Source organism: Sinohyriopsis cumingii, chromosome 5 (genome assembly GCF_028554795.1).
Source record: "Sinohyriopsis cumingii isolate HCF-2022 chromosome 5, ASM2855479v2, whole genome shotgun sequence".
In the NCBI taxonomy this organism is placed as follows: domain Eukaryota; kingdom Metazoa; phylum Mollusca; class Bivalvia; order Unionida; family Unionidae; genus Sinohyriopsis; species Sinohyriopsis cumingii.
This window is the reverse complement of record NC_142965.1, coordinates 31,642,389-31,786,567: the sequence shown is the minus strand read 5'-3', so window position 1 is coordinate 31,786,567 and position 144,179 is coordinate 31,642,389. Positions and strand designations below refer to the sequence as shown.

Here is a 144,179-nt window from a genome sequence, read left to right as displayed (position 1 = left end):
TACAAAGAATTTATTTCATCAGTCAAACAACATTTACCTATATATTTCTCTCTCTCTCTCTCTCTCTCTCTCTCTCTCTCTCTCTCTCTCTCTCTAGATATATATATATATATATATATATATATATATATATATATATATATATATATATATATATATATATATATATATCTAGAGAGAGAGAGAGAGAGAGAGAATTATAAACATACATCAGACAGAACGGAAAGTGCTTTCCCTGGATTCTATAGAAGAATGCTTGAAAACAGTAGGCAGAATTAGTATTTAATACAAATAATACTATCATACAGGTTAGAGAATTTTTAATTCGTACTCTACGTAGATTCGAACCTAGGTCCGCGGGTAAACGGCACCCATCGCCTTGCCTGCATACACAAGCCCATATTCCCTCACGACTAAGCACACATCACCAAAACATGATGCCACTTAATCTGTGTTATATGCACTCGTATGTAGCAGACCTACTCGCATGACGATCCAGTAATTAATTCTCATCTATCTACACAGTCATTCCGTATTACTATGAAAGAAAACAAGGTATATAGAATTAATTATAGAGAATCGTAAATACACACCAGACAGAGCGGAAAGTGCTATCCCTGGATTATATATATACATTATAATATGTCGATAAATTTATTATATAATATTAAAGTAATAGTTATCATGTTTTTACACTGAGTGAGTTCTATATCGGAAATTTCGTATATTATTAGCTTCCAGCTAAAAATGAGGTAGTCTTCAAATCACGTATGGCTTGCATAGAATTCTGCATTAAAATCTAATATAGCCTTCAAAGATCTCAACTTTCACGTCAGGTATAACCTTTCAAGAACCCTGCCTTTACGTTAATTATGGCCAGCAAAGATCCCGACTTTCACGTTAAGTTAGGCCTCCAAGTAGGCCAACCTTCACTTCAGGTATACCCTCCAAAGAGCTTTACTTTCATGTCAAGCATAGCCTTCAAAGAACCATACATTGACGTTAAGTATGGCCTTCCAAAAGTCCTACAAAGAGGTCGACCTTCACTTTAAGTACGGCCTTCAAAAAGCCCTACAATGAGATCGACCTTCACTTTAAGTAGGGCCTTCAAACAGCCCTACAAAGCGATCGACCTTCACTTTAAGCATGGCCTTCAAAAAGCCCTACAAAGAGGTCGACCTTCAATTTAAATATGGCCTTCAAAGAGCCTTACCTTCTCGTTGATTGTGAATTCTAATGCCTACTACGTTTTACGTCAAGTATTGCCTTCAAGTGCTCTACCTTTTATGTCAATTATAGCATCAGAGAGAGTCCCACCTTCGCGTCATCGATAGCTTTGCAAAGAGCCATGCTTTCACGTCATGTAGTGGCCTCTAAAGAGTCCTACCATTTACGTCCTGCGTGGCCTTAAAAGAGTTATGCCTTCAGGTTAAGTCTGACCTCAAAAGCATTATGCATTTAGGACCAATATGACCTCTACGCAGCCCTGCCTGTACGTGAAGTATAGCCTCCAAAAATCCCAACCGTATCCAGTTCCCATCTTTTTAGTTCTATTTAATACTGTTGTTTCAAGGCTGTTTTCGACAAATTTACACCATATAATTGTATTCATCGTAAAATGCAATTAGAAACAACGACATCATTTCAAATGAGTTCATCATATTTGAGAATTCATAAGAGAAAAGTAAATATGAATATGGCATGCAACATGGGTTATTATCACGACGGGAGTTGGTATTTACATGGATTCATTTTTATCAGTCATGTATTTTATGTCAAGTATTTCTGTTTTATTTCAAAATCAAAATATTTTCATAATAATGATGTTCAATCTCAAATATCAAAATACTGAATACACCAATACAATTCAAAACAATCATAAGAAATATATGATAAATCTGTGATACTAACCCAATGATACAAATGACGAAATCAAAAGAAAAATTGTCTTGTCCATCTTGAAGTTCTAAAAGTCTGTTAAGTGTCCACTGTGGTTTCATCCGGCAAATTTTTGGCCATAAGAACCAATTCGTATGAGATAGCATAAAGACCGAAATTCGTCTAAGATTATTTATCTCTGAAGGAGTGTTGCATCTTAAGCGAATCTTTAACTCAACAGGTGGTAAACTCCCGCTTATCTTCGGACTGAATGAATGACAGTATGTCCATTGCTTCATTGTACATGCGTGACCACATTGTCTTTCCTTCTCTTCTGATTTTGGTAACGTTTATAAAGATTTGTTGCAAATGGTTCTGTGAGGTGTTATACTGACTAATCGCCAAAAACTGTCAACACGTCATCCAGTCTTTAACAAATAACAAAATTAAGTAAATCACTGATAAAAAAAATGTGGAAATTTCTTGAAATGTTCCAAATTTTGCACATGGGGGGAAATAGCCAAGGTCATATAAAACATCAACTTCAAACATAACACTATTTGATATGCGTGCAAAATACATACCCCAAAAATGTGAAAATGTTGTATGCAGATACATAGAATTACGACTCAATGGTCTTAAAAACAATTAATAGAAACGAGTGAGAAGCAACAAGCTTTGCAAAATTTAATAAATAATTGATTTCTCTATAATACATATTAAAAATGTGAAAAATGAACTAACGTTATTCCGAATTGAATCCCAAATAATCCTAGAATTAAAGACACAAGTCTTAATGATTAAAGCTCTGAATAAGCTTTAGTGGAAATCTAAATTAAATCCAACGCAGAAGTGTTTGATGTGCACCTGGTGGTGATGTGCCAGAAATCTTCATTTTTCGATCACAGTAATAAAATCCAAGAATATATCCGTATTTAAAATTTCAGCATAAATCCAAGTCTCTATTTCCTAGAATGTTAATTTTGAGCACTTTGTATTTCATTGAGAAGGCTCACTTGAATTAAATAATTTGAATTAATAAAATATTCTTCCCAAATGAATTATTGGACACAACAATAATACAACAGATTCTGCCTAGATCTTAAGGCACAAATAATTAATTTCTAGAAAACCAAGAGTATACAGTCCTCTACCTGACCTCAGGTCATGCGTTTCTAAAACGAAAACTATTACCTAAAGAGAGTTTCTTTCTGGAGGACTCCAAATGTTTACAAGATAAAATCTTAGTTATAGTTAGAAGTTTGTAAAAAAAAAAAAAAAAAAAAAAAAAAAAAACTCGCACGTAAGTACACTTGTTAAGAAACCGACATAAATCAGAATTAAGTAATTACGTTTCTAAGTCGTTTCGATGCCCAACCGAAATGAGCTCATAACCTGAGAAAAATATAGTTAGATATAAAGAGTTTATATATAAACATTTGTGATATTCCCTATTTAAGACATGAACAAGCAGATCTTATCATTCTCCTACAACTCAGTTTAGCACACAAGTTATGTGAGACATTGAACAACTATTTAAAATAACTAAGATACATTCCATTTGAGAAAGATTTTTTTCACATATAAACCATTAAACACTATTAGTAACTACGTTTTAATATTTAACAGTGATGCCTCTGTTAGCATATACAAAGCATAGTGTGGCGTGAGATTTGCGTATAATCAAATTAACTAGACAGTGTGCAGTTTGCTCTTGCCATTGTACATATCAAATTATACCAGAGTTAGTAAAATATTTTCTAACGTTCATGTTTACTATTAAATACTAATAATATTGTCTAATGCATACCACCTTTAACCGGTAATTGAGAATAATAAACCAAAGATATAAAAGAAATTATTTTTTAACAAAATTAACGTAGTTAACATTGAAGATACAGATTCTTAAAAATCATTTAACTACAGATATCATTTACATCAGTTGGTACTATATTCGTTTCAATAAAACCTTCTTCTATTATTGCGTATTTATTTCCTGGGGATTTTCTATCGTTTGTGATTATGTAAGAGTGTGTTCTAATGGATAGGTGGGTTATGATGTTTCTTCTGGATTGTTTAATTCCAACTTATTATTCATTGTTTGTATATCCGCAAATGTAGCTTTTATTGTACTTTGAGATAAATTATTTCTCTCTTTCTATATCCTATACCTAATGTGTTTCCATCAAAGTCATATGATTTCGGTTTAAAATAATTTCTTATCAAATGATTTTGCTCTTCATCTATTTTTAATTTGCTTTTAGTGATACTTTTAATTTATCTGCAAACGCTGTAGATACACATTTGTTCTAAATAATTTCAAATCCATCTCATTATAAATTAAAAATAAAATAATTATTCTGCACATATATTATATTTATTTTTAATAATTATCAAAATCTTCTCAAACACCTTCTGCCATTTTCACACTGTTCAGATGAAAGAATAAATTTAAAAAGATAAAAATAACAGTAGTCCAACATGCCCTGAAATTGAAAAACAAAAGCAAGAATTGAAATTATGATATCGTCCTGAATATGCAAAGCCATAATGAAAACGAGTTGGATAAATGCATAAAAATATAAACATATATAATTAGTCAATTTCTACTACATTTAAGCTTTGCTAAATCTCATATTTATTTTACCAACGACAAACCCTCTCTCTCTCTCTCTCTCTCTCTCTCTCTCTCAGATAAATCAAAAGAAGCAAAAGCAATAGAAAAGATCTTTCTCGAGATTAATATTAAGTATTCGTTTACCTACCTACATTGATGGTACACTTAACATTTACAACGTTGTGGTAGATTTCAAGTTGTCACCACTGCTTTTAAGATAAACGTTGCTATTGCCAAATTAGCTACCATTTTTTTCTCGTTCTGTTATATCTCTGTCTAAAGTACACATTATAATATTCTCCATTTATTTGTTCTCCACTTTCTATATTATTTAATGTCCTCTTACTATTCACCTTCTGCAGTGTTCCTTATTATTTCCTCAGTGTTCGTTGTTATCTCCTCAGTGGTTCTTGTCATCTCCTCAGTGGTCCTTGTTATTTCTTCAGTGGTCCTTGTTATCACCTGTCCGCTGTTTATGCTATTCAGTACTATTAGGTTTGCATGAAGAATTAGTTGACAAAACTCGAAAGTTCTTTTCCAAATTGGTATTTTAGGCGTCTTAATTTCCATTATGTATGTTTCACTATTTTGTTCTCAATCATTACTTAACTAATGTCATCTTACAACAATCTGCAAGACAATATGTTTTAAACTTATAGCGCAAAACAAAAAATCATGGGTAGGTACTAACCGAAAAAAAACGCTTTTTGAACAAAAAATCAAGAAAAAAATAATCTGTTATTGCAATTATAAATCATTTTTATCAAATTAATTTTATTATATTAATTCGTTTTTAGAAAAAAAAATGTATTATTTATCGAAGCTGTAGAGAATATAGTATTCTTATAAGTTTTAAATCCGTCTTTAAATAAATATTATAGAATAAATCATGATCGATTCATGAATAATAAATGATTTCCTCATAATCATCTTCACCTTTTCCGTTGTCATTTTCCTAAAACAATATTCATCTTCTGCCATCTTAACACTATGCAATCGACAGATAAACAACTTAAAAAGAATTGTCTTATTTTTAACAGGAGTGGAGCTGTCTTCAGCGGCACATCCCACCCTCGTCCCACCTGAACAAACCACAACAAACTGTTTGTTTGTTAAATGTACTATTGGTCATGAGATTATTAACCAAATAAAGATATTTTAATGAAAAATCTGCATGTGTATTCAAGTATAATACAGAATTTAAAAAATATGCAGCGAGAAATGACGCACCCCTTCCCCACCCCTCTTGCATACAAGTTGTTATTAGCAACCTTATTCGCATCACAGGATCTTCCGGCATTGCGATATTGATATCACCTGTAAACTAGCAACAACAACAACAACATTAATAATAATAATAATAATAATAATAATAATAATAATAATAAAAGAACAAGGAGAAGATTGTTATTGTTGTTGTTGTGAGTTTAATGTAATTTTTCAGCACAAGATAGGCAATACATGGGGGCTAGTATAAATGATGTATATCATTCCCGGTAAATTCCCAGTAACAATAACCGACCCAAGTGAAGCTACCGGCAAGATACCTCACATATCCACATTGGCTGAGCCGAGACTCGAACCCTTGCGGACAGAGGTGAGAGGGCCGTGATCGGTAAAGCGTTTTAGACCACTAGGCCACCCGGGGCCCAGAATATTTTTGTAACAAAGATAATAAACATGCTGTCACGATTTACACCAGACTATATTAAGCTTTTGGACGAGGAGCCAATTGACGAATCAACTACAGAATATGAATGGGGCCCCTAGTGGTCGAGTGGTTTAAAGCGCTCACCATTCCGGAGCACTGCTATCTCACTTCTGTCTGCGTCGGTTCGAGTCTCAGGATCGGCTAACATGGGTACGTGAGTAAGCTTGCCAGGAGCATCACTTGGGTCGATGGTTCTTCCCTGGGTTTTCTATGGTTCTTCCTCCACCAGTTATACTGGCCGACATGTATAGCCAATCTTGTGCTGAAAATGGCGTTAAACCCTACAACAACAACATAATAAAATTACGTTGAGAACTTGGACAAGGACTCACATCAAATGAACAAGCTGGGCACAATAATTATTGAAGCACATGATGAATAGTTTTACTTTCTGCTACACGCAGCGTTTCTTGAAGTTAGAGGATTTCTGCAAACCGATGCGCTAACAAATAATGGCTAGAGCCTGCTTAAGACGACGCTATATCTACTTAATAATCAGACAATTGAGGACATTATCAACTATCTGTCTGCTGCCAGCAACATCATAAATTTGATTTCGATAAGCGACCTTCACAGCAGAAGCTCGGCAACAAAGATATTTTTGTACAAGATTACGAGTAATCAATCGGTGAACAACAAATACAAACAAGGTGCTGACTTAATTATACATGGTGTTGCCATTGCTAATCCTGATAACATCAAAGCTGGTATTCGTGGTGGCTTTGTTGACCCTAAATGGAAATCTTAATCTCGGCTGTGCAATAAGGCGCAATCTCGCTGATGGTCAAAATGAAGTTTCCATGCTCTTGCCACTAAGCTCCATTTTTGGGCTATTGCCACGATATTGACACCGTTTTAGAAGGGTCAAGCACATTCTAATATAAAATGTTTCATGAGATCGTATACATATTGGTGGTTATCCTTTTATTCCTTCACGTTAAAGAGCTGACTAAAATTTGATATTTCCGTTAATTGTGTTCATTTGAAATGCATTAAAGTCACGAATATACTCATACGGCATATGTAGTTTATGATAAATTTGATTCCATTTTTTTCAAATGTTTTATAATATCAGAAGACTTGTCTTCTCACTTCGAATTGTTCTTCGGATATATCAGTGTCTGACACATGCATTTGTCAGACTGGTAGATTTATTTGTCCGAAAACTCTGGTATCTGAGAGGCAAAGTAAACTGCGAGGTTTTCTATGTAAACTGCGAGAATTGCTCTGTAAACTGAGAGACTTGCTATGTAAACTGTGAAACTTTTCCCGTAAACTGAGAGACTTTCTATGCAAACTGAGAGACTTTCTATCTAAACTGACAAACTTGCTACGTAAACTGACAAACTTGCTATGTAAACTGACAAACTTGCTATGTAAACTGAGAGATTTGCTATGTAAACTGAGAGACTTGCTATGTAAACTGTGAAACTTTTCCGTAAACTGAGAGACTTTCTATGTAAACTGAGAGACTTTCTATCTAAACTGACAAACTTGCTATGTAAACTGACAAACTTGCTATGTAAACTGAGAGATTTGCTATGTAAACTGAGAGATTTGCTATGTAAACTGACAAACTTGCTATGTAAACTGAGAGACTTGCTATGTAAACTGACAAACTTGCTATGTAAACTGAGAGACTATGTAAACGGACAAACTTGCAGACAAACTTGCTATGTAAACTAAGAGACTATGTAAACTGAGGGACTTGCTATGTAAACTGAGAGACTTGCTATGTAATCTGACAAACTTGCTATGTAAACTGAGAGACTTGCTATGTAAACTGACAAACTTGCTATGTAAACTGAGAGACTATGTAAACTGAGAGACTTGCTATGTAAACTGAGAGACTTGCTATGTAAACTGATAAACTTGCTATGTAAACTGAGAGACTATGTAAACTGAGAGACTTGCTATGTAAACTGATAAACTTGCTATGTAAACTGAGAGACTTGCTATGTAAACTGAGAGACTTGCTAACTTGCTATGTAAAATGAGAGACTTGCTATGTAAACTAACAAACTTGCTATGTAAACTGAGAGACTATCTAAACAGAGAGACTTGCTATGTAAACTGAGAGACTATGTAAACTGAGAAACTTGCTACGTAAACTGAGAGACTTGCTATGTAAACTGACAAACTTGCTATGTAGACTGAGAGACTATGTAAACTGAGAGACTTGCTATGTAAACTGAGATACTTGCTATGTAAACTGAGAGACTTTCTATGTAAACTGAGAGACTTTCTGTGTAAGCTGTGAGACTTACTATGTAAACTGACTATAAGTAAGCTGACGGGCTTACTATTCAGTTGTAAGTTATAAATAAGTAAACTGAGAGACTTGTTATGTAAACTGAGATACTTGCTATGTAAACTGAGAGACTTTCTATGTAAACTGAGAGACTTTCTGTGTAAGCTGTGAGACTTACTATGTAAACTGACTATAAGTAAGCTGACGGGCTTACTATTCAGTTGTAAGTTATAAATAAGTAAACTGAGAGACTTGTTATGTAAACTGAGAGACTTGTTATGCAAACTAAGTGTATTCTTACGACTCTTTGGTCTTAAACTAAGTAACAATAAAGAGCGAAAACCAACATGTTTAGTAAAAAAATTTAAAAAATCCGTAGAATACAAAGTAAATAATTTTTGTTTAAAACTTACAGTATTGTGATTTAAATCCCAAACAGTTCTAAGATTCTATCACAAGTCCAAAAGTATAGAGTATCCGAATGAATTCCAGTGATGTTCCGATTGAATTCTAATATTGAATGTGCTGATGTACCAAAAGCCTGAATGTTGATGTACGAACAATTTTGATGTGTCACAATGATATAAACTAAAATAAATCTAAATGAATTCACAATAATCTCAAAGATTTCACAAAGGAAGTGCTCCAATAGGCATGTCAATATTACGCTTTGCAAAAACACATATTAACATACTTGTTTGAAATAAATGTGGTTAGTTTAAAATTACTTCAAAGAGATGTATAGACTGACTTCAATAAGTCATGAAAATTAATGAAGTAATGGGGCCACGTGTTTGGAACTAATTTGTTCCTCTTATCATACAGACGTGACCACAGAGATAATGGGCGCAGGGATAATATCCAAAGTTGAATATTAAATCTCCAGAAAGCAGGTTCGCTTATTTAACGACTATGGCGATGAGCAGCTCCGTACATTTCATTTTGTATATTTCAACAAAATGTCATATTGCGTCACTATACCAGTTAGATGACCTTTCTGGCGCGAAATATGGGCTGCTCTGTCTCTGACACTTACTTGGTCCACTTACCGTGAAGAGAGAGAGAGAGAGAGAGAGAGAGAGAGAGAGAGAGATCTGAATTTTTAATGAAGCTTTAACAATTTTCAGTCATATCGCTACGATGTCTGTAGTGTGGCAGTTTATAGTAATGTCTAGCACTGGGAGATCGTTCCACAGACATGTATCATGATGTGCACCCAGTCACATTATCCTGACACCAGACCGATCAGTCCTAACACTAACCTCTTAATGCCGAGCGCCTAGCAAGGCAGCTGTTAGTACCAGTTGTATAGGTCTTTGGTATGACTCAGCCGGGGTTCGAACCCGCGACCTCATTCATCCGAGGCGGATGCTCTAACCACCCTTACTTATATTCCGCACATTTGGTGCATCAGAATATATCGAACACTGGATAGAATCTAATTCTGTGCTAAAGTATTGAACAGCGGCACATGGCGTCGTCATTGTAGAAGAAAGTGGAGGGAACAACGGAAAGACGAAATAAATACACAGAATAAATGACTGATGGAAGACATGCCTAAAAAAATCAGATCAACGACGGAAAATACACATGTACACTCTGTACTCACAAGGGAATGAAGGAACACGCAGGCGTTGGTTACTCTTTACTCTGTAGATTCGTTTATTTATTTTTTTTAATAATTTTTCTGCTGATGATAACTGCAAGCTAATGATGTGGGATATTATTTGCGTATAGATTTTTATTAATGTTTTTTTACTGGTGCACGTAAGTATAAAAAAGTGTCACGTATTCGTTTCATACGACTTGAATTCCTCATGCAGTTGTTTTTATTCACTCATGAAATTCGCTAGGTCGATAAATCAGCCCCTCGCCTTAATGATATTGATTGGCGTTTTAGGGGCTGATGTCGCCTATTATTCCAACCTGCAAAAGTCTATACAGCTAATTTTGGTTGCACACATCAGTGTACATTTTATACAATTGCCGATATTTCTTGCGGCTGTGGAGCTACCGTAGACTGGAGGGTTCATTTGGGGACATGTACGTTATATTTCTTCTTTTTTTTTGGGGGGGGGGGCCATTTCCAAAAAAAAAGTGAAAAGTGTTTTATGTTTAAGTATATCCCCCAGGTATGTTGCTTGTTTTATTTTTTTAAAAAGAATTTTCATTCAAAAATGTAATTATTTTAAATTTTTTATGGGGTATTTATATTTCCTAGTGTTATCTATAGGGGTGTTCATCCAAGCCAAGTTTTTTCAACTAGCTCGAATTCGCTCCCCTAGTTCGTGTTCGTGACCTTTGCTAAGGGTCTTCTTAGTCTCGTGTTTGCTATATGTGTATTGCTGTGTGTGTGAATGCTATAGTAGTTTCCGTGTTGAGAGAGTATATCAGTCAAATTTCCCCAGTTTGCCTTAGTACTAGTTTTTATTTTATTTTTTATTATACTTTTATAATCATTTTTGAAAGAGCAAACTGAGCGGTGTACTATTTTCGATAGAAAAAAAAAACCTAGTGTTTTATGTGCGTGCTTATATGTGTCGCTCATCGCATAATTTTGAAATCAGGCGGGCTGTGCTCGAGTGAGGGTCCATACTTTATTTATTTGTCGTATTTCACCCGATTCGAGTTTTGGCCTCCTCTGTTATTTTTTGTGGCCAAATTTCCAATTTATATTAGTCAACTATACAGTACGGGAGCTGTATAGTTAAGAGAGAGCGAGAGTTAGAAATAAGTAGAGGTGTTGTGTTTGTTTTTGTGTTTTGAATGTACTAGTGTTCTATATGGTACGTTATATTTCCAGCGAAAATTCTATTTTTAGTGACTTGTAAATCCACGTGCAATAGCAGATCCATCTGTTATGTGGCCATCTTGAATTTCGCGCCAGATATGGCTGTTACCATTTACATGTATGTGTCTAAAGTGTATGCAGGCTTGTTCCAGATAGATTTGCATGCAGCAAAATTGCACATTTTAATAAACTGCTGACTTCAGACTCACATATGGTTTATCACTAACAACGCAGACTGGGTGAGGAGGTTGATTTATTGGACTAGGAATTCACAGGTTATGATTATCAAATAATGTGATAGCCTTGAAGGTTTAAAATAAAAATACAGGGCCGGATTTACACATGGTGCGGCCATAAGCTAGGAGAAGCTGTAGAGGCCCTATTTGGTAATTGTCAACAGAGAAGGAGGCTGTGTAACAAGTGAAGTTGGCAATTGTTTGCTAATTATTACAATGTAAGTTATGTAATTTATATAAAATATTTTACATAGGTAATAATAGTGAACATATTATGCTAAAATCACGGGTCAAAATTATTACTTAAATATAAATTACAATAAAATTGTAACAATTCTTTTTAAAATAAAAAATTTTGAGAGACCCGTTCAAACTGTGAGGCCCTAAACTGTAGCTTTTTTAGCTTATGTTTAAATCCGACCCTGTAAATAAAGTTAATATTTTAAAAGATACAAAATTCATTGTATTGTTTATCATTGTTTTTAATTTCTGAACGCAGTTCTCTCTCTCTCTCTCTCTCTCATTAGTCGGTTGTTACAAGGTGATATTGTTACTGGTGTTGTTTGCGCTTCATTACTTAAGAGTATTTATGAAAGGGTGAATGACACGAACTACACCTTAAATGTGCATCTCGACTCTTTTATCTCTACCTTGTATAGTTAGTGTCGATAATCTTGCTAGGCAAAAGTAGATTTGGATAACTTGAAATGTGAGCGGAGTTTAGCTGTACTCCAAGTTCCAAAACCTGAAAATTAAAGCATGGTTGTTAGGCTCCACCTAAATAACGTTTGTGACGAGTGTTCTTTGTGACGTTTACATTAAATACATTAGATTTAGTCTCCTCTGTTTATAGATCTACGCAGTATATGTTATATCATTCTGAAGACCAAACATTACCGACCTCACATTGATTGTAATTGTACTCGAAGGGAAATAATTCTCTCGTACCGGATATACACAGTGAAAACTGAAGCTAGACCGGAAGTCTAGATCAAATGTAAACAACCCGATGAATAGGACGAATATTGTGATCTGTTGTTATGTATGATATATCTTTCAGTACGAAACGTTCTCCTTCTTCCCGGGTTTAAACTTGGGTCAACTTTTCAAGAGATGGCAACATCATCTAAGGCTAGAGTCAATGTTGATGTAGTTAGCGACGTTATCTGACCTTGGTGTTGGGTCGGGAAAAGGAAAATGGAACTCGCCATGGACTCACTCAAGGATAAATTTGAGTTTCGAGTCCGGTGGGAACCTTTTCTTTTACGACCTGACACCCCACCAGAAGGGTTGCCAAAACCAAAGGAGTACATGAATGTTAATAATCCTAGGTAAGGTATACGGGTATTTGGGCTCTTGTTTCGGGCCATTAACTTAAAAAGGGGTGCTGGTAGTCCTTCAATGCAAGGCATCGACCCATATATTTATTCGACCCCCCAAAAACATAAATATCAGGGTCGATGTCTTACAGTGCATGACTAGGATGTAGACATATTAATACCGTGGCTGATTAGGACCAGATTTATTCGGACCAAATTAAGGGCTGGTTCGGACCATGTGAAATATTAATAAGTTTCGTCTTACATTTGAATGTGACATTACAGTTGATTCAAATATGATATTTCTCATTATTCCTATGTACGTTATGCAGTCAAAACTGCATTTGAGTAAACAGAACTCCAATTTTCATCTAATATCATTAGTCAATATCATCTGTCCATAGTCTGCTAATCTTATAGACCGTATATTATAATAAAGAAAATGATTGCATAACAAAAACGTTTGTGCTAGTACTTTAGAAAGATGAAATATATTTTACCAATCTTAGTTTAAAGGAACATATGTTATTTTTTTCTCGGAATTCATAATGTATCGTTTAGTTTTATGCAAATTACTCACATTGGGGAAAAAAAAGAAAAACCCATGCATCCACAAAATGTGCATATATATACTGGTCTGAGTATGTTAAGGCTTTTGTTAGATTTATGCAGAATTTATCTTTATATTGAATACTGTACTATATAATACAGTACTACAAAATAAAACAATTATAATAAGGCCAACAAAAATATTTTTCCAGTTGGCTGACCATCCCAGTTTTTCATTGCCAACCCTAGCACATTTACCCTATTTAAAAGTTATTGAAACAATTTTTTTTAAATCCAGAAATTGATTTTTCCATCCACTTAAACTGTTTTAGTCCAGTACTTGACGTGCTTAGTACATATTATATATATCAGAAAAATATTCATGCTTTATTCCTTTGAGCAATTTTGCAATGCTGTTCAGGTGAATTTATATATATATATATATATAACGTTTTTATAAATGCTTACTTGCCTACCCTAATTTAAAAATATTGCAATGCTAAACAGGCATATTTTTTGGCCTAAAGAAAATGATAGCACAATGAAAATGGTGAAATGGTGATGGTATTTCTTCTGAATGATGACATATATTTTACTCATGTTTGTTTAATGGTCAGTATGTTATTTTTCCAGAATTCATGACATATCATTTAGTTCTATGCAAATTGCTAAGACCAAAATTGATTGATGCCACTATTATTAAATATAATATTACCATTTTATTTTGTTCAATCAGTTCATCCTACTTTATTTGCAAACAACAATAGTGAGAAGAACTGACCATCAGTTTGTAAAACCTGTTTGATATAGTTAAAGCATTTTTGTTGTCAATTTCCAAATTGATGAATTTATTACAATTTGGGAATACAAAATATAATTCTGAAATTAAATAACTTTGTGATCTTTTGTTACATGGAAGTGTTATTATATCCTATATTTAATATAATAAAATCTCTATTCAGAAATCAAGTTTTAAATTAAATATTGAAATTCATTTGTATTTGCAAAGTTGTTAAAAGTGAGAATGAAAATATAACAAGTTCGTTTAACTCACAGGATAAAATTTGAACAATAAAACTAAGGTACATTTTAATATTGTATCACGGATCAATAACTGATCCGTAACTCTCTATACCATTTTGAATGATTACTCTCCAACACAGAGAGTACATTGCTTATTCAAAATCGTATGTAATTGTGGACATATAGGTGCATTTATTCAAATAAACATTAATTGTTGTCCTAATATGTAGTACTAATGTATTTTAACCAAAAAGTCTATTAAATCCTGATTGTTGAATGCTCTACACCTTAAATGTCCATTTCCGGATGAAAATTATTGATTGCTATGGATATTCAGTATGGTGGTTAAGGACTAAACTGGGTCAAGACATGGGAGAGTCAGGTCTATCATATCAAATAATAGGGTAGAATGACCTTTTTCAGCATGAGTTGCTTTCATTGTGACATCACATGCTGTGACATTCAGCCTAGCTTGTACCAGATCACACCACTAGGTTGACATCCTCCAAAATATGTCCAAAAACTTTAACATTGATTTTTGCCATATGTGCTGCTCTGGGCATTTATACAATGATCTTAAAGGAATATATAGGTATGACACATATGTATGAGGATCGAAATACAGTGAGTAATCACCCTTTAAAAATATTTGGAGTCAGATTTTAAAAAATCACACCAGTATCTGAAATAGTCCTGAATACATGTTACTTTTATGACTTGTACTATAATAAGTTACTTAAAAATAAAGAGACCTGTAATTCCAAACAAGGACCAAACATGAACCTTTGTTGTTCGCTGACAGATCTACTTGTTGTAAATAGATCTCGATTTGAAATTTGTATATTGATTGGGGTCTGAAAATTTCCTCTTGTTTTTAATATAGGGCATAAATTTTGTAAGCTACGTTTACTGATATTAATCAAGGAAAGATTTGTGATGAGAAACTTTTGTTTTGTTTCAAGGTTATTTTAGTTTACTGATGACGTTTTGATTTTGATAGGTTTCATTGTTACAGTAGCTATTTTCATTGCCAGGTTCCAGTATCTAAGAGAAGCTGGGAAGGAGATAGGGTTGGATTTCTCCCGGACAAGCGAGCGCTTTCCAAGCACCATCAAAGCTCATGCGCTTCTGGAGTTGGCCAAAGAAAAAGATGATGGAGTAAAGCAAAATGATGTTGCCGAAGCACTTTTCAAAGTTAGTAACTACAAGAGCTATACTCTGGACCAATTCGGAATGAAAATATACAAGAATAACAGTCGAACATAAATAGTAGATGCCTACATCAGTTTGAGAGTGGTGTCTTCTGCCATCTTTTGTTTAAATACCAAAAGACTTACATTAAAGAATAAAAGACTGTTTATTTGTTTGATTCAGTTTTGACATAGAAAACTATAGATATTGACCTGTCCTTATTCCTTCTGTACATCTTATCAAGTTATGGGTGTTGTGCTGATTAGAGATGTGTTGAGAGCAATGTAGCAAAGGTATACAGTAAAATGTCAATTATCTGTATGGCAGTTAACCAGTATTTTCACTCATATGGACTAGTGACATGTTCCCTCAAATTGTTACTTACTATGATGTACATGTATTTGTATCTGTAGACATAACTAATATTTGAACAACAACTTCCACATAGAACTGAGTAACAGAAATCAATAACATAATCGGATAGTTATTGCCTTGATATTATAAGAACTGTATTATACTTTTAGAATGTAATTAAGAAAGAGGAAGACAGAGAGTGAGATACAAAGAAATTTGATTTTGTTTACCTGACTATCGCTGAATGCAGTAATGACAGTATGGAAACTGTGATACAGAGACCTAAAGTTAATCAAGCATGATTAATGACTTGTAACAATATGAACAAAGGCATTCTGTAGTCCAAGGATATGTAATTAACTCTTGATCAGCAATCAATCTTGCCTTAATTGATTGATAAAGGTTAATCACCTACCAGCACAGGTGTGAGTAGAATCCATATTGGCTGAGTTTATTTTAACAAAGCAATTTGATATCTGTGTTCACAAGACATAAAATGACTGTCCATCACACATGTTATCCTTCTATCGTTTACAGTTATCCTTCCTTCATTCATAGTTATCCTTCCATCATTCATAGTTATTCTTCCATCATACACAGTTCCACTTTCTAACCATCAAAATGCAACATTAGCATTTGATTGTAATGAAAAGCATATAAATGGATTTGATTGCTCTGTAGGAAAGAGTAATTTCAATAGATATTGAACCATGAGTGTACAAAACATAATTATTATGTACATTTCCCAGAATGGTTAACAAAGATAACATACATATATCATGCTCTGTACAGGTAAATTTGCTTAAGTCAGTTCTCAGCATACAAGTCCTGTTCATATCCTTCAAAGTGCCTCTGACCCTAATTGATATGCATTAATATTTATATTCACCATGGGAAATGTAGGTTACATTTTCGATCTGAACTAGTAGATTATTTTCATGTTCATGTTACTGAATCTTCACCATGATGCATTTTATATTTGTTCAAAATAACCAAAAACATCGTAACTTTATCAAAATTATTTAATGCTATATATTTAACATGTTTTCCATTACTTTATATGTCAGAATTGTTATAAAATATGAAAGCAGTCGCTTTAGAGGGGCCACTTTGGATCATGCCTAAAAGTTCCAGGAAGCTGAGGTTTTGTTTTATATAAAGGTAATCTCAGGATCAGGAAATCAACCAATTATTCACACAGCTGTACTCACCAAGAAATATTTTAAATAGGGAAAAAAGATCCCTGACCAGTGTTACACATTGAGCATGGGATTAAGGGTTTCCCACAATGTTTTGTCCTACATCACCAGATCTTGACTCCCATGCACCCACTGGATATACTTTTATGTCACTGGAGAAAAAATCCCTCTGCCATTTTTCTTGAGTGCACATCTTTCCATGTCAGTGGTGATCTTGGCAAAAAACAGCTCTAGAATGACAGTTAATTTTCGTTGCAAAACAAATGTGTTTGCAGGAAAAACATTAATAGTTTGTAGTAATCTGCCGAGGCGCAATGCATTTTCAGTTATGATCATTAGTGTAACATATTTTCAAGGTTGAATTAATAATAAAAAAGGACAGAATTTTCAGGGTAGGGTGAAAAACATGAGAGATATACACTTGGACCTTATTTATGTATTATTATTTTCTAATGAAAAATAGTAAGAAAACGAGAATTTTATTGCAATAAACAGTGGCAGATCATCCAGAGATAGTGTTTAGGAGGGCATAAATGAGTTTTCTATTGGTCTCTGCAATGGAACCCCAGTGGAGTTTGGGGGTGAGAGGTGAAGCCCTTGGAAACTCCTACATTTGAAGCATCATTGATTTTAACCATCTAACTAAAGAAAACTTGCTCTGTGGAACATTATAATTGCTTCATGCTCATGTTTTTGAAGGGGTTGCACTGTACTGCTCCCACAGACATACACAAGATCAACTGAAAATGAACACTGGTAGATGATGAGTGAACACATAAATGAGAGTGAGATTCATAGTGCATCTCTTTTTAGATGAATTAGATATTCAGATAGGTAAGTTTGTATGGGTCACATAAGCACTGATAAAACATTTATAACTGTACATTAGTAATCATTGATAGATGATACAGCCATGCAGACAACAAATATGTTGGTGGCTAAACAGAAGAACCATAAATGGACATAATATCCCTTGCCCTTAGGATCCTAGATGCAAGAATAATGGCAAATTAAATTGTATTTTATGCTGGCCAAATATGTATATGTGCTTATTCATATAAAGAACAGACACTATCAGAAATTTTTCCAAGGTCATTCAGGTTTGCTGACTAACAATGTACATGAATATACATGTACACACTTTTCTACAAAGACCATGATGCCACAAGCCCTTTAAAAGAATTTCAGTCTGCAGTCACAGAGATGAAACTCATATTTTTGTCACATGGGTCTCAATTGCATTCAGTCTGATACCTGTTATCGTAAACGTTATAGTCTGTGCATCCACACTGGATTGATGGTCATCCCCCACTTAAACCAATATTTTTCATTGTTGTTTTTCTTTTTTTTCAATTTTATGAGTTTTTTTACAATTATAAATCAATCCCTCAGTTTTCACAATTTTCAGACACTTCTCCTCTGCCCCATCCCACCCTTTGTCCAGTGTTCATTATTAGAGAAAAATGGCAACCAGAGGAGAAATCTGTGTATACCAACTTAACAACCTATGCTAGCACATTTAAGATGAATATTACATTGCAGTTGATATTACCACATTAAGACAAATAATACATTGCAGTAAGACCAATAATATGTAGTCTGTATTAGCACATCAAGACGATTCATTTTCAGTTGATATTATAACATTAAAACCAATAACACTTTGGAGCCTATTTTAGCATGTTGAAACCAAATAGCACTTTGTAGTCTATACATGTATTAGCACACTGAAACTAATAACACTTTACCGTCTATTATAGCACATTGAAATCAATTGAAACCAATAGCACTACCACACTGATGCAACTAAGACTTTGCAGACTATATTTTTCTTGGCATCTGTCCATCTACTAGAGACAATGGTGTAGCTCCAGAGTAAGTTCTTGTTTCTCCTTCATTCTAGCTCTCTTTTCAGCTTGCTTTATGTTCATCTCTTCCTTGGCTTTTTGAACGCCCTGTCTAACAGCTAGGCGCCAGGTGGAACAGTCGTTAGCACAGCACTCCCAGTCGTTGACATTGATGTTGGCCATCTTCATGTCCTTCTTGCAAACATCTTTGTAGCACAGACGTGGTTGTCCAGTTGTTCATGCGCCTTCTACTAACTCCCCATATAACAGGTCCTTGGGAATGCAGTCTGGGTCCAGTCTCTTGACAAGGGCGAGCCAGCAAAGCTACCTCTTGCTGAGAATGGAGAACATGCTGTTCATGTTGGCGTGTTCCAGAACCTCATTGTTGGGTACTTTGTCCTGCCACTGGATGTGCAGAATGCACCGCAGGCATCTCAGGTGGAAGCTGTTGAGTTCCCTCTCATGTCTCGCATAGGTGGTCCATGTTTCGCTGCTGTAGAGGAGTGAGCTGGGCATGAAGGCCTGGTAGACACACAGATTGGTCTTCTCACTGAGGTTGGAATTGTTTCAGACCCTCTGGTTCGGTCTGGCCATCACTGCTGATGCCTTGGCAATCCTGCCATTCACCTCAGAATCAACGAGAGTGAGCTGGAGATGGTGGACCCGAGGTATGTGAAGTTCTCAACAACTTCCAAGTTGTACCCATCAATGGTGATGGAGGGAGGGGAGTCTGTGTCCTGCGCCATGACATTCGTTTTCTTCAAAAAGATGGTAAGTCCAAACTCCTTACAGGCATGGGAGAGGCGGCATACCAGCTGCTGCAGTCCATCTAACGTGTGTGATGTCAAGGCTGCATCATCAGCGAAGAGCAGTTCATGGATGTGTACCTCTGTGACTTTAGTCTTAGCACGGACACGGGCAATGTTGAACAGCTTGCCATCAGCCCTGGTATGGATGTACACTCCCTCGCTGCAGCCCTTGAAGGCATACTGGAGAAGCATGGAGAAGAAGATGTCGAAGAGCATTAGTGCAAGGACACAGCTTTGTTTGACTTGTTGTGTCATTGAAGCAGACTGTGCTGTGCATGTTCACGTGGAACAACATGACAACAGCAAGCAGTCGTGGGGGGCAGCTGATCTTCTGTAGGAGTCTGAAGAGTCCACTCCAACTGACAAGGTCAAATGCCTTCGTCAGGTCTATGAAGGCATTGTAGAGGGGCATCTGCTGCTTGCGACACTTCTCCTGCAACTGGCATAGTGAGACGATCGTGTCTACAGTTGACCTGCCGGCTCGAAAGCCACACTTGGACTATATTAGCACACTGAAATCAATTGAGACCAATAGCACTAGCACATTGATACAAATAACACTTTGCAGACTATATTATCACAGTGAAATCAGTCGAGACCAATAGCACTAGCACATTGATACAAATAACACTTTGCAGACTATATTAACACACTGAAATAAATTGAGACCAATAGCACTAGCACATTGATACAAATAACACTTTGCAGACTATATTAGCACTTTGAAATCAACTGAGACCAATAGCACTAGCACATTGATACAAATAATAATTTGCAGACTATATGAGTACATTAAGACAAATAACACTTTGTGGTTTACAAGAGCAAATTAATACAAATAACATTTTGTACATTGTATGAGCACATTAAAACAAATAATATAAAAACTGAAACTTAGAAGCTATGTTTGCTCAAAAATCCAATGCTTTTTTTCAGAAATATTTTTTGGAAGGAGATATGCTTCAAGACAGCACTGTACTCCAAGTGGCAAAGGAAGTGGGTTTTGACGAGACCGAAGTGAAAAACTACATTGAAAATGCCAACAATCTGAAGACTGTGTTTAGCAAAGCTACCGCATGGTCTCAAAAAGGAATTTCAGGTAACATTTAATAATTATACTTCACTATTACTTTTCCATCTAAATGGACCTTTCATCCACCCCCCCAGTTTCTATTTCTCTATTTTCATTTTTCATGTTATTTTTTGTTTCTTAAAGTAATTTGGTAAAGAAGAATTTAGACATATTATACTACATGATCTTGTTTTTTTGAGTTTTTCTTGGAAGATAATTGCACTGTCAAGTGAAAAAGCCTTTGTTTTATGAGAAGTTCTGAGAATTTTCATATATATAGCCAGTTCATCCTCATCAGGTATTCTGACCAATAATGCCATTTTACAGTTTGTCAGAATACATCTATATTGTTTAATTGTATCACCGTTGGTACATGTAAGAAGTGATATTTTTACCCCCCAGTATGTCTCTTTTCAGTAATGTATTATATACAGTAAAAACTTGCCTTAAGACACATCCCCATCTAATGGACATTAGGCCATAATGAACAACACTAAAGGGTCCCTTTCCTTTTGTTCATTGCCATTTTTCCTGCTACATACAGTAGACCTGTCAATAAAATGACAAAATTTGATCTCATTTGTGTTCATTTTTGACTCCCCCCTCCAAGATTAGGGAAATTTCGCCACAATGATTTGTAAATTTTTAATGATTTGCCTTTTTCTTTGCCTTCACAGGAGTTCCAACATTCTACATGAATGGTCAGAAGATATTTTCCGGTGGTCAGGATGTCTCTGTATTCATCCGAATGTTTGAGATTGCTGCAGAAAAGTTCCCCTTAAAAAGTCCTGAGAGCAAAAATTAATTCCTAGAGTAAACAATAATTGTACAATTAGCAATTCAGTGATTGCTGCAGAAAAGTTGCCCAGGAAGAGTCTGGAGAGGAAAAATTAATTCCTATTTAAAACAATCATTTTGCCATTAGTGATTAAAAATAATCTTAACTTATACCATGTAGTGTCTTCAGTATGATGTAAACTAGACTGATGCTTGTATAACACATATGCCTCCATGGCAAAAACAAGTTCTGTTCGAAAAGTGGTACAAAATACAGGGTTCCCGTGCCACCAGGAAATCGGGAAAAATCCAGGAATTTTCTGCCACCACTTGATGCCCAAAACAGTCATGTAATTGAGTCATAACTAAACTGATTCTGAGTTAAATTTATCAAGTTCTAGCCAGAATATTTGGAGGGTGCAGTATGGATCATTTGGGTGCTTGCAGTAAACTTATACGCTGAGTCAATCCAAACACTCATTGGATTAGATTTGTCTAGTAGACTTTTATTTTCAAAGTCAGCTTACAATATTGTAGTGGCAAAGCATAACTGCTTACCGGATGGCCTAGCAAACTAAACATTGTTAGATCGAGTGATACATGTATGAAATTGATATGAAAATTACTTATTTTCTTATAAATTTTGAGTATTAGAATCGTTATGTCTTTAATCTGCTGGAAGACGAGATAACACTACGGCGTTGATGAAATGTGACCTGGTACTCACAAGTTGCTTTGCTAGTCGCATGAGTACACAACCCACTTTTTCAAATGTTGTAGAGAAAAAAATAAACAAAATTTTAAAATGAAAGTCGTATACTGGTTGTAATAAAAATACAAAAACGAAAGAACACAAAATTTTCCATATATATGTATTCCAGGAACAACTTCTGGAGTTTTGTTTTATCACATGACTGCCACGTTGACATGTGCTCCCTGCTTGATAAATCAGACTGGCATGATTGCTGGTATTTACAAAAAGTATCTGACTTAAAACTGAGTTTTTGTTGATATCACATGACCATTGGACTTCCAATAACATTGTTTGAGATTGGTGAAGTTATGTGACTACTAATGCAAATGGCAAGTACCAGGTGAGGTTTCATCTATGCCATAGTTTCGTCTAGTCTGTCATAAGATTAAAGACATAACGATTACAATACTTGCCGTTCCTGAGAAAATAAATAATTTTCCTATCGATTTCATGCAGGTATAAGTCAATATAACATAAGTTTAAAATTTCTAGACCTGCTGGTATGTGACTAACATGTCGCTGCCGCACAGAAGTGGCAAATTCCAAATTTTCGATATGCAATTGCAATGACCACACACCCCAACCTACATGTCAAAATGTGAAAAATGGGGTGGGAATATTCGGAGGAAACCAGGATTAGATAGCGGGCTGCTATTCATTTAAGCCAAAGTTGTAGTCCAAATTGTTGAATCTTAGAGCTGAAATGAGAAATTGTCATCCCTTATATTACATATTAAAAAGCGATATGAACCCCTGTATCAATACAGGTTTGTGGACTGGTTTAACATATTCCAAGAAGTCAAGTTGATTTTACAGAAAATTCGGTCCTTGTTTATACAACATTATATAATTTTGAAGATCTTTTGTCAAAATTTAAATCAGCCCTTTAGAAAATGTTTTTAAATGATGGATTTTTGACCAGATTGTCTTAAGGAGATTAAGTTGTTTGAAAAAATCTTGTTTGGGATTTTATTGGCACAGATAAATTCAGGGTTAAACTCCTTTTTGTTACAAGATTCTAATTATTTGCGTTTATTGTTTTTTTAAATACTGTAATGGGAAATGTTTACTTTTTATAAGTATATAATTATATATATTGCTATAGAATTCTTTAGGATTAAAAGTTTGAAAGGAAACAAAACTAATTTATGTTCATTATACTGTTCCCACTTAGAAACACAATGCACATCAGCAAAATAAAGTTAGAAATTGTATTCTATACACTGGAATGACTTTATATGCCAATTTATAGGAATACAATCAAATTTGTTTCATGTGATACATTTTGTGGTTTTGTATATGATCATCTTTTCTGACTTAGATGTTTTTTAGAGTCTTGAAAGAGAAAACATCTATACATTTAGAAAATGCATGTTTTGTTCTAAAATGTTCTTTAATTCCATTCAGTAATGGTTATATGTAAACCTTGAAAAAGTTAATTTCATCTTGGAAAAACCCTGGAAATGTGCTGGAAATTTGTCTTTAGAAAAGCATGGGAACATTGAAAATATATGGTGAATGCCAGAAATATCATTTGTGTGGCTTTAGTGCTTTCTAAATAAATCATGCCAATGTTTCATGAAAAAAGTCTGATTATAATAATTTAAATAACTATAAGAACTATACAAGTAATTCTTGAGAGTCTAACTAGGTCATATACTTACAACTAAAATTATGCCCAACAAATTTCAATTATCAGGTGCAGTGAGTTATCTTGTTTTAAAAAAGAATTGCAATCAACTCACAGTGATTTACAACAAGCCAAAAACTGCCTGACACAGTCATAATAGTCCAGTACTGGCAGGCAACAGACAGTTGCTCCCACAGCATTAGGCTGGCACCATGTTTGAACTGTACCATCAGAAACCTGGCAAATGGACATCAGTTGACAGGCTGTGCTCAGATATTACGATTTGATTCAGGCATCGATTGTTTTGGACGATTTGGACCTTGGCTGTAATTGTGCAGACAAGCATCCTGGGATGAATGACCCAACCTAAACAAATATACGAACCTTCCATACAAGCTCAGCAAAGACACTTCAGATTGCTACCCATACATATTTGTAATGCAGTTGTTATGACTAATGAAATTAAAAAAAATGTGGGCAGATAAAATTATTCAAAATTATTTGATAATATGGAACTGTCATTATTGAAATATCTGATTTTTTTTTAATTACATTTTACTGACATCTGCTATGTCTTGCCATTTAATGCAGCTTCTTTACTGTGTCACCATAGAATATATCACTCCCTGAATTTAAGGCAAGCCCCTGTTATAAGGCACTCTCACTACAAGTCCCTTTATTGTGATGCATTTTCTATTATAAGGCAGTCTTACTGTAAGCCCCTTATTGTAACACATTACCTATTGTAAGGCAGGTATGGGCCATGAATCCCATTTCATTATGTTGTCATAAAATTATATGTATCATATCATGTTGTTTTGGGGTTTTTTTTAATTATAAGGAAATGCACAGCAAAGCGGTATACTGTATGTCTGATTGACAACATTGTAATGAGTGGGTATTATCTATAAAAAATCTGATTTTGTTTAGAAACCTTTACAATTTATATCCAGTTACGGTATAAGTGCAAGAAAATATAGATGTGTTTAGCTTACCAGAGGACTGAGTCAAAACAAGAAAAACAAATTATATTTTTGTCTACTAAAAGATAATAGAATGGTATATTTAACAAGAATAGATAGAGAATTTATTTATAGATAATCATCAAAAACTTGTCTTGATTTTGAAGTTTAACTGGATATTAATCTTTTTGACAAATATGTTGATGAATGGAACCTGGCAATAAATAATATTCTTATCCACATTGTGTGCATAATCTGCCAATAAGTATGGATAAGTAATATCATTATCCACATTGTGTGCATATTCAGGCAATAAGTATATATAACTAATATTTTTATCCACACTGTGTGCAAGTTCAAGCAACAAGTTAAAAGTGTTTTCATTAAAAACACATTGTTTTTTTAAAACTATCAGTATTTTATATTAATGAACCTAATTTTTATATTTGCATCTTATATTTTCATGGTTAAAAAAAAATTGTGCAAATTGTCTATTTACAGATACATTTAAGTTTATTCATGTCATTTTTAAAAACATATCAATGCAGTATATGAACTATACAAGTAACAGAAATGTCTGAATGATAGTAACTAGGAAAACCTCGGCAATCTTAGTTATTTGATGATCCGATGACATTCCTTTCTTGAATAATTTATATCTGGCATTGTTATTTGATACTGTTATTTTTGAGCATACTAGCATGTTCTTGTTTTATTAAACGTCATATTCAAGATTTGGGATCCTTTTTGTCTTGCCAGCAATAGATGATGCAAATGGTGCGACATAGGTGTCACAGTATTTGTCTGTCCAGTTGTCAGGTGTCGTTTTCGGGGTGGGGGGTGGGGGTTGGGGCACTACCACCTGCGTTTATCAATGGATCATTTTCAGGTTATGCATCTAGGGTAACAGAGACCTTTTTCATCTCATATGATCCCAAATAAATTTTCTATCAGTCTGTAATGGGTTTTTTCCTGTTTTTTCAAAATCACACTTATTGTGCAACCATTTGAATCCAGCTTGTTGACTAGCAACATTCATAAAAATCTTGTGTAGTGCAGTATTTTTGCCCAGTTCATTATGATACATTTTCTAATAACAATACTCATCTGGGGATTAAGTACATGAATCTGCCTATCTCATGACAAGATCAGAAGAAAATCAAAACAATTTATTTCCTCTCAAACATTTGATACTATTTGACAGTTTTGCTTTACGATGCCAGGCATTCACTCTGGGTGAATAAGCCCAACAAGTATTCAATTTTCCAAAATGTAAATGTATTTAAATCAAATACAAAAAAACAATGTGAATGAATTAAAAATAACTTACACTGTATGAATTCCTAGAATATCATAAATGTACTATCAATTTCTCACTGATCGGGAAACTGTCCAAAGATTTTAAAAATGAAGGTCATAATATTTTTATGTGCTAACTTGCTAGCATCACTGAAGAATCATATTTCTAAATCCAAGATATTTTTACTTCAGGGTAATCATGCGAACTTAGAATATCATTAAAGTCCCTGTAAGTTTCACATAATCCAATACAATTTAAATATTCAAATCCTTGAACAAATACACATTATCTGATAAGTGTTGACTGTTTAATTTAAAGATTTTCAAATTAAACATTTTCCATTCTGCTTAAAGAAAGAACAAATATTATAAATAAATCACTATTTCTTCTCAACAACTCATACAGAACTGAGCTTAACTGAAGAATGAAATACGTGGTTCACGTATTTTCATTGTATAATCTCAGTATATGCATCAAATAAACATAATCTGATTCACTAAAAAGATTCTGAAACAATTAAATATTACTATTTTAAAATAAATCAAATAGTCATGTTATGACATTATCAACCTATTGAACCAATCAACAACTAGAAAGTGCATGGGCAAATGCACTCTTAGTGTCACGTGATGTTTCGTTTCTTAGATTTGAATTCGAATTTACCGACAAAGTTTTTTACTTAACCCAGCGATCGGCCTTGGCTTATGGATGTGATTCCTACAACGTAGTGTACATGTACTGTACTATAGTACTAGCCAGTCACTGAAATAAAAGAATTAAAATATGAACGTCATAAACTAAAATGACTTATAATAAAACTTACAATAAAACTATATTATGAATTAAAGAGATAATAAAGATATCCACAAGATTATTTACTTTCTTTCTCATATTGTTACTGACTTCCACTTTGAATAGAAGAGGGTATATTACATTTATAATTACAATGAAACCATATGAAAAATAATATGTAAACATGAATTTGACATGACAAAACCTCTTTTGTTGATATTTCTTGTTTTGTTTTGTTTTTTACAGGCAAATTTTTCCATCCATAAACTTTTATTTGTCTATCTTATATATTATCTATTATTCTTCTCTCTTTTTCCGGAGTTTCTCCCCACCATCTCTGGGGTTGGTACATTTGCTGTTTCTCTTTTCCTGATTTTCAATACTTTGTGTGTTTGTTTGTTTCTGGTTTTGTGTCTGTCCTGGTTGCTTGTATTTGACTTTAGATTTATGTTTCCATTTTACTTTTCTTGTTGTTTTCTTTCTTTCCTATACTTTGCTCTAGCTTTTTTTTGCTTTGTCTTGTTTTATTTTCAATGTCTCTGTTAACAGGATTTACTGTTTTAATATTGATAGAAAGGGGTACTTCTTTCTTTTGCTGGCTGGGATGTTGCGTTTGCTTTCTGCTACTTTTTGTTCTTCATTGCTGTTTTTAGCATTACTAGTTCTGGCGAGAAGAGCTTATCGGATGATATTTTTCCATCTGTTTGCATGAGTTTGTTCTCGTTATTTCTCTTAAACGAATTGCCACGAAACTTTACACATACATTCATCTCTTGGCCCATTTGGTCCTACATGAAGGTGCCTCCCAGACTTTGAATATGGCCCCAACAAAGACCATCTTGAAACTCTTCTTATCGCTACTCCTCATGAAAAGAAGGTCATCTTGACATGAAGTTCTCACCAGAATACTTCATAATTGTTTTGAGATAAAATGGTTCTGATCTCAATGTTCATTATGGACTCCACAGCAACTATCTTGAAAATCTAACCATTGCTACTTCTTCTGAATGAGTGGCCATATAAACATGCGGTTCTCACTGTGATGTTTCTTTGGTTTTAAAGACAACAGAGCAGAGATACAGTAAAATATGGCCATCATAAAGGCAATCTTGAAAATCGTGCTATCGCTACTCCCTCAGAATAGAAGGTCTTATTAAAATGGGCGTTTATTTTACCAAACAGTTTCTTATGATGTCTAGTTGGTTCCAAATGAACGCTGTTCCACCCAGAAATCCAATACACCTGCAAGAGTGGTCACCATGAAAATAATGTTATTAATATTTCTCCTGAAACAAAGGCCATATTAACACGAGGTTTTCACTGAATTACTCCCTGTGATGTTTAGATGGTCGTAAATGAAAAAGTTTTAGATCCGACTTCTAACAATGGCCATCTTAGGCGTCTTGTTATCACTGCTTCTCCTCAATGGTTGGTCATATCAACACTGTGTTTTCACCAAAAGTAGGCCTATACATACGATGTCTAGTTAATGCTGAATGGAAATGGTGCCAATGTGGCATCCAAAATGGCCACCATCCATCATGAAAATCTTGCAGTTATTATTCCTCCAAAACGGAATGTTATATCCACATAGGATTTCCACTAGAACACTTCTTATTGTGTCTTCCTGGTTCTAAATGAAGATGGTGTATGACATCCAATGTGTCTACCACACCAGCTAATTTAAAAATAGTGCTATCGATGTACAATAGCAGAAATTGTTTCAAAACTCTGCAGTTAAAAGGACAAAATGGACTTTTCTTGAATTTCTGGAAATTCTTGTCTAGAATGTCTGGAAATTCTTGTCCAGAGTGTCAAGCATTTATAGTCGCCGTGTTGACCTGACCAGGTGATGTTCAATGTGTACTGAAAAGAAATAAAAACAAAATAGGAACTGTGCAAACAAGAGGTTTATCAGTGAAATTAGCTATTCCAGTCAATAGTTAAATGATACGTTTTGGTATGATGAATGACACGTTTACATGTGATCACAGTCGCGTTTATGTATGATGAATGATACGTTTGTGTGTGATGAATGATACGTGTATGTATTATGAATTGTATGTTTATATGAAAATGATACATTTCTGTTCTATGGATGATACCTTTATATGTGATAAATGGTACGTTTATGTGTGGTCAATGATACGTTTGTTTATGATGAATGATACGTTTATGTAAGATAAGTGATACTTCAAATTAAAGAAATAAACCCTGATAACTCTTCTTCAAAGATATCTGAACCCCTTACGGTTATTATAAATTGCTTAGAGGTGCACGATATTAACAGTATACCGGTTTATCGTGGTACTTTGTTCGGGTGGTATGTACAACAGTACTTTTTCACAGTACCTATAGTTGGGTAATTTCCGTCAGTTATGAATATACGGAAATTCCCGAGTAAGCTTGTTATGAGTTTAACGATATTTTAAGCATCTGTTAATTTTTTCTGGAAAAAAATAATTCCACAAATTATTATTGTTTTCAAAACATATTTGTATTTCTCACAAATTAAGTTTGACTATCACAAATATAGTTATATTTATGAACATTAAATCACATGTATGACACATTTCTGTAAACATTGTATCACGTGCTATTTTGGGTCAAAAATCCATTTTGTATCCAGAAAGAACAATCGCACATTAATTAAAAAAAGTTATATTAATAAAGTGTACAAAAATGTCCCACATTTCGACTCTAAATGTATATGAAAATGTGATTGCTAAATGGCAACCTGAAGACCCACTCCATGACCTTCTTGAACCTGTAACCCAGAAAATTCGATTTACTATGCATCTTTTAGAATCATACAAATAAATACATTATATAAAAGATGGAAATGTGTACCTTAAAACAAAACTGTATTTTAATCCAAGTTTCCATTTTGCAAGAAGTTGTCCCACACGTACAAAATCGTCTGCTACCCAACGTCTCTACTTGCCGCTAGAACATAAATTACACTGGTCAACAGTGAAATCATTACTGACTTGAAAAGGCCCTAATCTGTAGTATTTTGGTGTGCCGAACACGAATATAACCGTGAAAAATTTGTATTGGCTCTCGTTTTGAAGATATTCATATACCTCATTTTCTATGTTTCACTGTGTAAATTTCTCCAGTAGGACTGCAGCAACATCCGGAATAATGATGTAACATTGCATAATACCATCATGCTCACATCATCCACAGTTGATTGCATCATTTTCTGATGCAATGCAATACTAATGCCATGCGGCTGCTGAAGTAAGTTGACGCCAGCAGTGTACTATACATGTGTAGGCCTATTATACTAATGCCAGGCGGCTGCTGAAGCTGACGTAAGCAGTGTACTATATAAAGCCCAATCAGATAGGTTAAGCATTTAAAATATTTTAGACGTTGTGCGAGACAGTTCAAGCTACTGTTACATAAAACTTATTATTTTATCCATTTACGTACAATAAAGAACAGTAATGCCTCGAAAGTGTGTTAATACCGCGGACAATTTTTGCTATATTTGTGGGGAAGTGACATTTGCCAACCAGAAGAAAAGTATCAATTCTCAAGTGAAGAAGGCATATCATCTTTACTTCGGATGCAAGGTTGGTGACCAAGACAAGCCTTGGGCTCCGCATATATGCTGTGCTACATGTACAACACAGCTTTCACAGTGGTTGAATTGCAAAAGGTCATCAATGCCGTTTGCAGTCCCAATGGTGTGGAGAGAGCCAAGCAACCACCTAAATGACTGTTACTTCTGCTTGGTTCCTCCTCTTTCCGGCGGAATAACGAAGCGAAAGAAGTCGAGAATAGTCTACCCAAACATTCCGTCTGCATTGAGACCAGTTCCACATGGTGAGGGACTTCCTATTCCAGAACCTCCAGCAGAATATTCTCTTGATTCATCTGACGAAGACAAAGGTGAGTCGACCTGTTCTTCTCCTGGTCCATCAGCATGCAGTGATCCAGATTTTCACTGTGGTGCATCATCAACCCCACACAGAATAACACAGGAAGAACTAAATGACCTGATTCGTGATTTGGACTTATCAAAGAACAAGGCAGAATTGCTAGGATCAAGACTCCAACAATGGAATCTTCTAGAAGAAGATGTCACAATTACTGCATATCGAAAGCGCCACCAGCAATTGGAGCCTTTCTTCAGAAAGGAAAGTAATCTGATATTCTGTTCCGATATTGAGGGCCTCATGAATGCTTTAAAAATCACTCATGACCCACAAGAATGGAGACTATTTGTGGACTCTTCGAAACTGAGTCTCAAGGCTGTGCTTTTGCACAATGGAAACATTCTTCCATCTATTCCAGTAGCGTATGCTGTCCACATGAAAGAGACATACGATAACTTAAGGCAGCTACTGAATTCCATTGAGTATAACAAGTACAGCTGGCACCTCTGTGGTGATTTGAAGGTAGTTGCCCTTTTAATGGGACTGCAGCAAGGATATACAAAATACATGTGTTTCTTATGCGAGTGGGATAGCCGAGCAAGGGAAATGCACTACATGAGGAAGGAATGGACTCACAGGCAGAATGTAGCCATTGGAGAGAAGAATATCCAACACCCAGCTCTGGTTGAGGCTCAGAAAATCTTGCTACCACCCCTTCACATCAAACTAGGTTTGATGAAGAACTTCGTGAAAGCCATTGACCGGACTTTGCCAGCATTCCGATACCTGCATGAAAAATTCCCTCGACTCAGCGAAGCAAAGATTAAAGAGGGAGTTTTTGTGGGTCCTCAGATTCGAGAGCTTTTCAAAGATGACCGGTTCAACAACTTGCTGGAAGGTGACGCGAAACAAGCATGGAATGCTTTTCGCCTAGTTTCTACAAACTTCCTCGGAAATGTTAGGGCAGAAAACTATAAGGAACTAGTAGAAGACATGTTGATGAAGTATAAGAAACTTGGCTGCAATATGTCTCTAAAGATTCACTTCCTTCATTCCCATTTGGATTTCTTTCCTAGCAACTGTGGTATTGTTAGTGATGAACACGGCGAACGTTTTCATCAAGATATCGCAACAATGGAACAAAGATACCAGGGAAAATGGTCCACTACAATGCTGGCTGACTACTGCTGGACACTCCTCAGAGATGCTCCCGAACAGCTGTACAAGAGACAGGCGAAGAAATCTAAGATGTAGTCAATGACTTGATTTTTTATAGCTAGGCTATTACAGTTGACCTTTTACTATTGGAATGCATTTCGTTATGTAAACATTAATTTCTTGCAGATTACAAAAAAACTAGAGCCAATTTTGCAATTTGACTGTCATATTCGTGTTCAGCACATAAAAATTGATAAGAATTGACTAATTTTATTTCAGTAACATGACTTTTGTAAAAATTTGTTGTCCAGTGTTATTAACAAATTCCCCGGCGTATAGTCTGTTTCTGAATTATGTAGTAATTTTTCCCAATCAACAAGACGTTGTAATCACAGTACATCCTATTCATTGTTGTTTCTCTTCCACGTAATAACTTATTTTTCATAAAATGTTGAACTTTACTAACTTTTTTACAAGATCGGTTTAGTTTGCTTAATATCTCTTGCATTTATTGCCATTTTTACGTTGAATTTTGTAAAACTAGCTATAAACCTGACCTAATTATTCGACTGAACTGCTGACAGAAACAGTCCAAAGTAATATATTTAATTTCTGTATCCCGGTAGATAAACATTACATCTTTTCAAAGCTATGCGCAGAATAGGCCGACATAATCGCGAGTCAGGAAAACAGGGGGGTAGTATCATCTGTGTCCAAAATTAATATTATTTTGAACAGAATATTCTGGTGGCAATTGCATCTTTTAAAATGGTGGGCAATTGCTGTATTTTATGTTTGTCAATCGCTCGAATTCGATATGCGTTTTGCTTCGATATTGGAAACGAAAACCTTAGGTACGCAGAAATGCCTGACAGCAGTGTATGTCATGGCGGCCGGAGGCATGTTGTGAAAAATACTCCGGCCAATTTAACGAAATGCTATATTAAAAAAGAAGAAAAAATTTCATTTCCTAAAGTTATTTGTGTTTGTATGTTAACGTGTTAAGTACTTGTATTCCTTTGTAAAACCGAGAATCATCCTACGATTTTCAGGACTGCGGTTGTTTTCTGTTGAACCTTTACATAATTCCTCTAGTCGACTAAATATGTTCTCATTTGTTGACATGGTTTGTTACTGGCCTTCTCTAATAAATATATTAGGTGGGCGTTGACGTCCCACTCAAAGTGTACCTTTCCATTGCACTAATAGCGCAGCTAGTAAATTACAGACTGCAGTGTCAGTATTTTCTAATTTTATCAACAAGTCCTCAAATGTAAATGTGTCTTACAAGCCATCATCTCTAAACTAAACGTAATCATCCCACTTCGGTTACAGTTTTTAGAAGACACCATATACAGCAATTAAAATACGCATGGCAAGTTCGTCTACTAAAAGGCATTGACCATTTAATTTTTAAGGTCGGACCGGAAGGGGTGGGGGTGCCTGCGAATTTTGTTCGAACTGACATATCCTAATTTCATTTTTCTCAAGACAATTCATTTTTTAGTTCACATAATGTAATGGATGTAAATTATGGTTGTTTTTTTTTTAAACAAGAAATCAGAGCTTGATATTTTGTCAACTAATGGAGAGCTGGAATTTTTTTAAAAGATCCAAGTCCCCTGCCCCATAAAATTAATGTGTTGGTCACTAATACAATTGCAATATACGTTGTACATATCGCTGTATGTTAAGAAATACCGCATTATACCGCAATACAACAGTTTTCGTGGTACCCAGCTCTAAAATCGTTCCTGTTTGACTTCACAATACAGTCACTTTTCCACGTCATCAACAATTCATGAAGGCTTTCGTTAAAGTTTTTATTTTGCATATAGTTTATAAGCTCCCAGATTACTTCTCATCATACTAGGGATGAATCAATAAGAATCTCAAAGAATTTATTCTGCAATATGCTGACTTGCCACTTTGGCACCGGGGTCAATGCTCGTTCAAAGAAAATATACAAGAAGGTTCTGGATACATTTCTTTCATTTACTTATTAACATATTTCCTAAACTCCTTCGTGGATTTAGGGCGATTCATCAAGATATGTCCATTCATTTTGCAGTGTTCTTCCTCCCCCTTTGACCATGGATTCAAGATAGCAGTCATATAACATTTTCCAAACGTCTTTATGGATTATATACACATTTGGGATGAACCAGTATGAAGCTAAGGCAATTTGTTCTGCGAAGCACTTATGTGTTGTTCGTCCCTATGACCTTGGGATGAATGTCAAAGTCACAGAAAAATTGCCAATGCCTTTTATTTAGTTAAGTTCTCTTGCATTTCCTTTTGTTGAAGTAGCAGGGAATACCAACAGACAAGAGCAGTTTCTTTAGGTCGCCATTTCCCATTGACACTTGTATAAGCCCAGTTATAATCTACTATTGACTTTCAATTAATTCTACTTATTTCTGTCCAGCTGTTCTTGTGGAATTTCCATATTTGGTCCAACATTACTGATGGATAACCATTTTAGTCACACAGTGCGCATTCATTCTATTCAAATCCACAATGTTCTTGAAACTTTGTATCCCATCGCAAGAATCCAAATTAGCATGAGATCATAGCTGCATGGTTATGGAAGGATGCATTCTACATGCCGTCATTGTAGAAAATATGAACTATTTGATATGAAAGAGCCGCGTCATCTTAGAAATTAAGATCACTCTTGAGGTCTCCACTACATATATAAGTCTGAATGTTAGGTTCTCACCTTATCAATAATGTATTTTTGGATAAGTTAATTGCAATGAAGTTAATACAGGTTATTCATGAACTCATCTATATTACATGGATAATGTATTAGAGGAAATAAAATTACCACACCTTATGTATATAATTCAGTTATCTCCCTTACACAAGACATAACATTTCAAGAAATAAAAACTCACATTTTCAGTGACTGGTTATGAAAATGAAGAGAAGATTTGTGAAGTATTATATTAGCCCTCAATCTTGATGCAAATGTAAGTAGAAGCAATTTAATAATTTCTCACAGTAAAGTTTACAAGTTGAAAAACTGATAAACTATGCTTTGTTTGGTTCAGGTAAGTCCTGCCTAACTTAAGCCCATTATTGTTAATTTCTTATGTAGAAGAAATATACATTATATGTATCTATATTATCTAAATTATTCACCCTTTTATATTAGATGGAAATGAATACCACTTCACCTGAAATTTGGGTACGTGTAAGGGATGTTATAGCACAGTTACCTTTGGGTTGTCCTTGGACCTATGGTCCTTACCCTTGTCTATTTCAGCAGAGTTCTCTCTCTTAAATGCAATGGAGTACGTGGTTTTGTCCTTGTCAAATTGACAATCTAGCATTGTTTTCTATGACAGTGTGTGACATGCATGCTGAGGTAGGATAGTAAGTATATTTATTTCACAAAACATTAGCATTGAGGTTTATGGAAAAACAACTGGTACGGTGATACCTACCTTGTGTCCTTATAGGTATAACGGTACCAATCGCGCAAGTCCAGGTGGGAAGAGCTTAAGATGTAGGGAACATTGCATTCAAAATTAAAGAACAACACTAGCTGTGATTGGTGCATTATGTAAGAGTTGTACTTTCTGTTAGGCTTTAAAAAAAAAAGTAAAGCCTCTTGGCAACATGTGAGATTATGTTAATTCCTGTCTAGATCATATTTTGTATTTTTTATGATTTTTTTCTGTTGTGACTAGATAACTCTTACCCCTGTCTAGTTCCAGCAGAGTTATCTTTCTTAAATGCAATGGAGTACCTGGTTTTGTCCTTGTCAAATTGACAATCTAGCATTGTTCTCTATGACAGTGTGTGACATGCATGCTGAGGTAGGATAGAAAGTATATTTATTTCACAAAACATTAGCATTGAGGTATGTGGAAAAACAATTGGTACCTTAATGACAGTATATCTAGCCTGGTTCCCGGGCCTTGTTGTATATTCTATATATGTATATTTAAAACTTCTGGAGGAAACCCGTCTATAGTATACGCGCTCTCCTTCTCGGCGTAGAAAAAAAAATCAACTTTGGTAGCTTTAACCGGGAACGTGAAACAACAATTTTGTGTGTGAAGGTACGTGCGTAGAACACTTCGCTGTGAAAGTGTAAACTGCATAATATTCAATGATAAGAAATAGAACTCCATGTATCCTTGTAACAGATAAAATAAAATAAAAATTAGTTTGTCTCTGTTTAGGAGGTTAGTGCAAAACTGATGAGGCGAAATGGCACAGAGTGCTATTTTACTGTAACCGTTTTCCGAGGATGTACATTTTATGCACGTGTTGGATCTTCCTGCAGTGTTACACATAGGTCGTTCCTTACCAGATCACAAATATCCTACCAAGTGACCATTGTCGATTTATGTGTCGTTACCTCAGAATAGGGGGTACAAACAAAATTGTTTAAGAGTGAACTCGCTAGTCACAGGTGCTCGACGCGAGTTTGATGTTAAGAAAAAAATAATAATCTAAAGGAAAAAATCATACAGAGTGACAAAAATACCTTAGATTACCCCGATGACCCGTTCTGACATAGGACCCTCTCTATTATAATATACCTGTGGCTGTAGTATTAACCATTATTTTTATTTAAAAGCTAGCTCAATCAAATTTTGCACACATGTAATGCTAGTAGAAAGAAGCATATGAAAGTTTCTTTTATGATAAATGTCAGAAATGTTAAAAAAAAATTGAATTTTTTTCAAACATCGACTTAATACTGTGTAAGAATTAATTATTTTTGTACCAAAAAGTGGTACCATACCCAGCATTCTTTTTTATTTGTAGAGTTATCAAAACCAAATTTGGAACATTCATAAAGATTGTTTATCTGTTTATAAAATGCTGTTTTTTAAATTTGGACCAAAAATAGATTTTCTAGATTTTTTAATATATTATAGCAATTTGTAACGTCTGTTTTGTTAGTTTGGGGCAAATGAGCTCTAGTCCGAGTTTCCTCTGACCCTTGCCACCCCATTTTTGATATTTGGACGTTTATGTTGGGGTGTAGGGTAAGAGTCAGTTCCCTATCGAAATGTTGGAATTTGCCGACACCATTTGGTATCAGCATGGTGTAGCCACTTACTAGCTGACCTAGCAAACTTTAACGAACTTTCACCAAGATATACCTAGATGAAATCGATAGAAATATGATTTATTTTCTCAGATATTGTAATTAGAGCATTTGTTATATCTTTAATCTGCTGACAGACTAGCCTGAACAATAGCATTGATGCAGTTTGACCTGGAAATCACCATTTGCATTCCAAATCACATGATTACACAAATATCCCAACCTACATGTGAATGACATCAGAGTTCAGATGAGCTAGAGATACAAAATTATAATATGGAGAGATAACCACATAAATGTTGCTTCACATAGACTTTTTGTGAAGGAGCATTTTAATTTATTAAAAGAATGAGAAAATTATGACAAATATTTAAACTTTCATTGTTTCAAAATTTGCAATATTAGTACATGTACTTAACAATCCATGGAAAAAGCGAGCAAATGATATTCAAGACATATAAACAGTCTCTTTGTGTTTGTCTTCATCTTCTTTGACAAAAGTTGTCATTTCATACTAAGCATGTCATTATACAGTCAAACCCACTTATCTCGACCTCGGTTATCTCGACAACCCGCTTATGTCGAGCGTTTTGGTCCGGTCCCGAAAAAATTCTTCTTTGTTATGCTATTTTTTACCCGCTTATCTCGACCTCTGTTAAGTCGATAACCCGGTTATGTCGGGCATAAGTTTCGGTCCGAAGTAACATGTGGACCCGCTTAATTCGACGAAATGCAACTTTTTAACGTCAATCTCACAGAAATTGTACAAGAACGATTCAAAAGCACTTACGTTTTCATACATATGCTCGGCACCGTCGACACTTGCCACAAACAATTTCATTTTTTTAATGCATTCAGCCATTTCACTGTAGCTTGGGATAGTGATAGGCTGATCATCATCATCATCATCATCATCTTGCTTGCATGATTGTATCTGCTTCGTTGTCACCGATTGGATTATTTCCTCATCAGTAAGTTCACCATAGGCATTGGCATCATCATCCACGTGAACATAATTAGAAAATTCATCCCGAGCAATGCCTATGGAGTCCGCAATCTCATCAGCCATCGCTTCAAGACCTATTTCTGATTGAGGCTCTTTAATTTCTTGTGCAATTAAACACTGCTGGTGAAATTCTTCATCAGAAATTTCCGGAAAAATACAATGGAACCAGCAGTTTTGAATGGTTTTCGGCGATACACTGTTCCAAGCTGCACGGGCATACATGATGGCGTCTAGCAGAGTTGGTTTATAGGATCGCTTTTCCTCAACTGCAAGCAAATAATTGCAAACTAAAGCTTTCCGATAATGGATTTTAAAAGCCTGAATTATTCCTTGGTCGAGTGGCTGAAGCTTACTGGTAGCATTGGGAGGAAGAAAATACACTGTGATTGCTTGTAACCCTTCTACACGTGGGTGAGCACGGCAGTTGTCTATTATCAATGCGATCTTTCGTTTTTCAAACTGTAAGTGGCGATCTAACTTGCGTAACCAGCTGGTAAAGATATCACCTGTCATCCAGCTATTTGACTGGAATCATAATTGATACAAACTCGCATTGATGCCTGCAGGGTAAGTAGTCTATTCAACATTAACTTGCTTTAATAAATACTCTTTGTAACCCATGCTAGCCAAAGGAGTGTCATTTGCACTCACAGTCAATGTACATGTACATGTATTTTCAAAAACATTTATTGATCTTTATCTGCGAGATACTGTCATATATTAACCTGGATATAATACAATCTTGGTTATTTTGCACCTAACACCGCGTTATGCGTGAATGGCGGGTGCCTGAAAGCAATCGGTGGATGTTTCTCTCTCACTCTCTCGTTTGTGATTTTCTTTGATCCATTTTTCAATCTGATAACATATTCAAACCTCTGAGTACAACCAAACATGATTTGTTTTTCAATATTCACATCAATTATAAAAATGCGTCGTGTGTTATCTGACATAAGTGATGCACACTACAGTAATGGATGCATACGCTACATGTGATATAAGGAGTTCATAGATATATTTTTTCTTTAATAAATTACTTATGATGATAAAAAAGGAATAAATGATAACAACACCAGGTTAGTTCATTACATTTTATTATCAATTAAGCGTTTTGTTTATTTTATTGTAACATGCAGTGGGAGGGGATTCCAGTAAACACCAGCAAGAGACAGAAGTAATGCTCAAGGACATTTTTAAAATTACCGGTTTTTATGAACCCGGATATCTCGGGACCCGGTTATGTCGACGATTTTTTTACACCCCCGACGTAATCGAGATAACCGGGTTTGACTGTACAAGAAATGCAATATTCAGTAAAACCTGTAAATGGAATTTTGTCTCTTTACAGCAGGATACATAAGTAAGGCATTTTTTTCTTTCCAAAATACTAAATGTGACAGTTACCAACCATGCTAAATACTCTTTTAATTTAAAGATACCCACATACCAAAGGTCAGAATGAAAGTTTCTTTTGACACCACTAAGGCTTCACCTGCTTTAAAAAAAAAATTAAACAGCAATGTAAGTGCAGAATGTTCACAGTAATGTTGATTTGTGTCTTCTCATGCCACACTTACATACAGATTACTGTGACCTTTAACCTTTCATTCTTCCAGGAATATTCAACCAATCAGATGTTATTTGATGCTTAAACATAAAGTCAGTTTTTCAAAATTCCAAATGTCTCAGGTTTGAAATATCAACTTCTGGTTTGCATACACGTGACCCCTCAGTTGAAATCAAAGTAAGTTCTAACACTTTATGGTAATTACACATAAAATCCTTGAAGACATATATTGTTCATTGATTGCACTTCAAAGATGTGCTGAAATTTTCAAAACAATCCGAATCATCAATTCCAGCAGGTTTTTTTAACTTTATGTGACTGCACTACGAGTTTAATGTATCAGGAGTTTATATTGGGTGTTAATTTTAAACAGCCAATGAAAATAAGCATAAGAAATGGCATAATAGAACACCCCTGAGAGGCCAGTCAACATGGACATAAAAGTGATGCTGTTTTTTTTTTTAGTGTAGTAGGAGTTGTGTCCCTTGTTGGTTCATGCTACTTACTGATGTCTCACTGGACATTTTATCTGGAGAATTTTCATCCGACAATGACCTATTGCAGAAAAAAATGAGAATAATTTTACACTGAAGATACAAATAAAATCAAACTAATGATTTTTGTAGAAAGAATGCGAGATTTTGACTGTGGCAATCAGGTTAATTCCTTATACAATTGGTGGCTTTTATACTGAACCAACACTGTCTCCAACCCCTCTTTTTTACATTCATTTTTGACAGCAAAGAGCTATTTTGAATGTTTCCCTGTGACAAGGGAGCTAAAAGAATCAGTATGCGCCTTATGCATGAATAAAGTTCACTAGTACTATAACAAATTAGCTTACTTTTCATCACCCTTCAACCATCTCGATTTTTAGATATTTACCTCTGTAGCAGAGATACGTAAATATGTAAGCCAAGTCGGCTGTTCATTTGCAGCCCAAGTTACGCATTTGATCACCAGTGCTAGTCTAATTGTTGCAGGCAGTCACCAAACAAGCCAACCCATTTTCAAGCCTAACTCGAAGTAAATCTAAACCACATTACAGATTTAGCTTCTGTGTGAATTTGTAAATGCTAGGCTTATGATAATTAGGTTCATGCCTTCTACCCTAAAAATCAGGGAGGTGTCAAAAAACTAAACTGTCCAGTGAGACCTGAGACACATAGTTGAAATTTGGCACAGATATGTATCTTGATCACATCCAAATTTACTGTGCTAGTTAACTGCCCAACTGGTCATATGACTGCTGTTACGAGGGCACAATTTCATATTTTGTGATTTGAGTAAAGTTTCAGCCTTTGGTACAGCTTAACAATCAACTTGATTTAGATGAAATTAATTTGGTACATACTCCAGGATACATGTGACAAAACTCGGATTTCAGACAAGTAGATTTACAAATTTTGATTGGTAGATTGACATATAAACCATAGATTTTGTATCAGCATAAATTTTATATGATTAAAGGGACTGAAAACAAAACTAGCGTTTTTTGCCATAATATATATTCTCTTCATAGTATGAGAAAACAGCAAGCTTTGAACATAAATCAGATTTGCATTCTGATGGCAGTGTTGCAGTAATAATTAATGACTCATTATATTGACAATTAATGAAAGAGTTATTTATCTTATAGTTCACTGCTAAGATTATTTTTAATAGCATTTTTAGTTTCCATCATAAGATCAATGTCTGGTGACCACTGATGGCATCCAATGCGATTATTAAGCTTCATACTTATCAGGCTCTCAATATTTTTCTGTATGAGCATTATAATGTTGTAATGACAGGACAAACTCATGCTGCATAGAAGGTCTAACTACGGTTTTCATGTTGCTTGGTTTGGAAGGTTGCTGTCTACTCTTCCATACTCCTCCATGTTATGTTCTCCCTATGGAGGAAGTTCCTGACTTGGACTTGAGACATATTCGTAAGTCTCGTCTTCAAGGGCTTCTTTCCCTTCAGGGCTGAGATCCAAATATCTGCAGGTTTCATCACATTAATTAAACTTTTAAAAAAATTATTCAGACTTGAAATAAACAATAAAAAAAATACATGATGTATTTATGAATAATTTATCCCCAAATTATTTATGTTATAATACATTGTTGACTGATTAATTTTTTGTTGGGATTGAACTGACTTGTGTAAATGAACACTTCAGAAAGTTTATGAACAAAAAAAATGCCTACCTTTGAACGGCACCATGCAAGCTCAGCATCATTCCAACTTGCCTGCACACGCTTAAATTTTGATATGCAAGCATTCTTTAAACTTGAAATAGTTCCTAGCCATTGGTTTCTTTGCATTGAGAGAAAGGACACATTTTGGCATTTTGCGATGTATGGAACAAAATATGTAAGAGCTGTCCTTAAACATTCCTCTTAAAACATTTTGAACAATACAATAACAAAATCAAAATACTTACTCTAGTGTATCTGCCAAACTAATTTTTGATTGTCTGTCTTCATCTTAACTCTGTCCACCAAAGGTCTGCACTGCTCCGGTGGCCTAGTGGTTAGAGCATACGCCTAGGATGCAGGAGGTCGTGGGTTCGATCCCCGGTCGACTCATAACAAAGACTTACAAAATGGTACTAACAGTTGCCTCGCTTGGCACTCAGCATTAAGAGAATAGTGTTAGGACTGGTCGGCCTGATGTCAGGATAATGTGAATGGGTGGGACATCATGCTACATGTCTGCGGCATGATGCCCGAGTGCTAGACATCACTTTAAATTGTCACACTGCAGACATCGTAGCAATATGACTGAAAAATTGTTAAAGCTACATTAAAAATCCAAATCACACACACACACACACCCAAAGGTCTGCAGCTTTTCATCAAAGGATTATAAGACATTTTTATTACCTTTATTCCTTTATTACATGTAACAACTACAAAAAACATCCTGCATTTTGCTTTAAATTCTGTGAATTCCAAGAATAAGGTAATCTATTACTAGCTTTTTGTGCACACTTATCAACTTTTATTTAACGACTCTGTTTGTTCTGCTGTGCATTATTGCACCAGTCACTGTACTGGTTGTAACACTTCCAGTCCCCAGTAGACAGAGTGGATTTAGAGCGTCTACCTTGGATGCAGGAGGTCGTGGGTTCAATCCCCAGCCAAGTCATACCAAAGACTTACAAAAATGGTACTATGAGATCCCTCTCTTGGCGCTCAGCATTAAGATGTTAGTGTTAGGACTGGTAGGCCTGGTGTCAGGACATTGTGACTGGGTGGGACATCATGCTACATGTTTGCGGCATGATACCCCAGTACTAGACATCTCTATAAACTGCCACATTGCAGACATTGTAGCGATATGACTGAAAAATTGTTAAAGCTATGTTAAAAACCCAAATCACATCACAAAACACAGAGTGGATTATTGCACCAGTCATTGTAATGGTTTAACACTCCCAGTCCCCAGCAGACAGGTTCTGGCTGATTTCTGTAGTGTGTTGAAAGAACACATAAAAATACCCTGTTTGTGTTTTCTTTTTAATAGCATTTTTTTAAAAAATTTTTTAATTTTCAAAAGTTGTAGATCTCAAAAATAAAACAGTAGTGCAGTAGAAGGCTTTTAAAATGGTATTTTTGGCATATTTTCAGTAGAATCTCATATATGAGAATTTTTTTTCAAAGAAAATGATATTTGGTGTTTGTGTTGATCGGGTAGTAGTGTTATCTGAAAATCTGAAGAAAAAATCCATAATGTATGAAAGACCAACTTTAGGAGTGTATATCTCTAAAAACTATCGGAATTATTTAGGAGTGTATATCTCTAAAAACTATCGGAATTATTTAGGAGTGTATATCTCTAAAAACTATCGGTATTTTTGTGAACTCGGATTCAGATTACCAATGTTGCAAATTTAGTAGTATAGTAAGTTTCCGACATAATTTTATACTAAAAATGGATCTGTATGTTTGAAAACCTTTCATTGCAAACCAACAAAATGTGCAAGTGAAAAACTATACCATTCCTCCCCACTTCAGTAGGCCATAACTTTGTTATTAATTTTTTTTACCAGAATTTTGCATGCAGCCATCATTTACATACACGTACACCTAGAAAAGATTTCATGAAACATGGAGATGGTCACCTGGGGATCACTTGGTGACATGGCATGGAATGACTCGTGTAAGCATTGACAAAATCATTACCAGTATAAATGAAGGTGCATGCTGCTATTATATACTTAAATGCTGGATGTTATAGCCAATACTAGATGACTGGTATAATTTAACTTTCCGATATTTTTCTAGCATTGTTTATGCTTTTTCAATGGCAACTTCACATAATTTCTTTGGTGCCAAGTGCAGAGCTGCATATGAGCCTCACATACATGTGACTGTCCAACAGACAGTTGTTAATGCATCCAGTTTTGATAAAGAAAACAGAACATCAAAGAGACAGATTTGTTGAATAAATCATGGAAAAGACATTTCCTTAGGTCCCCAATGAGAAAACAATGGAATATTATTAATTTTATGCACTCAGACTTGTTCCTAGACTTTGTCATTTTAGCTGAAGTGTTATAATGTCAGTTGCTTGTGAGAAAGGCTTCTCATCACATAATCGTATTAAGATAAAGTTCTATGGACATTTAAAACAAGAAACTAGTGAAATAGTTGAGGGTGAAGGAGAAAGTGCCAGAACTTAAGAATTGTTAGCCTAAATCTGCTGTGGAAAAGTTTGTCCGTCATTTTAAGGAAAAATGAGTATGTTGTGCTGTGTTAAAGATGAAAGAAAGTGATTGGAATGCTGCAATTTGTTTCCAATGTCTTAGCAAATTTATTAATTTGAAATGGAATTAAACTACTTAAATACGTTAATATAAAACAGAAACTGTAATCTCTTGCTTGATTCCTTCCCAGTGCACATAAAAAGAGTAGCAAAGTAATGCCATTGATAACTGTTATACGTGTAATCGCAATTATCACTGTTCTAAGTTGCTTTATGATAACTGGTCGGTCCAAAATAAAAATGCTGCCAATCTGACATCCAATATCACCAACATGGTGGCCATCTTCAAAATCTTGTTATCATAACTCAATCTGAATACAGAGTCCCATTGATTTGTAGTTTTCAACAGAATACTTCTTACAATGTCCAGTTGGTGTTAAATGAAATCCAATATGGCCACCACACAGCAGTCATCTTGAAAATCATGTTATCGCTACTTCTTCTGGATGCAGATATGTCCATCGTCCCAAATTGGGCATTAATGTCCCAAATTGCTGAGCCTGTTCATGAATCATGCTGCTCTAGACAACAATAAAAAAATTCCTATAAAAAAAATAAACAAAAAACAATTTGGTGAAGTTAAAGCCATATGAGAGTACTTTCAAGTCTTTCCTGGTAATTTGTAACATATTATCAGTTTCTGGCATATAATGTGAGAGTGTTTTGGTCCTTTCTGGACTTTTCAAGTTATTTGATACATTAGATGAGTTTCTGTCATAAGATTTGCTATTATAATCAGAATAATTTTTTTCAGTCATTTCCAGTAATTCGTGTCATTCGATCATCTTCATGCCATCATGAAACACTTCAATTCACTTGATTTGTATTTTCTTTGTGATGTACAGAGTTTTTGTTTTCTTTTTATTTTAGTTAACATTTCTTCAATATTTGGGTTTATTTGTGAACTATAATCATCAGTGTTTTTATAAATCTTTTGTATCTTGATTTTAAAATGTTGGACAGTGATTGTAAGCCCACCCTAGTTGCCATGAAATGATACTGGAAAAGGAGCTCTGGCAAAGTTTTAAAAAGCCAGGAGCAGTTTGGAACAAAATTAAAAGAATACAAAGAGCTATGTACTGTAAATAGTGTTATATATATTGTTGTAACATCTTTTTATGATTTTATCATTCTTCTGGCTTCCACGTGGAATTTTTCTTTGCTGCAGTAAATGTCCCTAATCTTTTGATAGAATAAATAATAAATAATTTGCCTCTTTTCCCTGGTTTGCAGTGGATGGTTATATTGACATGAGGTTTTCACTAAAAGATTTAAATGTGATGTCTAGTTGGTCCTAAATGAAAATGGTACCAATCTGAAGTTCAGTATGACCACCAAAGCAGCCATCTTGAAAATCATGTTACTGCTACTCCTGATTGGCGAGTCATCTTAAAAATATTATCTCTGCTAGTCCCAAATGGACGGCTTTATCAACATGGGGTGTTTATTATTAGTCTTCTTATGATACATAGTTGGTCCTAAATGAAATGGTGCCAGTCATACATCCAATATGGCTGCCACAACAGCTGTCTTCGAAATCTTTTTATGTTTGATTACTACTTCCCCAGAATGGATGATCATTATGACATGGGGTTCTCACCAAAAGACTTCAGATGTTTACTTTGTCCTAAATGAAAATAGTTCCAAGTTTACATCTAAAATATATTCACAATAGCTAATTTGAAACATTTTTTATCACTCAAGAATATCAAAGATGGTTTCAGCACTCGGCAGTTCGATTAAAGAAATAATCTTATCTTGAATTCAAAGAAATTCTTTTTTATCAGTAGAATATGGAGGGGCACTTGTTGTTGTTATTATTATTATTAGTATTATTATTATTATTATTGATATTATTATTATTATTCATTTAAATCACTATATATCACTTTTTGCCCCGAGTGGCCGAGTGGTCTAAAGCGCTCACCGTTACGGATCACTGCCATCTCACCTCTGTCTGCGTGGGTTCGAGTCTCGGATTCGGCCAATGTGGATATGTGAGAAAGCTTGCCAGTAGCTTCTCGAGGGTCGGTGGTTCTTTCCGGGGATTTCCCGGTTTCTTCCTCCACCATTAATACTGGCCGCCATGTATAGCCTATCGCGTGCTGAAAAATGGCGTTAAACCCTACAACAACAACAACATATATCACTTTTTGTTTCATGTTAAAAATTTACCAGGTCTCTCTGCTTATTATTTCTGTCCTCCCTCAGGGAAAAGTGACCTTTTGTATTTGGAACCATTGGTGGTCTCTGGTCCATTTAATGTTTCATCTTTTTACAGTTGTTTCCAACTGATGTGGGTTGTAGTGCCATACAGAGCTCAAGATGAGGAAAAGGGATCACTCTACAGCAAGTAGTTGCCATGTCCAGGAGGCTTGTGATGAATGGCTGACAACTAGGAATAAAAGCAAAGTATTTATTTTTATTATTTTTTTAAAATATTTTTATTAAAATTGTATTTGTATGTTTTTATTGAAATTTTATTTGTATGTTTTTATTGAAATTTTATTTGTATGTTTTTATTGAAATTTTATATGTATGTTTTTATTGAATGTTTCTGTATCAGTAATGTTTATTCTTTCTCTCACTTAGCATGAATAATTGATATGATGTACATTAGATCTTTGACATTGTTTCTTTTCTGATGAATTATTTTATTTTCACTCCAGGTATCGTCATTGGCTTGTTTAGGCTAGTGTGTCTTGTATTGTCCTGCTAAAAGCTCTTATTTAATGTATCTAACTTTCAAATTTTCAAATCTTCCTCACTTCTTAAAATTAGTGTACTGTCACCAGACTTGGTGGATGGCTTGCATTGATAGTATTGAAGAAATGTATCAATTCTGGGGTCAGGAGTCAAGGTCATTGACTAAAAGAAGCAGAATTGTTTCTCCAGCATAACTTGAGTTCTCAACAATCTACAACTTGTAGATGACTTGCACTTTGAGTAAGGAAGAATTTTTTTTTATTTTGGGGTCAAAATGTGTGTCTGTGTGTTTTGGGATTTTTAACAAAGCTTAAACAATTTTTCAGTCATATCACTATGATGTCTACAGTGTGGCAGTTTATAGTGGTGTCAGGATAATGTGACTGGGTGGGACATCATGCTACGTGTCTGCGGCATGATGCCCCAGTGCTAGACATCACTGTAAACTGCCACACTGCAGACATCGTAGTGATATGACTGAAAAATTGTTAAAGCTACGTTAAAAATCCTAATCACATACACACCAGATGTTTATGCCTCTAAAGTATAAATATAATGGGACCATAAACTGCATTCAGTCATACAGGTCAGTACTATTTCAGTAATTGGTGTCATTTTTTAGAAATTAATTACACATACCATTAAACGGTAATCATTCACTTTTTTTAAATCTTCATACATTCATGTTCCTGGTCATTATTTGCACACCCCAATAATACATATGGCAAAAATCAATATTAAAGTGCTTCAGGATCATCCTAAAGGTATGACCCTACACAAACAGGATTGAATGTCACATAATGTGATTGTCACAATGTTACATGTTAATATGAATTCATACTATTTATTATGATAGACCTTATGTTCTCCTTTTTTTTGACTCAGTCTAGTACCTAGCCACCATTTTAAAAGTCCATAGTATTCAGTATTTGTTTAATGACAGTATTTAGGTGACATTTTTCTAGGTTCAGTGCATTTAACAATCATGACTTTGGTTAAACTATATTAGTAATACATTTTAGTTGAACAATTTAATTTAATTTTAGTAAATATGTCAACATGACTGTGTTGTTATACATTTTATGCTTATTCAACAGTCATTTGTATGCCCCAAATTATTGTGTAGAAAATAATTTTGCGTTTTTACATGGATTTGTGTTCACAAATGGTAGACATGTTCACATGAGGTGAATGTTTACAAATCTTTAGGTCATTTTCCTCAAATCACTATTTTCCAGAGTTTTTTTGTGTTTTTTTGAGAAATGAAGACAAAACGATATAGTGATCACATCAGGTCAGTAAAGTCAGCCACAATTTGGTGCATTTGATCAAAAGTGGCATACACTAAATCTTGGCAGACATTATTGAGCTGATATGATCACTATATCGTTTTGTCTTCATTCTTCAGTACATTTTTTTAGTGCTATGCTCCAAAACAAATTTGTTCCAAACCTTGCTCAGGCAAGTGACTTTAAAAACAAGCGCAAGCCCTGAATTATATTCCACTAGCCATGACTCCAATTATGCGCCAGAGGGCTTTTTTTTCTCACTGTTGTTTTAACACAATGTTGAAACTGCAGTCCTATGGAAACAGATAAATTAAAATCCTGTCAAATTGACTCATGTTTATTTGCCTCTCAAAATATTTCACATAAAGCAATGTTGTCCTCCGGGTCCTGATGTCAGCCATTGTGTAACTGCTCCATTATTCAAAGAAGCTTCAAATTCAGACCCAGGGCAAGTTTCTTTAAAAAAATGTACTTGTCCTGACTTAAAACCCATTTGTTGGACAAGGGCATATTTTTACTATTATTTTGACACACCCACCAGATTTAGAAAAATTATTGAGTCTGCCGTTATATTTGTGATATTGATCAGTGGTCCCACATTCACATTCTACTGAAGAGAAGCTTAGAACTAATGAGGTTTCCAACAATTTCATAATTTCTGCTTACTCAGGTGTTAAATTCTGATTGATTATGGCATACACCTCTGCTTTTATGATTTCTGACTGCTTTGCCTTCAAATCAATGTATATATAGTCTATATTGCATCATGATCCATATGTAGGGATAAGTAGTCAGGGACCTCAAAGTAATTTCATTTTCTGAAAACTGCAGAAATCCCCACATTTCTATATCAAAGTTGAAAAAAGAAATGTATTCAGAAAAGCATTAATCTTTTTTACATCAATGAGTAAAACAGTAGTTTCAAGTTCGTAGTTAGTTTGTAGGATAATGCAGCAAAAGCTATCTTGAGAGACAACTGCTATGAAAGACCACCAGTCTTGAGAGACCATATTGTCCTTGCACAGATTTATTGATTATTATGAACTATCATGAGGGACCACCTGTATTGAGAGACCACTATTTTTTGGCAGAAGGAGTGATCTTTCAAGGCAGGTTTACTGCATTGTGGATGATTCACTGTTACCACAAACACTCGCTCCATATCAGTAAAATCAACAGCTACCAACTCTTTGACTTAAATGGATATTAATATATAATGTAATGATCTCAGCCCCTTTAGGGTGAAAAAGCATTGTATTGGGGGCTTTTATAAGCCCCTAATGTCCTAGCTTATCTTAATTGTCCGATAGTCACGATGGTATTACTCAAGGGAATATTTTAGTTCACATGTGTTCTAGAAACCCTCTGGACTCTGGTGAAAAGATTTGTCATGCCCTAGACATTAAATTGCAGTGATTTTCTGTAACCCTTTGTCACCAATCTGAACGCTCGTTATCAAAAATTCCCTGTTGTCAGAAAGTATGTCTAGTTTAATTGGACATTTCAAGTGAAGCTTCCCATAATTGACTATTTAGTAGTTGTGACTTCATTAATCTGTCTGCTTCAGAAAATGTGCAACTGAAATTTTGTACAATGATTGAAGCTTGTGACATGCAAACTGAACATCATGTCTTGGAAACACATCAAGTATTACAATGACTTTAACAAATGTCTTTGGGATTAATAAACAAGAAACTCCTCAGTAGAACCTTATATTATCTGTTGTGTTGAAGTTGTATAGTAAAATGAATGTAACAAAAAATGGTTTTAAATTTTTACTTCAGTGTATGTCTACTCTCTGACAGGAAGCTGTTACATCCATGAATAATAGATGACAGGAAGCTGTGCTATTTATGACTAATTGCTGACAGGAAGCTGTTTTGTTCATTGCTAATAGCTGACAGGATGCTGTGTTCCTTATGGCTAATAGCTGACAGGAAGCTGTATTGTACATTCAGTGTACATAGTAGTTGATATGACACCATCCAAGAATTACAGCTGACAGGAGGCCGTGTTCAGAAATAATTGACTGGAAACTGTATTCTCTATGATGAACAGTTAATCCATTTTGTCATGTATAACAGCTAACAGACAGCTGTATTGTTTGTGAGCTTATTAGAGGCTGTATTTGTGAATATGTGGCTGGCTGGAAGCTGTCTTGTCTGAATAATTATAAGAGCTGATCAGAGACTATATTCTCTATGAATCTTGACTGACTTGAAGCTGTATTGTCCAGAAATAATAGCTAACAGAAAACTATAGAGGTCCCACTTCAGCTTATTGTTTGGAGGGGAGTTTATATTTCTTTCTATTAGGTGATTTGGTTATAAAAGATGCATGCTATCACCAATGTTTTTCATTTTTACACAAATATTCTTATCTCTTTTTTAGATACAACCTCGAGTTGTTCCTCATAAAAAGCATCCCAGTGCTTTCAGACATCGACAGAATTTCACTGCCTCCACATTAATGCTGACACAAAGCCCGCCACCTACACAACTGAAGACCTGTACAAAACAGTCTAGCATTCTCTCTTTCTTCCGGTCATCAGGTAATAAGACCATGCATAGCATATCCTTGACCATTCATTTTCAGGGCTGCAAACCTCTTTACAGTTGTATTAAGCTTACTCTGAAATGTCTGTTTTTCTTTGCGTGCGATGAAGGGAAGGGTTGTTATGTATTCAGAATTTATATATTTTCTAATGTACTTATGTTTCAGTGCCTTTTTTTTTACGCAATTTGAACTTTACTTTACCAGAGCCTAGATAACTACAGTGGTGAAGCCATTTGCTCTGCATTTCTGCAGATCTAGGTTCAATCACAGTATTTGGAATTTGATTTAATTTATGGTTGCCAGCATATAGTTGGTGGGTATTTTAAGATTGCCATTTTCCCATCACCTAGGCTACCTAACAACTGAAGCTGAATCTTTAAAAGTACACCTCATCCATGTCATTTTCCCATCATATAGGCTACTAACAACTGAACCTGAATCTTTAAAAGAGGTTTTCATGATAAGCCAAACCAAACAGGCTTCATAAATGTCTGCTGTGGCATACGTAAGAGTGTGAGATAGCAAAGGAAACAACTTTTATTTAATAATGGAGTGTTGTGCTTGCAATTTTTTTTTAGTCATGAGAATTATAATTGCCATTGTCAAATATCCATCAAACAGATCCAATATTGATGGATATATGAAATGAAAAGTCAGTCAATTTGTGTCAAAGTTTTAATTTAGGTCAATTTGATGTGCAGCACTTACAGTTTAATTTATCGGTCAAATTAGAGTTGCTTCCTGTTTAAGGTCAGAATACATGTTTCTGTGGTAACCCAGCACTATGAAGCTGAAGCTTTAGAACTAAAATTATACTCTAATCAGCTGGAGCAAAACTGGTCAATATTTGTGCACTGTTTAATTCTGCACAAGAGTGATTTGATCCATCACCAAATACTAGTATACAACAATGATTAAGTACAACACTGTATCATCCGTACTAATACAAAAGTCAGCACATGACAGTTACATGGTCCTTAAATACTACATCAAAATCAAACAAAACAAAATTTAAATTACCCCACACCCTAGAAATATTTTAAATATATAACTAGATTTTGAAGAACAATCCAGAGCAGTCTGAAGCCAAATACATTGGCTGCTTTCTTTGTGATTTTATTGAGAAATTATGTTGACACTACACACAGATGTTACTGTGATGTTGGCACCTTTAATATATTGTAATCAGCAGAGATAATCTGCTTGTGTCATTGTGCCAAAGCGAGGCTCAAAATGAATGCTTATCCACTATCCCGTGATTAGTGGCTTTGCTGACAGATCGCAAAAATCCAGCTGTCACTAATGTTGGAGCAGTCAGAATTACTGCCCTTTGCTATCATAACAGTTAACAGGTGGTTTGTATCAGATGTTTCAAATAAAATTTGAACTGGCATTCTCTTTAATGATTACTTTAATTTTTTTTATTGTGTTAGTTGAGTATATCTACCAACATCTTGCACTTTATGATGTACAATAATTACACTAGTTTCAGGTGGACAAGTGTCAAACCGCTAATCTACTATATGATGTAACTTAGTGTGATTATTGTCCTTCATGCCTGTGGAGCTATCCTGGTCAAGGCTTGAAAATAGTGTTGATGGATGGCAGGTTCAGGACCTGTCACCCTCTGAGGGAACCACATCCAACATGTGTATAAACAGGTCCAAGTTGCTTTAACTGTTGTGAGGAACATTAAATTCCATACAGAAGCATAGCTACGGGTATGAGATTTATCAAATGAATAAAGTAGTTATTTTTAAGCAATGCAGTTTCCTTTCTTTACCAATCTGAATAAAATGTCCAGTAGTTTTAAATGGTCTTTGTTTTCACTGTCACTGGAATCTAGAAGTCAAATCAAAATGTTTAACATGATAAAAACTGAAACGGATGTATACATCGTGTAGTGTAGTCTCAAAGACTGGCAATTCAGAGTCACTTTCCAGATTCTAACTATCTGTTTTTGTCAGTAAGCTCATTCAGCCTTGGTCCATTGCACAAAAGGGTCAAGTGTCTTTCTCTCTGTGTTGAAAGCAACCATTTTGTTATTACTATATCTGCATTGAAGTTTCCAGTATCTGGGCCCTCTGACATGATCAGTAGTTGGTTATATAAAGAAATTCACCTCAGATTTGTTCTCAGACTGGTTTAAATATAGTTAGCAGTTGAAAATCTGCTTTCACATGCACTGGTAGAGGGAGAAATGGTGAATAAATACTCTAGCAATTTTGCTATAACAGATGAACTAAACTGTCTCCTTTAAAGGGGTCTGTACACTGGCAGGATTTGACTTAATCGCAGTGGTCTTACAGGCAGTTTCAGAGATAACCAGTCTATGTCCAGGATTGTGTCTTTTTCTTCCTATACAAAATATTCCAGTTCCAGTCAACATGGATTTCAACTTCTTCCTAAAACTGAAAATCTGGAGCTCTGTCTTGGAGGATGTCCTGAGATTCCTGAATCTTTCCTGGATGAAATTGATGGAATTGTTAATCATCAGGAAACAGTCCCTAAAATCACTGCAGACCAATGATACTTAGGCAGACATTCAAACAACACAAACTTCAGTCTCAGTTGTCAGTAGATACTCCAGTGGAAAATGCTTTGATGCTTCAAACATGTTGAACACAACATTTTTCCTGACTCCCCATCAACCCACTACCAGTTTGTTTTCAGGTGTGATTTAATTGTGCGAACAGTGTTTGTCATACTCTCCGCCCTTATTTGTCTTATTCTTTTCTTGCGGGGGGGGGGGGTCATTTTATTTTATTTTTGGGTACCTGCAGGTTTTTGGATTTCTGTTGGATGAGAAGCCAAAGTTAAGGAGAATCATGACTTGTACTGATCATCTGTTATGTTCATTGGAGCGAAACCATTTGTTGCAGGTTGGTTCATGTTTTAATGCTGTAGTCAGTGGCTAATTCAACCTTACCATATAGGACCAGTCATACAATATGCATGAATACATTTTTTATTACCAGCCATTACATCAGACATCTGAAGTCGCTTTGAATGAGATAAGACTTTCAGTCTGGGGACTTTGATATTTATGTGGAAGGGCACTAGAATTTAGATGTAAAATAGCACTGGCTTGCACACTTTTCTATACACATTCCAGTCTGAGTGAGCTTAGAATAACATTGCCTATACATAATTTTACATATATATTTGCTGATAGTATAAACTTTTGTTTAAGAAACAAACAAAAAATCTGATACTGCAGGGGAATACTTTTAATTTTCCATTTTTCGGGATAAGTTGGAGGTCCAATGGGCTTATGACAAATTTATCTCTTGGACTTGACTGGGAAACTGCAGTTCCTGGACCTCAGACTTACTGCCATTTTCAGGCCCTGACTGGTGTACTGGCACAAATGCTGATTTCGTTACTGATGATAACAAAAGTTGTGGAGTGCCAGGCTAGTACTGACTAACTGAGAAAGATTGAATTTGCCAACTTACAAATAATTCAGAATTATACTGAAACATGTGTTATGTTATTTATGTTATTTTTAAGAGTTATTCAGTGCATTGTAGAATGACAATTGTATATATTTGGAAACATTTGCAAGTTGTACAGCCAACAACAAATTGCCAGAAATTAGGTGATGACATGAGACAGCAGGACTACAAACATAAATGAGAGAACAGACCAAAAGTACCAGAAATGCTGAGCAGTGAATATGAATGGCTTAAATATGACTCAGGAAAAGCTGTGATGTGCACTTTTGGCACTGAGTATTCAGAGAAATAAAAAAGTATATGGTGCACTTCATCCATTGATGGGTGTAAAAACTTTCATAACTCTTCCCTGGAATTGCACAATACAAGTTTCTAAACATAATGGCAGAGGAATCATGAAATAAAAACAGAAGGCTGTTTCCTCAGAAGCAGTGCAAATTATGGCATCTTTGAATAGATGCATCTTCAAGCTTGAACGTGAACTTTAAGCTTTTGTTTGCATTTCATTAATGTTAAGTAAATAGGTGTTGTCTTTTTGCCTTTATGATAAAAAAAATGGGATCCACACCTTTTTACATTACAAGTGATTGCCAAGTTAGCTAAAATGAGGAAGTAGGGTACTTAACAACATAGTACATTGCATCCTTTGTGTTAAGTTGTTTATTACAGCTATACAGTAGGTGAGTACATGGCACACTGCATCCTTTGTGTAATACTGTTCTTGATAGAAATACAAGACATGGGTACTTAGCACACTGCATCCTTTGCATAATGCTGTTCGTGGCAGAAATGCAGGAGATGAGTATTTAGCACACTGCATCTTTTGCATAACACTTTTTATGGTAGAAATACAAGAGATGAGTACTTAGAACACTGCATCCTTTGTGTAATGCTGTTCATGGCAGAAATGCGGGAGATGAGTACTTAGCACACTGCATCTTTTGCATAACACTTTTTATGGTAGAAATACAGGAGATGAGTACTTAGAACATTGCATCCTTTGTGTAATGCTGTTCATGGCAGAAATGCAGGAGATGAGTACTTAGCACACTGGATCTTTTGCATAACACTTTTTATGGTAGAAATACAAGAGATGAGTACTTGGCACACTGCATCCTTTGTGTAATGCTGTTCATGGCAGAAATACAAGAGATGAGTACTTAGCACACTGCATCCTTTGTGTAATGCTGTTCATGGCAGAAATACAAGAGATGAGTACTTATCACACTGCATCCTTTGCATAATGCTGTTCATGGCAGAAATACAAGAGATGAGTACTTAGCACACTGCATCTTTTGCATAACACTTTTTATGGAAGAAATACAAGAGATGAGTACATAGCACTAGACACTGGAACATTTGTGTAACAGTGTTTATGGGAGCTATACAAGAGATGCACTCATAGCACTAACACACTGCAGCCTTTGTGGTACACTGTTCATGGCAGCCGAACAAGAGGTGAGTACTTAGCACACTGCAGTGTTTGTGTTACACTGTTCATTGGTGCCATACAAGAGATGAGTAAGTACTAAGTCCATTGCATCCTCCATGTAACAATGTTCATGTGAGTCATGCAAGAGGTGAGTGTTATGAATGAGAACATATAATATTTTAGTATGTTCTTTCATGCCTGTATTTTAACGTACTCCTCCTGCCTCCAGAAACAACCCCAACCCCATCTGATCATGTGAAACAAAATTAAAATGTATTCTCAACAGCAAAAATTTATGCATAATAAATTAAGTTGGAACATTTAAAGAAAATTTAATCAAACTAATAGGATTTATATCTATGTCTATTATTAGTATATTTAGTGGCTTTATATTTGGAACCAAACATTGCACTAGTATATTGAGTGCTTTATATTTGGAACCAAACCTTGTACTAGTATTTTGAGTAGCTTTATGTTTATAACCAAACCTTGTACTACTATATTGAATGGCTTTATATTTATAACCAAACCTTGTACTACTATATTGAGTGGCTTTATATTTATAACCAAATCTTGTATTAGTATATTGAGTGGCTTCGTATTTATAACCAAACCTTTTACTAGTATTTTGAGTGGCTTTATATTTGCAACCAAACTTTGTAATAGTATATTGAGTATCTTTATTTTTGTAACCAAACCCTTTACTAGTATATTGAGTGGCTTTATATTTATAACCAAATCTTGTACTAGTATATTGAGTGGCTTTATATTTATAACCAAACCTTGTACTGGTATTTTGAGTGGCATTATATTTATAACCAAACCTTGTACTGGTATATTGAATGTCTTTATATTTGTAACCAGACCTTGTACTAGTATATTGAATGGCTTTATATTTGTAACCAAACCTTGTACTAGTATATTGAGTGGCTTTATATTTATAACCAAACCTTGTACTGGTATATTGAATGGCTTTATATTTGTAACCAGACCTTGTACTGGTATATTGAATGGCTTTATATTTGTAACCAGACCTTGTACTGGTATATTGAATGGCTTTATATTTATAACCAAACCTTGTACTGGTATTTTGAGTGGCATTATATTTATAACCAAATCTTGTACTAGTATATTGAGTGGCTTTATATTCATAACCAAACCTTGTACTGGTATATTGAATGGCTTTATATTTGTAACCAGACCTTGTACTAGTATATTGAGAGGCTTTATATTTGTAACCAAACCTTGTACTAGTATATTGAGTGGCTTTATATTTGTAACCAAACCTTGTACTAGTATATTGAGTGGCTTTATATTTGTAACCAAACCTTGTACTAGTATATAAGAACTTTGACTTTTTTCACACAGTCATATAAATTAATACTCCCAAGGATTCTTTAAGTCTATACCTGATTCTGTAAACTTCAGTTAGTGATAATATAATTCTTTCTCATAGGCAGGACAAATGCTACTGATGACAGAGGAACATATGAACCTGGCCCCCATTCTAGTATCGGTAGAGATGAATTCAGTGTGTCAGATTGTGAAGATTGTTCTTCAGCATGTACAGGTGATCAGGGTCTACCATCACTGAGTCCAGGTGAACAGAACCTGCACAGATCAATGGTTTTTACAGATGATATAGTGCACCCTGAACCTGGAAGAGAAGATGACACTGACATTCCAGACCCCAAGAAAAGATTACATATGGAAAGGGTCTCATCAAAAATGTACGATTGCCAAGAAACGATGGAGTTTATTGCTAGCAATTCAGTTAGCAAGGGAAGTAAATACATGTACAACACAGGCATTGGTGGTCCAAACAATGAATCACAGAGTGCTGAAATAGACATTAGTGGACCTAACAATGAATCACAGAGTACCAAAATAGACATTAATGGACCTAACAATGAATCACAGAGTGCTAAAATAGACAGTAATGGACCTAACAATGAATCACAGAGTATTGACATAGACATTATTGGACCTCACAATAAATCACAGAGTGCTGACATAGACAGTAATGGACCTTACAATGACTCACCCAGTTTTGACATAGACAGTGATTATTTTGATCAACCCCGGTCTTCAAAATCTCACTATGTGCAGCCAAAGAAGGAAAGACCACAGAAGAATGTAAATATGGATAGAACAGTTTCTCATTCTGTAGACACTTTGAACAATTTTTGTGATGACCATCCTGGTTATTTTGACTACAGTTTAGAAAGTTCTTACAGTAGTTTAGAAATTATTACTAACAGTGTTGACACTGTCAATAATAAGCAGTTAGAACTAATTGGTTCTGTTGATTCTAACATTCATAATACACAGGCAAACAGCCATTCAATGATGGAAGGAAAGTGTTCTGGTTCAAAGAAACAAAACTCTCTGCAGTCAGATAGTCTCTCTCTCAACTGGAGTCAGTCTGACAAAGTACAAAAGCGGAATTTATTCAAAGAAACAGAAAATTCATCTGATTCTATCAGTGATATTTTACCTAGGTTTACATGTCAACTAGATGGTCATGACAGTCCTAGAATATACACCAGAGATGAATTTCAATTTAAATCTAGGGACAGTTTGGATAAACATGATAGCATCCATTTAGACTCGGAGTTTACACTTCACTTCCAGAGAGAGAAGTATGATAGAAGAGAAAGACTATCACGACTCGTTGCACTGCAGCCTAGTGTAAGCTGTAGCAGCATAGAATTTTCATTTGAGAATGATAGTCAGTATTGACAAAAAACATGCAGCTCTTGGCACTGTTTGGTACATTTCAGTCACCTGATTTTGCTGATCTGTATCGAATTGTCAAGTTACAGTCGAACTGCCATATTTTTCATCTTGTTAGCCTGTGATTGGTGAGAAATAAGTACTAGTACAGATCCAGACCTTCATGATGTGCGGTGGGGGTCCGGTTACTAGAGACGGACATAATGCATTTAATTATAGACACAAATAATGTCAGAGTGTTGTTTGGAATCCTTTTTATGACTTTAGGCCAGATTCCCAGGGGAAAAATATCGGCCATTATTTTGCAAAACGTAATCAATTTTGATATCAGAAGCAATCTACAATAGTGTCTGGCCTGATCCTGATGTATGCAATCAAAACAGAGTGCAGTCCAGATTCTATTATGGGATGTACCATTGTAGGATTTGCACCAGTTTTTAAAAAATCATGTCAGAAAATCAACAGAAAGCCTAAAATCATGCATTACATTTTAAAAATCCTACCTTGCTTTTTTAATTAAATCACTTCTTGGTTTTAAAAATCTGCCTTTTTTTTTGGCACATCTGACTATAATGCCAAGTGAGCTTAAGGTATGTCTTTGCCTCAGCCGTATCTGTCCATCGGTATTTCCTTTTCACCACTCAGGAGTCCATGTTTCTGATCTGATTTCAATCAAACTTGGAATATAGGCTTATATCATTAGGATCTCAGACGACTTTGATAATGAGCTAAATCCTGTATATTAATTAGCTGATCTTGCATCAGGTTGGCTAATATTGCTACCATATTGGATGACATTTCTGATTTTGATCAAACTTGGAATATAGGCTTATGTCATTAAGATCTCTGATAAGTTTGATAATGAGTGAGATCATTCCATACTAATAAGGTGATCTTGCATCTGATTGGCTAGATTTTTTTATTGAATTTTGATCAGATTTGGAATATATGCTTGTATCATCAAAATCTCAGATGTTATCAATAACTAATAAGATCCACTTATATTAATGAGATGATCTGGCTGAGTTTGTTGCCATGTTTGGAGGCCATATTTGTAATCTGATTTTGATCCAACATGGAATCAAATGCTTATATCACAGAGACCTTGTGATAATGATTGAAATCAATGCATATTAATGAGTTAATCTTATTACCACACCATATGTGTGATCGGATTAGGATCTGACTTGGAATATTTGCTTCTGTCATCAAGATCTTAGGCTGTTTCAGATGTGAGGGAGATTGATGCATATTAATGAGGTGATCATATACCTGATTGGGCTTATTGATGCATATTAATGAGGTGGTCATGCACCTGATTGGGCTTGATGCATATTAATGAGGTGATCATGCACCTGATTGGGCTTGTTGATGCATATTAATGAGGTGATCATGCACCTGATTGGGCTTGTTGATGCATATTAATGAGGTGATCATGCACCTGATTGGGCTTGTTGATGCATATTAATGAGGTGATCATGCACCTGATTGGGCTTATTACCACTCATGAAGTCACATGTTTATCCATTGTATTTATTATAATCATCATCTTGGATGAAGTAGATTATGAGCAAAAAACTGCATACTAATTATACCTTATATTCAGTTGTCCCTCTCTTATAAGGCCACCCTTCTGTTGCAGGAAAGTGCCTATATGAGAGGGTGGCTTTTCTAAAGGGGATCACATGTAATAATTGTATGAAAAGCATACGTATTTTTAGATGTTTAGAATTTTAATTTAAAAATGAAAGACATGTTATAAAATCGGTGTAATAAAACTTACATTAGTGTTATTTGAAATAATTATGAATGATCATCAATGGGGTCCGTAACCTCGTTGTCAATAAAATCATGGTACAAACATCTCGTTATAACTATCATAGTCCAACCATTCTGTTTTCCCACTGCCATAAAACTAACGATATTTGTTTCAATCTTTCTAACATAGCATATTCTCTTAAGTAATCAAGAGAGTCTCCCTCCCTTTTAGTTTTAAAAAAAATGAGAATGTCTGATGACAGTTTACTAGTGTGCTCTTTTTGCAAGAACTTGTTCCTTTGTTGTCATTGTGTATTTATTACATGATACGATATTTTACAAAGTGCACGAGGTTGTCATGTGATGGACTTGTTTTAGTCTGGTACCCTTTCAAGTGTCATGTGATGGACTGGCTTTAGTCTGGTATCCTTTCAAGTGTCTTGTGATGGACTGGTTTTAGTCTGGTAACCTTTCAAATATCTTGTAAGACATAATTGTGACACAGATTTATGTCAGAGAAATAATTTAAAGACAAAACTTGTACATTTTTTCACATGCCATTTCTCTGCAAAAAAAGAAGCCCAATCTATTCAGATTGCCTCAGCAATTTTTATTTTTGGATTGACTGTCAGATTGGCCATGCAGTTATAATTCCATTATTCGTAGCTTCATAATCCTCATTATGTAAATATCCGAAGGCAGCTATTGACATACATTTGAAGGGCAGCTATTGACATACATTTGAAGGGCAGCTTTTGACATACATTTGAGATATAATCTTTAGGATGGACCTTGCAAATGTTCAAATTCATTTCATAATATATAAGCTACGACTGTCAAAATGCTTTGTTTAATATGTTTTGATTGGATGTCATGCTGATTTCAACATAAAATAGTCCTTCTTAGCTCTTCACTTTAGTCTTCTTGATAATTGAGATAAGTTGTTATTGTGGGTTTAACACAGTTTTTCAGTGTAAATGGCAGGCAGTTTAGATGGTGAAGAACCATGTAGGAAAACCTTGGGAAGAACCACTAACCCATTGGAAGCTACTGGCAAGCTTTGTCACATACCCATATTGGCCAAGCCTGAAACTCAAACCAGAGAGGTAAGAATGACAGTGGTCAGTACAGGCAAACACCTTAGACCACTTGCCACCCAGGTCCCCAACTAAGATAAGAATTCTTTATGTCAGACAGCATGGTCAATAGATCTAAATTGAAATATAAATGTATTTTAAACATCAAAAATCATAAATGTCAGATTTACCAAAACAATACACTTATACCGTGGGGGGTGCCCAGTGGTCTAAAGTGCTCTCTGTTATGGATCACTGCCATCTCACCTCTGTCTGCGTGGGTTTGAGTCTCGGATTCAACCAATGTGGGTATGTGAGAAAGCTTGCCAGTAGCTTCTCGTGGGTCGGTGGTTCTTTCCAGGGTTTTCTCGGGTTCTTCCTCCATAGCTGCCAACCTCCCCGGCTCACAATTAGTGAAAACAGGGATAAAAGTCGTGAATTTGGACATGAATTCGTGAAAAATACCATGACAGTAACTACATCCACTCTGACTACTCCGACCGTCAATACTACACTATATCAAGTTAGCAAAATAAAACACTACATATATGCAGAAATATTTATTTATCAAGACATGATACTGTGGCAGGCTTGAACTTCCTCAACTGCTTGATCGTAAATTTGTTTTCTAAACAGTTCCGACTTCTTGCCTGCTGGTAGATCTTTGGGACTAAAATTGTTGACAAATTTTCTGCAGCTAAGGAGGCCCTAAACTCTGTCTTTTTTTTTCTCACTAAAGAAAATACTCTTTCGCTGTCACTGTTGCTGTGAGGAATGCACAGGAGCTGCAGCATTTTTGGTTCTTAAACAGGAAAATTTGGAAGCGATTTTCAAGTCCGGGAACATGTGTCAGAACAAATGTTTAGCATGGTCTCCAGCTGATAAAGGTAGATTGTGTTCGACACAGCTCACAAATAATGCTTAAGCGTTGGTAGCCTGCGGGTCTTCCGCCAATGGTTTAAAATATTCCAGAGCTGAAATCTGCGAATTCTTAATTTTCCCCAACTTCTACGTGTTTTTTGCAACCGACATTCTTCCTCACATCGTCTCTGCGATGGCACACTGAGTGCAAAAAGCATTAATGAATATCAATGTTTAATGGCAGAATGCACGGCCAATTTTTGATATATTCCAAATTAAACTTCACTTTTTTGAGTAATACATTTCTTTTTCCTTGGTGGTGAAGATATTTTCAAATTCTTACATGCGATGCCGAATGTAACCGGAATCTGTGTTTTTGACGCATGCGCGGAGTGAATTTCCGGTTAGGCCCTAGTTTCTCTCAAAAGCACTTGTAAAACTGCTCTTATACATATAGATTAAAATAGGCTAAAATGCTTGCGACCGGGCCAACTGTACTAATCGGCTGTAGATCTACTAATATCGTGACCAGCGGTACCGGACCGTTTCGGCAACTACGAATATCACGACTAGCGCTTAACGGGAAATCCGTTATTTTATTACAGATTTAAAATAATTGAGGATCGGAAAATTCGTGAATTTTTGTCTTACGGCGTGAATCTGTGAATCGCTGAAAATGTCATGAAATTCACACCAAATTCATGAGGGTTGGCAGCTATGTTCCTCCAACACAACAATCTGTCATGTCTCCTCACATTTGAGGTAAAAGCATGTTCAAGTACACAACAATCTGTCATGTCTCCTCACATTTGAGGTAAAAGCATGTTTGTTCAAGTACACAACAATCTGTAATGTCTCCTCACATTTTCATAATCTAACAGATTGGATTTTAAAATATGATCCTCTAATTATAGATGCTGACGTATGCAAGAACGTGGCCGTTAAGAAATACTGAGGGAGGATATGGTAATTTAAAGAAGTTGACTGAAAGACAATGCATACCAGTTTTTTTACTTATTAAGTATGACATCATTCTCAAATGCGAAATGTTCACATATCTTGAATAATTTTCTTAAAACTCCTCAAGGACATAGTATCAACAAAAATAAAATTGATTAGATTAAAGCATAGGAAACAAATGTAATCCAGCATTTTTCCAACTTAAGATTTAAATCATCTGTATTGAATAACAAAGGCAAAAGAACACCACCCTGCCTCACTCTCTTGGTTATATGAAAGGAATTGGATACAGTACTGCAGTTTCCCTAATCACATAGTACAACTGTTTGCCTTAACAGTATGTGCCCCAAAAACCATGCAAACATAGGGCTACATGTTTTGGTTACTTTAAAGGCATAGAGGGATACAAATGTTGAATATAGTTTCTCAACACAAAACTGAAGTTTTGACTTAACATCATTGTAGTACAATCATTTCAGATATTCATATAACTGTCCAAAGAGCTATTGGTCTATAAAATAATTTATCTGCTAAGTTACCAGTTACTTTACAAACTCAGGATAATTATAACTTTTTTTAAATAAACTGGAAGAATGTTATGTGCAACATAGAAATGAAACCATTGCAAGGACAATGATTCTATTCTCTGAAAATTTATAATGTTCTACATGTAGAAATCTGACCCTGCACATGTACCCCCACCCACCCACCCCCCCACCCCCCACCATTTTGTTTAGCTACAGTGCTTTTAATCTCGGACAATGAAAGCAGAGTTCAATGAAAGCAGAAAGGATATTCAGATAATGTAACTCTCTGTCTGAAGTAAAGTGAGGTACTTTATTGGCATACTGGAACAATTGTCAGTGAGTTGAATTGAGAAATCAACATATTCATGAGATGTCTGTAAACCTCATTATGTCACTGCTCACAAGGGTAAGTTTTCTTTTACAGTTTTTGCACTAATATAATGACCGTGTTGAATGTACTTTGCAAACTGGACTTGTATACTGGCCCTGTTGAATGTACTTTGTAAACTGGACTTGAATCATTAAAATCTTAAGTACAGTTAAGGGCAAGATTGGTTGATGATTATCTTGCATCAGAATAGCCCTGTTTGTCTATTTCTGATAAGATTTTTATTAAACACAATCATGATTATATCACCATGACAACCAGTAATTTATATTATGAGCACATTTTGTGAATATTAATGAATTCAGCATAGTTTGCAATAGTTTTCAATTCATAGATATGTAACAAGTTGGCTTCTACTTTACTGTTGAGGAAACCAGTGGAAGTAACCCAAAATATTTAGTATTGAGCATAACAGGTTTAAGGTTATAAAGAGTACTTCCCCTTGCGGTAAAGCAAATCATTAAAAAGTAGAATACAAAATACATACATTTCAACAAAACACTTGTTAAAGCAAATTAATGCACTTTATGATTAAAATGAATCATTTTTAATTAAAACTTGAGAAAAAGTACCCAAAAAAAATATGGCAAGTAACACTCTTATGTACATAAAATGCTTGGTTAATAGGCTAGCTTGTAAAACCAGTGAATCATTACAATCATTTAATGAAATAGAAATATATTTACACTCCAGGTAAATAAAATTATTGGCTATCAGAAATTTTGTCAACCTTATGAATCATTAGTCTTTTTATAGAATACCAATATAACAAGTCACACTCTAAGTAAACAAAATTATTGGCTATCAGAAATTTTGTCAACCTTATGAATCATTAGTCTTTTTATAGAATACAAATATAACAAGTCACACTCTAAGTAAATAAAATTATTGGCTATCAGAAATTTTGTCAACCTTATGAATCATTAGTCTTTTTATAGAATACAAATATAACAAGTCACACTCCACGTAAATAAAATTATTGGCTATCAGAAATGTTTGTCAACCTTATGAATCATTAGTCTTTTTATAGAATACAAATATAACAAGTCACACTCTAAGTAAATAAAATTATTGCCTATCAGAAATTTTGTCAACCTTATGAATCATTAGTCTTTTTATAGAATACAAATATAACAAGTCACACTCTAAGTAAATAAAATTATTGGCTATCAGAATAGTTCGTCAAACTTATGAATCATTACGGTCTTTGTATAAAATACAAATATAAAAAGTCACTCTAAGTAGATAAAATTATTGGCTATTAGAATAGTTTGTCAACTCGATGAAATATTACAATCTTGGTACACTATTAGAATTATGCAAGTGGTGAGTGCAGGGCAGATAGAGTGGAGGGAGGCACTAGAGCAATTTTAACAAAATTGGAAGAAGAACAAAACCCATACCATTTCACTGCATGAAGGCTGACCCACATATCCCACCCCACCAGATGGGGCCATGGAACAATTGCTGAATTTTCTCCACTTTCAATCCAGCCTTGGGTGGATGGACATAGAAAACTGAAGAAAGTTTTGATCTGATGCACTGATTTATTAACACATTTCAGGTTGTTAAAATAATTGGAAGCAAAATAAATTAGTGTAATAGTTTGACAATTGTTAGCATTGCTCTGTTAAAGTGCCTGGCACATTTGTCATTGATATGTTTTTCTCCTGAAACACGCATCCAGAATTTAATCGCCAATTGTAAAGAAACCCAGGCTTATAAAATAAAAATGAATTTTATATTGTGTTAAAGATATTTGTCCATGCAGACCACAAATTTAAGCATTGTAACATCACATTTGAAAGAGTTTGGATGGCTTTGAATATAAGCAGTACGCTGGGCATGTTAATTATGCTTTTATCTTTGGAAATAATTTTTGTCTAATTTGAGTAAATTAAGTAAAATTAGCATGAGATGAAGATGAGGAGGTAGTTTATATAGATTGTGTTACTCTTACATAAAACTGCTTATTGTATTAAGTTATGTAAGCTAGGTGAGTTTCAACATTATCCCAGCAAATTTATTCTTACTAGGAGACCTGAGGAGGAGGTATGGGTGGCTGAGAGGTTTAAAGCGCTCACCATCAATGTCATTTCACCTCTGCCCGCATGGGTTCGAGTCTCTGGCTTGGACAATGTGGCTACGTGAGAAAGCTATCAGTAGCATCCCGTGAGCTGGTGGTTCTTTGCAGAGTTTTCCCGAGTTCTTCCTCCACCAGTTATACTGGCTGATATGTATAGCCAATCTTGCGCTGAGAAATAGCATAACCCCCTCCCCCATTCCCCCCCCCCCAACCATTACACCTACTGTTTGCTTTTAAAATCCTTGCATTAAGTCTTCATTGTGTGTATTCGTGTTTGGCCAGGAAGATACTTTAAGCTGAATATTTTAAGTCGGGTATGATGCTCACGTTTTTAGTTGGATAGTCAAGTTTTTCTAACCAAGGCTCGGCTAACGTTGGTACGTGGGGAAAGCCTGCCAGAAGCTTCTCGTGGGTCGGTGGTTCTTCCCTGGGTTTTCCAGGGTTCTTCCTCCACCAGTTATACTGGCCGCCATGTATAGCCTATCTTGTGCTGAAAAAATGGCGTTAAACCCTAGAACAACAACAGAACAACTAACTAAAATTAAAAACCTGTGCATGAACAAGGAGCAGTAGCTCTCTTACAGACTATGGCACGAAGTCGTATATAGGAGTGCTTGCCCTTGCATTTAGATTTGAATTGCTGAAATAAGCTACTCTGATATCGCGCGATTTTCTATCCAGTTTTTTTTAAATATTATCCCCACGCCGACCAATTCTGAGGGTCAGGTCCGAATGATAAGAGTAACAAATTAATTACAAACACGTGGCTACATTACTTTGTTAATTTTCTTGACTTAAGTCAATCTAGTACATAAGATGAAAGTAGTTTTAAACTAAGCACAATTCTTTCAGAAAGGCGTTGTGTTAATACCAGTATGTGTTTTTGCAAATTGTAAAATTGACACGCTTATTGGAGCACTTTTGTCGTCAAAGCTAAAGTTTTGGATTTTTGGTAGTTTTTGCAAGTTGTAAAGCTCTTCAATTTCGGAGGTAAGTAAATATAGCTTGTACTTTGCAATCCCATAATGCCTAAGTAGAAATGTTTTGTTTTCCAAAAGAAACGGAATTTAGGAAGTTTGGAGATTGTTTAGTGGCGATACAATTTGAGTAAAGTGCCTTGCCCTAGTGCAAACAATGGTAGCGAACTCGATGGGATCGAAATTTAGGGTCGGAACCCGTACACTTTTGGCCGTGAGTTCCGCACGCCAACCAGTAAGTCCACCTTGCTTTTACAAATAGCTTCATGCATCTTTGTGTTACTGTTGGGTTTTCAAATATGTAAGTCTTATATGAACAATCCTATCTGCCGCCGACCCTTCCCCCCCCCAAAAAAAAAGAAAATAAATAAAAAATTAATATTCGGATAAATCAAGCACTTGTTCTCTCATGTACACGGTATTTGCAACACAGTTCTCCCATGTGAGAGCTTCTTGTGGGGAACACGACTATTAAAACACGAGTGCACCCGATACACTGTCGTTGTAGTTATGTAACTATAACATCCAGAAGCTTGATACTAGAGATTCGTGGTACACCGGCTTACATGGGTGTTTTTGTTTTCCGGTGGTACATACCACGGTACTTTTTCACTGTACCGGTACGTCGGTAGTTTCCGTCAGTAAGGAATATACGGAAATTGCCGTGGATCTTGTTACTAATTTAGATATTAACAGCGTGTTTTCCTTATTCATGACAACAATTTCACTAAATTTATCTTTTATTTACAAGACGGTACAAATTGCTGATGACAAGTATAACTCTATTTATGATGCGTTAATCACATCTTTGACACCTGTCACGTATGCCAACGCGGTGGACAAAAGAATTGTGAAACGGGTTAGGGCAAAATCCAACTTTCGGGGGGAAAAAATATGATTAAAAATAGCAAGAAAAACACTATGTTTTGCTTCTGCATTAGCGTACGTGAATGTGTTACGTATTAGTATTCCTTTGTAAGACTGCGAATCATTCTACGATTTTCAGGAGCGCACTTGTTTTCTGTTTGAATTTCTCAAGTCAACTAAATACTTTCTCGTTTGTTGAGTGTGTTTTTAGGTTTCCGGTACCTCTCTGATAAATATCTTTCCCGGGTGTTGGCATTCCACTCAAAGTTTTCCTACATATTATATCAATAGTTAGCTAGAAATTTGTTGACTCCAGTATCAACACTTCATATTTTTGATCAATCGTCTCTCTAATGTTAGCATTTTTTCCTCGCAGTATCGGCTATAGTGTAAGCTTAATCATCACCCTGTAGCTGCAGCTTTTCGATTGCACTTTATGCAACAATTGACATAGACATAGAAATTCATTTACTCGAGGAAAAGTTCTGGCTACTTAAGGGGGTGGGGGCTGTTTTGTTTTTTTTAAATCTCAAGATAATTGATATTTTTCCTAATATCATGGATATAGTATGGTAGGGTTTTTTGTTTTGCTATAACCAGTTTTTGCCAACGAATTACACAAAAATGTCAAACTCCAGCCCTGAACATTGAATTGTTGGATTGTTGGTCACTAACATTATTGCGGTATACCGTGATACGTAACGCGATACATTGAGAAATACCGCGGCACACATTTTTTTGAGGTACCCAGCTCTACTTGATACAATACACAGTCTGGGTCTTGGACTTTGAGTACATTGAGAATTTTCCTTTCAGAAAGCTTCACGGGGAGGGGGGGGGTGCTACGTTATCTCTGATAATGTTTGATGGCTAATTCCTGTGCTTGTTTACAGTTACCTCATTCAAGGCAGATTTAAGTTTACTGGTTACCGTATTTGCATTTTCATTCAATCTATAGTTTAACATCCTCGCTAGCCAATGTTATGATATGTAGATTGGATTAACATATCGGAACCTTTGCTAGCGAAGATGATACTTTATATGACAGTCATTAAATACACTGGCCAGTTTAAAATGCAACGCACGAATGCAAAGCCATAACCGCTTCCTAAATGTCTGGAAAAATGAGGTTAATCGAGAAACAAGGCAGATGCGTCCTGCCTTACAATGAGTTTATACCCAGCGTGAAAAATATGCGTTGTAGCAACATATAAGACATTTGTGTAAAACAATCCGATGTCTGTATGATTTGTCATATATATGCTCTTCGTTCGCCACTTCCTCAACGACCTCCATGTAAACTAGCTTCTTATTCTTACTGACGACCTTAAGAAGAAGCAGAAAACAATGTATGTCTTGTTAATACAGACGTGTTTCGGTTTAATTGGAGTTTTGTTTTGTAGAGATATGAGTGTATGTACTGTGATACTCGTCGTAGGCGGAGTGAGTCATGAAAATTGATAACTTGGCTCCTTTGTCCACAAACAAATCTGTTTTCGTGAATGACACAGCTCACTTGACTACCGACATCAGCTTCCACGCTGTTAGAACGTGAGCGGAAATGGCATACCTGTAATGTGAACATATAGATGCATGTGATGTTTTGATATTTGTTCGCTCTACTGGTAATATACCATTACAGCTTATGGAATGGTCTGTTCCTGGTTTTGTAGGGTCGGTCCGTTCGTTAGCATCAGTTTGTTACCGCTACTCCACAAACTACTTGAATTGCCCTGAAACAGCAGCCTCATCCGAAATGGGTTTATTTTCTTGACATATATTTTAACATAGTGTTAAAAACCTTATATGCACTTCTATTTTTTAAAAGTAACACTCAGACCATTAAAAAGAAACTAGGCCATATAAACAATAACAGACTCGAGTTACAACTTTGATTTAGAAGGGGTGGAGATTGGCCCTCCTAGAGGTTAATTTTATTGTTGTTGTTGTGGGCGTATCGAGATTTATAAGTACATGATAGGCCAGTATAACTAGTGGAGGAAGAACCCGGAAAACCCCGGGAAGAACCACAAACAAAAGAGAAGCTACTGGCAAGCTTTTTCGAATGCCCGTGAAGGCCGAGCCTGAGACTTGAACCCACGCGGACAAATGTGAGATAGCAGTCATCGGATTTTGATTTTCAATTTCGTACACACACACACACACACAAATATATATATATATATATATATATATATATATATATATATATATATATATATATATATATATATATATATATATATATAGTTGTTGCAGCCATATATCAAAAGACGTGTGTGAAAAAAAAAACAGTAAACTGTGGTTGGCGTATCTGAGTCCTAAGATGTTTTACCTTTGCCGCTAGAGCAGCTTGGTATACTGACCTTGTTAGATTTACTGATGAAATGAAAAGCAAGAAAAATAACTGAAAGGAAGTAAAAATCTTAGTGACTGACCTGAGAGTTATGGGCAAACATGCGTTTAAAAGAAGAACAGGAAAATAAATTTCTTGTCAAAACTGAAGTAAAATCAAATTTTTCGGTTTTGTTTGTACATTGTTTTGTTTCCCATTGATCGTATGTATCGATTAGGAGTGTAAGAATACAATAATACGTACCAGAAATATCGATACTTGCGTCACGATGTAATATGTCGTAGCGTTGATGACGATACAATACACCGTGAGTCAGTGACCTGCCTTTTGTATATCCCCATATCGTGGTAAGTGCGATACGCACTTAAGATAATTGTGTAAAAATATAAATTAAATTACACTTGTAAGAAAATGCACATTTTTCGTAGTATATACATGTCTTTTACATTTTTTCACATTGCGTCTTTAAAAGTAATTATTCTGTGTATTTAAAAGTTTAAGAAACAAGTCCTACTATGGTGGTATTGAACGGCAGTGACAAAGGAAATCTCGTCGTTTGTCGCTTGCAAGAAAATTAACTCAAAATATGTATCAAGATAATCTCGTATCAGGATCTACGTATCGTGATACGTTTCGGTACTCTTTGTGCATGTTGTCGTGAAAATAAATGACACCTGTTTTCCATCACCTATCGTGTTTTCTTGAATGACAGCTTCTTCAGCTACCCAACTCCAGATTTCACGCTTTTTTTTTTAAATCCCAATATTCAGACCTACATCTTACTACCCTACCGATACAGCGAGATAGTCACACCCACCACTCGCAAGCACACGCACGCGCGCGCGCAAAGGATAACTCATGATACCGGTAAACCCTTAGTATAATCATCGTCAAGTATAATGTTGTATCGTCATTGACGTTTTCTTATATTAACCGTTCTTTTTTAGACAGAGTTCGCTCTAACAAGAATCCCATCTATCATCTGATATACCACATACATACAGCCAAAAAGAATGGGGGTAAGGGTGGAGATGGAAGAAGCTCCTGTAGATTTGTACCTCTGTATACCGCAGCATTTCTGAACATACGAAGCACGGTATGCCGAAATTATATTAAAGACCAACAATTTCATTTTCTGGGACAGGAGTCGGACGCCTTTTTAAAGAAACAAAATCTCTGCTAATATCTCTACAAATATATTGCGCTGATTTATTTAAAAATTAAAGCGTATCATATCCATTATATTATTGAAACAAAAATAATTATCTTGAAATAAAATAAAATAAAATATCTCAGCTAAAATAAATTATCCTAGCCCTCCCCATTACATAATAGTAGGGGAATCTGCTATGTGTATGTTAATAGTTGTACATGTTGTAATCTAAAATCTGTGACTAATATACGATGATTAGAATAAGCTTGCACTATAGCTGACACCCTGTAAAGACAATGTGTGAACATTAGAGAGCTTGTAAAAGTTGGAATTGTTGACACTGAAGCTTACGATTACTAGTTACACTACTGACATAACAAAAAGTGGAATGCCAACAACTGGGCAAGATAGTTGTAACAAAAAAGCCAGTAACAGCCAGTAAACATAAAGCACACTTACTCAACAAACGAGAAAATATTCAGTGGACCTCGGAAAATGCGTAAAATTCCAACATCAAGCAAATGCTTTCATGAAAATCATAGAATGATTCCTGAACTTTACATATTAACATATGCTGATACTTAATTAAACCCGATTTGTTTTCAAGTGTTACATTTGATGTGAACAACTTTCACAACATTCCATTTGTCCACCACGTTGCCATAAGTGACACGTGTCAAATATGAGATAAAAGTATCATAAATATAGTTATATTTGTATAAATTTTAATTGTGGCAAATACATCTGTTTTATAGAAAAAAAATTTAGAAATAATTATGTATGTGTGTGTGTGTGTGTGTGTGAGAGAGAGAGAGTGAGAGAGAGAGTTATGCTTGACACTCAAGAGAGTATTGTATTTGGCTCACAAAACAGATGGCTTTCAAGGGAATTTTTACAATCTTTACATTTTAATTTTAATGTAATGAAAATGGGAGTTTTAAAATAACAACAACAACAGCAACACTTTTGGTTCCAATATAAAAAAGAAGAAAAGTAAGCTTAAGAGATTAAAAACAAACAACAAAAAGGAAAGAAAAAACAGTCCATCAAAAAAAAAATCCGTAAGTTGCAATGCGTTATTTTACAACCATGGACGTGAATGAAAATACTTCCGGGCTTGTGACGCCAGATTTGATGGCTCCGCCGCAAGTCTATAAATGCATTGTCAGGCGATAAATTACCTTTCTTTTCTTTGGCATGAATTGTGCCCTGGCAATTTTGTTGTAATTCATAATTTAATCAGGCTCAACTTTATCTTTTGTAAGCTTTCCTTCCTGCCGTTTTGTGTTCAACGCCAACTGACTTATCACAATACCTGTCTAATTACATTTTCTGGGTTAATCCATTACCTCTCGCGGTAGTAGCTTTGCGGCCAATCGCATCGCAGTATTTGATCATGTGACATCAACAAGGTATGATGAGTGTTCTTCATGTATGACATTATCCAGGTGTTTCTAGGAGAAGAAAATGGCTGATTAAAACGCTTGTAATGAACAGTTACATAATCTGCTGGTATATAGCGTGCGTGACTGTCTCAGAAACTTTGTATCGTCGTCCTATAGTCAACAGTGACACGGAAAAGAGCATTTGGGCGCAGGAGTAATTCTTTCATACTTGGGAATTTACCTGGCAGTGTCACCGATGTACCGCTGATATGCCGCTGATACGCAATACACATTCTCTTTTGCGGTTGATCAGGAATATAACTACGTGAGTACGAGTATATCGTACCAAAGTTTATAAAACAAATATAAGGTGGGTTAGGATCTATAACAAAAAATTGTCAGAAAAGGGCTGATTTAGAACAGGTGTGGGAAGTTGGGAGGTTTCAAAATTAAGGAACCTTCCTGAATATAGTCAATTATTCGAATATTCACAGTATGTACATGTGGTTTCCTGATGTAGAGGTGTGTTTCTCTGGAACCGTTCACCCATGATGAGTATATTTCGCCGGCGAGGAAGCATTGATATCAGCGAAAAAGAGCCCAACTATAAAGTGCGGTACTTGGGAAATGTACAGACCGCGCTAATGAAAGGAGAGGGGTGTGTAGATAAGCCATTAGCCGTCATATGGAACAACTATTTGAGAAATCCCAACCCGGGACTCGAAATGAAACTTACCATTACGACCTCGGGGCTCAAAGCCGTGACCAAGGAACAGGGACTTACGGAGTACAGAGCCCACAGAATATCTTACTGTGTGGCCCATCCCCAGTATCCCCGTCTGTTCGTCTGGGTGTACAGGCATGAAGGAAAAAAGATGAAAATGGAACTGAGGTGTCATGCTGTGTTATGTAAGAATGAAGCGAATGCAAAAACGATGGCTTTGGTGTTACATGAAAAATTAAAATTCGCTTTGAGAGAGTTTAGGAGAGAAAAAACGAGGAAACAAAACTCGAGGCTTGTTTTGCAAAAAACAAATTCGCTTCCGCAAAGTGGTTCCTTTTTGCCTAAAAGGACTCAGATGTTGAGTACAGGTCAAAATTTTAAACCCTCGATATGTAAATCGAATACTGCCCCAAGATTAGGGGCGATACTGGAAGACGTAGAATGCGAAGGTTACGAATCGCAAAGCGAGCAAGCGGAAGATTACGTCACTGACGCCGATTCTATTGACGGATCCGAATCACAAAATATAGACTTAAACTCGCTGAGGTTAGACATCGACGGTTTGTCAGAAAGAGTGATAGATTTGGAAATAGGGAACGATATTGAAGAACTTAGAAGAGACGAAGACGTTCAGTTTTGTATTCAGAACGGTGATTCGGACGATGAAAGTTCCGAGTCTGGGTTCCACGAGCAGGACCTTAAAGAGGGGCTGCCAGCAGACGACATGAACTTGGACGAAATGGAAGAGCCCGTCTGTGATCTTCCGTCAGGAGTGGTAGAGGAAGAAACGTTGGTGACAAGTTTATGAGATGTCTTCTCCCGACAGGTAAGTTTTGGCCCGTCATCATAGATAAAGTAAACTTGTACACTTAATTTAAAGGAACCTTATGAATGTTGTTTGGTTTTTAACGGCACTTCCAAACGGTATTGACTATATATCATACCGAAGACATAAAAAGCCCAATACCCTTTACACGGTAGCAGCCGACTAGGGCTGGTGGGGTGGGGGTTATTGAAACCTTGACCCTTGAATAAAGGATGAAGTGGAAAAGAATTGAGACTATATGTTTAATTTGTTGAACACATACGAAACCATTTTCCATGAAAATATATGACTGCTGATTTCTTGTAAATAGCTTCCACTTTTTTAAAATTATATACATCTGGTAAGTGACATGTTTTGTTTCTGAAAAAAATCTCAGGAAAAAATCTTTTAACTATGAGGATTCGAGGCGCCCGGGTGAAATATTCTTTAGTGGTATCCCTACTTTGCTGCAAAAGAACAGTTTTTAAATCATTTACCAACTTTCCACAAAACCCCTTCATAAATTTGAATTTTGAGGTGAATAATTTCCCCCGTTACATTGCAAAGTGTGCATGATATTAACTGAGCAGGGACATTGCAAAGTGTGCATGATATTGACATTGTGTGTGTGTGTGTGTGTGTGTGCGATTTGGATTTTTAACGCAGCTTTAACAATTTTTCAGTCATATCGCTACGATGTCTGCAGTGTGGCAGTTTATAGTGATGTCTAGCACTGGGGCATTATGCCGCAGACATGTAGCATGATGCCCCACCCAGTCACATTATACTGACACCAGGTCGACCAGTCCTAACACTAACCTCTTAATACTGAGCGCCTGGCGAGGTAGCTGTTAGTGCCGTTTTTGTAAGTCTTTGGTATGATTCGGCCGAGATTCGAACTCACGACCTCCCGCTTCCGAGGCGGACGCTCTAACCACTAGGCGCCCGGAGCGGTCGATATTGACTTAGGAGAGACATTGCAAAGTATGCATGATATTGACTGAGGACAGACATGGCAAAGTATGCATGATATTGACTGAGGAGAGACACTGCACAGTGTGCATGGTATTGACTCAGGAGAGGCACTGCAAAGTATGCATGATATTGACTGAGGACAGACATGGCAAAGTATGAATGATATTGACTGAGGAGAGACGTGGCAAAGTGTGCATGATGTTGACTGAGGAGAGACACTGCAAAGTGTGCATGATATTGACTCAGGAGAGACATTGCAAAGTGCCGTTTCAGCTTTCTGCCCAAAGCGATCCACGGCTGTTATGAAATGTAGCTACATGTGGTATTTCGCGCATGCAATACACACTACAGTAGAAGTTGTGCATATCTTTACAGACAGTGGAAATGCATATGGAGAGGTAATACCGTCATATTTCTATTCGTGCATTTTCTATTCTTCCTTGATGCAATTTTGTAAATGGCTGCTTGCAAGTGATACTTTCACAATTCTATCCATGTATATTTAAATTCTTCGTTGATGCAAATTGTACGTGACAGTTTGCAAGTGCTACTTTCCTTCTGCATTATTGTCAATGGCTACTTGCAAGTGCTACATTCATAATTCTAGTCATGAATTTTCTATTCATTGATGCAAACTGTAAATGGCTGCTTGCAAGTACTTTTATCAACTTTCCTTCTGCGTCATTGTATCTTACAGTTTTCCAGCCTCTCTAAAATTGTTATTCAATATTGTTGATCCTATTGTTTTAAGATCACGTGAAATCTAAGCATATATTCATGTAAAATTAAATAAATCGGGAGACAGAAGGAAAAATAACAAGATCCACCGTCGTCCTTGTGTTACTTTTTTTCGGGGTGGGGGTTTGTGAGTCTTTTTAGGCATTACGTAACATGGTCACATGATTCGTTGTTAGGTTCCGATCCGGAGAAAGAATTAAGTAAGACTATTTTGCTGGAATTTATCAAAAGCAAGTTTTTTTCTTTAGATCCTCTTTTTGTCTGAAATGTTGTTAAACAAACATTTTCAAATGTAGAAAACAATAATTAACACCACCCGCCCATTTTTTCTTTGCTGTTCATCGCTTTCTCTCGTCATCCCAGTCAGGTCAAGAAATCTCGTTATGTTTACGTTTTCGTTTTCATTCACGTTTAAACAGCAAGATTTTTATAGTTAAAATAGTGCATCGTCTTCTTTATTTAAATACAGCTTCTCAGATTTCTTCCAATTATATGTGCTTGCTGATTTAATGTTATGGTTCATTACCGTATAAGCCATAATGAATAGCAAACTATGTATTCGAGACAGATTGGGGTGGGGGTATACATCGTATAATATGTAAATATAAGTACATGGTTCAAATGCAGTGCCTCGATTATACAAACATTTGATGCATAAACCAAATAAATGACCGAGTGAAAGATGCAAGAACGGCCTTTGGAATGACAATAGACTGCTAAACTGCATGGAAGAGAATCTCCGCCAAAAAAAAAATTTGGCGCCCCTTAAAGCCTGTCGCCCTAGGCGCTCACTTGGTTCGCCTATATGGTCGAGCTGGCCCTGTTTTAACCTTTGCAGACATTTCTTTCCAAATTTGGTATGTGTGATAATGCAGTACTGCAGTTGATACAATTTTATCTAAGTAATTTATGTTCCCTTTTTTTTTAGTAGTACTGCATACGTCAGCAATTCAGCATTCCTAATTGCATCATTCCAGCTTTTAATTTCCTGTCTGTATTTTGACAGTTTGTTTGGTATGTTAATTAACATGGAGATACATTCTTAATATAAAAGTTATCTTGCATCACATTACAGTTGTAAGCAAGATGTTATCTTAATGCAGGTTAGAGTAATGTAAATGGCACTGTGTATTGGAGGATATACGTTAGTGGGATACGTGTGTGTGTGTGTGTGTGTGTGTGTGTTTTGGATTTTTTTACTTAGCTTTAAAAAAAAAATCTGTCATATCGTTTCGATGTCTGCAGTGTGGCAGTTTATAGTGATGTCTAGCACTGGGACATCATGCCGCAGACATGTAGCATCATGTCCCACCCAGTCACATTACCGAAACTAAGCTACCCTCTAAATGCTGAGCGCCAAGCGAGGCATCTGCAAATGCCATTTTTTAAAATTAAAAATGCATTGGAATATAAGTGGTTCGAACCCGCAACCTCCCGCATCCGAGGCGGGAGCTCTAACTATTTAGGCCACCGGGGCGAGTGGGATACTAGAGATATTCTATAATGGGGCGACGAAACGGGTAGAGAAATCAGGGTCGCTTCAGCGCCCAATTTGTCTATGCCAGTAAATACCATTGGAATCTCCCACTTTATACTATCATACTTACCAAACAAGAGAATATTGTCAAACTGATTTATTGTATGACCACGGCTTTCCTACGTTTTTATGATCAGCTCTTTTCTTTGAACCTTGTTAAATGTGTTTTTCACAAGTCTCTGTCCAGGCATACTAGTTGTTTGTTATTTTTGTGTTGTTTTTCTTTTGTTTTCTTTTCTAATCTCTTGTTTACCTTCCTAATGTTGCATGTACATTTGACAGTTATCTCACGTTTTGGAACATTTTAAATACTTTAGGTCTTTTCTAAAAGGAAATGCACGCTGTACTGAAGAAATATAAGTGGACTCGTTGGACATGTGAGTTTGACTGCTTCTTGATAACTTGCGTTTATGAAGGAGAACTGTTATTTCATCTGCGGAAGGAACAATGCTTTAAAATGCCCCAATTTTTAAACAGTTAAACTTAAATTTACCTGGAAATATTGTATTGTTTATTTCTGGAACATTTTCATATTTTGTTTAAATTAGTTTAACAGAATTTATTAGCAAATTATTGGCAAAGTATGTAAAACTTATTATATGAACGACAATATTGTCATATCTTTCAGGATATTATTCTTGAATCAATGGTTACAATTTTCGCTAAGTTTTTTTTTGTCTTCGCGTCTATTCATTTTTTGTCATTCCGCAATTAGATGCTTTCATTCATTTTTCATTTAGAAGATAGTGCAATAAATACATTCAGTTTTAAATATCCGTTGATTCATTGGTTCTCTGAATTGGTTTCTAACAATTTATCGCGCATGCGCATTTAGTTTCTGTTTTCCTTGCGTTGATTCATTTTTTTTCTGTTCGCAATTTAATGTTTTCTTACATTGTACAAACATAGGATGGCACCCAAAATACGAGCAGTTGCTGGTGCATACCTCCCAGTTTAACTTACTAAATGATTTGATTGCGAAAATTCTCATTCTCATTCGAAGACGTGTCCATGGAGACTATTTGATTGTTGGTCGTGTGTGTGTGTGTGTGTGAGAGAGAGAGAGAGAGAGAGAGAGAGAGAGAGATCTGACGATCTAATTCTACCTGTCTGTACTGGCAAATCGGCTTACACTTTCGCTTAAACTTATTATTGATATTTATTTATTTATTTATTATGCATGGAAAAACTTGTATGGATTCCTGTATGTTTCTTTTTCCACCATATTCAAATATTTCATTCAATATAGATACACACATACAATAAGTTAATAAAGATCATTTTATATATATCCGCTTTAGTGTGTTAAATGATATACTCCCTCTTTCTGTCCATCCGTTTTGCCTGCGATTGACAGTGTGTATCTGCTAAATTCACCGAATTTGTTTCATAACTTGTCGGTTTGGTAAATGTGTGTAAAGGGTGCACATGTTGACACCTGATAGAAAGGGGTTAGAGATAAGGTTACAGGTAACCAAAATTTCAGTGACGTTGAATTTTCAGATTGTGCTTTAGCCAGATTGTATATATTCAGTATATTAATAATTCTTACATTATACTTGTATACCAAACATATTCTGGGTTAGTCAGTATCCGGGGAAGGTATTGATATTCCTTATTAATATCGCGTAGGAGTAACGAAGTTGTCCTTATTGTTGCTTCTATGCAAGTTTGTCATCGCTCCTCATAATAAACTAATTCGATGATTGCATATAACACCGACTGGTTAACATCATTTTTTCGTGATGTGTGCTTAGTCGTGAGGGAATATGGGCTCCTGTGTGTTGGCAAGGCGATGGGTGCTGTTTACCCGCGGACCTGGGTTCGAATCTCCGTAGAGTACTAATTAAAAATTCTCTAACCTATATGATAGTATTATTTGTATTAAAATATTAATTCTGCCTACTATTATCAATCATTCTTCTATAGGAATCCAGGGAAAGCACTTTCCGTTCTATCTGGTGTATATTTATAATTCTGAAGAATTAATTCTATATACCTTGATTTTTTCATAGGAATCCGGAATTACTGTGTAGATACATGAAAATTAATTGCTAAGTCGTCATGCGAGTGTCTGCTACACACGAATGCATATAACACCGATTGAGTAACATTTTTTATTTTTGGTGATGTGTTTAGTCGTTAGGGAATATGGGTTCGTGTGTGCAGGCAAAGCGATGGTTGCCGTTTACCTGCGGACCTGGGCTCGAATGTCCGTAGAGAACGAATTAAAAATTATCTAACTTGTATGATAGTATATATATATATATATATATATATATATATATATATATATATATATATATATATATATATATATATATATATATATATATATATATATATATATATATATATTGTTATAGCTACGTTTCCTAGATGGCTCTTCAAGTCACCATAAGACATTTTATTATACTGTTTTTTTTGGTCCTAAATGCATTTTAATGCAACTTTGCCCTCAATATGGCAGCCAGGTTGCCAGGTTTGCCATTTTGAAAATACTGTTATCTCTTCCATACCCAAATGAAAGGTTACATCAACACGGAGTCTTTACTATTGAAACTGGAGCCAGTCGTTATTGCAGAATGGCTGCCACGATGGCGGTTTTAAAAATCTTGCTGTCACTGCTCCCATGATTCGAAAATGTCTGGAAAAATTAAAAATTTGTTACAAAGTCCTGAAAACGTTTCATTTGTACGTAAACCGATAACGCAACTGATTTTTTGAGTGTTGGAGAAGTTTTAGTATAGAGATACAATCCTGTTGTTTAAATTATACTTTTTTATATCTTCAGATTTACTTTACTAGTATTTTAGCCTCTTTAAGTCAGTAAACTTATCACATTATTAGGTCTGGAATTTTTTGGCGTCTGGGAAAGGTCTAGAATCTCTTTTTAGGAACCCTCTGATTCTTACATTTAATTTTTCAAATAAATACCTTACATAATGTAAAGTTCTGGGAACCACCCAAAAACTGTGAAGAAGTAAAATGGTTTATTAACCTATTGATAAACGTATGGAGGAAGTATTATTGAAAACAACACTCATGACAAAATCCCGGTTCTCATCTTTATGTGAAAGTGAATATTACAATTATTTGTCAAATTCTGCGTTATCGAAGAGATCGACAGACTACCGTACTCGGTGCCATCAGTGAGGTCCTTGATTAAACAGCGCCATTTGTTGTCATAATGGAGCATTGCCCTGTTATAATGCTTGCCTTAACGCAAAATAAAGCTTGTAATGTAGTCCAGTGCATGTTGTCAAAGTTTTGTTTTCCATGGCAATTTGGCTAGTAAAGTTGCCGGCGAACATAGTTGGATAGCTATGACCACGAGAAATTAAAAAATAATAATGTTGCCGCTTTTTTCTCAATATATTCAGTGTTGCGGTTAGAAGTGAAAGGTTAGAGATAAATAATTCATAATATAAACTCACCTTCAAAAGCACTTATGCTTGTATAAACATTTGATTTTTTTATAAAAATAACCTCCGAAATGTTAAAGACAAAAAAAAACACACCATCAATAAAATCAAAAGTCCGTTATCGTTCACATGTCTACGGGGAGACTTAGATATTATGGTTTTGCACGCTCTTGATCGCTCAGGTGGCCTAGTGGTCAGAGAATCTGCCTCGGATGAGGGAGGTCGCGGTTTCGAACCCCGGCCGAGTCATACCAAAGGCTTATAAAAAATGTGCTCAGCAACAAGAGGTTAGTGTTAGGACTGTTCGGCTTGGTGTCAAGATAAAGTGACTGGGTGGGACATCATTCTACATGTTTGCGGCATGATGCCACAGTGCTAGACATTACTATAAACTGCCACACTGCAGACATCGTAGCGATATGACTGATTTTTTTTTTATTAAAGCTACGTTAAAAATCCAAATCTCACACACACAAGCACTTGCCCGCTCTTTGTTTCCGTATAATAAGTTATAATCCAAGTATCTTCAGGAAATTTCTCACATGATTAGACCTGTTAATTTAGAAGTAAACGGTTAAATGTCAGAGTTAATGTGACCTAAACTACATGCATGATTTCTATTTGATATCTTGTATTCCACTGTATCTGGACTGATGTATGGTGTCATTTAGGTCCATGAAGGTTCAAACAAACTGCTTGATTTCTAGACCTAATGTTGACGTCAAGGTAACTTTTATCTATGTGATTTTGGGGTTTCAGGACCAACACCTTTACTAATATTTACAAATAGGTTACCTGTAAAGTATCAAGGAGTTGACAGGCCACTTACTTCATTGCCTTACGCCTACACTTCAGAACTTCCTCAAAATGTATACGGTATTTTGACTGAAGTTCCAACAGATCCCTTACACCCCAGGGCTGCTACATCTCAGATACATGTCAGCTTATAATGCCTTCCGTGTTTGTTTAGATGACGTCAGTATGAGGAAGAATATTCGATGATGTACGTCAAGCATGACATTAAAGAACTTCCACAATGCTAAATGTTCCCTTAGGTCCAAGCTTGGTATTTATTGGTAACCAGGAGAAGTAGTGAAATCCATTGAAATTGCTATTCGTAATAATCTTTATTTACAGTTTGTGTCAAAGTGGAGTTGAGTTCATAAGGCGTAAATCCAAAGAGTACTTAAATTCTACAATCAAGAGTTCTTAAACTATACAGTGCTAGATGACCTAAATTGTGCAGTCAGTCTAAGAGTACTTAAACTGTATAGTCCAAGATGGCCTAAACCGTGCAGTCCAAGAGTAATTAAACTGTGCAGTCCAACAGTGTTTAAACTGTGCAGTCCACGAGTACCTGAACTTTGCAGTCCAAGAGTACTTAAACTGTACATTCCAAGAGTACTTAAACTGTACAGTTCAAGAGTACTCAAACTGTACAGACTAAGAGGCAGAAAATGTGGTTGTATATAAGTTTGGGTGTTGTATAAGAGCAAACAATGCAATATATTAGTACCTTAGAACCCGTGACGGTAGGACTACCGTTGCTCAGCACTAACTATGTATATCGTACTTTCTTTCCTATTCTTTGTAAGACTGTTAAGTGTTGAACCGACAAGTACAACAAAATCAAATGAGGCATGCAAAACGCTTCATGGTGTTCTAGGCCAATGCCAGTAAATGCAAAATAATTGTTTGTTCTGAAAAGTAGTGTAATTTGGCAAATTGAAAAGCGCTACCGGTAACTTGTAGTCTTTCGTTTTCTCTTTCTTGTTGTGTATGAAGTTTTTTTTAGGATACATCAGTTAGATGAGAACTCTTGTTGTGAATGAAACTTTTTCATGTTACATCAGTCAAATGAGGACTATCTCTTTCTTGTTGTGTATGAAACTTTTTCAGGTTACATCAGTCAAATGAGGACTATCTCTTGTTGTGAATGAAACTTTTTCATGTTACATCAGTCAAATGAGGACTATCTCTTTCTTGTTGTGTATGAAACTTTTTCAGGTTACATCAGTCAAATGAGGACTATCTTTTTCTCAACGTGCACGCAACTTATCTTTTATTTATATTATCCTTAGCCATCAGTAGGTTGGCAGTTTAATTTTTGACATAAAAACCTTGTTACATGTTTCTTTTCTTGACATTAACATATATAATACTATTCAAGATAACTGGTGTGCCTGTTTTGAAAACTGTTTAATGATTCAGACCTATGATAATTTGGAGAGGGAAACAAAAAGTACTAGGGCCTTTCGGCTTATTTATTTAGCTCATAGGTGAGCTACCGGGTGAGCTACCGTTGTGTGTCTTTGGTCAGTGCACTTTATTCCGGATGCCAGGACACTTAAGTAACTTGCTTGTGTTTAGTGCATGTACGACGATACTTAACGCAATAACCAAAAAAAGAAACATGTCGTATCTAATGTATTGGATAATGTACAAGCATGACTTTTCAAAAAGGCTTTGTTACTTTGATGTACAAGAGGTCATTCTTGAGTACGGACTAGTATAATTGGAAAGTTGCATTTACGCGTCACTAAGACTCGGACAATGCATATTGTACAAATGACAGGTCGCATAGGTTGTTGCCATTAAGGGATATTTATTATCTAGGTTGTTTTGGGTTTAACGCCTTTTTTCAGCAAATGATACGCTAAACATAACGGCTAGTATAACTAGTATAGGAAGGACGCGGGAAAACCCCTGTAAAAACCACCGTCCCACGGGATGCTAATGGCAAACTTTCTCACACACCCACATTGGACGAGCCCGAGACAAACTCAAGTGGACAGAGGTGCGATGGCACTGATCGGTAAAGGAAAGCATCTTAGACACGGTCACTTGCGGGTCCTTCCATTAAGAGAACCAGATTGACAACGATTAGCCTGTCGGAGTTTCCATGTAACTTGTATGTGATGTTTGCCAATCCTTTCTTTAGTGTCAAACACTTCCATGACCTTTTCGTTGTTTTAGATCATTTACGCAGCAGATCCTCTCCGTGTCAGTATTGCATCATCACAACCGTTTAATAACATCCTGTCTGTGTGCTTAATTTGTAATCCTATTTTTCGTCTGACTGTTATAAGGTAACAAGGTTATAATGAGGCACTGTCAATTCTAGTATTTGTATTGTAATATCCCGTCAAGCCGAACTTGCGAATTCAGTGTAATATTTCTTAACATGTCCTGTTAAATCGTGTTTTAGAATGATCCGTTTCTCATTCAAATAATCTTTACACAATTTAAGTGACCGACCGTTGGCCTAAGTGCTAAGAGCGTCGGCCTCCGATGCGGGATGTCGCGGGTTAAGTTGTTTAACTTTTTCATCTACATGTTGATTTATGATTACTGTTTTCCATGTCGTTCGTATTACTAAAATATTACTGCACTTCTTTAAGTAGTGATTTGCTTGCTCTATGGAGCATTTTATTCGAATTAAATACTGACCTTGACCTCTACTGGCCATTCCTATTCAGCAATATGTCTCAGGTTTATAAGATAAAACAAGAAAAATGCGTTTGTCTTTGTGCAGTTCTCAGAACAGTGAAATCTGCATAGCATGTCTACATTATAATACGTAGTTAACTTAATTATCTAAGAAGCAGAGGTCACATGACGGTCAGAGCTGTCTCATGTTAACTGTCAATATGTTGGCATGCAAAAAATATACAACATCTTCACTGCATAATTCATGAAAACGTCATTACTTTTTTTTATTCCATCGTTACAGCGAATCTCGCGTAGCGAATCTCGTTGGACGCGGGGATCTTTAAAACAGAGATGAGAGATGTCTGGTATTAACTGTCACGATCTGTAGGCTTGCGCAAACATATAACAGGTTCATTAATTAATTTATAAAAATGCTCACTAGCTTTTCTTCCACCGTTTTCGCGAGCGGAGATATATATATATTATATACGCACACACAACCGGTTTGCGGATTTTAATTTTGACAAGTCTTGACCAAATTTTGCTTCTCAGAACAGAATGTAACCAACTTTATCAGAAAGCACACGCGCAGAAAGATGGTTCCTTTTTACGGCGCCTTTTACACATTATTGGCTTTATCATTGCTGAGATATTGGGAGATAAATGCCTATTTTAAAAGATTCTGGCCTTAGCTGGTATCGAACCCGCGACATTTGGGTTACGAGTCGGACGCTGTATAAACTTATATACTGCGACTGCCCGGGAAGAAAAGAGCTTTCATGTTTATAAGGCTGATGTTGCTTGGTATGATTGACCTTAAAATTTGGCAGTTGTTACCGATTAAAACTTAAACTAACTTCTTTCTGAAGACGCTGAATAGAAGTTTGAGTAAACTTAACAGAACATGATGGCATGAGGAGCTTTCATGTTTTTAACAAATGATACCGGTCTGCCAGTCAAATAAGGCCGCTGTTATCAAAAGAAAATATGAAACATTTAAGTGACTTCTGAGAAACCGGTGAACAGAATTCGACCGAATTTGACAGAAAGCAACATGGCGGAACGGGCTTTGAAGTTTGTTGAAGTTTTGTGCTGATCCGCTATCAATTTTGGTCTCCGTTATCAAACATAGACGAAATAAACTTCAGACGATTCCTCAGCACCGCTGAACGTAATTAGATCATGTTTGATGAATATAATTATGTGAAGAAAACCTTTCAGAGTCATGCCAATGAATCCGATCCGTCACCAGGTATGGCCAACAGTACTAAATGTAGAAATATACATCATGTATGGCCGCTGTTACTAAGAAGAGAACCCTCTGTCTGCGTGGGTTCGAGTCTCGGATTCAGCCAATGTGAGTAGATGAGAAAACTTGCAAGTAGCTTCTCGTGGGTCGGTGGTTCTTTCCGGTGTTTTCCCGGGTTCTTCCTCCACCATTAATACTGGCCGCCATGCATAGCATATCGTGTGCTGAAAATGGCGTTAAACACCACAACAACAACTGTCTATAGTCAATCTCTTGCAGAGTTTACAGTTATATTCATTCTCTTTTGAAATTGAACACATAGTTAAGTAGGCAATGCTAGCGAAAATCTAAGTTTTATTAAGAAAACATTTACCAAGCTTCCAGACAGTTTTCGCCAGTCCATTAGTATGGACACTTGCATAATGTAAAAGTTCAGGTCTCATTTCAAGTTTAGATCTCCATAATGATTCTTCGCAGCAGTGAACTTCCGTTTCAATATTCCTCCTCCAGACTGGTTTCGGGACAGAATATAGGGTGTTCACGTTTAGGTAAAAGAAACCGCTAAGCTGGTGTTTCAAAAGAACACGATATATATATCTTTAACAAAACCAACGCTGTCGCTCTCGTGTATCAGGAAGTCAAGAATTCTTCTGTTGAATATAATTTTCCTTGCTAGTGAACCATTAGTTCTGCAGATTGTACATTTTCGACACTTAACGGCATTTATTACACATGTCGACTTAAGAGTTGTTTGAAGGACCCTTTCTGTGATCTGCATATAATATTTCCGGATCGGATCTTATGTTTGACAACATGTAAATCCACGTGGAGTAATACAACCTTACCTGCTGTCAAATGAGTGAATAAGCTGAAGTCACATCTGTTTGGTTGCTTTATCTGATGGAACAGCTGAATGTAACGATACAATATGAAATGGTGACAATTTGTAACATCAGCATCGTCTTTTGAACATGAATGTTGCAGATAACTGTGATGTAATTTAGACCTACTGGCCTAAATAATTTTGTCGCACGTTTTGGACCATTTATAAGCCAGGGCGGGTGGCAAAAACGTCGTCGATAGTTTAGTACCTTGGTTCAGTTCACAAGATTAATTTTATTTAGCAGACTTACAAAATTCTCATAGTAAGTAATTGGGGTTTGGCATACATAACGTTCCGAGAAGTTTAGGATTTCCAGATCATTCCCTTCCCAAATCGTGTTCCATACTCAGTATTGTGTATAATAATTTTATACTCACGCTGTTGGTAGGTTTTCTAATTCACTCAACAGCCGATTGTGACCTCTTATTAGCAAGTACGTGCTTTTGTTTTGCATTCCTATAGATGTTGGAGAGTTTATTTCAAAATGGAAATGGTTAGTTAAGAGAAGATGACGAAAACAAGGTTCATATTAAAAACTCTTGCAATGAAATGCACCTTTTATGATGTGCACACATTGATAAAGAAAGTGAAGAAGGCATATTTGATAAAGTAAAACGTCCTGTCTAGATTCGGGGACCACGGGTGGCTGAGTGCTTAAAGACGCCTTTGTAGATCACTCACACCTCTGACCTATGTCTGCGTGAGATCGAGTATCGGCTCGACCAGCCAATGGGCTTGTGCGAAAGGTTGCAAGTAGCTTCCTGTCGCTTTAAGGTTCTTCCCGAGAGTTCTTCTTCCACCAAATTATACTGGTCGCCATGTATAGCCTATCATGGGCTTGTGCGAAAAGTTGCAAGTAGCTTCCTGTTTTGCTAAGGTTCTTCCCGAGAGTTCTTCCTCCACCAAATTATACTGGCCGCCATGTATAGCCTATCATGTGCTGAAAAACTGCGTTAAACCCTGCAACACCAATCCCGTCTAGACCATGTCCGCCTTTGAAACAGTCCATGCCCTTGCCTTTTACGTATGACCAGTTCATAGCTTGGGTGACTTATCCTCGATGGAAGAGTAAGGTCAATATGAAGGTTAATAAACATCAGTAAACACGAGGTCAAATATGGTTATTTTAGGAGTAGCACTCACCACATATTTACGGGAATCACTTTGTGCCAATTCAGACATATGTAGCAGTGTTGTCTTTGTGGGTTCAACGCATTTTTTTCAGCACATGATAGGCTATAGTGGCGGCCGGTATAAATGGCAGATGAAGAATCCATAAAAACTCGCACCGACCCATGACCCATGGGAAGCTACTGGCAATCACTTTCACGTACCAACATAGGCCAAACTCGAGACTCGAACCCACGCAGATAGAGGTGAGATGGCAGTGGTCGGTAAAGGCGAACGCTTAAACCCGATGCCTTAGAGCGCTCGGCGACCAGGCATATATGATAGGGACTGAAAACAATTTGATGGTGAGAGAAAACATTCCAGAATTTCTTGTGTAAAAATGTAGATACAGAAGAAAAAAATTATGGTATTAAATTATTGCTCATATTGAATAATTTCGAGTAAACTTAAAGCTTTTAGGTTAAAATAGGAATCAAATTGACTGTAAATAAGTGCATGCCATATTTTTCATAGAGTTTTGAACAGTTTGCGAAGTGTATTTGATCGATCCTTGATTATCTACTGAAGGAAAACTGCATTGCAAATGCACAGATTTTGCGACAGTTCAACCTAAATTACTTGAAAATATAGCATTGGTTGGTTTTCTGGGACATGTTCTTATTGTGTTAAAATGTTTTACCTTGATTTATACATTTAATCCGAGGAGTTAATGGTAAAGAAAAGGTTCATGGTTTTTATTACCACCATTTTTGTCTGCGTTTTGATTTCGCAATTTGATGGGTTGCTGATGATCATGTACAGGACGCTTAATAAATGTAAGCAATTTTCGATTTCTAACATTTCAGTGTATTCACTGAATCGATTTCGAAACTTTCCCCTTCCCGCTGTGAGCCATGTTTTTCTTAGCCTTTAAAAAAAAGATATTTGTTTTCTAAATCTCAAGGTTGTTAATTGATTTCGAAAACTATCTCTCGTTTTGTGTTTGCGTTTGGTTTGTGGGATGTTGACCACCTATTCGATCGAAAGCTGGAGGGAGCGCCTGACCTCATTGATCAGTATCGAACTTGGTGACACACCCGTTCACGACCTTGCACGGTCAAGCCGTGGTTAACTAGAATATATACGGACAAGAAGAACATGATAGATCAAAATAGGGAAACGGCTGACACGCAGTAATCAAACAGCAACAGTTGTAAATTGAATTTTGCTACATTCGAATTTCCACGGTGAAAACACGAAACAAAAAAAAAAAAAACACTTTACCGGTATGATACTTAACACTGCATCATGAAACGAAATGGTTCAGGTGTAAAGTACGCAGAATGAAATGTTAACATGTGTTAATATAAAAATATACAAATTGTATGACGTGGAATCTGACATGAAGTTGCCGTTTTTTCAGATTGACACGTAACTAATTCAGGGAAAAAGATAGTAAAGATCTAGCAGAAATATTTTTTTAAATGTCACTTGTTGCATATAAATAGAAAGTAAATTTATATATTTACAGTGGCCAGTCTTTGCCGTATTTTTGTTAATGAAACTTTATGGGACTTGGGCGCTTTCAGTGAGGCCAATACGTGTGATTGTTCACTTTATGTTGACAGAAAAGCAGGAATATACACAAGGAAAATTATTATTTCACAGGTTAACGGTTAAAGCAAAGCAAATCTTCTGTTCAACATGGAGTTATGGGAATGCGGCATGCATGCATATATATGTATATATAATGCATTATCAAATCCAAACTACTATACGTAGTTTATTCATTTCAACGGCACAACAACACTTTAAAGTTATATCGTGCCAATTCAAGTTGATATAAGTGCTTTCCCGTTGGATACGCAAAGTAACCAGTACCATATTGAAAACTTAGTATACTTCTGGTCAAAAGTTCAATGCTTTAACCACTGATCCACCTACATATATTTTCTACGAGAGACCTATATATAGCCGGTTATATATGTCTCTGTTCCTACCTTGCAAAACACACGTCACGTCAAGAACTAAACATGTAGGTCTGCATTCTACAATATGTCCGCACCTTGAACATGTGTTATATGACTGTTGACACCTTCATTTCTAGTTAGAACTGTTCTACGATTCAAGTTAAAACTGTTTTTCCATTCAAGTTAGAACTTTTTTGCCATTCAAGTCATAACTGTTCTATCATTCAAGTTAAAACTGTTGTACCATTCAAGTTAGAACTGTTCTACCATTCAAGTTAAAACTGTTGTATCATTCAAGTTAGAACTGTTCTTCCATTCAAGAACCGCTCCGGTGGCCTAGTGGTTAGAGCGTCCGCCTCGGAAGCGGGAGTTCGTGGGTTCGAACCCCAGCCGAGTCATACCAAAGACCAAATGTCACTAACAGCTACCTCGCCAGGCGCTCAGCATTAAGAGGTTAGTGTTAGGACTGGTCGGCCTGGTGTCAGGATAATGTGACTGGGTGGGACATCATGCTACATATTTGCAGCATGATGCCACAGTGTTAGACATCACTATACACTGCCACACTGCAAACATCGTAGTGATATGACTGAAAAATTGTTAAAGCTACGTTAAAAATCCTAAGCACACACACTCTTCCATTCATGTTAGAACTGTACTACCATTCAAGTTAAAACTGTTCTACCATTCAAGTTAGGACTGTTTTTATTGGATGAAGAGAGAAGTCACAAACGAGTACATTATACGCTCGCTGTCTTTCTGTCCGTCTGTCAACCCATGACCAAAAACTAATATTCGTTTCTCCAAAACTAGATTAAAGTGGAAGTTAGGCGAAAATTAAAGTGGTCGGTGTAGATGAGCATTAACGTTTTTCATTTTCCTCAACCGTTCCTTTTCATAAGTTGTGGAAAAGTTTTAAGACGACGCGTGCCATCGCTTCTGCCCTGCTACTGCTGAGGAGAATTGTCGAAAATGTGTGGGTTATATAAGTGATTAGCGTTATTGTGCAAAAAGGTCTTAATTTTCCTCTGGCTCCTTTTGTGTATTTTTTGAAAACTTGATGGAAAATGGTAAATTAAGAAATGGTGGAGTAGAAATAAAACTTATCCAATTCATTTAAACATCTTGAAGGATGTTACAGCATTTTTTAAGGCCATGTCAGTGGTTGTGTAGATGTACAGTACGGGTTTACCTTTTTCCTTTGGCCATTTTCGTAAATGTCGGGAAACACTTGTTTGAAAAGGGATTTAAAAAAAAAGATAGAATCATAGCCGAGACTATCGTCACGCCTACTTTATGGCTACATGTCGAATTGTAATGCAAGTTTGTAGACTGTACAGTACATTAATGGCTGATGTAGATATATATTAATAAACAGTCAACATCCCCGAAGTAGAGACCTATACATGTTTCTGACTAGACGTACATGTAGTTATTGCTAAATTATTGATAGTATATTCCACGCGCCTGTTTTCTTGGAGGTGGGTGGATAGAGAATATCACAAAGATCTGGTTCATAAATGGGAGGGATTGGAAGTCTCAAGTCCTTAAAAAGAAAATACGCTGTTATTACTCATGCGCTCTCGCGCGATCACGTCTCATCGTCGGTTTTCTTGTTTTCTTTTTTTTTGTAAAATGTACAACGGTTGAAGTATTTGAGTACATGTCGTTTGCATTGGTATAACAGGATGCAGAGAGGTTGATTTGATTGTACAAGATCATACGTGATTGCTCCTATCAAAATAAAATTTAAGAAACTAGTTGCATTACTCCTTTTGGTTTAAATAATAATTGCGGTCCAAAAACACCGATTTTCTGGGCATCTTTAAATAAATAACTCAGACATTACTGGATTTTAGATTTTCACAGATGATGCACTGTACAAATTTACAGTGAAGCAAATTTTGTGTTCACCTGCCTCGAACAGGGCTTTGACTTAAAATTATGGATTGGCAAAGGTAACAAGAACTGAAGTTGCTAATGAAGTTATGCTTAATTTGATCAATTATTCTAAATAACTACAGAAAAGGAGAAGGCATAATCGGAAAAATATAGGAACACGTGCACCAATCCCATGTATGTATTCCTTGTTCAGTTGAAATATCTCGTATCTGACATTGTGACCGAGTATAGGTCGTCGATCAATAATGGCGCGCTTCAGGCGTTTGTGCTCGTAAAACGATTTTTGACACTCTTTATTTTTTTCCGTGTGATGGTCACATTCCTAAGATGTGGTGAACTTCTATAATGAAAGCATTCTTTGAGTAGTTTGATTTATGGGCCAGTCTGCAAACCTCTAGATTATGTTATGAAATCAGAATTCTTGCTGACAAAGATCTCGGAACGAATGTGCTCGTTGATATGCCGTCTTGTACCAATAATTTATATGCCCTTGGGCTATAAGCTACCAGAATATTGTGTCGGAACTACCATGTTAAATTTTGCTAGCCCGTCAGCCTTCTACATAACTTCATTACTTTATTCAACATTTGTTTCTTCAAATGATAAATAACTTTAGCAAAAAAAGAATAAAATAATGTTATAAAATTGGGGTGGGATGGGTGGGTTAATGCAAACGGTTTCATATCCTAAAGCTTTCGAATTCAAGATGAGCTACCGGCTTATTTCCCGGGGAGTCTTCCAGGCTGTCTGGTTTTAAAATTTATCGATTGTATATATTCTATATACGACAAGACATGCAATTAAACTAAAAGGAAAGCAACCTCATCACTCACTCGTCTACACAACACCAGACAACTACAAAATACCCAACAAGAAAAAAAGAAATTTAAAATCAAAGAATTTTAACCAAGCAAAACTGCGATTCAGACACTTACGTTAACTACGTGTAAATAATGCACGCGATAAAACTAAAGACTCTACCCCAACACACACACAGAGACACGCAGACACACAAAGCTTGACATATTAAATTGCTGTGACCATATTCAAGAAGATACGAGAAGGATGTTAATGCTTATAATCCAGTAAAACAGAACCTGAAACGAGAAACTATTAAAAAGATAGGTATATTTCTGATTGTAAATATAAACTGTCAACCATATGTTCTTTTCTGACTGTTGATATAAACTATTAAAATATAGGTATATTTCTGATTTGCTTTAAAAAATTAAAATTATAGGTACATTTCTGACTGTAATACAAACTATAAACAGTATATGTCCATCTTTATTACTTTAAGCTATCAAAAAATATAGGTACATTTCTGGCTATTATGTTATACCATCAAAAATATATGTACATTTCAGACTATTAATATTTACCGTAAAAAAATATAGGTATATTTCTGACTATTAATATATACTGTCAACAATATAGGTACATTTCAGAATATATATATATATATATATATATATATATATATATATATATATATATATATATATATATATATATATATATATATATATATATATATGTGTGTGTGTGTGTGTGTGTGTGTGTGTGTGTGTGTACATTTCTTATTATTAAACACAAACATTCACTGGATTCAAATTTTCACTGCATATCTCAACTGTAAAATATTCCCAAGACAGCTGTTAAAGATATCATGCATTAAATATGATTGTTTATTTGCAATATTTATGTTAGGAAATAATGTCTAGTATTATACTAACTTTTATGAAACTTTTATCAAATGTTGAAATGTTCCATTACCAGCTTCTCGCTTAATCAAAATATGTTTAACTTTTCTACATGCAAACAAATTAATGTATATTAATTCGTATTCAGACTAACCGTAGTCACATGTATATTAATTTGTATTCAGACTGACCGAAGTCGCACGTATTTTACTCTAAAAAAATTAATTATATGTAGATAGGATTTTGTACATAATATTTTGACTAATAATTTGAACTTAAATTCTTTACATGTAAACACGTTAATATATCAGGATAGGGAGAAATTCAGTTTCGTGAGATTTTCGTGTAAAATTGTCACATTCTCTGTTGCATTTTGTATGCAACTTGTGTTTTCTTGTTTAACGCAGTTAATTTTGTTATATTTTAATCTTAATATTCACACGTAAGAACTATATATAAGCATTATAGCTTGCAACCGCGCGTTGTTTACATCCTCAATAACAGTCATATTTAGTCTTAGGTTGGCTCGGTCCAAATTGGAGGTATGTTATTTAAATTGATAAGTAGTCCAAAATATGTTCCTTTTAATGTATTGTCAGACTGTGGTAATGGAATTTCTTCTCCTTTAACGGGTACAATGAACACGTGGTATTTGACCTTTATAATACTGCTTCATTCAGTGGATTTGTTGAGAGAGATATAATCTTGACTAATGGAAAAAGAAAATGTTTGTTCTAGTTTCCAACACATAATCACCCTGTGCTGTTCGTTTCTGATACCTCTATGCACGTCTAGTGAAGTTACCTGGATAAATGTCATCAGGCAATACCTTAAGTCCTATGTATATTAATTTGTATTCAGACTAAATTATATATATATATATATATATATATATATATATATATATATATATATATATATATATATATATATATATATATATATATATATATATATATATTTCTCAGTTAATGTTATGGCTTTGATGTTAGGGGACATTGCTAATGTCAACAGGCTTTGTTTGGTAGGTGTGTGCGGTTTGCAAAATAACATTAAAGAATCTTAGCTGAAAACGATACATTCTTTACTTGAAATGGCTGTCAATGGAATGTGCATGTACAACCTGTTTCGAAGAAAATGTATTTGTAAAGAATATCTCCCCCGCCCCATCAAATGGTCAGTTCCTTAAACTAGATGACTTTGCTAATTGTATGTTAATCGTTGTATGAGCTGCAATCTAAAAACTAACTAAACTAGGTTGATTAGGATTACACTTGTAACTGTGCTGACATTTTAGACGTGACATTGTTGATACAGGTGTTGACACAGTTTACCAGCTATGCTATTGATATATAATAGGCAAGGATGGTTTGAGTGGTATTCCAATACTCGGGCATGCTGTTTATTTATTATAAGAGAGAACCAGTACTACTTAGCGGACATGAGAAAACAGCTTCTGTCCTGGAAATGTTAGAATAATTCAGTCTTATAAAGGAATAACTGTACTTTAGACAGGATTATAACACATTAAATAACTAAACTATGGCATCCTGTTTGATCCGAAAGTTTCTCCAAACGTTGGCTTTGGCTGGAATATCTTTAATAATATTCCATTTGGTCACCACGTTGGCATAGGTGACTTCTGTCAGACATGTGATTATATATATATATATATATATATATATATATATATATATATATATATATATATATATATATTATATTATTGCGCGCCACATTTTTCATTCAGCGTAGAGGGAAGCTGCAGGCGTTTAACCTGGGACCCCTGGTGGCCGAGTGGTCTATGCGCTCGCCTGTACCGATCAGTGCCATCTCACCCCTATCCGCGCTGGTTCGAGTCTCCGTGGGTATGTGAGAAAGCTTGCCAGTAGCTGCCCGTGGATGGGTAGTTTTACCGGGATTTTCCCGGGTTCATTCCTCCACCAGTTATATTGGTCACCAAAGCCCATCATGTAGAACGGGCCATCCATTTAGCAGGTACACAAAAATCTGGAAAGCTTGACCCTTCCCCCCTCCCTGTACACATGCGTACTTTTTTACACCCCCACCTGCGTACGTACGCTTGACGCCCCAACCCCCCCATTCTAAAGAACGGTCTATATTTAATTCACGCAGAAACCATAAAGGATTAATAATATTAACTTGTTTAATAAAACAGTCCACCGACGTTGAATGTCTGCCTGCATCAAAGAAATAAACTGCGTAGCTTTAAGCAGTTTGTCTAGTGTCCGCTAAAATTCAAACGTTACGTATTACACAAATTATTATTGAGGTTATACCCCCCCTCCGTTTCCTACGCGTACGTACATTATCAGTAGACGCACCCCTCCCCATACGCAAGTATTTGGGTTTATCCCCTCCCCATGCGTACGTACTAAATGGACGGTTCCTAACCTATCTTACGCTGATAAATGGCGTTAAACCGAAAACAACAATAACAACAACAGGCATTTCACGTTACGTTTCAGTCCAGATAATGTCTAGACATTTTAAATATTTACATATTGATAAAGCCAGAGCGTTTAAAAGACCTGATTATTGACATCTCAATTCAATCTGCTTTTTTTTACAGGAAACCCGGAAGATAGTCGAAAATAGTTTCGGTCTCGTAACTTTCTATACGGAAAGTCTAAAATAGGGGACCGAGGAAAAGTTTTCATAGCGTTTTGCTGTAGTTGTGGTACATGATTTCACATGAATCCAGTTAGGCTGACACATGTATTGATAGGGAAAAGTACAGAATTGACATAATAATCAGATTTGAACTGAGATTATGTCTATGTCCCAAAACTGTCCAGCTTTTAAACACGAGTTTCATCACAATGTTTCTTAATGACATGGTTCTCATTGTTATTACCAAAAGGCATGCACGACTGTGTCCTTGTGTTTCTCATCAAATGTTGTCAATGGTCAGTACAAGACTCCATACCTTACATTAGGATCTACATTCCCGGATTTCAGGACTGACTAAAATGGATTTTATTTGCAAACAGTGTGTGCAGAAAAGTAGCATATGTTCAATTTGGAAAAGTTTTCCACAAAATCCACTCTCTCTCTCTCTCTCTCTCTCTCTCTCTCTCTCTCTCTCTCTTTATATATATATATATATATATATATATATATATATATATATATATATATATATATATATATATATATATATCGACATACTCTTGGATAATGGGATTTTCCGTGTGGCATAGAAACCCACCATCATTTTCTAGTCGAACAATATAATAAACACATAGAAAGAAGGCATGGGGTAACCCAACTCACCTCAGTCACCCCCACCCCCAACTTTTAACTAATTTGAAATAGAACAACTGCACTAAATTGCAAGAAAAATTGACTCCGGAGATCGAATAATGTGGTTATTTTGAAAGATCCTTCAGATGAATGACACAGATGTTATTTTAATCATTCTTCTGTTTTACATAATCAAGTGCGTTCGAGGCCAGGCACATGCCATTTATAATTGGGCGCACAAATCACACTGAGGCATGTATTGGCTGGATTCAGTGAGCTCCCTTGTACCTTTTATTAGCTGACTCGATTAATTATTGAATTTGGTCACAAAGCTTTTTACATTACCGTGCATTTATCAGGACCAGGTTTGACGTAGAGAAGACATTTACTTTTAGGTTTCTGGATGTAATTTTCTTAATACAGTGTCCTTGTGTTTGAGATAATCCCTGGAAAATATTATTTCCTCTTGACTGTAAAATATAACGTGTCTATTTGTCGACATGAATAGACAGTTACATGAAAACATGTGTCCCAATTAATCAACATATTTACAGTTCTAATGACATAGGTACCTATAGCAAAGTCAATATGAACGACGACAATACAGACTATCGCAACGTCAGATCCCCAGATATTTTGGTCTTGACATGGTATATTGTTTCTATTTATGCGCTCGACACTACCCACACAAATAGCAACTACAGAAAAGTAGCTGTTATAATCAAAAGTCCATTACAAGTATCGTGTGTTTCCTGCTGTAACTTACTGTAAAGTGTTACGATTCGATGATCTTAAATTAAGTAACAGAAACTAGCGAACACCATCAAGTTTTGCAAAATCCAACAAATAATCTATTTCCATAGAATACAAAGTATCCATTTAAAAAGAACTCACTGTATTGTGAATTAAATCCTGAATGGTCCTAAAACTTCTATCACAAATCCAGAAGTATAGAGTATTCATAATGAATTTCAGTGGTGTTCCGAATGAATTCCAACGTTGACTGTGCGATGTACCCATAGGCTAAAAGTCTTGATATATCAGATTGATATAATCCAAAATGTATCTGAATGAATACACGATAATCACAAAATATTGATTTATCAGAAAGTTTTATTGGGCACTTTGTAGTTGTTGTTGTTTTGTGGGGTTTAACGCCATTTTTCAGCACACGATAGGCTATGCATGGCGGCCAGTATAAATGACGGAGGAAGAACCCGGGAAAACACCGTGAAGAACCACCGATCCACGAGAAGCTACTGGCAAACTTTTTCACATAGCCACATTGGCCAAGAGCACTTTGTAATTCCAGTGAATAATGTAAATAAATAATTCTCTCAAATATTAACTGATGACAACTGAAACTGATTCTTTTAAAAACTGGTGTTAAGATGGGAGTGAGTGATTCTTATATAGTCGACCCTTAATTTAAAACACTAAGACACATTTTGAGGACCAGGATGAAGGTCATCTTAATGGAAATTTCCATCAAACGGTAAACACAATTCGTTTATAGAAACTTCTAACGTTAGAATCAAGGTTTTATATAGAATTCAAACCAAGGTAAACATGCTTACCTACAAATTATAATCTCAATATATAATTCCTATCCTGGACAAAAACTAGCTATGTGGTATGTTGCTTATATATAATTTTAAAAAAAAAATCAGTAAGGTAAGTCCAAACTCCTACCCATAGTAATCAACAAAGGTTGATCATAAAAAAAAAAAATTTTCGAGAAAGCAGTCGGGTATGAAGAAATTATGTCACACACCCAAGAAAGAAAAACAACAAACAATAGCTTGATTCTGGATTCCTTTCACAATGGAAAAGATTTTTATGGTCATGTTTTCCTCCACCCACCCCCGTGCTTGGGTGGCAACACTACTGCGATAAATGTTATGAAGTAACTTCGACCAGATTTCTTGGATTTTTTCTATCATTCATTGGAATAACTTTATATTTCAATCTGTTCTAAATGAAAATAGTGACTCTCGGACATCGGTTATGGCCACCACACGAACCATTTTGAAAATCGTGTTATATTTACTGCTCAAGAACTCATTGTGATATCAACATGCTGCTTTTCACTAAAAGATTTTACATGATGTCTAGTCTGTCCAAAGTGAAAATGTTGCTGATCAGACTCCAATATGGCCGACACATCGGCCATCTTAAACATTTTGTTATCATTACTGTTCTTGAGCGTAAAATCTTATTGACATGGGGTTTTGAACTTATTATATTTAGTTGGTCCCGAATAAAAATGGTCTTGATCTGATGTTAAATATGACAAATTATTTATGGCTAATTTTAGTCAAGCTTTTATATTTGCATGCCACATCTAATCTATTTTCACACACTAGGTCTTTTTGAATTCATCGGTGTGTGACAGCTGTCAGAAAATGTGTAGTGCTGGTGTTGTACAGGGCGCAAGTTTTGGGCCATGTGTTCTTGAGACACCAAAACTAAATTTGTTACATCTTCCTTAATTATTTTAATTTGAAGGGCAGTACATTCTTCATTACAATACAATATAAGTTCTATCTGAAGATATATTTGAAATATAAAAGCATTATTACATTAAATTTTAATAGAAATTTAAATAAACATTTAAATTTATTTTTAAAAAAACGAAATTTTAATGTAAACTAAAATTTTATAACAAATTTTACAATTCAAACTGACGAATTTTAGACAGCAGAGTTGACTAATGAATTGCATTGAAAACAAGTGGCAGCTTGGGTCTGTACAACTTATGTGTCCAGTGATAGTGAAGCGAGATAACTCTTATTGATTTTTGCAGCAATTTCAATTACTGTTCAAATGCATGTTTGTATGTATAAACACTATATCAAAGACAAGTGCCATGTTCCACATTTATTGTGTCAGGTACATAGCCAGTTATTAGCATAAGAAATGGTGCACATAAATATCCCATTGTTATGAGTGTAGTACTATGTTTTATAGCAAACATGCGTCGCATTTCACTATAAATAACCACAAAAGGCGATAATATAAATGGACAATACAGCTCCAGGGAAGCTCTACCTTACTGAACTCGTGATGACCTAACTAGTATCTACGAGGTATCGCATACAAGTGTGGTGATACAAACTAATCCTGGTATCCTATAGCGGGTACAGTGGACTTGTCTTAATGAAATCTTGGTATCACTACCTGCCTGTTGGAAAGCTTCCAAACTAATCCTTCTCTTCCACCTTGTTCTGGATACCAAGCTAGACCTGGAAGATTCAGTATGTTTCACTTAATATTATAGATTAAAATGTAATTGAATGACATTAAAATGTTCTATATATGGAGATTTCAAAATGACACATAGGGTGGAAGCACAGGAAAAAACATTAAACTTGAGATAGTGGCACTCAGATATATTAAGCAGTGGGCGTGTATTAAAGTGACGATGCATCCCCAAAATGCACGAGGTTACTAGAAGTATGTTTCTCGGGTTATACTCAACCATTTATATGCTATATAGTTATTAAGGTACAGTAAATATCATAAGTTTCAGAAGTGTGGGAATGGTGAGGTTTGATCATTGGTGCAACAATTAGTATATACCAGTATACTGGTATGTTACATGAGAATGTAATAAATTGAAATATATTTTCATAATTATGCTCATTAATTCATATGGAAATTACATGTTTTGCATATTTCAAATAACTACAGCCCATTATATGCATATCAGGTCAAATTTAGGTACCAACAGATCCTATATCATTAGCAAAATGTGATCCCAACACGTCTAAACAAGGATGGACATTTGCATGCGTGGGACGTGTAACATGTACTTACTTAGATCAAAATTTGCAACCATAATTCAAATGATCTTGTCAAACTTTTCAAATGTATTTTAAAGAGTGTCTGTTAATATTTGTTAAATTGAATGATTAATTAAAATGTGATATCAGTTTATGCCACAGTGCCGCACATTGTCAATCAATGTCACACTGGACAATGAAAAGGAAAGCATTTTGTGTTAGACTTGTTACATTTTGCTGTTTACTTACATCCAAGCTTACATACTGACTTGGGGAAAGTATATTTTATCCATTTGACCTATATTTATTTTGACATGTTTCAGTCTCTGACAGTTTGAAGTCGCTTAGTAGACAACCTAAGTAGACTCTACTATAGAATTCTCATCTCCATTCTCTTATGAAGTACCATATAAGTATGTTAATAAACAATTACAGAAAGCCATACAAGCAGACATGATTTACTCATATAGTCACCCCATCATAAACCCGTAAATAAAATGCTTAGACCTGTAATAAATGGTATAAATGACCTCAAGGCATAATATCAACTACGAAATGTCCTCATTTGTTACGAATAAAGGTCCCATTCTGACTTTGAAAGACATTTTCTTCGTCGGCATTTCACAAGTATCCACCATTGTAACTTGTATAAGGTGTGGGAATACTTACACGATGATAATGATGATTAACAATCACTATCTATTACATAAATTAAAAAATTATAATAAAAATAATTTACTTAAGTTTTTGGTTACTTAAATTTTGAAAGTTTTAATTACACAGTTCTATTTTTAAAGTCAATATACACAACATATCAAACTTTCGTGTGTCTAGCTTTAATAATAAAAATTGGGATACCATTTTACACTTTTATGGATAATGGATATGATACATGAGGACCCCTCACAATTATTATTCCTATATAGTCTCTGCATTCGTTTCCACTGCCATCTCACCTCTGTCTGCGTGGGTTCGAGTCTCGGATTCAGCCAATGTGGGTATGTGAGAAAGCTTGCCAGTAGCTTCTCGTGGGTCGATGGTTCTTTCTGGGGTTTTCCCGGGTTCTTCCTCCACCATTAATACTGGCCGCCATGTATAGCCTATATTGTGCTGAAAAATGGCGTTAAACGCTACAACAACAACAACAACAACAACATTCGTCTCCTAGTACTAAACTTTCCACTATGTCCAAATCCGAATAAATCATATGATACTGTAAAATACATTCAAAGATGAACTCGCTGTGAAATTCTTGCCATAGGTCACTCGGCATTATTTTCAGAGGATGGACTGTAAACAAAATACCGTACAGTGGGTCACATAGTTCACTTCCGGATCACCGTCATTGCCTCATTACTCACAATGTACCGTCGCCAAAATACACACAGACAACCACACTATATGAGAGGGGGAAATGCTCTACAGTTAGTCAGGGACTACATACGTTGTACCGGAAGTAATAAATGTGACAAGATTCCAAATGCACTTAGTAACCAGAATTTTGTATGATTAAGATGACTTCTGCTAAGGAAAACGGTAGAATTAACGATTCCGATCTAGTAACACATGTTACGGATATGAATGGAATGAGGCAAAGTTCTGACAAGGTCTGCAAACCGGAATTGGGACCGCCAGTTGGCCCTAATTAATATAGCACAATCATCCCTGTCTAGTTTTAAAACATTGTCGTTACTGTTTTTTCTCTGACAATGTTAATGTCATTGTAAGGTGTATATATATAGATCTTGTTCCCAGACAATGTATAGTTGTTAGATGGTGATGATGACATGCAAAATGGGCGAATGATTCATACAGCAGATGTTACCTAGCTAAGTCTTATTTTAAAAAAAAATAACAGAAGTAAATTTCTAGAGATACTTTAGTATAAATGTACATTTTGAATAAAAACATTTTCGTTTCTTTCGTGTACTGCAGCTATCGAGATAGTGCATGAGCGTGTTGGGATGATTGTAGAAAGTGTGTGTGTGTGTGTGTGTGTGTGTGTGTGTGTGTGTCAGACACAGACAGACTTTGCATTGATTACGAACCGAAACTTTATTATTGACTGCCTTTACTGTTTATTATTCCCGCATCGCCCCGTGCTTACGACCAATCATACATAAATTATTGCTTGCCAGTAGCTTCTCGAAGGTCGGTGGTTATTTCCATGGATTCCCCGGGTTCTTCCTCCACCATTAATACTGGCCGCCATGTATAGCCTATCGTGTGCTGGAAAATGGCGTTAAAACCTACAGCAACAACAACAACATAAATTATTTCATTAGTAACTGTAGGTTTTGGGCGTGGTTTACTGACATCCTTTTTCAGCGAAAAAAAATGGTGCGCACAATTCTTATCTGGTTAGCTACATAACCTTCCGTTCCTTAAAGAAGGCGGTCATCGTCTGAAGCAATGTCACTGACACTTTAAAACATCTTTAAAAAAAATAAGATTTCCAGTAATATAGTTGTCGCCGAAAACATGTGCACATATTTGGGTATAGTTTTGTAAGGCAAATAGGGACCTACAATCGTAATCAATCAGAGACGTAGGAAGGAATTCATTTGTATAGTAAAAAATTATTTGGAATTTCCCCGACAACACTATCTTGATAAAAAAATGAACGATCCTCTACATTATCTCGATATTTCACTCAATTTTGATATTTCTCAATAACTCGGATTAACATAGTATTATCTAACTACTGATATGATACTCTAAATATATATGTACTGTCATGTTACACTATATATATATATATATATATATATATATATATATATATATATATATATATATATATATATATATATAGTGTAACATGACAGTATATATATATACACATATACATGTGTCATGTTACACTAAATATATATGTACTGTCATGCATACGTACTGTCATGTGACACTAAATATATATGTACTGTCATGTTACACTAAATATATATGTACTGTCATGCTACAATAAATATATATGTACTGTCACGTTACACTAAATATTAATGTACTATCATGTTACACTAAATGTACACACTAAATATTTATGTGATGTCATGTTACACTAAATATACACTAAATATATACATATATACTGTCATGTTACACTAAATATCTATGAAATGTTATGTTACACAAAACAGCTTTGTACTGTTATTTTACACTAGATATCAACGTACTGTTCGGTTATACTAAGTATACTAGTACTGTTAAGTCACTAAATAGCTGACTTCTGTTAGGTTACAGTAAATAGCTAAGTATTATTAGATTGCGCTTAATATCTAAGTACTGTCAGGTTCCACTAAAATTCCCTTTTTAAGTTATATTATTTTTATAATGTCTTTCGATTTCATTTTCCTTTCTGTTACTTGCATGTATCTAGACTTCATTTCAGGGGAACGAAAATGATTAGCTGTTGCGCTGCAAAGAAGCTTCAGTTTCCACACATGCCGAAGTAACGTCTCTGTAAACCATCGACGAAAAAAACAAGACAAAAACAAATGACTGTACAAGCCGTTAGGGCCGACCCGTTCGTGTATGCACTGAAGGAGCCCAGCGGTCATTGGGTCAACAATTGTTCATGTCAGAAAGTCATAAAGATCACAGCGTTTCAAACTTGTTCTCGCTTGTTGAGACCTGAGTAGCCTTACGGTCACCTGTCAGTCGCTAATGTAGAAATGTCTATCTTAGTCTGAATTGTGATGGATATCGGGCTTTCAGGATTGACATCGATGACGTCACAACCTTACCTCATTCGATGCCGAAAGATGTGGGAACTTTGAATAGCAGTGATGAATTAAGCTCAATCAATTGTTACAATTGAGCTAATCTTTACTAATATTTATCATACTGCCCAAAAGAATGTTTTAAAATTATCTCAGTCCATTAGAGACTAGGAAGACTATTGGTGTGGATAAATGTTTTAACATTATCTCAGTCCATTCGAATATAGAAAGACTATTGGTGTTAATAAATGTTTTAAAATTATCTCAGTCCATTAGAATATAGGAAGACCGTTGGTTTTGATAAATGTTTTAACATTATCTCAGTCCATTAGAGAATATGATGATTACTGGTCTTGATAATTTTTTTAACATTATCTCAGTCCATCAGTAGCAGACATCACTCATGCGCCAGCAATCTTAGAATAATCTCTTGTTACCTGACGGAAAACATTCATCAGAAAACTTAGCGAGAGGAAAAATATTTTTCGTGGTGTGAATCAAAAGAAGGAAATGACATTTAAAAAAATAAACAGTCTTGTGCAGCTGACGAAATGAAGACTAGACATTGGACCTGGTATGATATCATCGATGCATCGATGTATTACGATATCTATTATCGCGATAGTGTATCACCATACAAACTAAAACAATCCCCTTCCTCTGCCGACGCCCATGTTAATAATGATATGAACTGTCCAAAGTAAACGTTTTCTAGTGTATTTTCTATCCGATTGAAAGAAGTAAATGACAAGGCCCCTTGCAACAAATTATTCCATTTATGGATTTATGTTTTTAGTTTTTTGCTGTATTATTATTTTTCACACATAGAAATCTCTGCAGGTTCTAATGGTTTCGAGAGAATTTAGTGCATTGTATGCGTTACACTTGGTTAACATTTGAGCTTACTTCACCGTTAGTACGAAAGTATACATTTGAAAACCGAAAGTTATCGTTGAATGATACATTTGTTCTCAGAACTTCTTTCAACTACGCGCTGTTTTTTTACTTTGCTGGCAGTTAATTACAATTTGAAACAGCAGTCTTAAGGATCGACCTGTACTGTACAAAGTAAAATGGGATATAGACCATTATGAGCCCTTCTATATTGATTTTTGTTGTTGTTGGCTTTAAGTTATATTTTTAAAAGGAAATTCAATTCTTTTAAAAGGAAATTTTGTCGGTGTGCAGCAATTTGTGCAACAGCAATCATTATAATAGCAATGATATACCGTTTGACATGATCACATGACCGGTCTTCACCTATGTTTTAACATATATACGGTACAAGGTCGATTTTAATTAAGAGTACTATTTCAGTTTGTAATTCAACTGCTAAAAGAGGAAGAGCAACGTTAAAGATTGAAACTGTATGCAAATGTGGATCATCCAACGATAACTTTCGGCGTTCTGATGAAGACTTTCGTACAGTGATGGGACAAGGGAGTGGGGTGGAATTGTCTTTAGGCGCCAGGCGAAGGGGTGGGGGCGCTGTTGGAGGGTTCTTTTTTAGTGTTTCGCTACATCGTAATGTAACGTAAACAGTTCTTCAGAAAACATTTATTTGGCGGTTGGGGAAGTTATAAACTGACCAAAAAAAAACTGTTCTCTGAAGCAAATTTTGGTCGCCATTAATGAACATTGCCGTTTACAACTGTCATCCCTAACGAGCGTTTACCAAAAGTACACTCAGAGAAAACAAGACACTTAGGTCTTAAATAGAGAGACCCTTCTCATGTCGAGTGCGTCTATTCGTTAACTTATCTATCGTTCACCTATATACGCCTTGGCGGATCGATCCAATATGTCAGTGCTTCAGGTCTGTGGATGTCATTGAAAGCCACTGCATCCACCAAAAAACAAGTTGTTAAAATTTGAACACTATTCCTTGAGATAAGGGAAGCACACAATTGGAATGGAGGCATAAATAAGCGATTTTTCAATGCCGGTTCTTGTACAAATACATCCTTTATCTCAAATACACCTATTGTGACTTCCTTCTGGTACGTAGTCAGACTTCTGATGTTAAACTTGCAAAGTATCCTTTTGAAGTTAATTGATAATACAAATTTCGGCTGATGTACAATGTACCGCTGTTACGTGTTGGTTAGATAGCAGTACATACTAAGGGAGCCAACTCGCAAAATCCAGTAGATGTCGCTCGCACAGAACACCTAAATATCGAATCGTTCCGCTAAAGTGTAGACAAGTTAACATATCGGAGCTTTGGCTAGCGAAGATGGCCCATTCGCAGAATATGATAATGTATTTTAGAATTAGTTTAGTGTATCTGATTCGTGTTTATTGAAGAGAGTACACCTATGGACGCTTTAAGTTTCGGTGGTCTAAATAGATAGCGATAACATGTTGAATGTTCTCCAGTCAACAAAGGATAAATCTGTACAGTCTCAAAAAAATCAAACAGCTTATCTGTCATGGGTCTGACAATAATATGAATGCAGTGGCGCCTTTAGTTCCTTGATCGTTCCGGCGTATTCTTATTCTGAATGAGGTTTCAATATTGAATTTCGGAATGTTACTATTTTTGTTAATGTTTCGAAGGCAGTATTAGATCCGGTCAAGGGTCAGCGTTCCAGATAGCAATTTAATGCATCATAAAGACTAAGTGTTCTTTTTCTTTTATGACGCAAACATAAGGGAATTTCACGCAGTAGTATTTCTTGTTCCGCTTATGTACGTCCACAATTACCATGAAGTAAGAGCCTCGTAAGAACTGCATCAAAAGCCATTCATCTCGCCAAGAAAAAGAAGAACTAAGTATATTTTAATTAAATTAAATTACCAAGATTTTATGGAAGAATTTATAATCATATGCCTTATGGGAACTTTTGATAATAAATTTCAGTTATTTATAAGCAAGTGTTTATACAGAACTAACGTTCTGAAGACTGGAAAACAGTGTTAGATACAGTAAAGTAACAGATTGTTTTTGTCGTTTACGAGGTTTGTCTGGTAAATACAAGGTTATTTATACTAATATGATATGGCTATATAAAATATATGCAGAAATAAAAGTAAAAAGATAAAATATAGCGCAGGCGGCAACTTGATACAGCGGTAATTGAAATTAGAAAATACATCTCCAATTTCTTTGTCCTGGTTTCCATTTTTAATTCCGTATATTTAGATTTATTTCATCAAGAGGGTGAATAATACAAGTTTAAGCCAGGGGTCGGCAACCTATTTGTCTTAGCGTGCCACTTTTTTTCTAGATTAATTACAAAATGAACGAGCGCGTGCCACCAGTAGTAAGGCTGTTAAAATCGAGATTTTTGGCTGCCCTTCGAGTGCCACACAAAACCTCTTGACGTGCCACCTTGTGGCACGCGTGCCATAGGTTGCCGACCCATGTTTTAAGCTGTGGCAGAGAACTAGATGAAAATGAGTTCGAACTTAACAGCTTCGAAATAAGAGACACTATCAAGTAACTAATACGGAATTGAATTGCAACTTCCGGAAAGTTGAGAACACCATACAGATCCGTTTATACAGAGTGGGAACACAATAAATGAAAGTAAATCTGAGTCGCCTTCTGCAGCTTCGCTGTGGGTGGGGAACAAAGATGACGAAATAATATTGCATATTGAAAAAGCACCAAAACCCCTAACTAGTAGTGAGAGAACTGGTCTCAGAAGGGCCAAGGACAATAATTCAACCAGCCTCTCGGAAAATGAAAATCGTCAGAATTAATGGAATTGGCCAAGATTGATCAACATTTAATCCAATTACGAAACTTAAAAATTAACCAAGCTATCACCTTTCTGTGATAGATAAAGCAATCAAGGGTTTGCCTCAGGAACCGAAGAGAGCACAACTACCCCCAACCCCGATATGCAAACGACAACTTCGGTTGCTCGTAGAGGTTAGCTGCAAAGATCACTGTACCAAGTCTGCTTCGCTTTTAGCGAATTGTTGACTGCCCATTATAGTATAAACTCTGCATTTTTTCGAGAGGAGTTTTGCGATCTTGAGATCTGGATGGCTGCGTTGGCACTAAAATAGTCCAAAATGCCTGATTGTAGAATGTCTCACAAGTGAAACGAATCAACATCGGCAGGTTGATTGCTGGGCACACGTACTTCCTGACGTTTGATTGCACCACATGGCATACACCGGTCAGAACCGATTTTTTTTATATCTGTTTTATCCATGTTCCTTTGTGGTGTATTAATTATCAAAACTGTTGCTACTGCAAAGATGGCAGTAAGAAGAAGCCGATCTGTCCCGGATGTGACAGTTAACGATGGATCGCCCCACACAGAGAAAGTCTTTTGTGTGAATTGTCGGAAGGAAGATTTCTTGTACATTATAGATGGACCCAAGTGGAAATTCGAGAAATAAATCCAAGACAAGTAACATGTGAAAGGCACAAGTACATCTGTGGAAGCCGCAGTTCCGGTTAAGATATCAGTGTCGGCAATACTGTAAAATTCTATATTCCAATTTCACAACCCTGGTTTTTACCCCTCTTCCCCCATATTTGATTTCTGTCTAATCACAAAGATCTCAACAAATCCTCTCAATATTTTTCTGCGTAAATTCATTGAAACCAGAGCCTCCTATCGCGGGTATATGTCTATGCGTACGGACGGTTTGAAAGATGGAGAAATGGCTGGTTGTGGTTGTTGTGATAGGGTTTCACGCCATTTTTAAGCACAAAACAGGCTATACATGGCAGCCAGTATAAATGGTGGAGGAAGAACTGGGGAAAACCTAGGAAAGAACCACCTACCCACGAGAAGCTACTGGCAAGCTTTCTCTCGTACTCAACTGGCCGAGCCATAGACTCGGAATTCACGCAGACAGTGGTGAGATGGAAGTGATCTGTAACGGTGAGCGCTTCAGACCACTCGGCCACTAGAAATGGCTGGAGCTGCATTTGCCACACACCATGACACTATTTCAGGCCGCTTATCTCCATTGTACTGCATACATTAATCCATAATTAAATCTTTGAACTAAATCGAAACCTCTCAAGAAACAATTTTTTCATCTTTTTCGAACCCGTGACCTCCCGCATCGGAAGCGGACGCTCTAACCACTTCGCTAGGCCACCAGAGCGGTGCCAAGTGAATCAGGCGTGTTTTGTTTTTCTTTAATATAAATTTACTTTATAATCATGTGCTACCAGAGAAAGTGTTAGACATTTGAGGGAATATTGTTTATATAACCTATTTTAAGCACACACACACACACACACACACACACACACACACACACATATTCTACAGAAGTTTAGCATTTATTTTGGAAGGCTTTATCCTGAGAATGTTTTGCGCAGTTCTTCATTGTTACAATTTCCATTTGAGTGGTGCCATATAGTTGTTAACGCGTTGAGCGACACCAGATAGCACCATTATTGTGACGAGGCGCTGTTAAACGCTAGAACATATATGTACACTTGAAAGGCAACAACGACGAATTTAAACATGCACCTGAGATTGCTCCGAGGTTTCCTCCCTACCCAGCAGAGGATAAACTCTCGGGTATGACATAGAAACTGTTGCGGTCTTTGCCTTGTAACCATGTGTACACTTTCCTGAGGAATAAAAGACAATGTGTTACATGGAACTAACATTGACTCCAGGAATCATCCCTTTACACAGGGACTTGACCTCAGAGTCATAACATGGACTATTGAAACCGGATCCCTACAATAATGTATGCACTAACTGGGCGTTGATAGATAGAATTATACATGTAACTTCCATTGACCCCGGGGTTCAACCTTTCTCCCGAAAAAGACTAAACCCCTGTGCCAGAACTAGTAACTAACTGTTGATTTCTACTCCATACCCATTTCCATATTTTAGAGCTATGAACCTACCAATGCACATACCCAACGCCATTTGTCCATAAGCAACTTACGCAAGAGACTTAAACTTCGTAGCGGAGGTCAGTTCTGATTGTACTAAAGCGAATATCCGATCAGTTCTGATTTTGTCTGTAAGCGAGTATCCGATTTGGCTATTCCTCGATTAGCATTCGCATATTCATTATGATGCCATGAAATATTTATTATCGTCATGGCCGACTTGGGTTGATTCGGATGCCACGAAGTCAAATTCAGTAAAGAATTGCTTCATATCTGATATTTGTATAGAGTTTCTTGTTGAATTGTTAAGCTACGTAACCCCTCTACGATCAAAAACAGGTGATGAGATTTCGTAACACACTTAAAAGATAGTTATTGTACCAGAGTACTTGCCTGTTCATTCCAGTGGAAGCCACCTTTGTTGTATCTGCATAATTAATGACAGCTAGTGAAATCGGAGAATGCATGGGAGAACCATTTGAGGGGTATTCTCAAAACAGTAATCTCGTACATGGATGAAACTTAAATTATAGCCTGTCCAATTCTGGCCCCGCTTTAGCAGCTCATCCCTATTTTCAAGATGTGCTTGTCTACTGGGCTGGGATTTGCCCATCACCATAAAATCTTATGACCACTAAATTCATAAATTTCAGGGACAATTGTTTTGAAACACGGATTTATGCAGTATCTTATTTTAGGTAACTTCTAAACGACGATTGGTCAGATGCAGAGTTGATTAAGTTTCGTGAAACTTGAGTCTGACCGGGAAAGCTGTTCGAACGTGCATTTGACATGAAATTTAGAACGTAATTTCCAACGTGTATTTTAAAAATTACAAGCTTGATTTTACGCTCGAGTGGTCATAGACCAGAATAGCTTATATGATGGTCTGTTACCTGTCGTCCGTTCGACCATCCGTCCGACTATTAGCAACAGTTTATTATCGCTATTCATCCTAAACTACGTGAATGATTGCCTTGAATGTTTGCACGTACATTCATTCTTTCGTCTAGGTGACGCTGAATGAAAATAGTCTGTCTCATATATCGAATATGGCCGCCATGGCAGGTATTTTGAAAATCTTTTTCTCGTTAATCCCACGGAATGGTCATATCAACGTTGGGTTCTCAATACAATTCTTATGATGTTTAGTTGGCTCTTAATAAAAAATGGTACCAATCTGACATCAAATATGGTCGCCACGGCAGCCATCTTGACAATCTTAACTTTCGTCCTCATGAGTGGCTGATCACATCAGCGTGGCGTTTTTAAAAAAGAAATTTCATGATGTCAACTTGGTCCTAAATGACAACGGTGCCAATCAGACATCCAATATGGCTGCCATGGCATTTATCTTTCAAACTGTGTAATAGCTACTTCTTCTGAATGGATGGTAATATCAACACGGAGCTTTTGCTGGAGTACTTATTATCATGTCTAGCTGGACACAAATAAAACTGGTGCCCATCTGACGTCCAATATGACTACAATGGCATACATCTTAAAAAATATTGATATCTCTACTCCTCCTAAATGGATGGTGTTATCACCACAGAGTTTTCATTAAAAGACTTCTGATGATTTCTGGGGTCCTAAATTAAAAAGGATACTGATCTGACGTCTAATATGGCTGCCACAGCGACTGTCTTAAAAATCATATTTTAGCTCCTGCTCCAGAGAGGATGGTCATGTGATGCTCACTAAATTACTTCTTTATGTTTGGCTGGTCCTAAATTGAAATGGAGCCGATCTGACATCCAAAATGGTAGCTATCATATTATCACAACTCTACCTGTGCAGAAAGTCATATTGACAAGGGGTTTTCACCGAAAACTTCTTATGATGTCAGGTAAGTCTTAAGAGAATATGGTGCCTATCTGACAGCTTCTTACGATGTCAAGTAAGTCTTAAGTGAATATGGTGCCTATCTGACTTTCAGCATGGCCATCTTGAAAATCTTGTTATCGCTACTGCTCTGAATGGATGACTGTATCAAGACAAGATTTTCACTAAAAGGTTTATGATGTCTATTTGATCTTAAACGAATAAGGTGCCATGCCAGTTTGACGTCCAATCACATAGTGAGAATATTGATATCTCTACTTCTCCCAAATGGATGACTATATTAACAGGGGTTTTCACCAATGGACTTCCTGTGATACTTTCTAGGACCTTAATGAAAATGGCGCCATTCGTATATCTAATATGGCTGCCAAAACAACGGTCTTAAATAAATATCGTTTTCATTACTTCCGTTGAATGGAAGCTCGTTTTAACTTGGGGTTTCACCCAACGCTTCTGATGATGCATAATTTGTCCTTAAACAAATGATGCCAAACTGTCAGTATGTCCACCACAGCAGCTAATTTTAAAATTTCGTTATTGCTGAAAAATGTCAGCGATTGATTCAACACTTCTTGGTTAGATGAAAGAAAGGTCTATCTTGAATTCTCGGAAATATTTTTGGCCCAGTCGAGCATCAGTCCATTCGAGGGACTCTTTGTTTAAAATTTGTATCATTGTTGAGACAATTACAGTCTTGATTTATTAGAATTGGTATTACTGCTGTGTCAGTTATTTTTATGGGGTTTCTGGTGGCTGAATTGTGTAAGGTACTCGCATTGACAGATGATTCTTACAACTGACCGCTGTGAATTCCATCACTGCTCGACCAACAGTGGCATGTGAGAAAGTTTGTTTGTAGCTTCCTGTGGGATGGTGGTTCTTCCCATGGTTCTTCCTCCACAAAATATACCGGCCGCAGTATACAGCCTATTATGTGCTGAAAAATGCCGTTATACCCCTCAAAGCCAATACTTCTTTTTTATTTAGAACTGATATTCTTGTTGTGGCAATGTAAATAGTAATAATGTTTGAATAAATAAATAAATAACCGAATAACTAGCTAAATAAATAAATGAATAAATAAATAAATAAGCTTGAAGAATATTCATTCAGGATGTACAGCATTGATTTATCAAACCCAAGTTGAAAAATTCTAAATTCCACTTATATTCATATATTTGATAAAGAAATATTATAGAGCATAATACAAACATTACAGTAAATTCGTTGTGAACTGGCCTATTGGTAAGAGCGTCTTTCTCGGGTGCGGGAGATCGCGGGTTCGAACCCCGGGCGAGGTATACCAAAGACATATAAATGGTACTAACAGCTGCCTCGCTAAGCGCTCAGCATTAAGAGGTTAGTGTTAGGACTGGTCTACCTGGTGTCAGGATAATGTGACTGGGTGGGACATGATGCTACATGCCTGCGGCATGTTGCCCCATTGCTAGATATTACTATAAACTGCCATGCTGTAAGAAGATTGAAATTTGCATTGTGCATTTTTTCTGATATGGGAACGTAATTCAAAGTCTCCTCATTCAGCTCTGCATAGTCCGTGAGTCTGTCGGTTTTCGAGTTTCTAGAGACTACAGTTGATGTATATATACATAGTATGGTAACTAACCAGACATATGGGTCAGAGTTTTGGTGCCTCGATGCGCTATTCAAGAGGACACACTCTTATTCGAGTAATACATGGAATATTTGAATACTAATTTCCGATTCGAAGATTTGTAAAAAGTACTCTTATTCGAAAAATCGTTTCAGTACTTAGGTCAAATCAAGGATTTGTAGTTTATTTCCGATATGACTATAATGATGATGTCGAGAACGAATACTACTATTATTAATCTTTTTGTTTTTGTTACTGCGAGAGCAGTATAAGAAAGGTGTCGCTTTGCCGGCAGCGACAGCAGTTGTGGCGGTGACGATATCAACGGTAAGTATTTACTAAATTGTTATGTTACATGTTTCGAAAGTCAAGAACGGACAAAAGAATGGATACGCAGTTCTTTGGGTCGGTTGTGATACATCACGTTCCGCAGAACCCATGTGATTATTATTATTTTTATTGTAGTTATTTCGTCTTCATCCTCCAGCAAAAACTCTTCTTGCGTGTGTTACGGTATTATAGACATCGCCACTAATTACGTAACGTATAACAGATTTCACATCCAACGCGGACAGAAATAATCTCAGCCACACCCTGGCAACATTAATTAGTGTCAACAACCTGACCATCAAAATATTGTGTTAATTCAAAACACCACGAGTTTCACGAAAATTATAGCAACACACATCAAAGATAATTATCATTTACAATATGACACCCATCGCCCCAGACAGAGAAACCTCGTAAAATATTCTCTATTTTAAAGTTCTCTCTATTGTAAATGTATCTAGATCAATACATATATCTCAGTTATATATATTTATTGAATTTTTAATAATCAGATAGTTCAATTTTAAATAGTGGCAAGACTGGCCCCATTCTAATTTATTTTATCCCCACCAATTTGCCTTTTTTTATTTGCTTCAAGCGTCTGACCGCTCGGGTAGCCTAAGTGGTTAGAGCTTCCGCCTCCGATTAGGGAGGCCTCCGGTTGGAACCCAAGCCGAGTCATACCAGCGATCTATAAAATGGTACTAGTAGCTGCCTCGCCTGGTGCTCATCATTAATAGGCTAGTGTTGGGACTGGTTGGCCTGGTGTCAAGATAATGTGACTGGGTGGGACATAATGCTACTTGTCTGCGGCATGATGACCTAGTGCTAGACACTCCGGTGGCCTAGTGGTTAGAGCGTCCGCCTAGGATGCTGAAGGTCGCGGGTTCGAACTCCGGCCGAGTTAGATCATAGACTTTTAAAAATGGTACTTGTAGTTGGTGGGGGCATGATGCTACATGTCTGCAGCACAATGCCCCAGTGCAAGACATTACAATAAACTAACACACTGCAGCTACAGCTACGTTACAAATCCAAATCACACACACTGCCATTGCTAGACATCACTATAAACTGCCACACTGCAGACATTGTAATGATATGGCTAAACTTGTTAAAGCTACGTTAAAAATCCAAACGCAAGCACACACAGACACACACACACACTCAAACTTCTGAATTATTGAGATCCTTTGATGTCTTCAGAATGTCAGCTTGGCAGCACGAGACAGCCTGTTGGTCAGGGAAAATAAACCCCTCAGATAACGAAAATACGCTAAAGAAAATTACAGCGTTCAACTTCTGTAGTATGTGAACAGTTGGAGGAAGGGATCGATTACTTTCTTCTTTCACTTGAAAGAGAGACATTTTATTTCGTCTTATGTTAATACATCACCAACTGTTAATAGACATATATCATTTTCATGCAAATAAATGTGTTTATTAACAAAATTAAAGATTTAGTTTTTAAGAGATATATCTAAGAATGATGTAGATATCTCTATTTAAAATAGTTGTTTATATTACAAGAGTTTTAACCCAAATGGCCAGCCATTAGTGTCTTATAGTGCATCCCATATAACGAGAGAAACCTTATCAACCATTTTTTTCTTAGTTATTAATGTAAATGTAGTTAAATATGTACGTAACCTGAATCTCAGAACGTGCGAACTTCTTGTTTAAAAGCCAGACACAATTATGAATTCACAGCCCAAAACATGACAGATACCAGACAGTTGCGTAACAATCTCTTGATGACGGGGTAAAATTTATTATGGTCTGTCATTGGGAGATAAGTCTATAAAAGGGTGCCGGTGCCAATCTCGAAATGAGAGCAATTTATGAGCGTACTTGTGAATAACAACGAACTTGCGATCTACAGATTTGCGCAGACTGTATGTTTTGATAGCATCAATCTGTACGAGGCGTACGCTGACCTAGCACTTTGAAAACATACATCCTTTGGTCTAGTGTGGCAGATTGCGATCTTCTAACATCATCATCATTCAATATGTAAAGTATGGACGGCATCCTTATTTCTGAAGGAACTTGAATGAATTTTTTAAAATTTTAAATATGCACCAAACAGGGATGGAATCGATTACCTCTATGTCAAACATTGTATTTTTGGATACACAAGTATACTCAAATACCAGACATTATATGTTTAGATATATATTTATATCCCTATATCAGACGTTATGTTTGGATACATGAATATATCCCTATATCAGACGTTATATGTTTAGATCAATATTTTAATCTCTATATCAGACAAATGTTTGGATACATGAATATATCCCTATATCAGACGTTATATGTTTATATCAATATTTTTTATTTCTATATCAGACATTATATGTTTGGATACATATTTATATCTCTGTATCAGACATTATATGTTTGGATACATATTTATATCCCTATATCAGACGTTATATGTTTGGATACATAAGTATATCCATGTATCAGACGTTATTAGTTGGATACATGATTATATCCCTATATCAGACGTTATATGTTTAGATCAGTATTTATATCTCTATATCAGACATTATATGTTTGAATACATAGTTATATCTCTATATCAGACGTTATATGTTTGGATACATGAGTATATCCCTGTATCAGACGTTATTAGTTGGATACGTGATTATATCCCTATTTCAGACGTTATGTTTAGATCAGTATTTATATCTCTATATCAGACGTTACATGTTTGGATACATATTTATATCCCTATATCAGACGTTATATGCTTGGATACATGAGTATATCCCTATCTTAGATGTTATATGTTTGGATACATGAGTATATATCAGACATTATATGTTTGGATACATGATTATATACCTATATCAGACGTTATATGTTTGGATACGTGACCATATGAAAGAAAGTTATATCGAATGATAGTATAATCAAACAGGCTAGAAAGTTGTATAATCAAACAGGCTAGAAAGCTGTACTTCTTACCAAGCAGGAATAGAACTCGTACCGCCAGTAACGGCACCCATTGCGCAGCTCTCTTTAACCAGCACCTTAACCAATTTGGACATGCGCTTATTCCTAACATAGAACATTTATATAATTAAAACTTTTTATTTATCCAGTTGTAGCTCTGAACGATTTTATCAAATATATAGCGTTCTGCTAATGATATGGATTTGTGTTCTTATAAAACAATATCAACATGATTAAGTAGGTTTAAAAAACAAAATGCATGGCAATTCGCCGTATTTGCCGATAATCAAGTGATTTATAAATGATGCATTCTGATAATGTAAAATTATAACTGATCGATGATATAATAAAGTATAGCATGTCACATAATATTAACTGATGAGATAATGAAATTTTGCCTGTAATGTTGCATAGTTTTCGCAGATGATGCAACAACTGTGAAAAATGTACAACATTGTCGGCAAAATTTGATTGCGATTGTAAACAAAAATGTTTAAAGATATTTTATTGACACTGTACTGTATAACAAAAAGTATAGGCAATGATATCTAATTAATGAGCGGCTTTGTGGCAGTTTAGTTGGCTCATGGCTTTATGATTTCTCCGATAAGTAAATAACGAGGTTATAGTTTTATAAAAGGAAAGTGATAATGACGAACGCAGACTGCCGCAGTGACGAAAACTTGTCTTTATGCATCAAACAGACAACGCTGTGCTAGCACATCCGGAAACTTGAATTTGAATCAAGCCCTTGATATAGGATTTCATGGTCGTCTTAACGCGCACTGGAAATAACTATATTTTTTTTTATTTCTGTCCAGTAAAATACAAATTTGAAAAGAGTAGATCAATAATGTAGAGCGCAGATAACTCTAATGTTTTAAACAATTGACCTAGTAGACGTTCGCATCAACCACTCTGCCTCCCCCCCCCCCCTCCGCTTTTGACATGAACTCGTCTGTACCATAATGCCACAGTCGACCTAAAAATCATTATACAATATGTACAGGACCGACCCTGGGATGTGCGGGGCTCAAGGCAGTACGCGGGGCCAAAAGGCAGCAAGCGATGAGCGTGGGGCCCCAAGCAAATAAATTGCATTGCGGAGTTGATTTCATGAAAACGTGGGGCCCAAGGCGGTTGCCTCGTTCGCCTTGCCCTAGGTCCGGGCCTGCATATGTATACATTTGCCTTGTTGTAATTATGTATGTGACAAATAAGTATCGAAAATCTGTCCTAAAACTCGTTAGTGGCAGACATCTTGCAAGTCGGTGAAATTTCGTGTGCAGAGGGGTTTGTACTCCGTATCTTTGTTAAATTACATCGATGTGATTGACGTTATCTGAAAAAGCGTTTCTGGGGTTTTGTCTTCCTCGAAGCCAGGCATGCGGATCCTTCGGCCCGCGATCTTTAATCTGATTATATTTTACATCATACGGTGTGGCTTTAAACATTGAATGCATCCATTTGCACAATAAAATAGCAGTGCTAGTCATTGTTGTTGTTGTAGGGTTTAACGCCATTTTTCAGCATGGCGGCCAGTATTAATGGTGGAGGAAGAACCCGGAAAAACCCCGGAAAGAACCACCGACCCACGAGAAGCTACTGGCAAGGTTTAACGCCATTTTTCAGCATGGCGGCCAGTATTAATGGTGGAGGAAGAACCCGGAAAACCCCCGGAAAGAACCACCGACCCACGAGAAGCTACTGGCAAGGTTTAACGCCATTTTTCAGCATGGCGGCCAGTATTAATGGTGGAGGAAGAACCCGGAAAAACCCCGGAAAGAACCACCGACCCACGAGAAGCTACTGGCAAGCTTTCTCACATAACCATTAAACATTAGCCGAATCCGAGACTCGAACCGACGCAGACAGAGGTGAGATGGCAGTGATCCGTAACGGTGAGCGCTTTAGACCACTCGGCCACTCGGGGCCCCCAGTGTTAGTCATTAAATCTCGAGTCAGAAAATTACATTTAGAGCCTGCAGCTTTTGTTCAAAGAGACACACGTACAAACGCTTGTGTTCATCCATACACCAAGCGTTCTGTCAAATTATACAGATTCTCATTAAGTCTCGAGTCTTAAATTTAGAGCGTTTGTTCACACACACACACACACACACACACACGAAAACGCGTGTGCTCACGCATACATATGGCTTGGAGGCCACAAGTTCATGAACATGCACTTGCTTGATCATTCACTCTCATATTTTTTTAAAAAATGATTAAATGTTATTGAGCAATTCAATCAAGCAATACAAATATTTCCCACCTGGTAAAAAAAAAACAGTACATTATCGCAGATAAGTTAACTAATTTATATCGCATAATGAAAAATTAACGTTAAAACCATCGATAGTGGAGTATGTCAGTAGTGAATGATAGACATTTATAGTGGCGTATGCCAATATTGAGTGGCAGACAGTTATAGCGGAGTATGCCAGCATTGAATGGTAGACATTTTTAGCGGAATATGCCAACATTGAATGGTAGACATTTATAGTGGAGCATGACAGTAGTAAATGGTAGACATTTATAGTGGAGTATGCCAATATTGAATGCTAGACATTTATAGTGGAGTATGCCAATATTGAATGGTAGACATTTATAATTGAGTATGCCAATATTGAATGGTAGACGTTTATAGCGGAATATGCCAATATTGAATGTAGACATCTATTGTGGAGCATGCCAATATTGAGTGGCAGACATTTATAGCGGAGTATGCCAATGGTGAATGGTAGACATCTATTGTGGATTATGCTAATATTGAATGGCAGACATTTATAGTGGAATATGCCAATAGTAAATGGTAGACACGTATAGCGGTGTATGCTAACAGTGAATGGCAGACATCTGAAGTGAAGTATAAATCAATAAAGTTTCCTACATATGTAATTATGACTGACAGTCCCACTCCCCCAACAAAATTTTGCGTCAGTATTTATTTATACATGTACAAAATTAATATAATTGGCAGGTAGAAGGAATGATGTGGTTTCTTACGCTATAAATCATCCAGTATGACAAGACCAACAAATTTATCAACCGCGAGACAAGAAAAAAAAATATTAACGAATATAATGAATAAATAAAAGAAAGTTAATTATTATTAGCAACTGAAAAAATAATCGTATTTCTTTGGAAAGTATAATTTGCAAATGTGAAAGATCTTAATTAAATTTGACATTTAGCAAATTGTCTCATAGCTGGTTAGAATTATCTAATTAGACAACTTTTATAATAGTCTACTTTAGCTGAGTGCCTGCAGTCAACACCTAGGTGTGAAGTTTCCGAGTTTGAAATGAATAATTTCACGAGTTATGTTTTCTATTAATCACTACAGACAAGAACGACAAAGTTTGCCATATTTTGACACCTTCGATAGTACACGGATATATATTTACCTATATGTTCACTTTAGATTGTACACTCTAATACGAAAACGTTACATAATTAAGGTATTCTTTCTTCATTTGATATTGCCTTGGGCGTTGCCCATCTGCTTGCTCAGTCATTGATCAACATGTTCTCTGATTACGAGAACAAGGTAAAATGCACTTTGTAATGTCGCCAGATGGGCACGGTAAGGGGTTGGAGGAGTCAACTGCCTAAAAAGGAAACATTATCGGGATAAAAACTAGCGGTACATCGGTAGCTTACGTTGGTATGGAATGCACAGAAATTCTCGAGTAATCTTGTTACGAATTTAATATTAAAGTTTTTTTCTTGACAGAATTATTTTTTTAAATACATTTTTAAATAGTTACGTTGGTCATAATATAATTTCGAATATTACAAATTAAATTATATTAATGAACCTTTAATTACATGTTTGACATGTGTCACGTGTACCTACATGGCGGCCGAATCGGGTGTTGTGAAAGACATTCATACCAATTCTGGAAAAATTTCCGATTCCAAAGAAAAGAACAAATCTTCTTTTTATTATTTACTAGCATGTTAATATGTCTAGTACATTTATTAATTTATGGGACAGGAGAACGGTCGTTTTCTATTTTACTTTTTACGTAATTTTTCTAATTCAGTAAATATTTTCTCGCTTGTCGCGTTAGTGTTTTTTTATGTTTTCTGGCTCTCTCTGATACATTTCTTGCCCGGAAGCTTCCCTATATATTATATCAGTAGTGTAGATAGTAATTTGTAGGCTTCAGCGTCAACGCTACTTTTATCAACAAGCTCTATAATGTCAGGGCCACTCCGGTGGCCTTGTGGTTAGAGCGTCTGCCTCGGGTGCGGGAGGTCGCGGGTTCGAATCCCTGCCGAGTCATACCAAAAACTTTAAAAAATGGTACTAACAGCTGCCTCGCAAAGCGCTAAACATTAAGGTTAGTGTTAGGACTGATCAGCCTGGTGTCAGGATAATGTGACTGGGTGGGACATCATCTAACATGCTTGCGACATGATGCCCCGGTGCTAGACATCACTATAAACTGTCGGGGCCCCGAGTGGCCGAGTGGTCTAAAGCGCTGTCCGTTACGGATCACTGCCATCTCACCTCTGTCTGCGTGGGTTCGAGTCTCGGATTCAGCCAACGTGGGTATGTGAGAAAGCTTGCCAGTAGCTTCTCGTGGGTCGGTGGTTCTTTCCGGGGTTTTCCCGGGTTCTTCCTCCACCATTAATACTGGCCGCCATGTATAGCCTATCGTGTGCTGAAAAATGGCGTTAAACCCTACAACAACAACAACTATAAACTGTCACACTGCAGACATCGTAGCGATATGACTGAAAAATTGTTCAAGCTACATCAAAATTAAAATCACACACACACACACACACACGCTGTAGTTACAACGTTTAGACGGCATCTCGTACAATAACTAACGTACACATAGCAAATCCATTTACTATAAGGTACCGACTATTTAATTTTGGGGGTGGAGTAGGGTTGCTGTGATTTTCTTTCAAGCCAGGATATTTTATTTTATTTTATTTCAAGGTATTATTCACACCACACCATTTCAAATATTCAACTTGCAATAAATTCCTTGATCAATTTTACTTTGATAGTGATATCTCGTTGTACATGACACCTCAGGCTTTGACAAATATTAGGATCGAAATAGCAACCATATTACATAAGGGGGTGAATGTGACGATATTTGGTCCAATATTGTACATTCCGACTGCATCATGTAAAAACAAATCATTTGCAATGAATTCATTGATACCTTTCACATCGGAATTGATGTAAGGCGATAGATGACAGCCTTCATTTGCCAAAGATTTAAGACCAAAATACCATCTCCTTTATATGAAAGAGGGGCGGGGTGGTGACGATATTTTCTCAGATAAGTGTCTGTGAGACTACATCATCAGAGAGTTCGATTTGTAACTGATTTCTTGATCAAGTGTATATTGATATTGATGTATCGTTCATGACAATCCAAATTCTGACAATCATTAAGACCAAAACACCAACTATCTTCTATGAGGAGGCGAGGCTGATGTTTTGGCCAATATTGGACATTTCTGACAAATTTCATTTGCAGTTGATTCCTTGAACAAAGTGGATTAACAACAGCCAAAGCGACCTCCACAACCGGAGGTTTGAGCTGAAATTACCATCAAACAGCCTTTTTTGGGAGGGATGGGATCCCAGAATTACGTTTGGATCGAGTAATGTTAGAATTTGTTTACTATGTCACTCCTTGAACAATTTTACATTGATACTGATATATTATTTTACATACATTATTTTCATTGTGTTTCATTAGTAAAGGCACGTATTTCCTCAGCATGATACAAATTTGGATGAGCTGTTGTATTTAAAAAAAAAATTTAATTAAGTGAATTATTTAAAGAGACAATAATATTAAAGTTCTAATTTATACAGATGGATATTTAATTTAATACCATGAAGATTCGATCAGAAATTTCGGCATATACATGTAGTTTTATTTAATCATTAATACTTTACCCAGACAACCCACTCCACTCCCCTTCCCCCAACCGTCCGCCTTCATAGAAGAGATAGTATTTTGGCCTTAATCTTTGGCAAATGAAATCTGTCATCTGTCGCCTTAAATAAATCCTGATGTAAAAGGTATCAAGGAACTGATTGCACTTGGAATCGTTTGCAAATTACATGATGCAGTTGGAATATACAGTATTGCAGTTGGGATGTACAGTATTGCAGTTGGAATGTACAGTATTGCAGTTGGAATGTACAGTATTGAACCAAATATCGTCACATTCACAACCTCGTGGAAGAGAGTTGCTATTTCGATCCTAATATTTTGCAAAGTCTGAGGTGTCATGTGCAAAGGGATATCAATATCGATGTAAAATTGATCAATGAACATATTGCAACTTGACTATTTTAGATGACATGGTGTGTAGTGTGCAATATTTGCAAGACAATCGTTTCCCTCACACCCTCGTAAAAGAGGGGTGATATTTTCGTTTTAATCTTTGGGTATATTTAGGCTGTCGTACATCACCTCAATTTCGACGTAAAATTTATAAAGGAATAGATTGTAGAAGGAATTTTTTTTAGATCACGCTGTGTAAAATGTGCATTATAACAAAATATCGTTGTGTGCACCCTTTTCCTTCATCTCCGCTTTCTAGTAAAAACTATTTGTAAAAATAATTATATGACGGAGTTGGTGGTTAAGCTTGAACACAAGATAACGACTTCTATAGTTCAAAAAGAAAGTATTAGTAAAGTTCACATTCTGTCACTGACAAACAATATATTAAAGGAATAAATGTGCCGCGGTTAGATTAACTAGATCTCTCCGTTTTAGGCCATTTGTTCTGATCACATGACAATATGGCGTCGACGTTCACCAGATTTCATTGCTGAGTGAAACGAAGGGAGCATACGAAGCAGGGAACCAGACTATACTTGCCTGGCAAAATTAACAGCGTGATCTACAACACCCTCACCCTTCCAACAATTATTATGAATACTTTTGACCAGGAGATGCTGCAGTGAAATTTACATGAAACTTAGGTGTAACAAACGTTCCCATTTATGAAATCGGTAAAATCAGAGACTGTTTTCTCTTCTTTCACGTGTATGATTAGATACAATTTGAAGGTCTAAGAATAGAATGGACCAACAAAAGTTATGTAGATTTATCTCGTCTGCTGCGCATGCCTAATCAGTTCAGTAATAAAATTAAGTCTTTACAAATTCACTTGTTATGTATGCTAACAAAAGTGATATAGGTAGACGTACACACAACATTTTATGATAATATAATTCAGCACGTAGGGCACCGAGCTACAAGCGAACATAAAAATGGAAATATGCAACGGCGCGTGGAGAGTATATGTGTTTCACTTTAAGCTACAGTCTTGTGTCTCTGTTGATTTCAAAAGTGAACACACCCATCAAATTTCATCACTACATATAGAAAAAGGTGCCGGTGCTCACTTGACTTAACTTACCGTGGCCTACTTTTAGTGATAGCTGAAAGTACCCTCCAAGGAGAACGTACAATTAATGATAACTTCATATAGTTCGTTAGAGGTCACATTATATATATATATATATATATATATATAAACCACTCGGCCACTCGGAGCCCCAGCTGTTTGCTTTGGCAAAGTTGTGTTGTTTATTCGATGTAATATATATATATATATATATATATATATATATATATATATATATATATATATATATATATATATATATATATATATATATATATATATATATATATATATATATATCGAGTGGGGGCCCCGAGTGACCGAGTGGTCCAAAGCGCTCTCCGTTGCGGTTCACTGCCATCTCACCTCTGTCTGCGTTGGTTCTAGTCTTGGATTCGGCCAATGTGGGTACGTGAGAAAGCTTGCCAGTAGCTTCTCGTGGGTCGGTGGTTCTTCCCGGGGTTTTCCCGGGTTCTTCCTCCATTAATACTGGCCGCCATGCATAGCCTATCGTGTGCTGAAAAATGGCGTTAAACCCCACAACAACAACAACAATAATATATATCGAGTGGTTTTAAGGCGTTGTCCTTTACAGATCAATAACATCTCACCTGTGTACGCGTGGGGTTGAGTCATGGCTCGGCTAACTCGGATGCGTGAGAAAGCTTTCCAGTCGCTTCGCGTGGTTGGTGGTTCTTACCTGGTTCTTCCTCCACCAAATGTACTGTCCGCCATGTATAACCCACGATGTGCTGAAAAATAGCGTTAAGCCCACAAAACCAAACCATGGCAAAGCATTTATGACCTCTGAGTGCCTTATCAAAATGGAATTGTCACTACTTCTCCAGAACGGAAAGTAATCTTGACATGGGATTTTCAGCAGAAGATGTCTGGTTGGCCTTGAATGAAAATTAACCGATATGATGCCCAGTATGTCCGCCACAACAGCCAACTCAAAAACCTTTTATCGCTGCTCCTCCATAACCAAAATTCATATTGACATGCAGTTTTCTTGCACGTCCAGTGCGGTCTTCTTGAAAATATTTCATCGCTACCCTTTTTGAATGAATAGTCTCATCATTATGGAGTTATCAATGAAAAACTTGTAATTGGCTGTAAAGAAAATTGGTATAACATCCAGAATGACTGCCAGTCCTCACCTTGAAAATCTTGTTATCGCTATTTCTCCTAGATGGCAGGTCAAGTTTACATTTTGCTCTAACCAGCTTTGGTGCTCAGTTAAAATGGTGCCGATCTGATGACCAATATGGCCACTATGAAATACTCGTTATCGCTACTCATCTTGATTGGAAAGTCATTTTGAAAAGAAGAGTTCTTACAGTGTCTAGTCGGTTCTGACTGAAAAAAAAGATGTGCGCTGACCCTCATTTTGACGACTTGAAAATATTGTTATCTCTTATTTGTTTCAAAAGGATCGCCATATCAAGGTGTGGTGTCTTCAGTAGATTTAATATGATTCTCAGATGGTCCTAAATGAAAATGGTGCCAAGTTTACATCTAATATGGCTGCCACAACGGCCGTCATGACAGTATTGTTGTCACTACTCTTCCTAAATGGATGGTCATATTGGCATGGTGTTTTTACATAAAGACTTATGATGATGTATACTTGGTCCTAGATGTCAATGTGCTAATTTAACGTCCAGTATGGTCACCCCAATTGCTGAAAATCTTGTTATCGCTGAAGAATTTGAGAAATGCTTTTAGCATTCAAAATGTCAAAAAAAGAAATGTTCATATCTTGAATTCCTGAAAATTCATTTCGGCCAGTAGAGGCCAGTCCCTTCAACATACACTCCAAGGCATGGGAATAGTGCTTTGAAATTTTGACAAAATTGGTCACATCAATCGTAATCGATTAATTTAATATCCTTATAGTTTCTTACGCGTCAGTGGTTACTACGATCACCAGTAACACCGATTTCAGTTTTGGGATAAATGTGTAAAGGAATTCGTTTAAACATCCCGATTACTTCAGCTTTATTTCAGTTAATTCAGAAGCAATGGAGGATTAGGATTTCAGAGCACTTTTGATAAGGTTAGAGTAAACCGAGCATTTTCAGCAACCGTATGTATGTATGTGTGTATATATATATATATATATATATATATATATATATATATATATATATATATATATATATATATATATATATATATATATATATATATATTCTCTCTGTACCAGCCTTACTGGGGCCCCGAATGGCCGTGTGGTCTAAAGTGCTCTCCGTTACGGATCACTGCCATCTCACCTCTGTCTGCGTGGGTTCGAGTCTAGGATTTGGCCAATGTGGGTATGTGAGAAAGCTTGCCAGTAGCTTCTCGTGTGTCGGTGGTTCTTCCCGGGGTTTTCCCGGGTTCTTCCTCCACCATTAATACTGGCCGCCATGCATAGCCTATCGTGTGCTGAAAAATGGCGTTAAACCCCACAACAACAACAACAACCAGCCGTATTACTAAGTGCTTCCAGCATTCGGAAGAAAAAGCTTCTCGTTCCTAAGAATGACAATGGGGTACATTTCTAAGAATCACCACGAGGTACGTTTCAGAGCATGACCATGGAGCACGTTCCTAAGAATGACCATGGGGTACATTTTATTTTTTTTATAGTGATACCCATCCTTTATCCCTGTCTATCTTCCTTACTTTTCATGGTGGTGTCAAGAATGAACCAGTGACATTTGTAGAACAATGACATATTTCCGTTTGTTCGGTTCGAGATTACTTTGCCGTCTTATGATATTGAGGTGTTTCTATGCAATTCCTCCAGCCTCTACACGTGTTCGTGTTCAGAAAGTTTAAAGGTAAGTTACGGGGAAAAGGAATCGGTTATGCATTGCAATATTATTTTGGGCACAATTTATAGCTCACTTGTATAGAAATGTTTCCTTACTTTTCGGTATCGATATTGTGTGGATTGAAAATTGTACTGCTCGTGGCTTTTCGTGCACTATAGAGGACTGTTGACGTGGTTGTAACATTTGCTGCTACTACGGGAATTACGTGCAGTATATATTTCCTTAGTTTTACAACATTTTTTTTGATAATGTCCAGTACATGAATTACTTGTTCAGATTCACCAGGACAGTCTTACTTACGAATGCTAGCCACTAACGTGAACACAGCCTATCCAGTACATCATGTTGCATTTTCTAGCAATAGTTGTATTTGTATGAAATGACAGCAAATTTTTGTGCCAATGATCCCGCTTGAACCTGCCGAATCACACATATTTTCTTTTTTATCCAACGTAAAATGCCAGGAGGCTGAGCTCAATAAATATGTTATTTTCTGTTTGGGCTTTCTACTGAATGCAAGTAACAATCTTCATGGGTTAGCTAATTTCCAGGAAATTTCTGAGAAACAATTTGAGATTGTCTTGGGGACTATAGTGGAATGCAGTAACAGCTTATTAGTTCTATTCGTAAAGTGATACCTTTTAAAAGATAACAGAGATTGCATGCTTTAATGAAATTGTTGTGTAGCAACTCTAAATCTTAGTTGCAAGGTATGGTTGCTTTTTCGCCATTGCGATTTATACTAGAGTACATTTTATCTTACAAACGCAGTAGTGGAGTGTAATGTGATGCAAATAGGTGAGAAACATAATGTCAAACACAAGGACGCTTAGAGTACATTTTATCTTACAAACGCAGTAGTGGAATGTAATGTAATCCAATAGGTGAGAACTATAAAGTAAAACACAAAATCTTTTTTTGGGAAGTAAGATGCCCACATAAAGTTTAAAACCTTACTTCTAAACATTGAGTATATTCTTCCATTCTTCACAAACTGGACCAGAGGCTTCTTTGTGTATCTTATCGTAGCTCTCCTTGTCATCTTAAAGGGGCAAGTTAGGCTCTAATTTTTAATATGAAGGGAAAAGTCATACTCTCCGTGACATCTTGAAGGGGAAAGTCAGGCTCTAATGTTCACCATGAAGGGACAAATCAAACTCTCTGTGTCACCTTAAATGGACAAGTCAAACTATGTCACCTTGAAGGGTTTAGTTAGACTCTCCATGTCACCTTAAATGGACAAATCAAACTCTCCATGTCACTTTAAATGGACAAATCAAACTCTACATGACACCTTAAATGGACAAATCAAACTCTCCATGTCACCTTAAATGGACAAATCAAACTCTCCATGTCACCTTAAATGGACAAATCAAACTCTCCATGTCACTTTTAATGGACAAATCAAACTCTCCTTGTCACTTTAAATGGACAAATCAAACTCTCCATGTCACCTTGAATGGATTAGTCAAACTCTTCTAAAGTGTATGGTAAAAAATCCCTGAAGTTTTAATTCTTCTTGAGACAAACAGAGCTTTTCATCAGTTATGGGATTCGTGGCTGATAATTTGGTTTGTTTTTTTGCGAGTTTAACGCCATTTTTCAGCATGTAATAGGCGACACGTTTAAAAAATTAAATGAATAAAATATGTTTAAACTAATCATGAATGTTTACTTTGTTGACAAACACAAAAGCAAAGAGGCTTAACTCAACGAACATTTTTTTTTTTTTTTTTTTTTTTTTTTTTTATTGCCGATTTCCATCAAATGCAAAAAGTACATACAGATGAAAATCACAGAAAAGTAATTACCTCTGGGACTTAAATAGAATGCAATACCAGCTTACTGGCATATTGTAGTTTACCTTAAAACAGGAGCAGGCTGTGTAAATTTTTTTTATTGATATCCTGTGACAAGCAAGAAAAATGTACTCAAGATCATAGTGTTAATGTTGATCTGTTCGAGTGTGATAAATTTAGTGACTTCTGAACAAGTCACTGTTAAAAAAGCAATCTGTAATTCTCATCTGAAGTCTGAATAGGTGTAGATATTTCATACATTAGGTACAAAGCTGAGGATGCTATACCGCAAAGAAACAGTTCCTTAACACCGTCATAATGCTTTGACAGTAATGATGTTTTCATTAATGTACGTAGGAGCCGATGTGGCTCATTGGTTTAACGTGCCGGAATCCTACCGTCGGATCAGTCCGGGTAGACTACTGTGGCGTGTCTTTGGGCAAGGCACCTCACCAGTCTGATTAAAATCAGATCTCCGCAATCTTCGTGAAGATCTGACGACGACCTCTTAAGGGTCATGTTCCGGTGACCTTTGAATTACCCAATGGAAATGCAGCTTTAAAATATCTAAAAGTGAATAAATTCGTTCGGTACACGTTGATGCTGTTCATCCTCAGTGCTCTTTCTCCAAACGCGAAGATCTAAGACTTCATCTGATTGGTTGATAAAATTAACGATTATGGTAATAACATAGGTTACCAGAACATGACCCCTGAGCGGTCGCTGTCAGAACTTCATGTATAACAGCAGAGATATGATTTTAATCAGATTGGGCACTTCACTGCAATGGACTTGGCATTAAACAGCCTGCTTTTCTTATTGTGCAGTAAACTACCAAAACCAAACTAATTCATTCACATGGCATGCACATGATACATGTAACAGTGACGTAATATCATCTGCAGTAATTTTCTTAGCAGCATTTTAAACAGGCTATTGAGTTCATGGTCAGTTTTACTCATACGTCTCAATATTGTGATTGCGATAGGCATAGTATGTTTGCGATAAAGGGAGTTGTTGCTTCATCAGGGCTATGAATTATGGCAACTGTTCAACGCAGAAACACCCAGCAAACAACCTGTTTTTTCTTTACTGGTCCATGATATAACTTAAACAAGTGCACATCGCGTTAAAACGGAGTTTGTTTCACCGATTTTTTTTACATAACTTAAGCAAGAGTACATCGCAACATAACGGGTTTCGCTTTTCAGATCTTTGACATAATTTAACAGCAAGTCTACATCATTTTATGCTAAGTTTTACCGAAGTCAGGGTATAAAAGATTTATACTTCATGACAACAAAGTGATAAGGTTAACGATGATATGTAAAGCCTTTAGTACCGCATGGATCTCACGAAACATAACCAGACGAAGATTTTTTTCCATGGGTCTCACAGAGTTCAACTTGCCTGCACAAAGTGGCGTATAAAAACTTTTTTAAAAAAAGTAAATTAATTTGACCTCGCGGTCATGTATCCTGACAGAACAGTTACGTACGTTATATGAATTTTTTAACCGAAAAATGCTGAATCGGTACTAGCTAGCTTTTTAATGAACATCGAACTGGGTACATACGGTAGTCATCTGAGAACAAATCTTTACAGTTATAATGAAGGTGTGTGCCGAATTTGCCTTCACCCATTTTTAATTCAGTTGACATTTTTATGCATATATATATTATGAATGAGATACGTTACAAACATGTAGGTACACGTAGACTTCTTCCAAAGGCATCTAAAAGAAAGATAATTGCTTTTCTGGCTTGGGCTTTAAAACGCGGGAAAGCGCACTTGCATGCGTGTGATTATAAACAAATTCAGTTGATATATCTATGCAAATAATATTATGTATGAGACAAGTTAAAAAATGTAGATATACGTACACTCCTTCAAAAGGCATCTGAGGGAGATTGTTGCTTTTCTAGCTTGGCCTTTATAACGCGCGCGCGCGTGTGTGTGTGTGTGTGTGTGTTGTGGGTAAAATGGCCAATACTGAACATAATAAAACAAGAAACGCTGCAAACGACATTTTGGTTGACGATCTCTTATTAATATCCGGCATCAGAGCGTATTGGAAAAGCATCACGCTGAATTTATATTACTTATCATAAATGTGGAAAGGGCATGTGGTCTTACCAGTGTTCGTCTGTACGTACTTCTGGTTAAGTTTTTCGATTAGGTCACTGTGATGGGGGATATGTTTGCGAGAGATAATTCTGGTTTTATATAAATCACTGAAACATTTCAAGTTGTAACTATATCAGGTATCTGGTGGAAGTAGACAGCTACGTGTAATTTCATTTTTTCCCCTCAGCTACGTGTAATTTAATTTTTTTTTCTTTCTCATATGCATAGAAGGTGCGTTTCATTTGTTGATACGCAAGTTACTTAATAAAAAAATAAAGATTAAAAAAAACACCACAAATTTTTACTAATCATGAACTCTTGTTTTGCAAGCATGATATTTCCGCGTGCTCAATACGGCACTATTAATTCTTCTAAGCCTAACACAATAGTGCACAAACTATCATAGAGACTAACTGTCATGCAAACTAAATACATTTGTTTAAATTATTTAAATTTAAAACAGACCAGTTGTAAAGTGATTGCAGTTCATTTGGGTAACACCTGTATTTTGTCGTGTTTGAATTTTAAAGTTGATATCCCCTCAACCTTGAATCCATACATCACAAATAAAACATAAGACTGCTGACCTTCTGGGTGAAGGAGGATGTAGCCGCTAGTAATAAGCTTTGCCAAACTGGGTGTGTAGGTCATAGGGAGTAATGCAAAATTTCGTGCACTATCAGAGACAAAGTGCTGTAACAGTGTAATGAGTATATATCGCAAATATCAGCTCGTTTTATTACTTATGAAAATTTATTGTTGCAACTCTCACTAACTTCGACCACTCCCAGAGGCTGCATCATGTCCTTACCCTTGTGAACACCATACTAAATTGAAAAGTTTCTCTCTCTCTCTCACCCCACTCCCGTCCGCACACATTATAGTCGATTGGTCCAGTATCAGAAACATAAATCATACAGAATATTACTCTTCCCCACCCGTCTTCTCGGAAGCAATCGATGTACGCAGAGTTCGTGTAATAAGAAGAAATATGAACAACAACAAAAAATACGGACGGACGCAAGACTCACAGACGTACGGGAAAGACTGTCACATTTAATCATACGAACAGTAGATATAAAATGAGACTTCTAATTTTACGCGACGAGTTGCATTTTCTATGAGGAGTTTAATTTTTGAAGTCAGATTTCAAAGTCATTATTAACAGTTGGAGTTAAAATCAATTTTATGTTTGGCTATATATGGGAAGATACCATGTCAGGTATCAGGAGTTACACGTAAAAATATGTGCAAAGATATCCTGTACTAGCACACAGCTTTTTTAAAAACTTAATTGTGTATTAGCATCTATTTTTTTGTTATACTCAACCATACATACATACATACATAGTGCCGCAAAACTTTACGTAAGAACTAAAATTTAGGTCATGCACACACATGTAATATTTATCAGTATTAGAGTCAATAGCTGAATTTAATTATTGCTGCTTTTTTTCCGCATGTGAGGATTTGATCTTTCATGCATGTCCAGGCAATGAAGCGAAAACCAGAACTATAATGCGTCGGAACCAACCATTGAACTAACCAAATAGATTAAATATTTTGCACACATTTGTCCGATTTTAGACAGCCAATATCGTGCTATTTATTGTAGCAGGTTTTTGTTATACAGTATTAGTGATTTTTTTGCCTACGAATTTACTGTCTTGTTTCATTGTCAACGAAGACCACTTCCCAACATTTTTCTCCTAATATTATCAGGGGCATGTCATTGACGAATCTACACTCAGCCATACGTCCCTCCTAATTTCATCATGGGCTTGTCATTGACGAGTCTATACTCCAATATACATCCCTCCTAATTTCATCATGGGCTTATTATTGACGAGTCTATACTCCAGTATACATCCCTCCTAATGTCATCATGGGCTTGTCATTGATGAGTCTATACTCCAATATACATCCCTCCTAATGTCATCATGGGCTTGTCATTGATGAGTCTATACTCCAATATACATCCCTCCTAATGTCATCATGGGCTTGTCATTGATGAGTCTGTACTCAGCTATACGTCCCTCCTAATATACCAATAATCTCCTTGATTCAAACTTCGTTTATTTGAATTTATTCTTCATTTTATCCGCACCATAACTATGACCTTTTAATGTCTAGATTTGATGCACTCTATGCGTTTTGAATTACAAGTTCGTGGTTTTATATTACAAAAATATTCCAGACTGCGATTGAATTTTGAAATGCATGCCATACCGTGGATCATATTACATTATGACTTTTCTCGTCCGTCTGTCTATTCGTCGGTTACCGATTTCGTTTCCGCATAATAAATCGTGTTGTCCACTATCTACAATTACCAAACTTTTCTAGATGGCTTGCACTTGGGTAAAAAAGAACCCTATGGATTTCCGGCTCAAAAGATCACAGGTCAAGGGCACTGTGATTGAAGAATCAAAATGGTTACTTAGCAATAAGATTAGTTTTGCATCAATACCTGGAGTAAAATTTGTTCATGGCTTGCACCTGGGATAAGGAAGCACCGTATCGATTTTAGGGTCAAAAGATCAGAGGCTGTCTGATGGAAGAAAAATGGTTTCCGCACAATAATGTTAGATCTGCATTACAGACGTGGACCAAACTTGGAGGATGGCTTACCCATGTGGTACGGAAGAAATCTATCAGTTTGGTGTCAAAAATGCAAAGGTCAAGGTCACTGTGACTTAGGGAAGAAAAATGAATTTTATAGACGCTTGGACGCATTGCTGTTGACGGTCTCTTGATTCCTCCTATTCAGGAACTTTATTCGCATAACTTTGAGGTCAGATGATATGGCTGAATTTGATTATTCAGAGAAAGTTGAAGGAAAGAAAGAAACTGATTGGCTTTATGGGCAGTAGAAATTTATCTCTTATTGGAAAATTAACTTTCTTAAAATCATTGATTTTTTCTAAATTTATTGTCTTCTCTTAGTTCCAAATCCACCATCCCTTATAGAAAATTAACGGAATACATAATTATTTTCATTGGGATTATCATTCTAGATTTATTCATAGAAAGACTGTCACAAACCAGTTTTTGAAATATTTGTTGTTTTGGGACTTAACGACATTTTAGCGCAAGATAGGCTTTATGTTGTGGCTTGTATGACTGATGGAGGAAGAGCCCGGGAAAACCCCAATAAGAACCACAAAATCAGGGAAAACTAATGGCAAGCTTTCTCACATACTCACATTGGCTGAGCCCGAGACCAATTACTATAGACAAATGTAGGTTTGTTGCCGTCATAATAATGCCTAAGATTTCCCTCTCAAGTTATTGTATAAATATTTATTATTGTTAAGACAAGCGGCATAGATGTATATAGTAGTTTTAGTTTAAACGACTTTAAGCGGTCATATATGGTAATGCTAGAAACAAATTCTACGTGGTTCACACATCTGATAATGAATATCAGTTTTGTTTTGTTTAAGTGGTAGTCGTATTAAGCACTAGCTTGGGTGAACATTAAAATTACTTGCTAATCAACTTTTGTGTTGGTTTTAATGTTTGCAACTTTTTACAACCCGGTAACAAAGTTATAGTGACCTATTATAGTGACCATTCACGTGATCACATGAAGTTTTTGGACCAATCCGGTGGCCTAGTGGTTAGAGCGCCCGCCTCGGATGCGGGAGGTCGTGGGTTCGATTCCCGGCCGAGTCATATGAAAGACTTACAAAAATGGTACTAACAGCTGCCTCGCATGGTGCTCAACATTAAGAGGTTAGTGTTAGGACTGGTCGGCCTGGTGTCAAGATAATGTGGCTGAGTGGGGCATGATGCCCCAATGCTAGACATCACTATAAACTGTCACACTACCGACATCATAGTGAAATGACTGAACAATTGTTAAAGCTATGTTAAAAATCCAAATCACACACACACAAACACACACACACACACAGATGAAGTTTTTGCATTTAGCTCAGTTTCTCTGACACTGTTGAAATTTGATGGCTGTATTCATTTTGTGCTCTACTGGTCATAGATCAGAAGAGAGCATAGAATAGTCTGTTGTCCGTCCATCGTGCGTCCGTCTGTTAGTACAAATTTGTTATCGCCACCCCTCCTAAACTACATGAAGGAAACTTTACACACACAATCATCCCATGACCTAGCTGGTCCTAAATGAAAATGATGCTATTTGGACATCAATATGGCTGTCACAGCGGTCATCTTGAAAATAGTGTTATCGCTAATGTTCCTGAAGGATGGTAATATCAAGACGAAGTTTATTTCAAGACATAGTCCATCATGTCTCAAGACATAGTCCATCATGTCTCAAGACATAGTCCATCATGTCTCAAGACATAGTCTATCATGTCTCTATGCTGCTGATCGGATGTTCAGTACGACAGTCAGGGCAGCCAGCTGGGAAATTTTGTTATCAATACTCCTCCTGAATGGGCTTTCACTACAAAGATGTTTCACGATGTTCTTTCTAAATAAAAAAGGAGCCGATCTAACGTTTAATATGGCCGCCATGGCAGCCATCTTGAAAATATTTTTGTCGCTACTTCTCCTGAATGGAAGGACTTATCAACACCGGTTTTTGTCAAAAGACTTCTATGATGTATAGTTAGTTGATCCTAAGGAAAAAATTTTGCCGATTTGACATCCATTATGGTTGCTATCTTGAAAATCTTGTTTTAGCTACTCCTCCTGAATCGATGGTCATATCAGCATTGGATTCTCACTAAAAGGCATCTCATGATTTGTCCATTTGGTCCTAAATAAAAGTGGCGCCAATCTGACGTGCAGTATAGCTGCCCTTGTCTTATGATACATCGGTTAGAGCGTCCGCCTCGGATGCGGGAGGTCGTGGGTTCGATCCCCGCCGAGTCATACCAGAGACTTACAAAAATGGTACTAACAGCTGCCTCGCTTGGCGCTCAGCATTAAGAGGTTAGTATTAGGACTGGTCGGTCTGGTGTCAGGATAATGTGACTGGGTGTGACATCATGCTACATGTCTGCGGCATGATGCCCCAGTGCTAGACATCACTATAAACTGCCACACTGCAGACATCGTAGCGATATGACTGAAAAATTGTTAAAGCTACGTTAAAAAACTAAAACACACACACACACACTTATGATAAATCAACTTGAACAAAACGTCATATTGACGTGGTGTTTTTATCTGAAGACATTGATCTTAAATGAAAATGGTACCGATTGGACGTCAAGGAAGGTCGTATCTGATAATTATGTTATCTCTACTTCTTCCTAAATGGATAGTATGCCAACATGATGTTTTCAGCAATATAATACCTAGTTGCACGTCCGGATTAAACCCACGTGGACGCCCTTAGGCCCTTAGGCAGTCGAAATCTTGGACCCCTCCCTTACAAATTATCTCCTAATACTTTTTATCAATATTATTTTGATCCGTTGTCGCGGGGCCCCTAGGCCGGTGCCTTCTCTGCCTATTTGGTAATCCGGAATTGTCTAGTTGGTCCTAAATGAAAACGGTGCCAGTCGCACATCTTATATAGCTGCCATGACGACTGTATTATAAATCATCTTTTCACTACTTCCACTGCATGGAAGGTCATTGTAACATGGAGTTTTCACTAAAAGACTTATAATGATGGTTCCTTTGTCCTAACTGAAAATGGTGTCAAGCTGACTATTTGTACCACAGTAGCTAAGTTGAAAATCTTGTTACTGCTGTAGAATATCATATAGGAAATGGAAGAAATGGTTTTATCTTAAATTCCTGGGAACTGTTTTCGCCCAATAGGGCATCGATCTTTTCGCGGTATTTGGGTGTAAAGAAACTATTGGGTCATAGTGTTATACGTTTCCTGTTGTAATGACTTGTCAATGCTTTTGCATTATGCTACAGCATATGGCAGCATTCCAAGGATTTTGTCTGTCTTATTTTCATTACTGACAGCCTCACTGGTTCATTGATTCATATGCCAGACTCGAAACCAGAAGGGTGAAAGTTCAAATCCTGCCCAAACTATGTCTTTTCGACTGCCATGGCATCAATCTGGACAGAACACGTTATCTCAGTTGCCTTGACACTTCATAAAATCTCATGCATTGATGTGCCTCTAAACACCAGTCATACGATGCATTCTCATCGTCATGGAGATTCAAACAATTCTCAACATAATTCAGATTCCAACAATCCATTCTCACCATCATTCGGATTCAAACAATCCATTCTCACCATCATTCGGATTCAAACCATCCATTCTCACTGTCATTTGGATCCAAACAATCTATTCTCACCATCATTTGGATCCAAACATGCCATTTACACTGTCATTAAGATTCAGAAACACTATAATTGCAATTTTGTAGTCCATTTATAATTCAATCAGATGAAACCAAGAGATTTTTTTTCTTCAAAATAATTTATTGGAATTCTTTTTAGTGTATATTTTTATTCGTTTCAGATGCAGACTTGTAATTAGGGTGAGACCACTGATGTTCCATGAATAAATGGTACACCATACATACATCCATATCTGTGAGAAGGACTTTCGTGACACCGTCATAAGAACTTTCAAGACATACAGACATCGCGTCTAGATCTCAGTCAAATTAGTGGCTGAGGAAGACAAAAATGAGCGTGAGTCTCGGGGAGAGGTTTCTTCTGATGAAATGTCATTTCCATGATAGAAACACCAGTTCAACCTGCCTCAGCAATTATCCATATATTTATAGCCAATATAGAAAATGTATAATATTGAAATGAGTTAGAAATGATGATTCAATTTCTTACCCTATCGACGTATTCTTTGTGTAGCATAACGCCACCACATTGTCCTTTCCAAATCAACACTTATTCCATAGAAATTATGTTTTTTTCTCAAATTTGTTTTGGTGTGAAAATAAAATGCCGTGAAATGATGAGTACTCAGATAATGCAATTAAGCTGATTGTATTGTGGGAATGCAATTAAGTTGATTATATTGTGAGAATGCAATTAAGTTGATTATACTATAAGAATGCATTTAAGTTGATTATATTATGAGAGTACAATTACGATATGGAGCTAGCAGAGAAGTCCTACAGTTCGATGCTGATCTGTTTGTCAGTATATCGCGGCGGACATACATATCTCATGCTACAAGGTATAAACATAGCTGTGTGGTTTCCCCCACTTCCTATGCCTCTTTCAACTTGTAAACAAATGACAAGTTATTCTACCATAGGGATTCCTTGTACTGAAAAACATGCAGTACGAAATAAGATTCTGGGTAAGTGTTGCACGGATTATTTTTCATTGGATACAGTTATCATTTATTTTCAATAGTCTTTCATACAATTCACAGACTATAAGCTATATGAAAGTCTAAGAGTAGGTCACAGTAGCAGGAATCATAGTCTTCAGACCATAGGCCATATGAAAGTCTAAAAGTAGGTCACAGTAGCAGGAATCATGGTCTTCACAGACTTTAAGCCATATGAATGTATAAAACTAGTTCACAGTAGCAGACATGATAGACTAGCCCTTGACAATCACATCATGACAAGTAATGTTAAACTGAAACTCAGAAGTAAACCCCCCCCCCCCCGTGAGACTTGGAAGTACCCCCCTCTCGTTGTTATTACGTACATAGTTTGTTAATTCAACAAATGATGCAAAGGACAAAAAGTATTTAGTCATAGATTGTTATTAAGAGATGAAACTTTGGATATGAAAAATATCATGGCTAATTATTTAAGTGTATTTTATATGTAGTCATTTATATATGGTGGTATTATCTTGAAAAACATTAAACTTTATCAAAATTACATGTGTCCCACTATATGTACATACGGTAATAACCACAGCTTGCTTTGTGTACATGGTTTTCATGCATACATATTTTCCATGAATAGTTACTTATTCAGTGGTATTAGGTAGATGCAAATATGATTTGGTCAAAACAATGTGAAGAACATGAATTACCACTACATCCAAATAGCTAAATGCCATGTTTCTGCCAGTAGACGGCGATGCAACATACTATACACAGAAAGGGGGAGAAAACTCACATCTCATTTTACACTGTAATGCAAGATACCATCTGTATTTATAAGTAGGCCCCAGTAACCAAAGTTGAATCAATTTAAAATAGAACACATCGGAGAGTCTGAAAAATACAGTCATGATTAACATAGTGTCTTTATGTTCAAGTAAAATTATGTATAGATGAATTATGCATGAATTGTTTTCCTTTGTGAACATGATATAGATATTCACAGATGACTGACATGGCATGATGCTGAAGTGCTTTCTTTGACAGTCACAACGATGAAAATGATAAACTAGTATTAGCATAGAAAGATTTATTTCAATCATTTTGCATAATCCTTTGTCTTCATTTCACTGGTATAACCTTCACTGATCTAAAATATGTATTTGTATTTTATTCAGAAAATTCTGTTGCATGTTGTGCTTGCTGTGTGTGCATTTTTACAAGAAGTCTTTCTTGTTTGGATAATTGTTGCACATTTTAGAAAATGAATGTAACCATTTGCAGAAATACTTGTTTTGAACTTTTAAACATTTATCAAGAATCACTTCCTGTCGAAAGAAAATAAGATATCTTGTAGCTCATCTGTCATTAGGTCAAGGTCGTGTTTATGGTATGGTGCTGCGTGTGGAACATGTTGCCCATCAATAATTGCTTTTCTCGCCCCATCCGAAGGCCACTGGGCCAATTTCAATCATATATTGGCAGATAGCATTCTAGCTTCAATGCGTTTTAATTGTATGCAAAACTATTCTTATGTGCCATCAAATTTAGCACCAGTTTTCTGAAAATATTGAAAACTTGAAACAGCTTTTTGTTAAATATCACTAATAGGAAAGTCACTCATTATGACAGAAAGCATTTTGGCATAAAGGCTTTTTGATTTTTTTTAAATGATACTAACCTGTGATCAAGTTTAGTTTCTTCTTCTGAGAATAGTAAAACCTTTAGACAACTTCAACTAAATTTAACTGAAGACATTTGATGTAATGCCATTTCATGTTTATACAATAATATGAATCCGCCATCAAATATGCCCACCTGTACCAATAAACAAATTTTTTATGATGCTGATTCATCTAAAGAATATGCAAAGAAAACCATTCAACTGCCGCTTCTATAAATAAAAAAACACTGAAAAGAATTTGGCCAAAGTTTACAGAAAACATGCTGGATTTAAAGCCTTTAAAAAAATTTAAGTGATGCGTCTGCCATCAAGTGTAGCTACCATTAATAATAATAGAAAAACCTGTTAACATTAACAACTTTTTTTCTCAGAAACTGCTCAAAACAATTTCCAGTGATCTTTCAGGAGTTTCACACAGTAGTGGACATTTTTCTCTTCCATTTTCACAAGTGAGGAAGTTCCCCTCTTGCATTTTCACAAGGGAAAAAATTCAATTGAATCGGTCCAGCTTTTATGGGAGTATCGTATCCATGGATAGACACATTATTGTATGTTTCAGCAAATGTGCGCATGATAAAAAAAAAGAACTTGTAATGATAAAGATAAATCTCCTTGCTTAACTTCTTTACCAGCACAGCGGCAGAATCTTGTGATTATGACATAGTAAATTATATCCTTCAGAAGTTAATGTAACAGCAATCGTGTGTTATGACATGGCCAGTAAATCATATCCATTAGAATTTCATGTAATAGCAATCGTGTGTTATGACATGGGCAGTAAATCATATCCATTATAATTTCATTTAACAGCAATCGTGTGTTATGACATGGGTAGTAAATCATATCCATTATAATGGGAGATTAGCACAAACTGGCATTGTATAAGCTTGCTAAATACAGTTGGTATATTCTTTTAATAAGTCGATAGTCAAAGAAATTAGCTTATTGCAAAAGTCACATAGTAAGTATTTGATTATGGGTGTAGTGATTCAGAAGTCAAACACATGGTCAGATTGAGCTTTTAACTATTAATGAACGCTAGAACTCTTCTTATGTGGATGGGACCGGTATATTTATTTTCCTGTTTGTGAATTTTGTGCACTTGCTAAATTTAAGGAGGGAATCAATAAATTAAGATTTGGTTGGTGTACCTGCACATCCTGGAAAAAAGCACGAAATCTTGTAAATTTTGTACAACTGGTACTAATCCATTGTCATATATAGCTGGCATTGCTAAAAGCAGAATTTTTGAAAGACATTTCAAACAAGAGCGAACAGAATTCGCCTTGACAGTAGGCCTCCTGGCATGAAGGACTTTAAAATTGGTCCAAAGGATGCCCATCTACTATTATATTAGATATTTCTACAATTACATAACAAAGATTACTGGTAAACTTCTCAAAAACCGGTGATCAGAAGCGGACATGATTTCACAGGAAGCATCTTGACATAACTCTTTCAAAATGTGCACATGTGCTGCTGATCTGCCATTACTAAAGACATTCGAAAAACCTTAAATGTTTTAAAGCATCATAATAACCCAGATTTCTTGGTCAAATGCCGATGCATATGTAATTTGGGTAATGATGGCCAGGTGAGCGATTTCAGGCCCACTTGTACATCTTGGTGTATTAATTCAAGCTATTTTGAGTTAAAATATTCTGGCTTCATGTAGAAGTTGAAAGAAGATGTGAGAATTGTAAATAATTTGAGTTTTTGGGGCTATTGTTATTTTGTTATATTGCCTTTCCTTATTTGTTATTTTTATACATGAACACAATGATCACTCAATCTTGATGATATAGTTTATCTTCAAAACTAATCATGTTTCAGATGAGCCTGTTATGTACCTGTAGCAATCTTGTTTTCATTAAAGTGTGTTCATTAATCATGTTCTCAGTCATTCTTTTAAACACTAATCCCTTGATGGAAGAATTTGTTTCTTGTAATCATGTTTGTGCGTTGAAACTGGGTACAACCCAAAATTCTGTACCACGGTGTGTCTGAATATATCGTGATACTACCACAGTATGATTATATTAGGGACCAATAATGTAATGTTCTAGGGCAAGGGCATGGGACTTTACTTTTTTTAAATGTCTGTCTGTCAATAGCTGGAAAAAATATCTTCTTGGATTTATAGCAAAACAACATCATATTATGTTATATTGTTTGGAATAAAATTACCTTGAGACAGAATAAAACAAATCATTTCAGCTCAAAAGAAAATCACAGTCCCCTCTCCAATATTAAATGGTCAGTAACTTATAGCAGATGAATTTGCTATTTGTATGTTAATTGTTGTACAAGTTGTTATCTAACAACGGTATCTTAACTCGGATAATTAAACATACACTATATCTAACACCTGGTGAAAGACACTGTGCGAAGTTAGAGAGCTTGTTGATAAAAAAATAGGAATTGTTGATATTGAATTTATTTGCTGCACTACTGATATAATAGGCAGGGAAACTGCGTGGGGTGCCAATGCCCGGGCAAGATATTTTCTGAGAAAGCCAGTACCTATAAAATGAGCTTACTCAAAAACTTTAATGGACTTAATTATGTAAATTCAAACAAAAAACAAGTGCACTCCTGAAAATCATAGGATGAATCAGTCTTACAACAGAATAAACGTACTGAACGAATTAACAATGTGCTAGTGCATAACTAAACAAAATGACGTTTTGTTTTTAATCCAACATTTTTCCAAAAATTGGATTTAGCCTGAATATTTTTACATCATCCCATTTGGCCACCACATCAGCATACATAACATGCGTCAAACATTTAATTTAATAATCATAAATGTAATTATATTATTATTCCGGTGGTTCTTTCCGGAGTTTTCCCGGGTTTTTCATCCACCATTAATACTGACCGCCATGTATAGCCTATCTTGTGCTGAAAAATGGCGTTAAACCCTATATCAACAACAACAACAACAACAATATTATTATTCATTTGTGACAAAAAATATAATTGTTTTGGAGAAAACAAATTATTTTGACATAAAAATGAAAATATGCTGTTGATATCAATAAATTTGTAACAAAATTACTTGGAAATTTCTTTATTTCATTACAGATGGAAACTAGTGTTGGTACAGTGTAAAAGTACCATGGTGTGTACCACCGGAAGAAAGTACAGTGGTAAACCAGTAATACTGTGTACCTCTAGTATGAACATATGCACTGTAAACGCTCCAAAGAAAAGTCTAATTATTACGGTATGGAAGTTCAGAGTACATGAGTTTGATCTCACTGAAATTTATAAAATGAATAATATTTTGTACCATGAGATGCAAGCAAGAGGGTCATTTAATATGGCATGAGTTGCCTTGCAGAAGTGTCTTATTATATTGCTGTATTACTTTCCATGATCTGCCTGCAGGAGTGACACATTACATGCCTTAAGCTGCAAACGGGAGTGTCATTATATATGCCATCAGCTGCCTGCAGGGGTGTCTTAATGTAGCCCATGAGCTGTTTGCAGGAATGCACTACTGTCTTATTGAACGAGTTTTATGAATGTTCATGTCAAATAAGCACAAGTATAAGACAATTTATAGCATAACATAAAAGACTTGGCATTAGTCAGTGATGTGAAAGACTTGGCATTAGTCAGTGATGTGATGTTGATAAGTGTTACAACAAGGTGTCAAATGATTTTTGTCCGATGTCACATAAAGGTCAGTAGTATGTGATAAACATAGATAGCGTTACATTATCATTTATGTCTAATCTCAGATTATGTTATTAACATCATATGTATGTGTTACTTTATAATCCATCATGGTCACGTATGTGGTGATTTGTATCATTGTCAGGATGGGAAACCAATAAAAAAAATTTAATCTTGTAATAAACGCAGATGATTAAATTTCAAATATGAAATTATGATAATAAATGTCAAACTTCAGGCAGGTTTTAAATTCTTTTGATTTATTTACCACCGTCCTTCTCACCTATTAAGTTAGCTCTGTAATACAATTCTAGCCTAACAGTGTCGTCTAAGTAAAGGTCTGATAATAGCATCTTTCGTTTTAACAGGCAACAGATGCGACAACGACGATCAGGTTTATCTGTACGGTATGAACTATGCATAAACGTTTAACGCATAGATATATTTGGTCTACAAAATCAGTTGGAATACACAATTGCATGTTTTGCCTTCTTTCATTGCAACGAGTGCGGGACTGTGGCGGGAAGGGGC

General features: G+C 36.0%; 3 protein-coding genes and 1 long non-coding RNA gene across 6 annotated transcripts; 3 read left to right on the top strand and 1 right to left on the bottom strand.

The window, feature by feature from the left end:
* The first annotated feature begins 12,451 nt into the window (after positions 1–12,451).
* On the top strand, positions 12,452–25,704 carry LOC149798888 (uncharacterized). Its single transcript, XM_089957809.1, has 4 exons — positions 12,452–12,815; positions 15,410–15,569; positions 20,712–20,874; positions 21,525–25,704. Exons 1-4 carry the CDS (start codon positions 12,529–12,531, stop codon positions 21,650–21,652), a joined length of 738 nt encoding a protein of 245 aa, XP_089813935.1. The 5' UTR covers positions 12,452–12,528; the 3' UTR covers positions 21,653–25,704.
* Positions 25,705–26,961: 1,257 nt separating this feature from the next.
* On the bottom strand, positions 26,962–29,432 carry LOC149798887 (uncharacterized). The gene is made up of 2 exons (XR_016421042.1): positions 29,358–29,432; positions 26,962–28,928 (listed from the first exon to the last, which is right to left on the bottom strand). It is a non-coding gene; the product is annotated as an uncharacterized LOC149798887 (long non-coding RNA).
* A 6,688-nt stretch (positions 29,433–36,120) lies between these two features.
* Positions 36,121–60,555, top strand: LOC149798886 (uncharacterized). 2 transcript variants are annotated; one of them, XM_089957808.1, is made up of 5 exons: positions 36,125–36,183; positions 43,800–43,909; positions 46,797–46,927; positions 50,902–51,061; positions 57,413–60,555. In XM_089957808.1, exons 3-5 carry the CDS (start codon positions 46,841–46,843, stop codon positions 58,696–58,698), a joined length of 1,533 nt encoding a protein of 510 aa, XP_089813934.1. In that variant the 5' UTR covers positions 36,125–36,183; positions 43,800–43,909; positions 46,797–46,840; the 3' UTR covers positions 58,699–60,555. The 2 variants fall into 2 exon arrangements, with proteins under 2 accessions (XP_089813933.1, XP_089813934.1); XM_089957807.1 differs by lacking the exon at positions 43,800–43,909 and having other exon boundaries at positions 36,121–36,183.
* A 12,557-nt stretch (positions 60,556–73,112) lies between these two features.
* On the top strand, positions 73,113–143,885 carry LOC149798885 (protein FAM43A-like). 2 transcript variants are annotated; one of them, XM_089957806.1, is made up of 2 exons: positions 73,113–74,636; positions 143,052–143,885. In XM_089957806.1, the coding sequence occupies exon 1, from the start codon at positions 73,635–73,637 to the stop codon at positions 74,616–74,618; it is 984 nt and encodes a 327-aa protein (XP_089813932.1). In that variant the 5' UTR covers positions 73,113–73,634; the 3' UTR covers positions 74,619–74,636; positions 143,052–143,885. The 2 variants fall into 2 exon arrangements, with proteins under 2 accessions (XP_089813932.1, XP_089813931.1); XM_089957805.1 differs by having other exon boundaries at positions 137,489–143,885.
* The last annotated feature ends 294 nt before the right edge of the window (positions 143,886–144,179 follow it).

What these genes read in the sequence shown, in the direction of transcription:
- LOC149798886 (XM_089957807.1), top strand. Translation starts at nt 46,841, where the DNA reads ATGAGGAAAAGGGATCACTCTACAGCAAGTAGTTGCCATGTCCAGGAG. An exon ending in CAACTAGGAATAAAAGCAAA is followed by an intron (nt 46,928 to 50,901) that starts GTATTTATTTTT and finishes TCTCTTTTTTAG; the next exon opens with ATACAACCTCGAGTTGTTCC. An exon ending in CTCTTTCTTCCGGTCATCAG is followed by an intron (nt 51,062 to 57,412) that starts GTAATAAGACCA and finishes TCTTTCTCATAG; the next exon opens with GCAGGACAAATGCTACTGAT.
- LOC149798885 (XM_089957806.1), top strand. Translation starts at nt 73,635, where the DNA reads ATGATGAGTATATTTCGCCGGCGAGGAAGCATTGATATCAGCGAAAAA.